We start from the raw sequence: 144,179 nt of genomic DNA on the forward strand, positions 1-144,179 counted from the left end.
ACATATATGAAAAAGACATATTATTCTGAAAAGCCTTTTTTAGCTGCTGCCTGATCCTGGAGCTACCTAAACTGTTTTGGTAAATGTGTGGACTTTTGTTGTAGTCCAGAATGCACAGAAGTATCTCTGCTTTCACAGGACTGCATCTAAAAATACATTTATCTTACTTAAAGAAAATCAAAATAAAAATAACAGATGCTTCTCCACCTATTTTGACATCATGATCCAATAAGCATTCTCAGACCATACCAAGTATCCACAGTCAGCACCAGTACCCACACAAAGTGTGCTGCTTCCATTTGAAAGAAAACCTAATGTTTGTAGCAGTCAGTGAGGATGTAGAAAAGATATTGAGATTACTTCCTTATTGAACCAATGTAAACCCACAACTATCATCTCCTCAAGAGAATGCTATAAACACCAGGATACAGACCACTCAAAATTAGGATAGTCTCAAATCAATGCTGCTGAAACAGTGTCACTGTGCACAATAGTTAATTGTATCCGGCAGATCAAAAAAGTAAAGTTTCTTCCCCTTTATTTGGCACTTGTGAAGCTGCATTTGCGCTTTTCAGTTTTAGGCACCTCTCTGCAAGAAAGTCTCTGAAAAACTGGAGCAAGTCCAGAGGACAGCTGGCAAGATGAGTACATAGCATATGAGGGGAGGCCAAAAGAAGTACGTACTTGAGAGGAGAAGGTGAAGGGGAAATCTTACTGCTCTCTGCAGCTGCCAAATGGAAAGATGCAGAGATAACAGAGACATGCTCTTGCCAGAGGAAGAGCACTGAAGATCTCATGCTCTGATGGCATGAGAAATGGTGGACACACATTAGAAAACAGAAAATTCTTTTTAGATGTAGAGGAGGAAAGTGTCCCATGGAGACGGTTGGACACCTGAACAGGTTGCCTAGAAAGACTTTTGAGACACAAAATATTTACTGGGCAAGTCTCCCAGCAATCTGACCTAACTGAGACTGGTTTGTGCAGGGGATGGGAGATGATGACCTCAGAAAGTCCCTTAATTTGCATGAGAAGATCTGAATTATGATCCCTAGCACCAAATGCCTACTTATATGTGTGTATACACATACAGGCACATAGTGGACTGTTAAAGCTCTGTTAAAAACAATAGTGCCAAATGAGCCACTCCTCTTTAAAATGCCATGAGTTGTCTTGTGCACAGAGCTTACATTCTGGGCTGCAGATCACAGATGAAGAGGAACATCTCTAGAAACTGCACATGAGAAAACCAGTAAGTGGGATTTGATACATATCCCTAGATTTCTGATTGGTTAGAATTAGGTAAAATTAGACCCTTTAACTGACTCCAGGTAGTTTCCTCCCTCTATTCCAAGATGACTAATTTTCTCCATGCTTTGGCCTGTGTACCTCATTCCCACTCAAGTCTTTGGATGCCTTAATTGAACCATTCCCTGTTACTCCTTAGATTTCCTACAAATGTACTAACAGTCTTGAAAAGTTTCTGCCTTCCATGAACTAAATTCACAGACTTTCACCTGTTATATGGTTGATTTCAAATACACTTGTACAAAAACATGTTTTAACTGCTGGATTTCAAGTTAGTAGATACTATAGTATTTAAACTATTAAAGTGCAATGTGCTCATAAATGTGTACTATCTGTTGTCTCCTACCTTACAATGTGCTCTCTTGAGAAACTGTGAAAGGGAAAATTAATTTCTAGTTCTGTGCTTTTTTTTAAAGACCTCACCACATGAAATCTTTGTTACAGTCACAGGCCTCAGGTGTTATAATTACATGGTATTATTTCATTATAAATATTGATGATAATATTATAGACTAAAGGAAACTGTAATTACTAAATTAAGCAGGAAGATGCTGTGGTCAGTGAAGACAGAAGTGTAAGGAAATAGCTTAAAGAAAACAGAAAACTGGTTTTATATCTTATTAAAAATAGGCATCAGCACTTGAATTTCTTACATGCACATAAAAATAGAATACACTTCATGTATGCAAAAGCCTGAAAATGGGCTCAGCATGAAAATAATATTTTCTGCATGCAAATCTATTGTAAATCATTTTTAAAACAGATTTTCACCTTTGCTCCATGTAATTAATTGTTGAAATAATGCTTCTCTTACTGTTCTTACCATTCTCACTGAGTGTGGTGGCTCTGAACTATGTATTGTTCATGAATCAGTACTGAATTGACACTATGATGTGAGAAAGTAGAGATAGATGTTTAAGAGATTTCATGCAGGCAGGAAATGCTGATATGTTACTGAACAAAGTAAATTTCCCACTGTGATAGGTAGGTTGGAGTCTATTTCCAAACTATAGCAGAAGTCTATCTTAATGTTGCTAATCATATTAGCTAAATATCACAGCAAGTAAAATGAGTTTTCAATAACACTGCTGAGTAATTTTCCAGCTAGTTTCATGCTTGGGATAATCTTATTTTTTTCTTTGTAAGTTTTGCATGGATATACTGGGGCAATTATCTTCAGGCATTTGGAAACTTAGCTAGCACAGCAGCTTGCCAGTCTGCCTTAGTGTGACCCACTGTGGTGTTTATGTTCTGCATGCCAGTTGTTATTAGCTCACATGTGTGTGGAATACCATTTTCCTCTTTATTGGTTTAACATAATAGTATACCACAGGGAGTGTTTTACAGAGGGGACAAGATCTGAATATAAGGGCCTTTCTTCAAAGCAGGTATTTATTATCCATACATGGGAAATTTTACTCATTACTCCCATTTTATTTTAATCATGAACACCAAAATAGATAACATGGAGTAGCTTAAAGATTAATAGATAGTGAAGAAAATAATTGCAATTATCTTCTGAGCAATCACAGTTTCCTCAGTGTTGTATAAACTGAGGCATTTGTGCAATAAAGGCCAGATTAAGTCTGTGGACCACAGGAGAGGAAAAAATTTCACAGTGAATTTCTCAGTAAATTCAACAAGTGTAGGCACACATTGCTCAGTGTCCTCCTCTAGCACTGTGGTTACATCCCACTCAGAGGTAAGACTGATTTAAATGTGCCTTTATTTGCCCACCATAATGCTGCCCCCAGTCTGTCCCTTTAGCTGGGCATGCTGAGTCAGGTCAGAGAACCATTGAGCTTAAAAAGAAAAAGAAAAAATTAAAAGCAAAGCTCTCACGAAATAAAACCTACTTTTCCTTTGTCCTAGTCTAGTGCATTGCCTCAATAATTTTAGCAGACCAACACAGAGAGCAACACATGAAAGGAACAAAGGAACAAAAAGGCAGGGACTGCAAGGTAAGGGACGCTTATGTCCACAAAACTGCAAAACAATGCACAGGGAAACAGGACTCAAACAGAGAGAAAAGAGAAAGGTGTCTTGTCCACAGATTTGCCCCAAAACTGAAGTTTTCATTAGAAAGAGACTCCTAATATGAGTGATGAAAAGGAAGCCAAAGCCAAACCTCATCCTGCACCAGATCTTACAGAAAGGTTACATACCTCAGGGTAGATCAGGAAAGACAGCCAATGGTAAGGGACTCTCTGCTCCTTTGGGCCCAGATGTAGGTGATTTCTTACACTGATGTCTCAGTTTTCCCTAACCATGTCAAAAAAAGTGCTGGACCAAGGGATAAAGAATAAAAAGCTGTAGGTCAGAAAACATTAGCAACTTTGCTCAAATGAGCTGTATTATTTAAAAATAAAACCAAAAAAAATCCACAACATGGGAAAGGGCTAGTAATGAAGCAAGAAACGTTATTTTGATCCATTCTAATGTTACTCTGCCTTTATTCCCAGAATCCATGAAGTTTCAGTCTAACCCTGCAGTTTGTGTCCCAAGTCCTCCGTAGCATCTGGCAAAAAAAGAAGGAAAATGGATTTTGGCCCAATGTCCCTCATGTGTGCAAGGATAAGCCTACACTGAAGGAGGCAACAGTTCAATAAGTGCTACTACACTGTGAAATAAATTATAAATATGTATATACAATTTTTAAGTTGCAGGTTACCTTTTAAAAGACAACACAGAGAAAATGTTTTAGGAGACAATTTCAATAAGGACAAGAAATAAAATTGCTAAATTTAAAGAAAGTAGGAGATCCTGAAACAGGCATGACTGTAAACACTCAAATGGATGCAACCTCTCTAATTTTGAGCCACACACTTACCTTTTAATCTAATGTGAGACTCCAAACCCCAAAAGCCTACTTTCCAACAGATATGTATCATGTAGTTCTTTTCTGGTTTAAATGAATTAGAATAAATTAATTTATATATATACCTTTTCATACACTAGGTAGTCCATGCAGCAAGAAGACAATTATATCTTCTAAATGTGGGCAAAATCTGAGTCAGTGTTTGTGCCTTATTAAATGTCATGGGACCAGCCTGTTAGCTGTAAGTAACACCATGTGTAGGTTCCTTGATCTCTAAAAAAAACCCCAAAATTACAAATGATGATTAGGAAGATTTTGATCTACTTTTTTTTTCCTCTCTCCAGTTATACCACTTATAACACACTTGTCTCCCAAGTTCTCTGGTCTGCCTGAGTTCATGCTCCATCACTTATCTTCACTGAGGGCATTAAACAGTTTCTCTACTTGGCTGCTATTTTCAAAAACCACATGAGAAGTCTGTATCTTTCGTACACCTACCTCTCTGTCTGATTTGGAAGTTGACCAGTGTGTTCCAAAGTTATTAAGAAGAGAAAAATGAAAGTGAACAGAGTGCTGAGCTACGCGGTGACAGCAATGTCACTTCTTTTGGAAACCTGATAAAAATTGATATCTGAATATGCTAAATGACATGATTAGGTGGAAGGCAACTTTTCTGGTCTTCCAGTCTAAACAGACACCAGATATTCTAGTGTTATTTTCTTTGGTGCTTCAGAGAAGAATTGTTTTACCAATAAGTTGCTTCTTCTATCATGGTCTAAGACTTGCTGATTTTCAAGTGAACTTAAGGCTGGAGTAGGGGAAGCAGCCACCAAATTTTTCTCCAGAATTTTTGAAACTCATTATGGAAACACATGTTGAGCATAAATATATGTCTCATCATATTTTTGAGTTTTAAATACATTTTCTTCTTACAGGTAAGAATAGCCAAATGCTCAGCTTATCTACATCAGCACTGATTTGTTTAGAAGCATTGTGCCAATTTAAACCAGTGGAGAGTCCTTGTGTGTAAAAACAGGTGATTTCCCACACATGTCAGCTTTGATAGTGGTGCTGGTAGAAGTGTGGAAACCACTTCTTGTTCAGATGTTGCTATTGAAATAAAGCAACTGGTCTTAGTTCTTCAGCCTAATGACTTGCTCCTACACACAATCAGTTAGCAATCTCCAAGAATGGGATTGTTGTGGAAGTACTGGGGAAGGAAAGCATGTGAGGAGGATAAACATCTATTAATTAAACAGATTGTTATTATATGTTGAAGACAGCTAGTTCTAATTTGGGATTAACACACACCAGTTTGGAGAATATCAATACAAAAGCTTAATTTTACATGCTGAAAATTATCAAAATACATTCTTACCATCAAGAAATCAATCTTCAAAGGTTTACACATGCATTTTGCCTGATATGCTATAGGTATGAGATGAATCTGAATGTGCAAAAGTTGAGCTAATACCCCTCTTGCAGGAGAAGGATAGTAACTGTTAAAATTGTGGATAAAAGCATTCTTTGAATACAGGTCTTAATGTAAGTTCCAATGTTGATACATAATTCCTTAGTCCAACGTGATAGGCTATATCAGTGATGTTTTCTGCCACTGGTTTTTTTGTTTTTCTGGATTAAAACTCACTATGAATTTCATATTAAGATTTTTGGGGTTAGTGTATTGTCTTTGTTTGGGGGCAGGGAGTGTTTCTTCATTTATTAAAATATTTCATTTATTGAGAAGCAATAGGCAAACTGAAGTGAGACAACAACATAAATTATATGAAGCACTAAACTATGAACTAGTGTGAAATGTCTACCAGGCTATTCAAGGTTCTAGGGTGAGAAAACAAAATAAGATTTAGCCAGATTTGACAATATTTAACAAATAAGAGAAGAATTCATACACACAAAGATAATAACAGATGCAAACAAATAATTACTTTTGAACTTTTTTTATTTATGAGGAAGTCCATTAATCCAGCAGATTATTTCCAAAGATCACCACAGATATGTATAAACACAGTGAAAAACAAACACAAGATGAATCAATGCCACTTTAAGAAGCATGAAGGCCTTCCAGGAATGTATTCTTTATTTTGATTTATTCTAAAATTAAATCAGTCGTTTTACTTACTTGTTACATGGCTGAAGAATGTCACAGTAGTGCTTCAGTACAAAAGAGGCATTGATATCCTAATAATAAGCATTCTAAAATGCCTTATTAATATTCTAGGTGTACTGGTTTCTCAAGTCTCAACCCAGAAATGTAGACGTTAATTCTCTTTTCATAGAGAGAATTTTCCCAATGGTTATGTAAAAATCAGCCTACCCAATTTTTAAGGATATCTTCTATGACTCTATTATGTCATGCAAAGCTGGCACTTACCTTACTGCCATGCAAGCATGCATTAATTTGGAACTTAGAAATAGAAAAAATCTTGTGACTTGTATTTTTTGCATCCTTCAGGAGAGTCATGGGAAAACATACTGCACATGTAGGCTGCTTTTTATGACCACAGGCATTCAGTCTGACTCAGCTGGGTTTGCTTTTAAAAAATGCTGTGCCCTATCTTATAGTGATGCTGTGCAGCTGTACACAGGCTAGGTTCATATTACTGTAAAAATTAAGTTTGACAGGTGCTATGAACAGAACATTAAATGGGACAACTGCAACATTTAAACTAAAGAAACTACATTTCCTCTCCTTATGGTTTGGTGACCAAATTAAGCAGTCTGTAAAGGGTATTCCTATATAAGTACCCTCCTTATGAGTTAAGTTATATTTTTTAGGTGAAATTAGCATCTCAGTAGCAAAAATGTCAAAATAACAGGAAACTATATTACACAGGGGTCATAAAAAGGTTTCGGTCTTCTAAAACTGCAAAATTTTGGAATATCAGTTTCAGAAAGACCAGAAAAACACATCTGAAAAATGTTTTCTGACAAGGAGAAATAGACCTGGCTGTGCCAATGTCCAAGATCAGACCCAGAAGTAATGGATCTATTTAAAATTAAATGTAGAAAGCACAAGCACAGGAGGATAGGGAAGGCATACAGGGGGAAGTATCACTCTAAACTTGATTAAAATGCATATGTATAACCTCATGCCTCCAATACTAGCTGTCATTGGAGACACAACTCTGGGCAGACAGCTTGTTCTGCCTGTGCTTTATCTATATGGCTAAATGCATCTGCCCCAGGGAAAGATTATTCACCTCTGAGCAGGTGCTGCATCTCCCTTCACATAAATTCCTTTGCTGTGCCCATCTGGAGGAGAATGGCCTCACCCACACTGCATAACATTTCCTGTGTCTCCCCTCTGCCCCATTCTGGTGACTGTAAAACACAATATTTTTTGTGTTTTTCTGCTTTTTTTCCCCCAGTTCAGAGTTCAAACTATTATGAGATCTGTATACCAGTACTGCAATCATACGTCATTTACTAAGGAAGTTATTATTGGTCCTGAGGCATGATGTGGGTGTTTCAGCATGAAAATCTTTCCAGGAATATCAAATAACCAAATTTATTGAAATTCTATGTATTTTTTTCCAGTAGTGAGAGGCCTTCAAAGTGAACTATCCCCTAAACCATTTCAGACTGTGCAGTTCCTTATCTGTATGGACAAATCAATTAAATTGAAGCTGTTAGAAGGAACAAGAATATTTGGGACAGTATCCCAATCACACATCTGCAATCCCTTTCTCTCCACCCACATGTCCCTTTTTTGGTTCATACCTGAATGAAAAACAGAACAGTATCTAAATTAAAATGACTGCTAAAGGATGCAAATGGGTGCCCTGTTCAAATCTTCAAAACAGGATACCAGATATTGGCAATGAGAGAAATAACCTCATACCATTTCTTCAGAAGCTTGTCAGATCAAGCCATAGGGAAGGCATGGAGATTTATACCTACAAATGCAATACCACTAAAGAGAGATTAGATATCACTATGTATAATGTGAATAAACTGAACATGAACAGCAGTATGCCATGTGAGATTCTACAAAGAAACCACAAATGTAAATATTAAACTTTGTCCAGACAAGCACATCACTGGTACAGGCAAGTTATTACTTCCCCAAATACTATTTACCAATGTCTAACTACAGTAACCAAATGTTTGGTTTGAACACGTATTTTAAAGGTTGCCTTAGCTCAGCTATTCCAGTAGCCCTATCTTGAACAAAACACCAGCCTAGACAAAACCTGCAGCTGGGAATTTTTAGAGAGGGGCTTCATATATTTGTACAAAGCATTGAGGCTGAAGACCTGACTAGGAGTGCTGGTGTACGACTGCAATTTAAGTCATTCTGATAGTTCTGTTTAATTACATTGTTCAGGTAAGGTTTAATTCTTTACTGGAAACCTCTGTTTATACCAGTTTGTTCAGCACAAAATAACAACAGCTATTTTTAAAAAAATATTTTTCCAAGATTTGGACTGGCTAAATTAGTGAAAAAAGAGTGGAAGAGAAAAACAAAAACAAAAAGCAAACAAAAACCAAAAAAACCCCAAAAACCACAACACACAACAAACCAAGGTGGGGGGAGGGTGTGTGTGTGTGTGTGTGTGTGTGTGTGATTGAAGTTTAAAAGTACATAAATCACTTCAGAAATATAATTTGCAAATTCATTGTGTGAAGTAATTAATCAAAGCATGGCTGAGTTATAGTACTTGAGAGACTTTGATCTGACAACTGGAAGAAATATAAAGAAACTACTGGGTATCAAGCTACAGTGTTAGGATGTAAAATGCTTCTCCATGCTAGTCACAAGTTTAATTACTTTTTTTTTTCTGCTGACAGACCCAAATTAAAATAAATGGGCCACATCGAGACAAATTTCGGATGCATGGAGTGCTTAAGAATATATTGTTCTCATAATACAGAAATACCATGGAATTTATTAATAAAGCCATTAATTTTTTTTCTTTCTCTGGGAATTCTATTGAGAAAGTAAAATGGAATATAACAAGTGCTTAACATTTTCTATTTAATATGCTTAATTTAGAGATTTTAACGGGTTGTTTTTATTTTACAAAAGCATGTGTCTATCAAGATTTACAGCTCATATGACAAGAAAAAAGTTATGAGGAAAAAAACCACACAGTAGTCACATATTAACAGAACAATATTGTTATTCCTTACTTTCAAACTGAAGAATTTCAGTTCAAGTAACACAGAGATTGCTCTGCTAATTGTATAGGTTTGAGATTGCTGAAAGTGATTTGAGATGCTTCCAAAGTAACTAAATGCACTTTTAGGGTGACTAACTGCAAGACTAAAAATTAAAATATAAGTTATTTATTGGGAAAAAAAAGTATGCAAGGTTTTAGGAAATAAATAGTCTTTCTAAAGGGAACTAAGTCAGTATGCACTGCTACCATACCCTGTGAAACACAGCTGGACCTGGTCCATTTTACTGGAATAAGCATGCAGTCAGAAACCAGGAGTCAGGATCTACCTACCCAAGGTCAACTTTTCTAGTCACCCGCCTTAAATGGAAAACCCCAAAGCTGAAAAAAGGTGTCATTGATACATCACCTGTGTCATGGCATTTAAAACCTTAGAAGTTTATTGCTAGTCTGTATCCAATATTACAGATGATTATTATGTATCCAAAAGAAGCAGAGAGCATGTAAGAGCCTTCCCTCTACTGTCCTAATCATGGCTGATAGGAAGAGGTTTTGAATAGCTCTTTAATCTTCATCATAATGATCTCACTCTTTCCCTTTTCTCATCCTTCCAAAGTTACCTTTCCACATCTTTCTCCCTCTGTTTCACTGAGTTTCTTGCTTTCTCCTCACAGTTTTCTGTCCCAAGTTATCTGTAACCTGTACATAGCAATCAGCAGATAAAATACAGAATTGCTTACATTAATGAAGAAGCAGGAAAAAAATACTCCTTTTTGTCCATTTGAGCAGCTACTCAAATGCAGATATTTCATTGGCTGCTGCTGCTGTTATACAGCCATAATTCCTCTGTGTATGCTACACATAATGGCAGTGAAGGAGGCTCATTCTCTTGTCCCTGCTGACTAAATTGCATGAGCGATTATGCACTCTTGCAGCAGTGGGCTCCAGACACACTCCTTTTTGTGCAAGAGCTGGCAGTGCCTGTGGGTAGACTGGAGCTGTAGGGAAAAGGTGAACTTTGTAAGAGAAGGAGAGTAGTATGTACTAGCACTTCCTCTGGGAAAAGTATCTAATAGCCAGGCAATTCAGAGGATGTGAACACCTTTTTTCTGTGTGATTCACTAGTGAAATTATACTTAAATAGGGTGGTTTTAAAGGAAACCCTTCACTCTTTAAGAGTCTGAGAATTTATGGTCCCCAGCACCTGGGATGCACTGACATCTTCAGAACTTTTTATTTCACAGCAGTGAAGGAGACAGAAACTCACATGGACTATCAAGCGTGAAGTATCAGTCCTAAAGCAAAAAAAAGCATAATCTTTCTGCAGACAAAAGCAAAACACAACCTTAAAGCAATGAAATATCTTAATTGCAGCTCTAGACACAATGTGCTTTGCAAGCTCCAGCCTCACTGTATCCTTCCTGAGGCCCTGCTTCCTTCCAGACATCACTGCTGGTTCACAGGCACCCAGTCTCAGCAGTCAGACTACCATCTGCTGAGTTCTTGTGTCACCAAACCTTTGTTTTGCAGTCCAGCCATTCCCACAAATTTGCGAAGGCTGCCTCAGTCTCTTGCCAGGCTATCAAAGACGGTACAGCAGGGTGAACAGGAAAAGCAGTGCCTGTTTGAAAACTCAGGAAAAAAAAGAAGGGAAAAAGAAAAACACAAACAACTAAAAAACAAACCCCCAAAACCTTTTGACTATTTTCTTGCTCTGCATCAATCCATACAGGCAAACAAGATTCCACAGAAGTTCACTGGGGAAAAAAACATGCCAAAAACCAGTTTTCATCTCACAACGAAGGAGTAATTGAGTAGTTTTCTTGAAGAACTTTGTTAGGATAAAAAGAGTTGCAAAGACACTTGAATAATATAACAACAGACAATCCAGAACACATCATTAACACTAATTATATATCTTGGAAATCCATTTCTATTCACTTTCTTCAGTACTTTACACATAGAAGGAAGATTATGTGACTGTAGACACCTTCCTCCCACCACATTTCCACTTCTTTTTTTTTTGATAAATGTGTGTACTATGAAATTTGATTCAGAAAACAAACCTGGAGGGAGGATGTAGAGCAGCAGGAAACAGTGGAAGGCAGGCAGAATGGGGATTTTTGTGAATAAAAGGTAAAGAAAGTACACACACAAGAAAGTAAAATACAAAAGAAAAGAAAGGAGAAATTACAAAATATCAAATCAAATGACCTTTTTTTAATAACAAATTAACCTTTAGCTTTGAAGAACAATGTCTAAATGTTGTACTAACTAGTGGCCAGAGCTTTATCCTATCTGTATAAATAAGACTATTATAAGCACTGGAATCTCTGTAGCCACTATTTTTTTTTCATTTTCTAGTGTTTCTTTTTGTCTGACACAGAGAGATGTAATATTCTATTCCATTGGATTAAGCACTTTGAATTCTTGTAAATTCTTATACTCTCTTCTTACTGCAAATGATGTGACTGTTACATATGTCTGCAGATATTTAATCTTTATTTTCTTTCGTTTGGCATTCTAACTCTCACACAAAAGTGAACCCTCACTCCTCACAAAAAAGTGAACAATGTTCCACAAAAACAAGCGTCTGTTCCTTTCATCACTTCACTTTATCAGCAGGTTATTTCCAGAATCGTCTGTTCTCTATCCTCTTTTGCTTGAAGGAAATGAAAAATTATTGATATGATTGCTAGGAATTTTTCTGCTTTAGCAACCTTTGAGTCACCTTGAAGTTGTTTATTTGCTGAAAGGTATCCAATGAAATCAAGTTGTTACAGAGGATGCATACCATGATCCACATCCCTCCACATGCTGAATTAAGAGCCTGTACAACATCGATATCTAGCCATGGACAGATGGATTGTCTCCATTGTAAGTGGCTGTGGACACAAACATGTCATTCTCTAGTATACCTTCATTTCAGAACATGTAATTCAGTTTATATATTGTAGACATAGTAACATCTGAAAATTTCCAACAGCATGGATTCTATCCCTTTTGGTGTCCTTTCCTTCATAGCCACAGCTTGCTCCTCAGTACTCTCTGATTACTTTACCATGGATTTCATGGTGTTCCTTCTTTCTTCCCTTTTTTTTTTTTTGGTTGGTGTGTGAAATTCCCTAGTGGGATAAATGTTTTGATCCTCATCACATAGTTAGAGCACAGTAAAAAGGAAAGTTAATGCCCTAAACCCAAAGTCAAACATGGGAAAATTGTAGTTGTATATGGAATAAATAGTACCTGAAAGTTTTGGGCAGCAACCTCTCCATACTCTCTTAGGTGAGGCTTACAAACTTAAGCTTGTGGAAATGTACTTAACTGGCACTGTAAAGTGCTCTCTGCGCTGCCATATCATACTGCAGAAAAAGTGGAAGACGGCAAAAAATTGTGGTTTAGTGGTGCGAGATCTGCCAACCCTTAGATGTAGAAGGAAACAGGAGGGGGAGCTCTCAGTACATCGGCCGGCGATGAAGGGACGCTCCAGCGCAGCCGGGGAAGGATTAGCTCTCCCTTTGCTTTCAATAGGGAAAGGGTACAATTTTCTGACCTGCAAAGTCTGACCTTCGGCATTTACTGGCCGAATAATTTTCTTAAAATTACATCTTATCCTCATCAAAACCTTTCTTGATCACTGGTACATACTGTTTCTTGGATTACATAGGGGGAAAGGAATGAACTAATTATCTTTCTCTTTTGATAAAATACATAAAATTTAATTTAAAATAAAATTTAACTTGTTTCAGCAAGCAACTATAGCAAATAGCTAGAGAAGGAGCAAGGACAACAGCAGCAAGTCAGAGATGCAAGAAATATTGCACAGCCAGGGAACCACACACAACTGCTTTCTGCCTTATAGTTTCTCTCTTCATTAGGTTTTCATTTCGTATTTTGCAAATCAGCACCACAATCTTCTCCTGTCCTGTGGTCCTACATGGCAATGTAAACCATGCCTTGCTCTGTGATCTAGCAATGACAAGCTCACCACTAGAAATCACATTTCCTCTCTGCAGCTCTTTCCTCATTTGTTGCAAGGTGTTGCACTCACTCAACTTGAAGTCCAGTAGAGACACTTGGGATGCCTGAAAAGGAAGGAGCTTATTGTAGAGTAGCTACACATGCAAGTAACAGGGCAAAGAAGTTAATTTTATAAGTAAAATCAAAATTCTACTGAAATCAGTGAGGAATAATTCATCCAGCCATTTCTGTGCAGAAATTTCATAGCAGGTAACAAGAACATGCAGAAGGATTGAAGCAAAGGTTTAACAGACAAAGGACAGTCTAGACAAAGAAGGTAGACTGTATATATTTTGCATCATCATCAATCATAAATTTGTAATAAACTGAGATGACTTCCAGAGCAGTAACCCTAGGCAAGACACATATGACCCAGGGGAAAAAAAAAAAGTCTGTAAATGGTGTCCAAAATTATCTATTTTTACTCATTTGGTAATTCAGCAAGTATTATATCTTCAAAAGAGAAAACAGTGGGACATTTTCTACCCATTTATTATGAGTTGGATTCAGACCACTGAATACTGTAAAATCAATAGTTTTTAGGTAAGATACAATAAAAATATTATTAATAAAAACAATGCTTGATACAAATTAATAGTGATTGTTGATCATTAAGTACTTACCAACTGCTCCTGCTTGGTTTCTGAAGGTAGAAAAAACAGCTGAATTAAGTCAAACGATAATAAAAATAAGAAATCTAAATGAATGGAAAAAATACTTCCTGGGATGGTTCAGGGAATAGGAGAAGATTTAGATAAGTTTTGCTTAATTTAACAAAGCAGATGCTGGGAAACGAGTATATACTAGAGAAGACACAGAGCTAGCAAAGCTGAGAAACTAACGTTCCTTCAACAATTATTTTTAAAAAAAAATCTTGGGTAGATTAGACTTGAAAATTAGAAGACAGTTTCTAATTGCCAGAGAAGTAAAATAGCAGGATAACTGCTTCTAAGATCAAAGTGAAAAAGTTTCTAAAAGAAATTATACAACAGAACTGCAAGCAACAGCAGAGAGCTGTTACCCAAGAGGTTGTAGATACTCCCTATTACCCAGGACATCCTTTCACATCTCATGTCCTTACCTAACAGAGAGGCCTGTCAGCACTGGTTGGTATTCCACAAACATAACAGGAGGCTAAACTTGTCAAATGCACTAGAATTAAATTATCCACTGCAAATTATTCACAAATTTTATTATTCTATAACTCATGCAGTGAATGAAGTTCATTTAATATTAATCAATTCCCTTAGTAGGACTAATTTAAAAAATTGTGGCTAAGCATTCAAATGATATGCATCAGACTCTCATAGGATGCTGGCTATTATTTACTTCCCTGACATCAAGATTTTGCACTTTTCTTTTTCCTTTCTTTTTCTGGAACACATATTTTCCATCACGGATTTATGCAAAAACTTCTAAAGTCAAAATGCACTTTGGAACTAAGAGCTGCTGGGTCCAAAACTCATGTGTGTTGACACATTTTCAAGGCACTCACTGACCTAGCACTCAGCCTCTCTGACAAAAGCTATCTGTATATGATAGATAGATAGATAGATAGATAGATAGATAGATAGATAGATAGATAGATAGATAGATGATAGATAGAGATAGATAGATAGATAGATAGATAGATAGATAGATAGATAGATAGATAGATAGATAGATACATACATACATACATACATACATACATACATACATACATACATACAGTATAGGCAAACATCTAAATTGTGATCCCAAAGTTGTAGATAAACAAGCACAATAGTCTTATTTATCAGTGAAAATGAAGGAGAGAGCATCAGTAATGGAAAACATTAAGTATTATGGCAAAAGCAGAGACCACACTAAATCAGCTTGGAAATGCCTACACACAGAAATAAAAAAAAATAATAATAAAAAAGAAACTATATTCTAACCTAAAGGAAGAATCCAGAAAGGTGTTTTTGAAAAATGCTCAACCTCTAAACAAAGAACATCAAAATGTATAGGAAAGTATTTGCAGTTGGCTAAAAAATTTAGAGAAAAGGCAAAGCAGATTGATTATAAACACTTCAGTTTTGAGCTGGAAAAAAAACCCAGAATGTTGTTTGCAATGCAATGAAGCAAAATCTCTCTCACAGTGGATGACTTCTTTTTTAATTCCTGTTTTTCAACCCTTTGACCGAACAAAATGTATATATAAGATGATTTTGGTTTCAACCAAATTTTGGGCCAACCACAAATTGAAAAAAACAGAAGTATTTATTTTGGGCTAGGAGTGTTAAGCATCACGTTGAATGGAATGAATAGAAAAATGGAGGAAGACAAACTGCAATCACACCTGAGGATTTGTCATTGCTTCCTATGAATTTACTAAATGGGAGACTGAGCTATAGATGTATGGTGAGGGCATTGAAGTTCAATGTTTAGCTGTACTTAATGGATAGAAGAGATTTGAAGGGAAAGTTTTATTTTATTTACTTGTAATTGTACCTCATTTTCTTTGTGATTTGAATCTGGTTTACTCATTGTGGCATATAGATAAGAAATTACCAGTTTAGGCATACTGCTGATGGGAATGACATGGCTTCTTGTTTTATTTGTTCCTATCACCAGCAACATGCAGCAGCCAACACTATTCCTGTCTTTTGTTCAAGGATATTTCAAGATATTAAGAAGATATTAACACTTCTGTGAGGAGGAGCAGAGACCATGTATCAGGTACATGTCCCAAAGATTCATTTAGTCTGTGCCTTCTTCTTTCAAAGGTATTGGTTGTTTCTATTTCTGCACAGAAGCAGAAAGGCCCTTTGTTGGGGCATGTCGGGCATCACCATTTATTGGGGTAGCCCTTATCCCAAGTAAGGGCACAGCATGAATGACGGTCAGAAGAGCTCAGGCACAGCAGGCATCAGAAGGCTTTATCAGAAGGCTTACAACTTAGAGAGTTTCCAAGAGAGTTAATACAAGATAGTTACACAGACAGTTTCCTCATAGCTCATAGAACATAGTAGTAGTAGTAGTAGTCATAGTAGTAGTTCTAGCTAGTTCTTAGTAGCAAAGTTCCATTCTCAGTGACATCCACACCTTTTATATCCTCTCACATCCAACATGTCATGACATTATTGCCTGGCCTGTTCACCTCTCACATTCACCAAAGTATTTCATCAGCTACAAGACCCCACACACACTCCAGGTAGCTCTCTTCTCTTTAAGGGAGAACTCTAAACTTGCTTTCCTTAAGGGATGCACTCACTGTCACCCCTATAGCCCCTTACTGAAGCATGTTACAGAGCAACCTTTGAGTAGTAGCTGGAGAGTTCTGAGCTCCTGGAAGCTAAATTTTCATATTTCCTGGGGTACCACACACACGTTTGCTTTTTTCCTGGCTTTATGTGGTGTTCATGGTCCAGACCAGTCCTCAGGCAGGCATGCAGGTGTGAATCACTGAAATGAGCCTGGGTTTGCTATAGTTATCCAAATTTTCCACTTGTCCAAATCTTCTAAACCTGCACTGTACAAAACCAGACAACTGGAGAAAGTCGAAGAGCCTACTCTTAGTCAGAGGTACTTAAATAACAGTCATGTAGCTTCAAAATTAATTAGCCATTAGCAGACATAGGTCTTTGTGCTCTATTGTTTAGATCTATAAATTAAAAGAATTCTTGACCTGGCAAATTTAAGTGATGCTACAGCTTTGAAAATGGAGTGACACAATCAGAAAGACAGAGGAGGAAACAAAACAGTGAAATGAGCCCCCTCCTTTCCTGTGAGAGAAGAGAAAGGGAAGCTAAGTTGTGGGTCATTCACAGATTTAGTTCTAGAACTCACTGGGAGGTTACTCAGCTACAGCTAAAATGGCTGCCATTCTAAAATCCTAGATAGATGAGATGCATACTAGATAAGGTGATAACCAGTGTCTCCCTTGGAGCACTTTAACAACTTGGTTTGAATTTGTAAGCGGTCTGATTGTACATGTGCAAATGCTTCCATATAAAGGTTAGGCACCCATTGTTATTGCAGCGTCTGTTAAAAAAGATAGCCATATCGGTTGCTAGGAGATGGCAGACTTCTCCTGGAGAAAAATCACTCCTGATAAAAAAAATTATTTTACATAAAGACCCTCTTAAATATAAATATCTTTGACAGCAGCTATTACTATTCACTGAGTTCCTTCACAAATGAATAAATGGCAGAAAAATATATTATTTGAATACCATTATATGCTAAAGTGTTAAATAGATTTTTCTCCCTTTTCTCCCCTCCCTTTTTTTGTTACTCTGAAGCGATATTTACTTCCAGCTAAAATTGCTGCCTTTCTTTTTCTAAAAACCATTCAGTGAAAGAAAGATTTGGAGAACTCAGCTCAAAAATTGAACTCACTTGTCTTTCCTTCCACTGTAAAACCTGCTTTGCTTAAAATGAACTGTACAGTAGGATAAACACTTTATGGAGAAGGAACTTGGATGCAAAAGGATGAAAAAAAAGCTGCAGCAAGTCTTCACAAATGAATGGCTGGGAGAAGGCAGGTGGGAGGCTGTGCCACATGAAAGCAACCAACCATCCAATTTCATTTCAATAATGCTTGGAATTCTCTTCCTCCTGAGGTGGCTAGAAGTACAGCTGCCCTATAGTTGTGCCCATGTGCCCAGCTTTTGGTAAGAATGACCTTAACAAATAAAACATGAAACAAACGATATACTTGCTGTTTTAAACCTGTGTAGTCAATAAATGAAACAATAATCTTTCCTAATTTAGTGTGCTCAGATTGGCTATTGTGGACATGAGAACTCCCCAGCTGCAGAACACAAAGGCATGCTGCCTGCACAATATGGGGTTTCAGCAGCTGTGCCCTCCATTGACCAGAGCTGGGAGAAATGTAGATCAAATACCAACAATAAGAGATCGATGTTGTAAATATTAGCATGAGAAAGAGTGAACCAAACTCTGAGAGTGTCCTTTTGTTTTGTGTGGCTTTAATAAAGTTTCTCAAAAATTTTTCATGCAGTGGGCCATGTGTGTGTGTGCATGTGTGTGAAGTGCCTCTGAATCAGGCAGCAGCATGTTTCCTTATACAAATATTGACAGGAATCCTTCAGTTTATTTGGAATTTTCCTGAGAAAGCTTCAACAATACAGTAATACCTCTTCACTACTTTTCACACAGTTGTTTCAACTGTTGGCACCAGGAAATCCTTATTGTTTTAATCAATACCACTTGGAGTGATGACATGTTTCTTTTTTTCTTTTAGTGACTGACACAGTGCATTTCCTTGCACAAAGTTCTCATGAGACACTTTTGTGCTGCGCTCAATATATCCAACAGCAAATATGTATTTTCCAGAAGGCTGAATGAAGGGGTTGCTATTTTTTTCCTCTCCCATTTTTCATCCTGAAAAATGCTTCATTGCTGTACTTTCAAACTCATAAATGACCCTGAGAAAAGCAATGGGACTACTGTTAATGGTTATAATGAAACATCCGATGAATATCTGGAAGATCAGGATCTGTTCATTTAGTGAAGCTTTGATATTAACCTTGGTGCTGCCTTCCTCCTGCATCTCCTTTCTACTACTTACACTTGAACAATAAAACTCATACAGTAATACTTTAAATGCATTCTTTAAAGCTTTATGTTAATTTCAGAATTGATTCAAGTTATTAAGACATTTTGAATATATGTATACCCACTAATAAACTGTGATGTATGTTATTACAGCAGCATACTTTGTTCTGCAATTGGGTATAGTATACAGCACAGACAGCAAAGAGAGGCAGAAATGTCTTCTTTTAAGGTAACTGGAGAAAAACTCAGTAGTCTCTCTCCCGGTGCTGGAGACAGCAAGAAATATTCCATTCCTACTGCTCAGAGAACAGGCAGGACCCTCACTCCCTGTTCCCACAGACCCCAAGCAGGGAAGGAATTCAGCACCCGTAATACTCATGTCAATGGTCGGGACAAACAGAGAAAATGCACTTGTTTGTACAGTGCTATACATGTGCATAGTCCAGCCCAATGAATGAGTGTGCAAAATCAACATTTCTGACTTCAAACTTTTCCAACTTAACACATGCCCTTTAAAGAGCTTAATTGCAGCAGCTGCACATCCACTGATCTGCTGAAGCTTATGTCTTTTGACATCCTCTCCATTCTTTTTTTCCTGACTTGATCAAGCCAATTTGTAGCTTCCACACTCCACTCAGTGAAGTATTGCAAAGCAAACAGCATTTTGTGCTTTCTGAGTTTTTTGGTTTGGGTTCCTTTTTCCCATTTCTCCATGATTGGGATTTCCTGTTTACCTCTCAAAGACCTTCACATCATCCTTCAGTTCCAAACTTCCTCTTTCCGTGTCATCCTGTACCACTTCAGACAGCAAAAACTTAGACATCTGCTTTAATTAAGGTGGTATTAAAGTCCCAATTTTATCTGTTTCACAAGGGTCAAACTTCTGAGTTGTTAAATGTATTTTCCTCTTATGGATTCTTGAGTGTAAGTGACTGCATGATGGTTCACATTTCTGTAGTTAAGGCACAAAAAGTGACAACCATCTCATCCTACTTTAACGGTGCAAAACCAATGTGGGTAATCGAACGAAGTAGCAGTAAAGCATATTCTAGTTTCTGAAAAGATGCAGCTATGAGAGAAAGCATATAATTGTTTTGATTACCATTTCTTTAATTTCAACCAGGATCAGTCTCAAAAAAAGTTCTCAAACAGCCACCTCAAGGAGTTAAAAAGTAATTAATAACATTTAGACTCTGTAGTAATACAATAAACCAGTATAATTTTTTCCATTCTGCTAAGTTATAAATCACTCATTAGGCAAATTTCTCAAGATAGTTTTGTTTTAGAACACTCATAATTAATCATCTTATTTGGGGTAAATGCAGGGTCTTATTCCCTAAAACAATGTTTAAGAGCAAATAGAAATCATGGCCACTTTTGTGGGAATCCTTCCAAAAAGAACTATGTGAGTGGTAAGTTATGATTGGTATGTTTTAAGATTAATCAGACATTCTGAAAAAAATGTATAACTTAAAAAAAAAAGTACACATAGCACTTTTTATATCTGTAAGACTTAAATTCAACAGTAGAAAGTGTACAATAACGGTCAGGCTAGGGGGTAAAGAAAGTATCGGGAAACATACCTACAGTCCTAAAGGTTACCTTCACTCTTTGTTTTCTACTGCACAAAAATTAATGGCTGCCTCCTATACCGAAACAACTCTGGACAATGGGACTCTGTAAAATGCTCTTGAAAGAAAACTTGGTGAGACTTGCCCCTGTTAAGCTTGAACAACTTTTTTTTCTGAAACTCCCTTAAAAAAATAAAGAAAAGAAGAAACAACTCTAGACATGCAGGAAATACCTGGTTTTGTGTTGTGGTCATTCACAAAACTTAGGAAATACATTTTGAACTGTATTGAACTACAGCCCACTTGACTATGATAGACATTTGGCTCTTATGTCACTGGTGTTTAATGCTGATTCTCTGACAAATAAATGCACGTAGTTGGGTAGGACACAGCTGGGTGCATGGCTGAGTACAGCATAAAACTTTCAAGGTGTTAGGGATGATAAAATTACCTTTGACCATTGTAGTAGGGCATACTTCACTTAAAAAAACTGACTTGCAACACTGACATTTATCACATCCACCTCTTTAAAAACACATCTTTTTTAACTTGATCCAGACAACTTTTAAAAATTACAAAAAAAAAGATAAATAAATCCCCTGATATCCCCATTTTACTAGCAAAAAGTAGAGGAAAATCTGAATTTAAATGCTAGCTTTGACCCTGACTCCTGGCACAAATTTAATCTGCAAAGAAGGGGGGGAGGGTGGAGGGGGGAGGAGAGAAAATCCAGTATGTCTTTTGTCAAAAGTCAATTCAAATCTCAATATAAAGTTCAAACCTTCTGCAGCTCACATTATCATTAAGATGAAATATTTAGTGGCTCTGTATTCCGGTCATCTTTTGACAATAACCTACAATGTCTCAGAGGTGGCAGGTGCTGGAGAATTCTGTGAATTTTTAAAGAATATCTCATTTTTCAAGAAGGAGGGTTGAAAACTGCTAATTTGTATTAGCATGCCATTGATTAAATTGCACTTTCCAGTCCTGAACAGCTCCTCTAAACATTAAAAATTTTCGCTGCTTTGAATCTTTTACAGTAGGTTTATAAAACTTTGAAACATTGTATTTAACAGCCATTTCCATCTGTTGCCCCAGTGAATATCACTATTTGTCCTGTAGAAAATTGGAAGTCACATTTTTTGAGCCCATGTAATGTTCTTCAGAGATAAGCTTCTCACAAATTATAGCTACTAATAATGTTTTGGGCTTCCCTATGTGATAGGTGCAAGGTGAACACAAGGTTGGAGGAAAATTAAAGTAGAACTGCTTCACAATTTTCCTCAGACTAAAACCTCACTAACATTTAATATTTGAATTTAAGCAAATATTTAAAAAGTAAAGCTTTTGTGATTATTAAATGAGCACTAAAGCAAAATGGAAATTGGATTGTTAAACATCCCTATTGAATTTACATGGATATGCACACAGAAAATATTTCACATTTTGAAATCATCTGCCAAGAAAAAAGCTTTTAAGTACTTATTTTTGTTTGGAACTCTACTCATGGAGTTAATTCACACCATACACAGAGCAGAGGAAAAAGTACTTCTCCCAGGAGCAGAACAGCATTCCACATAACTGAGCGCTCTGAGACTTTCAATATGATAATCATACATTGCATTACATTCCCATTAGACTTTACTAACCAAAGTGGATTAGGCTGATCTTGTACCAAGGGGTAAGGTCTTTGGGGACTGCTACCATATTTCATGTCCACTGTTACCAGCCATGGTTACAAAGAGTGTCTTCACCCAGTCCCATCAACAGGCTCAGTTGGAACAGCCAGCCATAATAGGAGAGGGTGATGGAGAAGTCATAGAATCATTAAGGTTGGAAGTTTAAGATCATCAAGTCCAACTGTCAACCCAGTACCACCACTGCAACCCCTAAACCACACCACCCAGAGGTAGATCCAGATTCCTCTTAAACACCTCCAGGGATGGCAACTCCATCACCTCTCTGCACAACCTATTCCAACTCCTGACCATCCTAACAGTAAAAAAAAAAAAAAAATTTAAAAAAAAATTGAATATCTAATCTGAATCTCCCCTATCTCAGCTTAAGGCCATTTCCTCTGGTCTTTTCCCTGTAATCACGGTAGAAGAGACCAGCCTCCACCTCACTACAACCTTCTTTCAGCTAGTCATAGAGTCATGCTGTTGCAGGACAGAGGAATGGGGAAACCTCTGCCTCTAGTAAGTACAGCCCAGATGTCCCTGGCTTTGAAGGAGAGCATAATCTAGGACACCTTTGTGAAATCTTCTGATGAGAGCTAAGGGCTTGACCTGAGCCTGACTCCATGGTCTCATTCACTTCTTTCATTTTTTTTTCTGTGATACTACACAGAAAAAAAAGAGCAGCTACTTTGCACTTGCCTAAATGAAAATTTCTGGACAATACCTACACATGCCATACTTGAGAGGATAACCATAAATTTTAAGAAAAAATCTTTTCCATAAACATTTCCATCTCAATATATGCAGAGCAAAACATTAAGTGAAAAAGGTGGAAAAGAAACTGAAGTAAACTTACAAAACCAGCTACATTAACAATAGAAACCTTCTTTTTCAATTTTAATTTCCTCTTCTGTGGCAATAAGATTCCAGAGAAACCAGCTTCACTGAAAATGAACAAGTGAGCAAGTGTCTATTGACTAGACCTACACTGGAAATAAAGACTGCCCAGAAGTGATCTAATGCCATTTTGGGGCTGACTCCACAGAGGAAATTAACCCTTTGATTAGTGTTTGACTGACTTGTTTCCTTGTCTTCAGTGGTATTTTTTTAGTCTGAGAGAGTAAAATACAGATTGTTGTGACAATTGTGAGAACAAATTAGTTAGCATTGATAAATCAACTGGAAGAAAAATTGGTATTGCTGATAATTATGAAATTGGATGAAATCAGCAAAATATGTCGCATTGAAAAACTAGTTGTTTCCTCTTCTTGTTCATCTTAAAGATGGAAACATAGAACTGCAGTTATCTATTGGTGATGTGCTGATGTAGGCTCTAGTACTCTAGCTAAGGCTGTTGGACCCCATACTCTTGCATCAGTGTTGGCATATTTTTTTTCCTTTCCAGTTTTGTAGGAATGTGAAGACAACAGACTCATTTACACAAAATGTCAGCCGTCCAAGAACCTTATTAGGTTCCCCTTACATTACAACCACCTAAACTGTGTAAAAAATAACCCTGTGTGGTTTGGTCTTGAAAAAATATGGCAGAAGACTCCTGGATTCATAAAAGTATAATTTACACCTCAGATAACCCCTATTTCCTTGGAAATACTGGCACTTGATTGTGTGGAATTGAAGGTAGAAAACTATTGGGGAAGGTAAACTTCAGGAATCAGCTTCCCCTGGAGCCAGCTAGCCACACCTGCACCACATACATGTGATGCACATACAACACATGCTTCTCACAGTATAGTTGTGGTTTGTGTGAATTTTGTTTTACTATCTTATTTACTTTATTTTTTACAGTTAAGCTGAGGCTTGCATTCACAAAATTAGAATAGTTCTTTCTTAGTTGCATGAAGAATAAGAGCCACTGTTTGTATGTTTGGTCTTGAGTTACAAAACACTGGTACTAAAATATGTAAGAATAAACACTAGAAAGAAGGGATAAGTTTTGGGGTTTAAACATCTGTTTTAAAATGATATGAGGGAGTGAAATTAAATTTAATAATCTCTCTTCCTTCCTCTGCTTTTGAAATCATAAGACAATGTGGTAGGACATGTGTTTCAGATCTAGTGTGGTATTTTCAGATGTAGACAATTCATTATCCGTGGTTCTCCTTTTCTGCATAAACCATGATTTTTCTAAGTACAAAATTGTCTGCTAAATTGTCCCCAGGTTACACAACACAAAACAGCATTTATGTATAATAAGGCATTACCTCCACCTGCTATAGACAGTGTTTATTCTGCACATTTTGTTTTCTCTGTTGGATTGCAGCCAGTGAACTCAACAGTTTGTTGGAAAGTAAAGGATCTTACATGTCAAATTGTCTAATTTATTTTACATATATATATACATCTGTCAGCAATTCTTCAAAGGAATAGAAGGGAGGTTCTTCAATGCTTTTTAATGGGTATTTCTCCAGCAAGGTTTTTCCATGTTTTTTAATGGATACTTCTCCAGTGAAAAACTACTTTTTCATATCTTTGTCATATTCTAACTCACATATGTGTGTGCTTAAATCAGGCCACAGGGTGTGAGCTGATTTAGATACCCAGCTACAGAACTTTTGCACTCACATTAATCATACACTTGAAAATGTTCATCAGTTGTGGCAACCACCTGCTCATTACGATTTACACGGTTTTCTGATCAACTTTGATTATACCAATGTCCATCTTTATGCTTACAGTTATGATTCAGGGCATCACACCTCCCTGGACCAAAGGATCGGCCTAATCAAGAGAACTTTATCAGACAGAAGATAAATCTTTTGACTGACTGTCCATTTAAATCAGTCAGTTGAGAATAACGCAGTGACATAACATTTTTTTCTCTTCTGTGCAGGACAGAACTGTGGTTGATTAGGCATTTAAGAGAGACTTAACTTCTACAGTTCTCACCACACATGTTATTTTCAGGCAACTCAATGATCTGAAACACCAATTAGTTTCAATTCACACCTATTATCCTCCTTTAGTGCACTGTTAATTCAAAGTCTAAATTCCCCCCCTTGTCAAAAAGTGATAATTTTTTCTTTTTGTAAGCGTTTCCTCTGAAGTTCTGAAATATATAATGCCAAATACCATTACTTAAAACTTCATACAGAGGTCTTAGACCATTTGACAAACTTCCTATTTTCATAGGGTTTAGGCCCAGCATATTCTCTTACCTTTTCTCCATTGATAAACCTATTTTTCAACTCCCTAGAAACCTTCTGTCTTCAACATTCTTCTTTCTAAACTAGTTGTAGATTTTTACAGGACACCATAGTGACACTGCCAAAGGAAACTAAGATGACCGCAGTCTCATAAAGCACTGCAAATAAACATGCAATGTATGTTATAAAACATTGAAACATAAGATCTTCCCCTTTCTCTCACATCATAAGCAATTCTGCAGTAATATAAAAAAACACCCACACTTAACGCTTAACATGAAAAAAACAAGGACATTTCAAGTTAGAATGCCTAAAAAAAAAATTCTCCATTATTTTTAAGTTAACACAGATCACTCATTTTCACTGGCAAATAGTCCAAAGAGGGAGGAAAATTCATAGCCAGGTTTTTACCACATATGCTTACAAGCCCATAAAATGAGTGACATCTACAGCTCTGTCGGCACAGCTGATGGCAGTCCCTTATATTTGTTCCAAATATTACTATTACATAATAGATGAAAGAAATGGGGGGGGAATAACTTATTGTTTAAATATAACTTTTGTTTGAACGTCTTTAATGCAACTTAAATCAGGTCATGCTAAGAAGAAGAATCGGAAAATTACAATCAAGTAACATAAGCACTTTTAAACCACATTTGTTACTTTATTTTTCCCTTTAGAAAACTAATGGTCATAAATGCTGATGACTGAATATCTTAATTTCTCTTATTGACTTTTTTAATAGTTAACATGATCATAAAATTGTTCAGCTACTCCTTAGTTTGTGATTGCTCTTTTTTTAACTTTGTGAGAAATATAAGAGGTGGGATAACCCTTCACATCTCCTGCTGATGAGCTGACAGTACAGGATTACCCATCACTACCCAGTAACTTTCCCTCCATATACAGTACAAAGTTACCTACCTGTGTACCTGCTGACATTCTTTCATGCGTGTTGCCTATACAAATTAGGATGTTTCATATACTGCTCCAAGCTACTGCAAAACAAAATATCAGTTGCACATTAATCTTTTCATTTAAGTTGCCAACTTTGCTCAAGACCTGTTGGAGTGCTTTCTCAGTTGAGACATCAAATTTCTATATATTTCATGTGTCTCTGACAAGTTTTACATGTGATCCTCTTAATAATGGTGACAGACTGCATAACAATTTATTGCGCTTGCATTTAAAAAACAACAAAAAAAAAACCACAAAAACCCCACAAACAAATAACCAAACAAACACAACTGGTTTTTTTCCAAAAAAGTGGAGAGACAGATCTACAGTTGACGATGGTATTTTCAGAAAAATATGATGTGAATCTGTTGGTTTGGATGGAAAGCTGGAATCACCTCTGATATAAACAATGGGCATGTCTTATTTCAGCACCAAGTTTATATATCTGCAAGTTATATGGTACTACCAAATAAAATATGTTCAAACCCAATTTTGTAAGTCTCCTGCACACTTGCAGTCAAATGTACATACGAAAACCACTTCAAGGAAAAATTTAATTTTGCCTCATATCAGCAGATGAGAGATCTGGCAAATGTTCAAGGGTCAAAATTTGTAGCTAACTGTATTAGAGACACAAATAACCTCAATGCCAGACAAAATGTAAAAGCCAGACTAGAAGACATTCAAGACAGACTATCCACTTAAGACAACTTTTATTCAGATTTATAGAAGTGCTTTCTCATACTCATGTCCCAGAATGAAAAGCCCAGGCAGTGTAGAACAACAGCAAAGTCCAAAAGAGCTGTTAAACAAAACAGTCCTTCTCTGTGTGTGATTTTTCACAGACCCCCTACGGCATTTGAAGACATCATAACAAAGCAAGGACAAATCTTATCCACAAATGTAATTAATAAACTTACTATTTGTGTAAGGGCAGTGAACAAGGATTAACAAAAAACAAGCAAAGCAGAACTGTAAGTCATAACCATTTCTCCAAACCAAAGAGAAATATAACTGCACTTGCTTTGCCAAGGGTTAATTCTGGATATCTCAACCATACATTTTCTAGAGATTTTTGTTCCAGATTGCAGTTAAATCTGGCCAGGGATTGAGACTCTCAGAATTCAGGATGTTCAACCTCTAAACACTCACAAATGCTCAGCTTTTCATCTACAGCTCCTATCAAATATAGAAACATCTTTCATATGTTTAGTTTTTACACAGATTTCAGTACTCCTCAAACTTATTTTAAACCATTTTATAGCTATCCTTCCTGCCTGTTAAACATATCAAGTGCTTCAGTGCCAGCTGGTGTCAGAAGAGAAAGTCTAAAAACAAAAAAACATACTGCTGGCTGTCTTCTATCCTTGCTGGCACCCACTGCTTGAAGACAGATTCAAACACTACTTGTAGCAATTCCAGCGTTCATAAGACACTAGAATTTTATAGTGGGAGAGGCAATTAATAATACTGCTCTTCAGCGAGGGGCATTTTCTGAGCTCCTTTCCCCAGTTCCATTACGGCCTTCTTATCTGATTTTTGTTTGCAAAACAGCTTTCTACATAGCTTTTTTTTTTTTTTTTAATGTAACCAACAGGGAAATATAACTCTACTTTTTCTTCTACTCTATTCTGGTATGACCAGTTAACAGAAGAAAAAAAATTTTGCCTTTGTATTGTGTGAATTCAAAACTTTCAGAAGATTTACACATTTAATCCAGTGCTGTCTCCACCTTCCTTTTGAGCTCCCTCACACTTTTTTCCCTCATGAGGACAAGGCTCCAACCACCTTACTTCCCTCTGTGCTCATCACAAGCATTGGAAAGAGATCCTAAACTCCACCACATCAGATGAGACAGTGGCATACAGCTCCATGTGGTCAAAGATATAATAATATTGAAAAAAGAGAGAGAAATTATATAATCTTTTTGAACTAACATGCCTGAATTATGTCCTACCTTGTCATTCAGTGAAAAAGATAATTAGGAGATGTCTCATTTACTCCACACATTGAACTTGCTCTTTTTGTCAAAACCATAATTTTTTTTACAGTCAGTGTGACAATTTCCTTAGAGGCAGGAGGTTTTTACCTAGAAACATTTTGAAAACACTCAGATTTGCAGTTCCATTGGCTTTAAACAGATCCAGTTTATGGAGCGTCTTTGAATGAAGACTGTAATTTTTTTAATAAATTCCTATAGGACTGAATGTTAAGCAGTAGCAATAGAAAGATTTTAAGAATTTGCTTAATAATTTATTTTTTTCATAATACAATTTCTTAAAAACCTTAAAAAATTAGATGGCAAGAGGATACCGGCTCTCCCACCATTAGAAATTTTAAAAATACCTGCATTAGAAATTTTTAAAATCTTATTGGAAGAAGAAGGTCTGATTCAGTCAATGTTAATAAAATTTGGGGGAAAATATCAACAGATTAGAAATTGCAGTACATGAGCCTTCTAATTTTACCTCCTAGCAGTAAAATTTATAGATCTTCGTCTAATGTCATTTTTAATACAAGTATTGTGCATTTTTCTTCCAGTAAAATGTACCAGCACAATTAAAGTATTTTCATCTCTATTGCTGTTACTTATATAATCATAGAATCATTAAGGTTAGAAAAGATGTCCAAGATTGAGTCCAAGCTCTGACTGAATACCTCCTCGACAGCTAAACCATAGCACTAAGTGCCACATCCAGTTTTTTCTTTTAAAATGACACCTTACATTTTTTACCAAATACACTGAAAATAAGTGTATAGATAATACTGATAAAAATAGCTGCAACTAAATAGAAACTTCACTTCATATAACTGGGTTTTATGACTACTGCATTTACGAGATAGAAAAAGGTTTTTTACCTATAAATAGATTTTATAAAGGAAAAATTCAACCCAAAACATTATTAAAATTTTAAGTCCAGTCTCTTTGGTTAATATTCATTGTTGAAATAAAAAAACCATAGTAAAAAGTTCCATTGGCTGTGCTCACTCTGGCACACAGTTTATGAATCAAACTAATAAATACTTCACAAGCATAAATTTTGAACTTGCATAATGATAGCTATTTTGGCATTGCTCTGGTTGCCCTGATAGAACTGCAGTTGCTTCCAATTACCAAATTTCTAGATGGAGCAGAGTAGACTTTATGGCTAGGTTCCACAAAAAGACAACTAACTCTAAATAGACTATTCAAATTAGCCAAGAAATTATAATTGTGTTACAGGCATACTCCAGTCAGACTAACTCACTTTCTGAAGAAACAAGTTCCAGTATTTCTATAGTACAATTTACTGTACTTTGTAGACAAAACTAGAGTAAGGACCAAGGGAGGATGCAGGCATCTGTCTAAGGCAAAATATAGGCCAAGGCAAAGGTCTGTGTACAAAATAGCACTTTCATATTGGAAGCGCTTACCAACACCTCAGAAACAGGCAATAAAGGTTTTTAAATATATCACTGTGCTCACTGTTTTCCAATTCATAACTCTGGAATCCCCTTGCAAAGCATACAGACTCTCAATGGCTACGTTTAAACAATTAACCCAAGAATTCCTTAGCACTAAACTTCACTTACATTCTCCAAAGTGGCCTTTGATGAGGATGACGACTCTCCCTCTTCCCTCCTGCTCCTTTTCCTCTCTGCCAGTGACAGAAACCTTACTGCATAATAACAGTTGTCTTCCTAAGGCACTTGAATCTCCCTGTACACTGTATAGGAATACTAGGTGTCCAGTTCTGGCCCACCACATACCTGGACAACCAAAAAGGGGAGAGTTTCAGTACCTAAGCCTCAGTAGTGGACTTAGATCTGCAAGTGGTTATACTACATACATACATAGATATTATATAGTGGGAGCCAACTTCACATTCTTACCACAACTAAAAGAAACACTATAAATGTGCCACACTATGTAAAAATCAATCTGAATGCCAATCTCAATCTGGTCATGTAAACAAAGATTAGAGTACCTATTTCTGAGCCAGTTAAAATAAAGGGGCACTCCACAGTTATAGAATAAGATAATACCAGCCCTGCAAATATAATTCAGGTGTTTTAAATTCCAGTCGTTCTGATCTAGGTTCCAAAAATCACTATTAGCATGTCTAAAAATTAAAAAGAAAAAACTTCAATTTGTCAGGTCAAGAATGCTCAAGTACACCTTGATGAAAGTAACACTCAAACTTTTATGAGTGTGATCTTTCATAAGGCCTGTCTCAAAGTACATAAAGCAAAGACATTCCAAAGCAGGATGCACTGAATTCCCACCCCTATCACCTCCCTGCCACAGCCCTGCTCTCTTTTCAAGTAACCCTTTCAACACTTAGAAAATGAAAACACAGCTTACTGCAACATTTGCTCATATTTGGTACTTCTAAAAATATCCAGCTTTGTTAGAATAATTTGGACAGTGTCAGATTCTTCTGTGTTTTGAACTAATCTTAAGGAAAATAAAGATATTTCATCCCAAAATATCCAAGGAATTTACAAATATGATTCATAGGTGATTAATTATGGCCCTGGTGTTACTGGCTATACCAATGGAAACAATAATTCAAGACTTCAAAAGCTTTTGAGACTAGACCAAAAGCACTTATGAATCTTTTTGAAAGAGGTGTTCAAAACCAAAAACATTAATCTTCAGAAATATTTTACATATTTTATACAAAATCCAGACATATACTCAAATGCAGGTTAATACTTATCAAAATCACTTTTATAACAGCAAACATTTGTAATAGAACCAAATTGACTTTCTTACAACACTCACTTAAAAATCATGTTATTTCGGGCTTTGCAATTGCTGTTTTGTGAGAACTGACAAAATGTTTCTCTTCTATATTGTTTATTATTTTTCCATTGGTTTTAGATGTAAAGATTAACCTTTTGCAAAAGATTCTAGGTAAGGATCTATAAAATTAATTTTATTATTAACTCTGAAGTTCCAGCTTTTCAGAGACTGCTCATGTACAGATTATATGTAAAAAATAGCATAACCCAGACAGTTTAAAAACAAAACAAAGTCATTCAACTTCTGTGAACCAGACTAATGACATAGGTCTGGGATGTTTTTGTCCCTGTTTCTAGGCACTATGTGGTGCCAATAAGTATACAGTATAAGCCAGTCTTAATCTGACCATGGGAAAGAAACAGCCAAAGATATATAGCCAGAACTGTTTACAAGATAAACAAAAAGTTTACTGCTTCCCACATACTAGGGAAACAGTTGGATTACACATCAGCATCTGGTTGCTTCAGACAATACTACCAGGAAGTTAATGAAATTGGAACAAGGAAATTACTATGAGTCGGCACTCCATAAAAAAATGTAATTTATCATGAGTAAAAAAACAATAGGAGCTTTGCTGATAAATTAACAAAAGAAAATTAAAAGGGTGTATTGCTGCAAAACAATAAATCTTTTTTTTTTTCTGGATAAGTTAGTTCTGTTCCAAAAGCTGATGTCACCTAATGTTAGAAAAACGGCAACCTTGATCTGATGAGAATTGGTGGCCTTTTTGGGTTACATATAAGACATGAGACAAGATGTTCATCTGAAGTTTCAAGATACTTGTGACATGATCTTCAAATGAAAACTCTATTAGTTTTATTCTAATGGGGTTTGATTCCACCCAGAGTAGGAAACCAGAATACTGCTTTCAGCATTTAGGAAAGTTTCCTCCTCTCACTAAAGGCAAAATAAATTTTTCTGTTAAAAGGCTCATTTCCCAGGAATCAAACTTGGGCAGTCAGTTTGGTGACTTGCCAGGGAAAATATACTGAAACTCTGGAATTTGATTGCCTGAAACTTCTCAACTGGGCAACCTTCACTCAATCCACATTTCTGTGGAGTATTACAAAATGTCTCATACGAAAGTTTCTAAGAAGTAAGTTCCTTCAAAGCCAGAAAATTTCTCTTTCTGGAATGTAGTTTTCATTCTCTTTGGCCATTTCCATGGCAGATTTATTCCCGTATAAGGTCTCAGTTATGGCAATACAATGGAGTGGACTATTTCCACTTCAGGTACTTGGAGTTTCTTCAGACCACAGTGGGAAGAGCACACCTAGGTCAGCACACCCTGAGGGAGAGTACTTATCCACTACTTCTGAGCCAGCAAGATTTTCTCAGGCTGGTCCTATCCCCTTTCCTGCATCTGCGTGCCAGCAACCTGGCGTGCCCATGGCCTACACAAAATTCCATCTGACTTGTATCAGCAACTGCCAGCACTTCGCAACAAAAGGAGGAAACCAGTCATGATCTGGGTTCCTTATTCATAGACCATATTTGTTCATGTGCCAACACAGGAGTGGGCAGCAAGAACAGACCCTACAGGCTCAGTCTTCTCCCATGCGCAAATTCATCTTGTCTAAAGACAGCTTGAAGAGAATGGTGTGCCTCCTCTAATAATTTCTCATGCATGGGTCTAAGAACATAGGTGCCCCATTCCTAGTCATGACCCTCCCCTCTGGATCAGTATGAATAGATTACAGCAGCATGCAGAAACACGGCTCTTAAGTCTGGAGGGAATATGGAATAGGACCATATGGATGCATGTTGGGGGCAGAAATTTGAGCCAATGATGGAGAATCCCAGTTCCCTAGGATTTTCTATTAGAAGACAAATATAAAATTAAATATGTTACTTCCTTCAATGTAATAACAATTTAAAAATCCTATTTTGTTTGGGAGTTTTTTCCTAAAGCAAATACATTGGCCTCCTTATTCTTGTCACTGTTGAAGAAGAGTTATTCACTGACAGCCCCCAAACTATATCCTCGATGTCCTTAGTTTTCTTGAAAACTTGTAGCAGTAGACAGGACAATCTCTTCCTCCAAGCAACCTCTACTCTCAAATCAGGCCCACGCAGTCAGGCCTGTGTTGCTTTCCACTACACCAGACTCCAGAAAAAACAGTCAACGTTACAAAAACCCTCTTCTTTAAAGACCCTCCAAAGATATTTCCTAAATTAAAGGTGGTGTTGTACCTAGAGTCCTTGGCTCTAAGCAGCACAGACTGAGAACTGTTGTGTACTAAGGACACAACATGTGTCCCCCAGGGCTGATCTTCAAATCAAGATGAATGACACCTCTTTTTCTGATTATGCAACTGCCCACAATGGAAATTCCGGTGGAAAAATGACACTCTCAAAGCTGCAGACTTGTGTTTGGCCTTCACTTAGATCCAGCATGTTTTCCCCAAAATTGAGCTCAGGAGCTCTTGAGAGAAGTTGGACTGTGGGGAAGCTTGTTTCAGAGATGGCATGCAGTTTCTCAGAGCTCTTTTCTCAGACAGTTGTCAGTATGGAAAGTAAGCTGTCATCAGATCCTTTGGCAAGCCAATGCATTTTACTAATCTGGCAGAAATATACAGCAGAAGAAAACCTGATTAGCTTCCTGCCAGACTAGTAAGACAAATTCGTCTTTCTGCAAAAGCTGACACAGGGGAAGGGGTGAAAACATATGGCTAGAAATCAGAGCAGGGGTACAAAAGAATACAGAGAAAAGACTGGGACTTACAGTTTTCTTGGCAACAATTACATTGGCCACTTACCCACACCCTGGGTACTCACTCAGTTCACAGCACAAAATGGTAAGAACTTTAGAGAACATGCAGCTGATAAATGGCAAAGGGCAGGAAGATTAGCAGCATTTCAATGACCCACAGAAGTTCAGGGGCTTGGCCCTGGCCCTTCTCAAGTCAGTGGCACAACTACAGTCTTCTCCATCTGTTTAGGCTTACTCCCTGTCTATCTCATCAGAAGCCCACTGCAGTGTTTCAAAAACAATGGCCACCCAGAAGAGTATCCATATATTGGATTAAAAACACACGATTGCAGATAAAGGAAAAAAACCCACAGTAGGATAGAAGTGCTTCTAGCATTTGAAACTACAGCTCTTGAGGAATATATTGTCTCATTATGAAAAATGCTGCTTATTGGCAAACTTTTACCAACATTTTGTCACTGCATAAAATTAGTACCCTGTGACTGTTCCCACTGAAACTGCAAAAATTTCCACTGTATAAAAGGCATGTATAAGTCATTACATGATTTAAGCCACAGATACGAAACTCTCCAGCCTGGCAAATACAAATAGTAGCATTGTAACAACCCAGGAACTGTACTAAAAGTTAAACAATGCCTTTGGACATTAAAGATAAGACATAGAATAGGCTAGCAAACTACACAGCTGATGAAAACAGTAGTGAATTGAAGAGTTGAACAAAAAGCATGAAAAGGAAGAACATCTGCAATACTTAACTAGGAGGAAACAGAGGACAAATATTCCTGTTTCTTTAGCTGCAGTATATATCCCCATAACAGCTAAAATTGAATGCATCTAGGAGGTAGTACAGCCCAGCAGGAAGAGTGCACAGAAGCCAAGGATAATCCTATGCAATTTTATAACCCCACAGGCAAAACACTAATTGTATACCTATATGAAAGAGAGCAGACCAGTTGGGGATTCTTAAATTTTCAGAGAAAAATATAACATTTCCTTATTATTGAGAATGCTTTGCTGACAACTCAGCTGTTACACATACACTCAAACACGTTAAAGTTAGGAAGGACCACACTACTTATTTAGGCTGATTTCATACACAAATTATTAAAGCTTCTCAAAAGCTATCTTTCATCAAATTCCTAACTTCAACTATAAGAGACCTTCAAGAAAGACATCCATCATATTTTAAACACTTCAAGGGATAGACATATACTTCTAAATAAAGGCGAGCTAGGGAGGGAGCCCAGACATGAGACTTGACCATCTACATTGCTTAACTGTTATTCCATCCCTGGCTCAGTTTTGGACTGCTCCAGCTAATTATGTCCAGTATCTTATGCCAAAACTCATACAAGAGAGATTGAAACAAATACTAGGCTGATTAAAATAAAGCAGACCTTCTCCTTTACTGCTAGCTAAGAGGGGCTGCAGACTGTATATTTATATCCAGATGATGTTAAAGTAATGTGAAACTTGGAGGACATTGCAAGTTCAACATCTCAGTCTGGCATATTGCACACTCGGAAGCCTAAGATACAGGTTGGAAAGTCTAAGACTCCGATTCCCAAGTTAGTTCATTTGGCTAATGCAGGATTAATACAGGGCACTGTTTGCTGATCACCATAATGAAATTGCTCCACATGGGATACTGAGCCAAGGTAATTAATGAACTTAAGAATTTCTAGACCATGAATGCCAGTGAGACGTTTGACTCACGAACAATTTTTTTGCTGCAAAGGTTTTAGAGCAATGCAGATTTAAATGAATCTACATACTGTATAGAAGACCAATGCACTCATGTGGATAATTAAACTGTAATTAGATCAATAAGGTTAAACAGACAGATAAACCAGGAATGCTGTTATGTGTCCTGTATTACTTACAAAGCTATTGCATTTTTATCTTTATTAAATTAAAGGATTACTGCTATAGAAGGCACAGAGATATCAGAACAGGAAAAAAAAGATCACTTTCCCTGATGATGATGTGAGACTCTTTGTTAAGGGTTTATAAAAGGTCTGGCTATGTTTCTGAAGGCTTAAGGAATCATTCAGGACTGTCATATTACAACATGACGTATGCCACATCCAAAATAATAAAAAAGGACCTCAAGAAGCATCCTAATTTGTCCAGTGCCATTTGAGAGGAATGAAATAAACAAAACAAAACAAGAAAATCCAGCCAGAAAAATATTTAGGGATTTGTCATTCTGATTTCATCCTTCTATTAATGCTGAACCTTTGACCAACAAAATATTTTGTCATCTGATAAAGGGATACTCAGTCTCATATAAAAATGTGAGCTGTTTTAGGTAGACACATGTATACTTGAGGGGAAAAAAAAGTTACATCTCTTTACCAAATCTGACTCACACTCTTGCATATCTGAACATGCATAGGCTTGACGTGTTTAAGAAGATGCATCACTATCAAATACTTCACATCAGGAAAATGATGCAAAAATTTGTAGCATTACCAAACCCAGTTCAGATGGAGAAAAGAAAAAAAAGTGTAACTGGTTCAGATTCATAATATTTTACAGCTTGCTATCTCTCCCACTCTGTGCACAACAACCAAAAGTTCTTGTGAAACCTCTGATAATATTCTCACATATCTATCATGGAGATCAAATCTCTTTCCACAGTCAGCAACCATTGCATAAACTCTGTGATTAATTGGGGAGCATTTTCCCTCAATCGGAAAAGACAGTTAATTGAGAAGAATTTTCCCTCCAAATTTAGGATCTCAGAGGCATAGCAGTTTCCCCAGTTGCTTCTGCAGAATGGAAAATGGCCTGGCAACACTGCTCTGCAAGAAAACAAGACTGTCACTAAAATTTGGGAGAACAAAATATCACTCTACATAATTATTCTGTGTTTTCAATTGCATTACAAGATTTTATTCCTAATGAGACCTACAAGAAAAGCATGAGAAATGCTATCTCTGAAATCCAGCATATATTCCAGTGATGAGAACTGCATCTCCTGGGCATATGTAAGAGCAACCTGCTTTTGTGCAAAAGATACAGAAGACTATAAGGACTCACAAATTATATATGATTACATATCTAAATGTAAATGAATTACATAATTACTTTTAAATTTTTAGGAAGATAGATTTCACCTTCAGAAGTTAATGTGTTTGCTAATGTAACAAACCTCAGAGTCCTCTGCAGTAAATGCTTTTGTATACAGCAAGAAAGAAATATGAGATGCATGAAATGACAGCCTGAAAGGTGCTTTAGTGCCAGGGATAACTTAGCGGTGTCCCTCAAATACAGTTGTTGCTTATGTCAGCAGAAGCTGTTAAACCTTAAAAAGAGAACTGTGATCAAATGACATATAATTCTCTAATAAAACATAAGTTGTTGCAAAGCTATATTTTATATACTAATTCAATCCAGCAGTTAAAACTCAGCTCCCTGAACAATAGTTTTTCTGAGCACAGTCCTTCCAGCTCCTAAGCTGCTCCTTTCCCCCACTGTCTTCTATGTAACCAGATGAATACAAAAGAGACCAATCAAACAAGATTTTTGTTTACTTTTCACTGATAGATAGAAAGTGGCGAGCCCACATATACTCCTTTGTCCACAGAGAACATACACTAGATTTTGTTTGATACACATTTCTAAAGTTCCTTTTAAGTTTTCACTTCTTAGAGAATGGTTGTGTTGCCATAGCTTTTGGCCCCTTGCTAACAGCAGCTTTTTCCCCCTCACCAGAATTTGAAGCTTTTGATCTCTTTTATCTTCTGCTTGCTCATAGCCTAAGAATTGCATCTGTGGCAAAGCTTGTCCTCTTAAGAGTCCATTGACTTATTGCTAGAAAACAAGGAAATAGCTTTCTTTTCACTTGAGTCCCTGTTGAGATAATACATTCTGAAGGGATTCAGCCTGTGTAGAGTAATCAGACCTACAGTTCATCACTGTTTGAAATGCACAGTGAAAATATACTACGAGAGGGAGGTGGGGGATGGGTGGAAATCCAAGAGGGCTTCTACCCAAGAGAAATATAGAGACAGCAACCCAAAGTAGGCTTTCTTAAATAATATACATCAGGTAGCACCAGGCCATGCTACCACTTGGACAATAGCACATATTGGACATAAACAAGCAGAGCATAAAAGCAAATAAATACATACATTTTATTGTATTTCTGTGCTGCAGGGAAGGCAAGGCATTAGTAGCTCTCATCTTTCCAATTCAGAACCGTATAGCACACTCCACCAGACTATCCTATGGTAAGAATGAACCATGTTTTCAGGCTGATTTCCAAAACATTAGTGAGTCCCCTGTAACATTCTTACAAAAAAAAAAAAAAAAAGCAGTGCTGGTGTCCACTCTACCTACTATGCCCAGACATCAATAGCAGAGCAGCTTCCAGAGCAGCTTGGCTAGGGGATTGACATTTTTCAGCTTCAGCTGGAAAAGGTATTCTTCACTTCAATCTTGCATTGCTATACACTCTTGAGAACCAAACAGCTGGACAGCTGTCACCAATGAAGCAATGCAAGTACTCCAAATGGTTGAGACCGAACTTCTCCCTACAAAAAGCCAGTTGCAAAGGTGCTATAAATATGACCTACTTGCTCCTAAACAGATCCTCACTGCAGAAGATCTGTGGTGGTATGAAATGCTTCTGATACTGCCAGTCTACTGCACCACAATAGTATTGGGACTGGTCATGCAGCTCCTTATTCTTCAGCTTTCTCCTAAGGAACTGGCTTTCCCAGAACAATTTCTTTATTTCAACTCAATATGAGTGGAAAAGTGGGTTGAAACTATATTTATGTAGCTTCTCAGCTGTGATGTGCACTCCTTGCAACTGCACATTTTATTTTTAAAATTCTTTGAGTAGGATTATGCTCTACAAAAGCAGGCTATCATTATTTTAAAAGCACTTTCTTTTCCATTCCTTTTCACTTGTTTACAATGCTGTGGAGACTCCGTGCAAACACCTAAGGGGAAGAAATTATTTACATTTCACAGTCAAATTCTTAATTTAATCCATTACATTATGTGAAGCAGTCCATACACTCATGTCTTAATGTTAACTATTGAGTGGAAGTTGTATGTGTGTTCATATTTAACATCCCCTTCTTTATTTGTTTTCTCAAAAAGATCAAGGAAAGTAAATTCATTTTCATTCAGGGGAACAGCAAATTTCAACCCTGGAAGTAGAGAAACCCTCTGCAAAATTCTGCAAATGTAATTTCTACAAGAAAATGAAATATTAAAAGGGAAAATCATTTATTTTATTTGTTTCTGAGTTTAATGGCAAAAAGAGGATATGAAAACACATTAACTCATGAACTTCATGTTCTACATAGACTGCCATAAGGCAATAAGATTTAAAGGTTAGCAAAGCAAGAAAGACAACCACAGAAGTCTTTAAAAAATCAACTATCTTGCCTATGTCTCCAGAAATAAACAAAAATTAGGGTAGCATAACCACTACCAAATGAGCTCTTTGCACTTAACATAAAGAGCCTTAAAAAAAGTATAACAAAAGACCCTTCAGGTCTTCTATCCCCTCCAAATTACTAAATATTTCTTGGCAAAAGCCACTTTTCCTTCTGAGTAAGGACAGGAAAACTATTCAAAGAATAGTCATTTGGCCCATTATTTTACTTCTTATTTTACAGATATATGACGTTATTTGACTTTATTTCACTTGCCAACTCTGTTTTAATGATTCAAGTAATCAAAAACTAAGGTCATTTTTGGGGTGGAAAAAAAAGTGGCAGAGGTATACAATGTTTGGACTTGGATTGCCCTTTTGCTTCATAAAATCTACAGGACAAAGTTTATTAGGTCCTGTGTGAAAATTTTCGTACAAAGCCTTGCCTCTGGAGATATGTAGTTTTGAGGAAAATCCCTCAGAGCAGTTCCATTTCTGTTCTAACTCTGGTGACTTCCTTGAGGTACAACTCAAGGGAAATTGTGCAGCATGCACTCCTGTTCTGGACGGTTTTTACTCCAGTAGGTACCATCCACCACAGAAAGAAATTGGTGAGAAATTTAGCATCACTTGAGGCTGCATAGATGCAGAACAAGGACACTAGACATTTCTTTGACCAGTTCTGATCATAAATGAGTGTCAAAACTGACACAGCCAGGTAGATCATTTCACAGCTTTCCATAATGACAGAGGAAATGGTAAAAAGCCACAATGGTAAGACTGAGATAAAGCTCTATTCCCTGCAGAATATTTCCTGAGTAGAAGTTAACCTGGACTAGACCTTCTGCTCCAGTGACAACACCAAATATGAATTTTACTGCTTTTGTTTTGTTTTTAAAGAACTAGCTTTTCCAAAACATGGACTTAAAAATGTCATAAATTATAAATTAATTTTGTAAAATATAATTCAGCAACAGTGATATATGTTCTCAACATTAGTACTCAATATATCCTCACAATACTTTTGAAATCAAAAAAAACCTTCAGAGATGTTTTAGTAAAATTTTCAGCCAGGACTTCAAGCTGCATATCAGTTGGTTTAACTGTTTTGCATACTATATTGCAAATGTATTTAATGTATTTATTTATTGTCTAATTCCCTTTAGATTCAGTTACAGATGGACAAGAGGCAACATTTTTTATACAGCAATCCTGAAAACAGTTATAAATAATTTCCTACATTAGAGCTCTACTAAGCCTTTCAAGGTTGCAGAACAGATATTTTTCAGTCCTAACACAAGGCTTGACCAAGAAAAAAAATTCCACAATCAACTAAGAAAAAACCAAAATCTTACCACATAAAGCTTATTTTTTTTTTCACAAGAGATCTTCTCTTGCAAAAGCAGTCACAAAAAAAGAAGCCCAACTGCCCTTGAACTTAATAGGTTTGCAATGATGCATTACTACTAGTAATGAGAATATCACCAGTAAGAATGGTAGCAATGATCAAAAAAATAACAGGTCATTGTTACATGGTCAATGAAAAAGCTGTCTCTGCCTACCAGTATGGACAGTCTTCACAATCTAATCACGATTCATGGGATATTTAATATCTTTTTTCTTAAGAACTTAGTCTCTGGTGTTTGTGATGATACTGCACCCCTCAGGTTTAATTTTGAAGTTTCTACCCCAGGAAATTTCTAAGAAACAATTGAAAAATAAACTCCATGCATTCAGGAGGAAAAACAAAACAAAACAAACAATCTGAAATCTACGTGGCCTGAGACTCCCAGAAAGTCTGTCCTCTCACAGAGCTCTATCATTATACATATTTGCAGTCCAGCAGAGAAGGATGGCACTGAGTCACCCACAGTAACTGCCCCAGGGAAATGATCCCCACTCAATGTCAAACACAGTGAAGATTCTCTCACTCTTTCCCTTGCAGAAAGGCTGCAATGACCAAGGGAGGGTTCAGGAAGGCAGTCATCACTGAGTTGCAAGAGGTCCTGCTTAAATGATGTTCATTTAGGGCTTAAGTGCTGTTATAATGATGCTACTGAGACAAGGTACTACAAATTCAAACATTTCACTTAAAGGAAAATTCTACTAAACTTTATAACAGATCAAGTTCTAGGGTTTAGGATAAGTAGTTTACCTTCAGTTGCTGCACAAAATAAATTCTTTGGGTCTGAATTAGTGAAAACAGTCTCTGCTTTTCCTAAACCCAGGATAGTTGGCTTCATTTTCTACTATACAAGAAAAAAAAGGGTGGTTGGAGGAGCACAAGAGAAACACTGATGCCCACAGCTATGAAATAAGACAGACATTCACCTACAACATCTTCTCTGGAACTGTACAGGATTACTCAGTCTGAGGCCTGATTTTGAACCTTTTGTAATGAGGATGATGATGATGATGATGATGATGATGATGATGATGATGATGATGATGATGATGATGATGATAACAATAATGCATTTGGAACAGGCAAATCTGACATCTTAAATAGTAGTGCTGGAGTCATCATTAAACTTACTGTAAGTGTTTTCCTGAAATTAGACCCAGCAGGATCACCATGTGCACTTGGTACCATCAGTCAGTACACTTTAGTTTCTGCAAGGACCTGCTCAGTAGGAGCATTCAAAATGCTGTTCCAATAGATCTTTGTACCTGTCCAGCCTATTAACATCAGCTATAAAGACAGGCACACAGCCAACCATCTCTCTTTTTGAGACCCATCCTTTGTTGAAGCTCCCAATTTCACAAGGATTGAGGTGTATTTAAAACACACGTGATATAAAACAGGGTATCAGACTGCATTTGTTCACTGAGTACACTTGCTTTCCAATGTTTTTGGGAAGAGCAACGTTGTATTTTTGTTACGTTTCATTATGATCTTCATGGTCATTGCTGCTACCATTTATCACTCATTATTAAAATGAAACACAGAAATTGGATGGTGTTATGGGTTTAGCTAGGCCTAGATTTAGGCTTTAGTTTTAGAGTAGGTCTCGGATTATCAGCTGACTCAAGCTGCGTCAGGCAGCTGACAGCTCTGACTCCTACTGGCCAATGGTATTCCATACCATATTCTGACGTCATCTCAAATATAAAAGTGTAGGAGGGGCTTAGTATAATTCCTCATGGTTGCTCGTCTGGAAAAGACATACTGTGTTGTTTTCCTGGACCAGGTCCCACCACCACTTGCTGCTATGGTATCTTAGGAGAGTAAAATCTTACCTGGCATTACAAATACACTTGGTTTCTATAAATTAGAAACTACTTTAACCCAGTGATGAAGCTATTGCTCCATCAAGGAAGTTAGGAGAATCAAGGAGAGAAAAAAATGTCTTAGTTTTAGCTTGGAAAAGGTCTAAGATAACACTTCAATCTCATATCTGAACTTCTACCTTCAAAGATATTTCCTAGTATAGGCCTAATTGAATATTTATTCTCAGACTCTTAACACTTAATATAGTTATTTGTTTACAGATCACTGCCAGGATGGTGCCAAGCAGTCAATAATATGCAAATACATTTCTGTGAAATAATATTATATGTTAAATAAGACATGGGGCACAGTACCATGTGTTACTTTCTAATTGAAAAAGAAAAATATGAAAAAATCCACCAAAAATCACAGGTTAACAGTATATATTGAAAACTTTCTTTTTAAGGCAGAACTCTTTTTAAACTAATTCCTGCACCAATACAGGAATGTAATAAAGCATCTGAAACCATAAAAACGTTTATGATCTCCCATAAAACTTAAAAATGGACAAATTGATTTGTCTCAAAATATACAAAAAAAATCGGACTGAGAATATACATGCCAGATTTCCACTTGGAAAAAAAATAAAAATTAGGGATTCCTATTAGTACAAAATACAGAAAAAGAAGGTTCATAATGGAAATGCTGATCAACTATTTACTTCACCCATTCTAGTTAGAGACATAAATGCTCTCAGACAGTCTGTAAAAATCTGAAGCGTTCTTTGATTAACTCTGTTACCATAACCACCTTCTCCAGCTTTTCAGATCAGTACAGATATAAGGACAGAAATCCCTATCTTGCGAATTTTCTGACTTCCCAGAATAGGTATGAAGCAGGAATTGTTGTAACTCATGAGTGAAGATGTATTATAAGAAGTGCTAATGAAGCAGGAATTACACTTTTTTCTTTTTTGTTACAAGATCATTCTTTAAAGAGGTTTCCAAGGCCAAAATATAAATGCAAAGTTAATTTCCTCTTTTGCAGTGCAAATTGAAGGCATTTGCTTCATATTATCTATCCAATACAAGCTGGGGAAATAGCAATCTAATCAAATCAAGGACAGTTTACAGTACAGTTTAGCAAAAAGTACTATCCGACACTTTGACACTTCCAGCAATTAGTCAGATATCTGGGTACAGTAATTTCTATACAACAGTAGGCCAAGGCCAAATATGAAATTAAACTCATTGTTAATGTAAAATAACTTTAGCCTATGCTGCTTTTATGACTTTTTCATTAGGTCCTTTCAACAGGGAATCAAACAGCTTATTTGTGATTCATGGTTTTGCCTTTTCTGGGAGTGGTTCCCAGCACAGTAATCTTTGCCAATGGGACCAAATCACAGTCTTTAGGAGCATATTCCAGATTCAGACAAGCTACCACCTGGTTGTAAAGGGGAAAACCCTTCTCTGTGGAACTATTAACCTGACATGTCTCCAGTCTAGACTAATAATTATGTTAAGGACTGAGTAAGTCCATTATCCACAGAGAACGGGTGGAGGCTCTGATAAACCAGTAATAATAGGCGTCAGACTAGTCACCAAGGATTGTTCTTACTTACTTGCTTTCTTATAAAAGGGAACTTTAGGCTCATTCAGGAATTTGGCTTCCATTGGGACTGACAAACAGTACATTTATTTCCATCAAAGGCAAGGGACTGCACTTAGTGTAGTGCCCATAAAACAGGAAATGGAATGTTGTTCAACAAAGGTTGACCCACTCCTGCAGATTTTTGTCAACACTGCTTTTGTTCAAAATGGGAAGCAGGGTTCCTTTAATTGCACCATTCCAATTCTTCTCATTGGAGCCTTTTATATATTCTAATGGACGCATTCATGCAATATATGCTTTGAAAAAAACACACAAGCAAAACTGGAAAGAAACTGGTGACCTTCAGTAGGAAAAAAATTACTTACAGTTCACACTCACAGGGTGACAGATTTGAAATGCGAGTTCCCTAGGCCCCATTTTAGCAGCAAGCCTAGCACAGGAGCAGCTTTCACTATGACCACCACACAAAGAACTTCTGGCAGGAATCAGCCTCACCAATCCCGGACCAGTGGGAGTGGGGGATGTGCTCACGGGTGCCATCTCCTGGCACCAAGTCCCTCCACCGGCTGTTCCATCAGCCCCGTGTGCACAAAGGATCCAAGCACACACATACCCACATGCGTGTTTAGGCTATTCCCATTTTAGTCATTCTCGCTTATGAATTCTAGAGTAGGGCAATCCAAGAGTGTCTTGCAGGCTGGTTTTAGAAGCGCATGCTAATGTGCTAGTTATACAATCATGCTGGCATTCATCTTTAACACATACAGTTAGGACTACTGCCCAATATAAACAAGCATGAGTGCAAATCCTTTTGCCAACCACCCTCAGTCTACCCAGAGCTCTTGAAACAGTTAACCAAAGTATTTAGCTATAGAGAAAAAAATTCTTTATCCCATCTTGAAGCAGGCAAGAAGAAAATAGATTTTCAAGCACACTCTACGGACAAAGGAAAATAAACTGTATATAGCACTATTATAAAATATTTGAATTATTTTCCTGTATTTTCATTTCAAATATCTCAAAGAATTGCAAGGAGATTGAAAAGCATTGTCATCACCCTTTTTCACAGAGGGAAACCAAGAAAGAAAACCAAAATGTGGCTGGTTTATTTCTTACAAGCAAGGCTGTTAGCGGAAAGGGAAAGAAAATATTTCAGGAATTCTCACTTCTAAGTGCTGTTTTTCAAATCACCATTTAAAATGGCATATTTGAACTGATTGCTTTCATATTAATTCAGGATACTGACATTTTGAAATAGCTGCACACAAATGTCTAATGAAAGATAAGTTTACATCTTCTGTGAAAAATATTGCTGATATCAAACTTTGCAGAGCTATGTCAGAAGTAAGAACAGTTACCTTCATTTATAGTCTAAATTCCTATAATAAATTAACGCTACAAAATGAAGCAGTCAGTTTCATACACAGTGTCAATTTCATATGCAAGGGTCCAGGCAAAATGACCACTGAACCACTATCAGTCTTCAACATCAATTTTCATGGTATGTTTCACTCCTATGGAGCAACTAAGTTCTAAAAGATGACTATGCTTGTAACCACCATTCAGTTTTATAATGACTGTAACAAAAAGGCTTGACAATTCAAAGTGATGTTTTTCTTTCTCTTCTGTTCTCCAAAGTACTCTAAGAGAAACTAACAATCCTAAAAGACTAATCCCATTTGGGTGGTAGAGATGCCCAACAAAGAGACAAAGGAGACAGAAGAAAAACTCAAAGACGCAGTTAAAAATGTAAAGATGACCCTGAAGCTCTGGAAGATACCTTAATGTTAGTAGTAACATAAGAAGTGGACATCACTGAAACAAATGAAAAAAATAATCAGGAGAGAAGATCTAGCCACAGGGTTTTGTCTTCCTGCAGATGAAAAGCAGTGTGCTACAGTCCCTATAGAAGGGCAGTAATTGGTGTGTTGGGAACATCCAACTCCCTTCCATTCTATAGCCCAGAGGACTGTGAATGTTACACCATCTCACCCTTACCAACAGCATTAGCTTGGACTCTTTCTGGAGTACTGCCTCTGTCACTTTCAGCGTGCACTCAGGTTTGAGAAAGCGACACTTGCCATAGCACAATGCTTTCTGCGTAGCCCCACTGACCTAGGAACAAACCTTCCCACAGCTCACCACGTGCTGCTAGTGAAGATAAGAATCTGAGAATGCAGAGTAACTGTTTGCACTGTGACAAAGCTAAACTAGATGGTGCCATTCAGTGAGGTTACATCTGACTCAGGGCAGAGTTAGGGCTGTGGTCACATCGTCAGGCAGGATGTAAACATGATCAGAGCACTGCACAGACTTCTTTCCTCAAGCTCACCACACATCTCTTCAGTAATAAATAACAATTCCTGTTACAATTTGGCCTTAACAAGTGTTGCCAGTTTGAACTTAAAATGAAATTGTACTTATTTTAAATAGGGTCTTGCTGCAATACAAACATAAATATTTCAGTATTATTGTATTTTTCAAGACTATATGGATCTCCTCTTGAAACTGGTGGACTTACGATTTGGGGATTTATTTATTTTCCCAATAACAAGCTTTGTTCATTTATTTCCTGTCAGGTACACTTAGCTGTTCAAGAAAAAACATTATACTTGCCCTCTCAGTACTAACATTCCACTACTGATTCTGTCATCACAGAAAGTGAGCAAAGAAAGCTACTGGCCTGTGATTTGGAAAGCCCTTTGCTTGCCATAAACTGTGCAGCTGTAAGCACAGCTCTCCTGCAGGCTCTATTCCTCATTTGTGAAGCAGAGATAATGGCTCCTTGCTTCCTTAAAAATAATGTTGAAAAGTAAAACACAACAAACCTTTGGTAACACTGTGGTTATAAGAAGTGTAAAGCAGCAAAGCTAAAAAGTCAGGAAATATTTATTTTCCTGGCAGAGCACTTCTTTCAGAGCAGTCAGGCAAACACATCCTTGCTGTAACAACAGGTAGGGTTGGTTTCAAGTGAGATGCATTCAGTCTCTTGCTTCCAACTTGTATTGTTTCTGTTGCTAGCTTTTCAGGACACTGTGATCAAATAATTATTCTTTCCTTGGCTGCCAACTATTTTTCTTTTATTAGTAATACCGACCTTTGTTTATTCTTCTTCCTCCCATGGGAAATTTCAACACATGTCCAGAAGGGATGTTGTATGACTCGTTTATAATGAGATCCCTCCCTTTCTTCCAAGGCAAGGCTTCTCTTTCCATTTTCCATTTCTTTCCCTTCTATATTTGTAGAGAGGGACACCAAGTCAAATTTCTGCTGTGTTCACATTCATGTGACCTGAACAAGATGAACAGATCAGCAGTTCTCACACATTTGCCTAGGAAACGTACAGCTGATGAGAATTCATCTCAAACACCATTCCATTTAAACTGTTTAACATTCATTCCAGCAACATTAGACACAGACCACACAGAAAAGTAATGTTTATATATGTATATAGCACATATACATTTTTGTGGGTTTTTTCTTCCTTCAATGCAGTGAGTCTTCTTGGATTTTACATCCTTCATTTCTTGGCTCTTTTGCTCTTAATTTCCTACTTTTTTTCCCACCATACTTTTTCCTTTCTCACTAATGCGTGCATTTTATTGTCTGTCCCCAATTCTGCTCGCTTACAGCACATTTCTTGGTGTGGTCTTGTATGCTTCAGTTACTCCTCCACATCCTGCCCGCCAAACACCTGATTGTCCTCTTTGAGATACGTATTTTACTTTGCCTTAGTATCACGAACCACTACCCTTTGTCCTAGAAAATCCTTTTCTTTCACTAGGTCATCATGTACTTCTGTCATTCTCACTCATAGCCCCCAGCTCCACTACTGGCAGCTCCTGCTGATGACAGATGTCTCACAATCAGCTGTAAGCCTGTTCTTGGCTCCAAGCCTGAGGGTAGTTCCAGACTTTTTTTTCACACTTGCTCTTTGCAGTAGCACTTTTATACAGATGCAGCAAAGTCACCTTTTCCTGAAGTACAGCTTCTTAGAGACTTCCAAGTCTCTCTGCACCACCAAGACTGAATACCTGAAGAAGCAGCCTGAGAAAAATTGCAGACCATGCTATCCCACAGGGTGAGTAAGCATGGATGGCATTTTGCCCTGGAAATCCTGTTTTGAGCAGTCAGAGCATGTCAGTGTATTATTCCATTGCCTAATATAGACAGCAGGAGCTCCAGAACTGTGTGCAGATGAACCTTCATCATACCAACCTAAGTTACATACATTCTCACCCACCATCTAGTGGAATACTTTCATCTCTTCCCATGACTCCTGCACCATTCAATCTCAAGTGTTATCTTCCCCTGCTCATTTCTTCTACCTACCTTTGGCAAGCCATAAAGAATACATAATTGCCCAACATGGAGCTAAATGAAGAGAGTCTAGGTGTGCTAAATCATCAAGCAAGTAGCAGGCAAGTCTACAAATTCAGATTAGCTAGATATTCCAATGCTATACATATTTATATTGGCCTGGTGCCTATCTATCAGATGCTGGCAGCCAAATACCACAGTCTTGCAACCTGCAAAAAATGTCTTAAGGGGCTATGTCTGTATAGATCCAATACACAAAGTAATTGTTTCAACTTTTGGCCTATGCTCTTTTCTGTATCTATGTGCTCCTGTGCAAAGAAACCAACACTAAAGGGCTTGCTAACTCAGCTCTACATGATGCTACTACACTGGCAAGCAGCACTTTGCAATAGAAAGTCAGTGAACTAAGACAGTGGCTGCTGAGAACCGGATGCCCATACGACCTGCTTTTGGCAAGAGCTTTTACTTTCCACTAGCTCTGGCCTGAAGCCACTGAACCCCAAGAGCAGACAGAGTTCTAGAACACATCATCTGATTTCACAGAAACATAGAACAGTTCAGGCTGGAAGGAACCTCTGGAGGTTACCTTGTCCAACCTGCCCTGCTCAAACAATGCTACCTAGAGCTGGTTGCCCAGAATCTCCAAGTATGAAGACTCTAAAACCTCTCTGAATAACCTGTGCCATTGCTGGGTGACCCTCACAGTAAAAAAATAAAAAAAACAAAAACCAAAATCAAACAACATTTATGTTCAACCAGAACCTAGCATATTTCAGTTTTTATTTCATACCTATTCTTATCCAAAAATAATCCAGAATACCCATTTTGAGACCATTCCAAATTCAATCAAATTGACGTTTGAGAGATTTACCTCAACAGCAAAAAATATGGTTTTATTTCTAGGTGAAATTATTGTAGATTTATTCAGTTTCATGTATACTACCTTGTTCAAAATCAGCAGTGTCTCACTTTAAAAAGTAGTGTTTGACACAGTATTTCTTTAAATGTTTTAACATATTGTGGGCAGTTTTTTTCTTCTTCCCTTAGCTGCTTTCAAAAACAGGACACACCAGAGAACTGTTCAAGCACAAATATACCACCACACTATGCATTGCAATTATTTAAACAACAGAAGCATATGTTTCATCTATTCAAAAGTTGGTAATAATACAAGTTAGAGATGAGGAAGAAAGATTGGTGTATTCCTTTCCTCATTTACTTTGTTTCCCACATTATAGAGATTATGCCCCAAGAATCTGCAAAGCCACAATTAGCATCTGTGATAGGAACCTGAAAACAACTTTACCAAACTTGTATGCCAATACAAAACACTATCAATGACCAGTAACCACATACACACTGCTGTCAGGTATATCTCTGGATTACTACATCTAGGCCTTATAGATACTCCATGCATTTAGAAGCTCATTCTGGCTCTAACAGTGTCATCTTAGACCCAAATGCACTAAGCCCGTTTTGAAATCAATGCACAGCTGAGCTGATGGCAGATTAGACTGAGTAGAGACCCTAAAGAATGTGTGCTGTGTACAACATGTCACGACACTACATAAGCAGTGCATTGCATGCTACACATGCTGAGGGTGCCCAGTGTTCAGAGCTTTGCAATTCATCAAGACAGCCCTACCCCAGTACTGCTGAAGTCACAGTTATGGTTACAGCTCTGTGGCAGATCATCAGCTGGGACAAGTCAGCCAGATCATTCATGAAAATACAATTTGGTTTGACATGCAGAATTCCTATCATTGCAGTTTAAAATGTATGAAACCATCTGCAGACAAGTACCAGTGATACACTTCAGGAATAAAAGACATAAAGAACAATAACAGAGGCAAACAATACATACCAAACATTTTTGGTCTTCCAAAAAGAGTGAAGAGATGCTAATGAACACATTAATGGAAACTCCCAGAATAATGGACTTCGAAATGTCTGTTTTCTCTCTAGTATTTTACCTCTCTTCAGATTAGTAGGAAGGACCTCTACAAGTACAGGCTATCAGCTTTTGCCATTTTAGTGAGATTTTCTCATAAAGTTTAAAATCTTCTGTTAAAATGAAGCTGTACAATAAAATTGCATCATGCCCCAAAGCTTTATTCCTTCAACATTTAACCTAACAATTCAGGGAAAATAATTAATTAATTAGCTTGTAAAATGAAGCACTACTTTTGTGAATATAAGAGGCAGAATTTGGCATTCAGAAGACTTCCTGCTAAACCAGCTTGCTCATGTAGACAGAATATTTGCCTTATACTTTTTAACAAAACATAACTGCTATTTTCTGCTCATTAATATGTAAAAGTTTTAATTTTAAAGTTCATCAATTCGTATGGTGGTAAGAAAAAAAGAAAAAGTTTTCATCTGACCTTTTCTGATAAAATTGTAACAAAATAGCTGTTAAATATTCAAAAATGCTTCATGGTCAATTGCCATTTATTGTGGTAGCCTTTATTTAATTTTTAAGTGTAGGTAAAATGGTTTTCCCATATCTGCAACCCTATTTTTATCATTAACAAGTTGCTTCATGACTACTTTAATAAAAAAGTAATCACTCCCAGTCATTTTCATACAGAAAAACTGGTACTACTAGAGATATAAGGGTGTCTAAAGAAACAGGGGGAAAAAAAGCCAAGAAAAATTCTGTTTACAAATAAAATATGCTAAATATTCTGGATATAAACAGGACCTAGGAACTCACAAAATACACAGGCTAACTAGGAGTCACCAAGCCAAGAGGAAATTCTGTACAGGGAGGCGTGGCTGTCGCCCTGTTTAAGCCAGGGTGTCTGAGTCAACACCACACAGGTGACATCTTCATCTATTCAGGAGCCAAAAACCGGGAGTACTCTCCTGAGGGCAGTGCCTACAGTAGCCTTTGAAGAACAGAACAGGACTCACCTCTTTTGAAATGCAGCTGCTGTGGGAGGAGGTATGTTATGCAACACCTAAGCAGTTACAGCATCTGCCAAGTTTTGTGCTCCAGGTCTCCAGGTGAGCCCTGTCTCTTTTCTCATGATTATGTAACAAAATTCAGAGCTAGTCTTTCAAATAGATGTAAATCCAGAGCAACTTGCTTCCTGCTTCCAGAGTACCACAGTCATTAGGTTACAACCACATTGCCTCCTGCCTCTGAACATTTATTTTCTGTTTTGTGGAATCTGTGAGGACACAGAGCAGGACTTTAACCTAAGCTCCCTTCTCACCTTTCTCTAGCTTAGATATTGCCCTGGTGATTAACATACGGTCATGGGAAGAAAGAGACAATGGTATGAATGAGGACACACCTGAATCCCATTTTCCTCCTTGTCTAACGAGTCTAACCACTATGCTAACCGCTGAATCATGAGCAACCTGGCTTTGAATAACAATGTTAGTTGCTACTCTTGTTCATTTTGTTCATGGTTTCTGTTTTTTTGGTTTTTTGTTTGTTTTTTTTTTTAAACTATCCAAGTATTCACATTGAATCAGTCCCTTGTGAGGCTTAGATGACACCCCAACTCATTTCTGATTGGCTTAAGCCCCTAGTTACACATACCGACACTACAAATGCTATGAAGTCGTTCGGGTAAATGGGAATATGCTTACAGAGTTGAAGTAGCTCTATGATTATGCAGCTTCTGAGGTAGGTTGTTTGGACTTTTATTGCTGCCAGTCTTCAACAAAACAAGTTGCAAGTCCATATAAAAATACTTATTTGTGATTTTAAATCTGCATATTTCGTATAGTAACAATGGTTTTGAAAAAATACGTTGAGATGAAAGCACATCACTATGAATCATTGTGTTTTGCAGATCAGTGTCTCAAGTCGTGATCAAACTTTTATTCACCATTTCTAACAGTATACAAGAGCTTTTGTTTAGGACTTAAATAGACTAGGCAATGTGAACAAAGCAAGCGAATGAACATTCTTTTCCCTTTCTCGATGTAGAAAGAAAAAACTAGTCCAAATATTAAAAAAGTGGTTAGTGGGTTTGCATAAAACAAAAATCATAAAATGTCCTTTAACATTGATCATTACTGTAATATTTAAATTATCACACTGATTATGACTTGGCAATTTTATTTATTTTCCAAAACTAAGTCCACATGGGAAAGAAAACAAGTATTGTTTTAAATTAATTTGATTATCATATATCCATACACTAGTCCTGATTACTCAAGCTGTGTCTTTTTGCATATCCAAATTACAGAACACTTTCAACAGCATTCTGTACAGTACTGCTCATTTTCCAAGGACATGGTTATCAAGTGAACATAGGGAAAAGAGAAAATAGTTATTTTATCTAATAACTATATTTATGTACACAATTTACTCATCCTTTCTGTATAGGTACAATGTGAAAAGCCTTTCCATTTATTTAATTTCTCATTCTACAGGGTTTCCTCTCCACTATTTTAATTAAACCTTTTTTCCTCTTTTCAACAGCCTTTTGAAGCAGCAGTTTTAATGATTTATTCTCTTAAGCCTTAGAAAAGATATTTCCCTTTCTGCCAGCTGTTCCATGCTCTTGCCATGTCTTCCTCACAACTGCTCTGTCAGTCTCCTGCATGCTCAATCTCCCTACTTCTGCAGCTTGGCAGTTCAGAACTCCATAGCGTTGCTCAAAGAGAAACAAAGCACCTGACAGAAAATGCATAACAAGCAACTTTGGCATTAGGTTTTAAAAAATGAAGTTAAAAAGTGATTAAGTGATACAAATTCTACACTTGTACAGCTTCTGTCATCTATGTGACATGAATCCCAGTACTGAATCATATTTAAAATAAAAAAATCAACTGAATTCATAGTTTCTCACTTTGTAATAAACTCTGGCTGAAACAGGTGCTTTGGAAGAACCAATATACATTTAAACCACATTTTTCCCTCACAAGAACCTATCTCTTCTATGCTACTTCTACCCTCTTACTACTGGGAGACAGATTACACCAGATGACAGCAGATTATATACCAAACACCTCATCCAATTACACTGTTGCTTTCTTCCCCTGCTTACCCTCCAGAGTTCTTCCATTTTAGACCTATTACAAAGATCTTACATCCAGCTGTGCCGCACTAGCACAACCCAAAATAATCCACCTTTAATCTCCCAAGATTCCTCTCGACCCACAGAATGACAGAAGTGGTGGTGTAAGCAGGAGCAGGTGTGATCTGGCGATTATAAAAACACAGTATCCCTCGGGAGCTGCCCCCAAATGTCTACGGGTTGAGAGATTTCATGTGATAACAGTAGCCAAGGTAAAGAAGGGTGAGGTGCTATAATTATGCCACCATTTGTCTGTCAAATAAGGTATTTTCCAACACTAAGGAAACTGTTTTAAGAAGCAAATTATGTATTTTAATGTACTGAGATATATTAAAATGGAAAAAAAATGCAAAAACACAAGAGTGCACGGAAATTCAGCATGGCTAGCAAATTGTGAATAAAACACATATTTACATGGCATTTAAAATCTCAAAAATTCTAATATTATTTAATCCAGGAAAAAATTGCATGAGTTTAAATATTGAAAACTTTGAAAGTAATAAAGGAAATTTAGTATTTACTAAAATCTTCCTTTTGGTGCTGTAATTCCATATCAATTGTAATTACATATGGGTGGAAAAAATCCTTTAAATATCAATATTTTAATACTAATTAAACTGGGAAATATGAGATTATAGAATTAAAAATAGCACAATCAAATAACTACCAAACTTCAAAGTGGGAGTGCTCTTCTACTAATTTTTCAGCTCTCAGGAATGTATTTTTTAAGAGGAAAGAGTGCTTTTTCCAGAAGTACCAGAATGTAGTCCTCATAAATAATAAAGTGAGTGGACTAATGACTTAACCTAGAAGGTGTATTAAAAATCTTGTGCTTTTAATAATTTGGGAACTTAAAAAAAATGAGATGGAGCAATACAATAATGGATTGCAGGAAATTATTTCATTACACCATATTATTATAATTCCTTAATTCCATACAATTTATCATAATGAATTGTTCTCATAAAATATTGCATATTGCATTTTATAGCTCTGATGAGTCAATATAACTAAATAGGAATAAAATTCTGCAGATGAAATTGGTATTTCTTCAGGCAACCAAAGTGCTAAATACAGGTTCTGTTATAATGATTTACCAAGGAGAAAACTCAGTTTATGGTAAATATTTTAAAAACTCATTTATACTTATAAATGACTGCAAAATAAGTAGTTCTCCTTTCCTCTGCTAAATTCCAGGTCAGGTGTGGTACATTCTATCTGTAACATAGTAATCAAAAAATTATGATACATTTTTTAACCAGAACCCGTTGCACTATATGAATTTAAAAGCTCCAGTACACACTTGTAGCCAAGTTGCTACAGGAATTATGCCAGCTAGAAACTCACCTACCCAGTCAGGGTCTAAAAGGTCTGATTATCAACTTCCTTAGTTACCTGTTGCATGAACTTCCTAAGGCTAGGAAGTGGCCTGGTGGCCAGGTTCTGTGACCCTGGAATTCCTGCCATGCCGGTTTCGCCCTGTCCATTACACTGCTGTTACTTGCAAAGTGATCTACCAGAAAGATGCTTCCATTTCATTTACTTTTGGTACTCATTAGAATAAGTCTGAATTTCAAAATAAGGAAGTCTTTCTTCAAGAAAAATAAGGCAGGTCAATTGAATTAAAGGAAGATATGCTTAAGGGAGATTAGATTTTGTCCAGTGACTAAAGAAGTGTTTTGCATACTATACTCAAACTTAGTAAAAATGTATACCTATTAAAAAAAAAAAGAATCATAGAATCATAGAATTGATAGGGTTGAAAAAGACCTCTGAGATCATCAAGTCCAACCCTTGGTCCAACTCTAGTCCATTTACTACATCATGGCACTCAGTGCCATGTACAATCTCAGTTTAAAAACCTCCAGGGATGGTGAATCCACCACCTCTCTGGCAGGCCATTCCAATGCCTGATTACTCTCTCTGGAAAGAACTTTTTTCTGATCTCCAACTTAAAATTCCCCTGGCAGAGCTTAAGCCTGTGCCCCCTTTTCCCAGGCTTACTGCCTGGGAGAAGAGACCAACCCCCACCTGGCTATAACTTCCCTTCAGGGGAAAAAAAACAAACACAAGTTATGAAAGATATTAAGGAGCTAAAATTTCTGCCCAAAGTAAAACGTGAGGTTAACTACCTGTGGATTGCACCAATTTACTGAAATCAATGTCAGTTCCATATATTGTTATAGCAGAAAAGGCTAAAAGTTAAATGGCAGAAGTGAGATAACAACATCCTACAGAGATGCCTACAGAGCCACTACTTCATACTCTCCGCCTGACCTAAACCTGCTTCCTTTGCCTACAGCCCTGTTTTTAAGAATGGAAAACAAGGTCTGCAGGGGAATATACACTAAATACAGCCAAAGCAGACATTCCCTGCGCCACACTGGAGATCAGCTACAGGGAAACAGGCCCCCAGGACCCTGCACAGCTTATGGATCAGACCAGTGCAGCTGGATCGATGCTGAAACCAGGCCTGGTTCTCTCTTTTCCCTCCTTCTTTTCCTTTTTCTTTCACTCTTTAATTCTTCTCTTCCCTTTCACCCTATCTCTTTATCCAAAACGCACTGCCACGTGCTGATATAGTAAGTGTAGGATCTAACACACCAACTTCCACCCCAAGTGTTTATGTATTTACGGCCAGACTTTGTAAACGCAGATTGGGGCAGGGCTCTCCCCACGTGGGTGTGCCCTTCCAGCCTGCGCAGTGCATTTTTAGGTGAGGCACAGCGTGCACAGAACTGGCCCCTCCGTTTAAGTCCTGAGGTCCATTTGCCACGGCCGAGCGAGCTTGGACAGTGACAGTGAAGCCCTCGGGACTGTCACAGCACCCGGTACTAACCGGGACTGACCCTGCTGAGCATCCGAGATGTGACGGGACGGGATGGCAGGGAGGCATTGAACTGCCAGAGGACGGTCCCCACTGAGACTCGAACCCAGGTCCTTGGGATTCAGAGTCTGGAGTGCTCTCCTTTACACCACGGGACCGCCCACTCCAAGTGTACAATTTACTAATAAATCTTCCTGATTGTTTGCGGACCCAGAGTTTTGTTGTTCCTTTCGACCAGTGAGCATTTACGAATCGTAGGTGCTTCCCTCCCTCTAATCGCGGCTCGCCACAGCCGTTCAACCGAGGGCCCAGAACTAATTTTCTCGATTCCCTGGCGGCCGTCCCAGGTTCCCGTAACACTCTGACAGACACACCCCCCCACCCCCCCTCCATGCCCGGGCACAGCCGGGGCCGCGCGCACAGCGCGCTCCCCACACACCGAGAGGCGCCCCGGCCGCGCGCACGCGCCGGGCGGGAGACGCTTCCCATTGGCTGCCGAACATCGCCGAGAGCGCTCGCGCGCCCCCGGAGGCGGCAGGAGGGGAGCGAGCGGCTCGCGAGCGGAGCGGTGCATTGTGGGGCGGGAGAGGAGAGTCACTGCTGAGCCAGGGCCGCCATCTTGGCTGCGTCCGGACTTGCTCCTGCTCCCGCGGCCTGTTCCTTCTCCTTGCAGCGCAAAGCGGTGGGACAGGAGAGGACGAGGGGCTCGTCCGGAGGGTGCTGATGCGCGCAGAGCCTCCTCGCACCTCCTCCGGTCGCCGCTAACGAAGGGGGCGGGGGTGGTCGAGCAGTCGTCGGCGCGGCCTCTACTTTCTGCCGGGATGGGTCGGTCCCGCAGCCGGAGCTCGTCCCGCTCCAAGCACACCAAGAGCTCCAAGCACAACAAGAAGAACCGGAGCCGATCGCGGTCCCGCTCCCGGGAAAAGGAGCGGGCGCGGAAGCGCTCCAAGTCCCGGGAGAGCAAGCGGAACCGGCGCCGGGAGTCGCGCTCCCGCTCGCGCTCCAACACGGCCCCCTCGTCCCGCCGGGACCGGGAGCGGGACCGCGACCGCGCCTCCTCCCCTCCCGACCGCATCGACATCTTCGGGCGCACGGTGAGCAAGCGCAGCAGCCTGGACGAGAAGCAGAAGCGGGAGGAGGAGGAGAAAAAAGCGGAGTTCGAGCGGCAACGGAAAATGTGAGCTCCGGGCCTGGGCTGGGGGTGAAGGGGGGCGGTGAGGGAAGTGCTCTGTGCTCCGGTGCCTTTCTCTCCGCGCCTTTCTCCTGCAGGCTAGGGCCACCCGCCTCTGGGGTACAGGCGTTTAGGCCCTCGCTGAGGCCTAACGGGAGCCTGTTTTCCCGCCATCCGCCCCTTTCCCCAAGCCTGGCTCCCTCAGGTGCGTTCGGGGCCGCCCACTCGGGGGCGAGCCCCCCGCACGCCGCCGCCCCCTGCGCCGGCTCTGCTACTGCTGCTGCTTCCCGCCCGCTGCCCGCCCTCCTGCGCTGCTCTCAAACTGCCCTTTGCAGCGATGGCCGCGGCGCCCCGAAGCGCTGTGCCGTGCCGTGCCGATCCGTGCCGCCCGCCCCTCCCCGCCGTGGCGTGGAGCTCGTTAAGTGTCGAGCAGAGGCATCTGGAGTTGCTCGACTGAGGGTTTCAAGAAACACTATACAGCCATTGTTAACACTTAGGAATTATTTTTCTTGCTAAATGGGACAGTAACATCAAGTGATTTGTTTAGTTTAAAACCTTGTCCTTTTTCAGAGAATATGGTTATTTATTAAATCATAGAATGATAGAATCAGAATCGATTGGGTTGGAAAAGACCTCCAAGATCATCAAGTCCAACCCTTGGGCCAACTCCAGTCCATTTACTAGATTATGGCACTCAGTGCCATGTCCAATCTCAGTTTAAAAACCTCCGAGGGTGGGGAATCCACCACCTCTTTGGGCAGGCCATTCCTATGCCTGATTACTCTCTCTGTAAAGAATTTTTTTCTGATCTCCAACTTAAATTTCCCCTGGCAGAGCTTAAGCCCGTGCCCCCTTGTCCTATTGCTGAGTGCCTGGCAGAAGAGATAAGTTTTATTTTAATAAACGCTGGGTGTGCATGAATGTTTAGCAGTATAGTAAGTTATGACATGAACCTTTATGAAGCAGAGAGGAGAATGGTTGGAACAGTTGTGATCGGATGATTCTTCTTTGAATGCTACTCTTACTTATCTGACCACCTAATCCAGAAACACTGTTTGTTTGTACGTGTAGCCAGGTAGTCTGTTAATGTTCAGATAGAGCGTTGAGTTTATTTCAGCTATATCGTTCTCATGAAGTATTAGTTGTTAGTCAGAAGGCTTGGTGACCCCGAGTTGTCACTTTTGGTTTTGTCAATAATTTTTGCTAATTTAAGAATTTGACAGCACTATTGTCAAACCTGTCACAGTAACACAAACACACGTGCAAATTGAAGATGTTTTGAGATCCTGATCCTAATTTTGCGGTTTGTAATTTTATTCAGTACCTAAATTAAGAAAAATATTCCATGCACATCTGCAGCGAAGAATGGGAATGTGTTTTAATTTGAGAATATAGTGAATAGTTTATTTTAGTACTTTGGAGCTGGTTTAGTGCATATGTAAGTAAATTTTCTATAAAAGTTAGCTTTGAAATTTGAAAATGCTCATGAAGTCTTGTCTAGGAGGATTATGACATTTGAGCAATATTTGCTACAGAATAGTAGACTTTTGAGGAAGAATTAACATTGGAAAAGATCGGGTATGGTATTTTCATACTTCTAGATTATGCTTTAAATTTTATAAAGAAAAAGCAGTAGAACCTAAAACAGCAGAAAAGTATGATATTGGAGTAAGTCATCTGTAACTTGTGCTATGTATGTTAGTGTAGACTCATGTTAGTGAAGCAAAGAAATACTTTCTTGCTGACTGGATAAACAAGTGGACAGTTCATATATTGAAAGTGACTTTCTTCTTCTCCTCATGTCTGTTCAAATCTCAGTACATGCCCAAACTTCTTTTCTTTCCTATAATGTTCATTTTCTATAAAGGCCTTTCAAGTCTGGCATTTTTTCCTCAGAAATTTGCTGGCTTGTGAGTGGTTTCTTTTCTGCAGATTTCGTAAAATTAGTCTTTAAGAAGTAAATGGATCATACTAAAAATACTTTCTTACATTAATGACTTATCTGTTGCTCTGAAATCACAGCTCAGTAGGCCAGGATGATAAAATTATTCCTCTCTGTAAAATACTGGAAGGTCATGTTGGTATAAACGGCAGAATAAATCATTGCGATTTATATCTGTGTTTATGATTTTATTTCCTTCATCAGGTCAAAACCATTGTAATTCTATCCTTGCCTATAAGTGTTAAAAATTATATTTGATTGGTTTAGTTAAATTTGAAAGGAATTTGTTGGAATGAGAAGAATTAAATGTTTACACAGTTACAGTGCTTAATTTGAGTGCATCATCCATTGCTAAGGATATTTGAAAATTTATTTCAGATCTGAGCATCTTGGATATTTTTGTAACTATGCACTATCTTTATTCAATTAACTTTTATTCTAGATTTCCTGATTTTAAACATAAGCTGCAATAGTTGAATAAAACATGAGAATATGAACTTTCTGACAATTTCTTTCTCTTTAATAGTGTCTTAGGTATGCTAAGCTGTATTGGTACAGGATGTTGAGAGTACTCGCTACTGAATAAAACCTTATAAGAGAGAAGGAAAACCTTTTAAAATGAAAGGATATTTAGTATATAAAGGATATTTCAAAATCTGCCCAAGAGTCTTCACTTGGCAGAGATACAGTAACAGAATGGGGTGGATGCTTTTTTCTGGATGGTGGTGGTGGTGGTCAAGGTTTTTTCTTTGCCTTTTGTTGTTTGGTGGGGTTTTTTCTGAAAAAGTCACCTCAAGGCATTTTGTGTTAATTTTGGAAAAGTGAATGCTGGCCTAATAGCCCCCAGGTAAGATGGCTCTCTCTTAAGGAATGGAAGAATAAAATTTGCCTTTGCAGACCGAATGATTGAGTTGAGGGTTCCAAAACTTCTTACTGAAGTAAACTTAGCTTGGTACACCTTGGAAAAGATGACACAGGAAAAGGGGGAGGTGGGAACCTTTCACCTTTTCCAGACCTATCTAGATCAGTAATCCATACTTCATCATGTCTTATTGCATGTTTGCAAATTGTACCTTGGGAAGTCTAAAAGTTGGCAAATCCTGCAAGTCTTTTTTTAAAATTAATTAGTTGTTTGCTAAATAAGATAAATTAGGAAAGATTTTCCATATGAGATAGGAAAATGCAAACATTAAGAAAATGACAGGACATGAAGACATTACAACAGTAGTTGTCCTTCTAAATCATGGATTTTTGTTGTTGCCAAGCCAGAAGTTTATAAGATTGTTTTGTATTTCACAAAATACTTAAAATGTCAAGTTTAGAAGTAACTTCTCCCCAAACCCCATAACTCCAATAAATAGCACTACATGAAGTACAGCTATACAGGATTCACTGTTCATCTTTGATTATGTAAGTGCTGTGTTATACTAGCAATTACTGTCTGGAAATTTTTTTTCTTGCATTTGTAAAAAGGAACCTGCAAATTTACCTAATCTGTTTGTGTCCTTCTTAATGAAAACTTAATGCATCAATCAGGCTAAGTGATAATACTGCTACTAATAAAAATAAAGACAAGACATATGAAAATATTTCCAAAATTCAGAACATGGAAAACTGTAGCTTGCCAGGACTTTTTTAGTGCTTGGTATTGGTATAATTTATTTTAGCTAATTACAGTAGAAACAAAGTGCTGCAATAAAAAAAATTAAGGAGAGATGAGGTACTTGAAATTCAATAAGGTAAATGATTGCATCACTAGATTACAGGTATAACACCTGGAATTCTAGTTAAAATACTCAAATCACAAATTTTATTACTTCTGTCTTCTATATTAAGTTTCTGGAGATTAGTTTGGTGCCCCTGAGGTGGTGGGTTTAAGGCCAGATTTTACAGGATGCTACTGCTGCACATGGTTTAAAATTGAGATTATTTAAACTCCTGAAAGGTGAAGCATGGTCTGAGTTGTGGGGGGTCTGGATTTTTTGGAGGGAGAGGTGGAGTTGTTGTGGTTTTAGGTTTTTTTTATTTGTTGGTTTCATTTTTTAACACCTAATTATGATCAAGAAGTAGCATGATAAACTGTCTTCTTAATCTCAGTCTAGTAATGTATAGAGAGATGCTAAATATGGTAAGGTCTGAATGGATTCACTATGGTAGGAAAAACCTGATTGCCTGAATATTCACTTTCTTTAAGTGTAGGGCAAAATACTCTTTTAAGTATGTAGTCTGTGTGTAAGATAAAAAACTTTTCAAGAGGAACTACTCAGTCTCATGGCTGATGCTGCGTATTGGAGGCATTTGTTTCAGTGCGAACATTCTTTATTGATCAAGAAGGTAATCCTCATGTTTGCATTTTGTAGTCGTCAACAAGAAATTGAAGAGAAACTCATAGAGGAAGAAACTGCTCGAAGAGTGGAAGAACTTGTGGCTAAACGTGTAGAAGAAGAGTTGGAGAAAAGAAAGGATGAGATCGAGCGAGAGGTTCTCCGCAGGGTGGAGGAGGCAAAGCGCATCATGGAAAAACAGTTGCTCGAAGAACTCGAGCGACAGCGACAAGCTGAACTTGCAGCACAAAAAGCCAGAGAGGTAACGCTCGGTCGTTTGGAAAGTAGAGACAGTCCATGGCAAAACTTTCAGTGTCGGTTTGTGCCTCCTGTTCGGTTCAGAAAGAGATGGAATACAGCAAATCTAATTCCCTTCTCATATAAACTTGCATTGCTGCGAAACTTAATTTCTAGCCTATTCAGAGGAGCTCACTGATATTTAAACAGTTACTCTCCTAAAACCTGAACAAGGATACTTGATTTTTAATGGAACTGACCTACATATTTCAGAATTGTTTGAAACTTTTGCCATGGCTGCAGGATTTATCAGCAGTCCTTTCATTTTTGGGGAAGGGTATTGAAAGACCTGTAATTATGTATCCTTCATTTGTTTCATTTTGTTTACCTAGACTGTAAGAGGCTTTTGCCTTCAGCCAGGCAAAAAGCAGGGTCCAGCAGTGATCTGCAGTACCTGTCTTTAACAAATAGGTTTCTTATTCTTCATTTAAAATGAACATTTTCCTTGAGCGTACATTGGACTAATTCTGGGACTTCAAGCATAATGCTTCACGAAGGATCTCTGTCCAAATCATTCTATCCATTCTTAATAACTACTAACAACTCCTTTTTTTCTCCCTAGAAGTTACAAAAGAGCAGGTTGCCCTTGTCTGAAGTCAAGCTGAACGTGTGACTTGGGTTTTTGGTTTTTTTTTGTTTTGTTTTGTTTTTTAATCAGCAGCTGGAGCAGAAGCTGAAAATGTCTTTCTGTGAGACAGTAATTTGCTACTAAAGGCTTTGATGCCTGCCTGCACCAATCATTCCAGGATCCAGAAATTTCAAGACAAACTTCAAACTGTAAAGGAAATTTGTGCTAAATAGTCATAAGTGTCAAATGCCTTTTTTTTTCAACTCTGTGCCTCCTACACAGTTTATTTTAGATTAATATTTTGATTGGCTTACAAAAGGAGAGACAGTAGCAATGCAGCTTTCCCCTTCATACTAAATGTGACTTGTCAGTCACATAGTACAGTTAATTAAGTGAGAAATAAAAAGGAATGCTGAGTTATGATAAAAATATGAAATTAGACCATTTTTTGGAAATTCAGACTTTAATATGAAAGAGTTTAAGTTGAATTTACCTGTTCATAGTCAGAAAATTCTTCATATATAGAGGTTTTCATTTGATCAGATGGATGACTTTTTTAAAAAAAACAAACAGTATTTTTGCTATTGTCAATGTCATGTGGAGAAGTCTCATCAGTTCTTTGTAACACATAATAAACCTCCATGCCTGGAGTGAAGTGTGCTAGCTAGTAGCTGGTTACTAGTCATAGTAAGAAGTTTTCATATGCTTGCTTTGTTCGTATTAACTTTTTTTTCTTAAACAGACACAAACCTCTGGCTAACTTTAAATCCTCCAAATATTAAAATAATTTGGATATATATATTATGTGAACTGAAACATTTCAAAAACTTTCACACAGTCTTCATATTTGAGTTGCATAACAGAGTTCCATAAAATTCACCAAGAAAACAACAATTACAAGGCTTTATTTCCTGATCTTGCCTTCCCTGGACTCCTGAATTCCAAGTTCATACTGCAAATGACAGTTTCAGCTGTCTTAAAATTGTCAAAATACTGAATGTTAAGTCCATTCTCCCCATGAAAGAAGCCCATAGCTCCATGAAGTATGGATTGCCATTTGTATTTTTCACTAACAGTAAATGTATTTTTCTTATTAATTGTTTGCCTTAGGAATGATTTACATATTTTTGTTCCTTCTTACCATAAACATCTGCATTCCTCAGCTCAGCCTTCCTTGTATGTTGTTTCTTTATAAATGGTTGAGCTGCTGATGCAGGTATTGCCAAGCTAACAGTACAAATCATTTTAAAGAGGAAGCTGGCGCGTATGGCAGCCGAGGAGCACACTCTGCAGGACACTGGACAAGACAGTAAATATTCAACTTTTAATGCTGATTAAAGGAGTATAGGTAAAGAATACGTAGGTATACTTAATTGGTGAGACAAACTATTCACTTTATTTATATTTTCTATATTACTTTTTAATTTGGTAAATACTATCCAGTTTTTGTAGTTGTCCTTGTTGATTTGTGTGATATTAAAATGCTAGTAATAAATTGTCAGGATTCTGTGATTAGGGAGGGTTTAGTTGGTTGCTGTTTGGACTGGGCGGGATGATGTAAATTGAGCAGTAGAAACCAGTTTTAGTGGCTGCACAGTTTACCGTTGTGAGGCAAATTAGGTGGCTGTAAAGCTGCCACTTTAAGTCAGTTCACAAAAGAATTCTGAGAAAGATTAGTCAACATGCAGAAATGAATATTTTACTTTACTAACATCTTGCCCTGTCCTCCCCTTTAGGAAGAAGAGCGTGCAAAGCGTGAGGAACTAGAGCGAATACTAGAAGAGAATAATCGAAAAATTGCAGAAGCACAAGCTAAACTGGTATGTGAAGATGTATTTAACATTTTGTAGGGAAATGCAGGTGTTTCTGCCAGGTTTTCAGCAAAATTAAAATAAACAAATTGACCCTTTCTAGAGTTTAACTTGTGTGTTGCTGGTTGCATCAGTAGCATTGCCCTCCTTCCCCTAAGTGTAAAAGACCAGAAGATCCTTAGCAGTAACACTAGGCTGATAAAATAGTTCAGATACAGTTAATTTAGAGGGAAGTGGCTGCCTTCAGAATTTAAAAAGTCCATTTTAACCATATCATACAAGGAAGGTTGAAGTAAATTTGCAAACATATTCAGCTTCAAGTGACTAATTCTGTTTTGTTGAGCAGGACAAGTACAAACTGGATTTGAGTCTAGCATAATGTTGATGTAGAAATGCTGAAAGCTTAAAATGCGTAAGTTAGGATAAGTCGAGCATGTGCTGGTCTCCAAGCCCATAATAGGATGCCTGCCACATGAAAACATTCAGTATGATGTAGCTGTTTCTAATCACTTGATGATAAGCCAAACTAAGCATCTTCTAAGTCCTGATTGAACTCTACCTGTGTCAATTGCCCAGGTAATTACAGCTCTTTCATATAAAAATGAGGCTTCTTAAAACACTTGTCTTGAAATACACCTGCGTTAGATCTCTTTATGTTTTACCGTTTTCTCAACCTTATATGATCAAAACAGGACACATAAAATGAACAAAATAAGCACCTTTAGAAGACTATTGAAAGAGCTGTAAGAACCATCAGTTAGTGTAAGGATTGATTAGTTACAAATGAAGTAAAGATGGTTTGGGATTAGGAGGGGCTTTTAGATGGGTTTTGGAGCAGGGAGACCTCTGCTTGAAGGTGTGTTACTTCAGTGTGCGCTCACCTGACACGTGACAAATATCAGGGGAATTTCTCTTATGTATCTACTGTCTGCCTTAATTAAAATGTAAAGCGTTGTTAGCAAAGCAATCCTGAAAAATATGGCATGTAAGCACTCAAGATTCTGATAGATCTGCTGTATAAAATTCTCAGTGTTTCTTCTAAACTCAGTTCAAATAACCATTTCATAAACAGTTTCACTGAAACCAACTATGGCATCCAGCTCAGGTAGAACTGCTTACATACCTATGCAGGATTGGACCTGTTTGGAAGTTAATATGAACTTGTAAATTGCTTTTTTATGACTGCAAAATTTGCTGGCCTAAATTTTATAATTTTTTTATATAGGCTGAAGAACAATTGAAAATTGTTGAAGAACAAAGAAAGATTCATGAGGAGAGGATGAAACTAGAACAAGAGAGACAACGTCAGCAAAAGGAAGAGCAAAAAATTATCCTGGGCAAAGGAAAGTCTAGGCCAAAACTGTCCTTCTCCCTAAAAAGCCAGGATTAAATTTCAACTCTGAACTCTTAAAGGAAAAAGGAAAAAGAAACAAAAAAAAAAACAACAAAGGAAAACAAAAAACTTTGTATGGTAGCTTCATGTTGAAGTGTTTTGGGTTTTTTTCCTCTCAATTTTTTTTTCTGTCTTTTTTGAAAGTTGGAAGGTTAGCTTGTTCTAATAGGGGCTATGCTCTGCAATTCTTTTTTTTTTTTTAAACGTTCATTAAGTTAAACCCTTACCAGATCATCATTGCCTTTTAGAGCATAATCTGTTTTCATCAATTTTGTTTCCGTATTGGTGATCTGAAGCAAGTCATGTCACTTTATGAGTTGTGGATGATCTGATAAGGTTTTACTGATCTACTCATCAGAGTTTGACTCTGATAATTGACAGAACTTTATATTGGGTATTACTGACTTTTAATGTTTTTTTTTTGAAGTCAGTAAATACATTAGTAAATTGCCATAGTATTACTGGACCTCTGCGGTTTATTGTTAGATCAGTGTCCTATGATACTGTCCCGTTGTTGCGCTTGATGTTCCTGATACAGGTAAGGAAATAGTTTGTCATTTCTGCTATGAATACATAGAGAGCAGTATTGTCTCTGTTAGATTTGTTTTTATTACATTGACAGCATTCAACCAGCGTTCCCTATTGTGTAAATAAAACAATTTGCTGAATAAAGTGAAAGTCTTAAATTCATATGTTTAAGTAAATTCTTTTAGTACACTTCTATAAACAGCTATACGAGTGACAATTCACATTATTAAATTCAAGACTATAGCAGTATTTTTTTAAATTTTGCTCTAAACTATTGTGGCTTCTCCTACTTATAATGCAAAATTACACACAGTAAAAAATCCCTGCAGTTGTGATTGTTTTTGATGGCTGCTGCTGTTTTTATGAATGTTGGTTTTTATTCTGACAGAAACTTATTTCAGCTGTAGTGTCATTTAAACAGCTGTTCAGCTTACTGCACCAAGACCAGTACTTCAATATCTAATCCCCTTCAGTTCACCTTATAATACAGTATATTGTATAAGTTAAGGTCATTACCATATAATGAATCTGATGGATCTGAAGGGATTTAAAAGTGGAAGTTTTTTCTCCCAAAGGACTGGACTGGCTAGTATACTTGAAGTGAAAAACAGAAAGTGAGATTCTGTCTAAATATACTGTTTTAGCCAGAAAGCAACTGTTTCATATACAAATGTTGAATATTATCCATTTATATATACAGGTTTTATTTAAAAAAATGAAACTACAGATTGAAAACTATATATATAAATCCCGTTTTTGTATATAAAATCCTTCTACCAAAACCAGGATTACTATAGCTTGTCCAGTTCTAAAACTTTCCTGTCAGCGTGGAACATCTGTAGTAACCATAAAATGAAAGTTACCAGTAGTTGCCTGAGCATTTGAATGTCACTGGACAAAGTCGGAAATAATTCCTGATATTCCCAAAGGGTCTGTTTGTAGATTTGGCAAATTTAATGTGGGAGCAAGTTGAGTGTGCCACTGAAAGCAGTGTTCAGCATGCTTTGTATGAAACTGGGGCTTCGGGGGCAGACTGAAATGTATCACTTTGTCCAGCATGTCAAGAAAATGTGAAGATGGTAAAATACCTACACAATTATTGTACTTAAATTTGTCTATATATTGTATTACAAAAGAACGTTGAAAGTTGCTTAATGCACAAAAACAAAAGCTGAAGCCAAATAAATCATGTACATGACCTGTTGGCAAGAGCAGGCTGTATTTAAAGATCAACTGATACCTGTATTTCTAAAACAGAAAACATCCCCTGTTCCCTTATGAGAAACAAGCTATTAAAAGTCAATACTCAAAACAGACCTATGCAGTTTTATTTCCTCTCCTAAAAGTAAGAACCTAAGTAATCATATGTGCAGCTGTGGTATCTGTCATTTTGTTCTACATCACATAATTTGCTGCTAAATAGCAACATTTGTTCTCTGCATTTAACATTGTGTAGGCTTAGATGTTACAAGGTTATTTTCAATCACACCCCTAGGGCTATCGGGGACAAAATGCCCATTGTTAATGAGATTGCCCATTCTGCCTTTCCACATTTCACTACCTGTTTCACCTTCCCCTGCCCTCAAAAAGTGGAAAGGGGGCTAGGTTTTTATTTTTATTTTGGTGGTGATTCCCCCCTCCCCGTCTGTTGGGGTGGAAGTTCAATTTGTGGAATCTGTTGTCTCTTTGCTGTCCTAAAGTATTCTCTGTTTCTGAGATAGTTCTTTGTGGATCCGGTGCACATGAATGTTACATTTGCATTGCACTGTTTTTTTCTTTTTTTAAATTGTACGACTAGGGATACTGTTGAATTCTATGAAAAGAGATATCTGAGTGGGTAAATTGACATTTGGTGGTGAGAGCTTGAGATTTTACATTCCCCTAGAACTTCATGCCTGTTTAATGCAAAGTATGTTCCAACATAGGCTGACATTATGTTGTGTTTAAACTGTGACGTCCCTGTGTGCATCTACAAAAGGATATTGACCTACCTGGAGAAACTGCTGTCGATGATTGTGTTGGGTGTTTTAATTTTTATTTCATTGTAGTTTAAAGTTTCAACTTCAGATTTTGGTTCTGAGTTTTTTTGTGTCCAGGGAGGCCAGTAGGCATTTTTGTTGACACCTACCTTGAGCAGTATTCATTTCCCTTATAACAGAAGAGATCTTCGTTTTCCCAACCCCTGTTCAGGAATGTCCTAGGTCATTATTTTAAAACTGAACAGTGCATCTGTTCAGCCAGGCACAGGAGCATGGGAGGCCTTAGAGCAGCATGCTAAATGTGTGCTCTTACTTTGGAGATTTGCTGAACTGCCCTTTGAATTTCTCCTGTTCGTTTATCATTATTTTTCCAAGCACAAGGGGAAAGCTGACTGCTGTGAAATGTATTGGAGGGATGGTATCCTTGAAGCTTAACAAAGCAGAGACAGGTTGGTGAGATTTCTAAACTGCTAAAGAACTGCATACCCATGTATAATCTCACTAAAATATCAGTCATTCATCCATTCCTATCTTGTTTTGAAAAAGAAGGATTTACCTTTGATGTTTCTTCTCTGTAGCTTTGTGCCACCTCATACATCTCACCCTGTCTATTTCCCTTGCTGACTTGAAGCTGGTAACCCTCTTTTTGTGATGCTATTAACTTGCTCTCTGAGGATCGTTTTGAGTTTCTGTGCCGTTTTTTGCACCTACACCAAATACGGGGGTGTTAGTTATTCACTTTTAACCATATGCAGTGTCTTGTTAAACATTTTCAGATCATATGGGACCTTAGCTCTATCATTGCAGGGCCTCAACTTGGTGCAAGTGCAGGTGAAATTCAAGTTGAACACCTTCCAGGCTGCGTTACAGAGAGGATTTATTTCAGCAGAGAACTGTGGATATGCCTGTGTGCCTAAGGCTCATTCCAGGCAGGAGGATATGGTTGAAGTGCCTCGTGTAGTATTGTTTCAGACTCACAGGCCAGTCTAGCTGGAGCTGAACCATGACTTTCACGCACCTCTGTTCTATTCTCATGCTGGTACTGCCAAACATGCATTTCAGGGTTATCTCCCTCCTTCCATCCCTCGGTTTTGTTAGCCCACTGAAGAGTGACGAGCCTCTGTTGTTGTTTCTGTACTGAACAACCTCGTGCCTCCGATCATCTTTCCTGGACTGACCCTTAGAATCAAGGGTTATGCTGACTCTGTCAGCTCTGCTCAACAGGACATGAACCCCCTGTTACAATAAAAGGCCAGTTTGGTAGCAGAAGCTTGATCCCAGGTCCTTTTTCTTACCTCTCATGTCGTAGACCACAAAATAAATGTTTTTCACAGAGTGGTACTGAGAATCAGTATAAAATAAGTCAAACAACTAAAATGCATGGCTAGGATGTATGAACTTCTTTTCTGATTTTCACTATAAGACTGCTTGAATTCTATGGCTGTATATAGGAGGAGCCAAGCTCATTTTCTAAGAAGCTATGGTTAACCAAAATTGCAGTTATAAAACAGGCCTGGGGAAGACAAATGAACATCTAGATATATACTTACTCTACCATAAGGGCAGGAAATGCATTGTTGTGGTTTGAATGATGTATTAAGAGCTGTTTCAAGTATCTGGCACACTTGGCCTCTAGTATAAATGATAAACAATCCATTTATAGTCAGTAAGTATCAATCGTGATCATTTCTCTTTATTAATTATAGCAGTAATTGTATCCATTTAGTTATATATTTTCAACTTTTGAAACTGGTACATTTTCAAGTAATGATGAATGATGGTGAGCTTTTCCATTTAAAAAAATCACATCCCATGTATGCTCATTGCCAATGTTTAGAGTGATGTTTAAAAGAAAATAGGGGATTGTGGGCCCAATCCTGATCCCATTCCCATAGTTATAGATTTCGTAGAACCAAAGCAAGTATCTATGTAATTATTGCCCACATGACTGTCTAAAAGAAGGCGAAAAGAGTTATTTAGCGATAAACCCGATTTTTTGTTTTAAGCCTGGTTGAGGTACAGCAAATAAAGGTTTAAGCTGTACAAATGGCAGTCACAGTTTTTCAGGGAAGGCAAAGCATAGGCTTGTCTCACCTGCTTGCTGGCCGCCCTCGTCCATCCATTCGTCCGTCCATTTGTGTGTCCATCCTCTCTCGCCGAGCCGGGACGCCCGAGCGCAGAGAGACCGCGGCGCCGCTCTTACGGTCGCGGCAGGATTTCCCCTGAAACCTGTCCCCTGCGAGTTCGTCTGTCAGGAAACCGCGTTCCCTGCAAAACCCGTAATGTCTGCCGGGACCTCCTGAATAGCCCCCAGAGAAGCCGCGGCCGAAGCCGATTTCTAACTTCCGAACGTTCGTCATCTTTGCTTTGAAACCGCTGTCCCCAGCCTCTACTCTCACGTCTCCCCCGTGTCCGAGGCGATCCCTGCTGCTTCTCAGAGGCGAGACAGGAATGCTGGAGGGCAATGCAGCGGACGCAGAGGGCAGGGACCAGGCAAGGAGCGCGGTCGCACCGCAGCTGTCCGGGCGCTCCGCGCCGCCGCGGCCCCTCCGAGCGCCGCCCGCTCCCGCGCGGCCCGGCTCCCGCCTCCTGGGTCCGGCCCTGCTCGCACCAGTAAGTACCTCCGCGGCGCTGAAAAGGACCCCTGGCCCGACCCCAGCCACTGGAAACAGTCCCTCGGCCAAAAAGAGTGACAAGAGCGAAGTAGCTACGGAGCCCCCATTTCTTTGGATGCCTTAATCTTTGATGCTTAAGAAAGTGCCCGTTTTTCTCTTGGTTCTTACTTAAAAGTGATTTTATTAACGTGATTTTTATACACTTACAGTGTGCATCGGTAGGTTGCATTGGTAGAGTAAAACAGCTGTATTTGCGTAAAATGACTAGCCGCTGGACAATAGGCATCCTGTGATATATTTAGATACTGGAAGATATTTTCAGACAATACCAAGGTTCTTCATTTCCTCTAGTTTACTTAAAACAAGGATACGGAGAGTTAGAGGTCACAGTTTACTCACAGCTTTTACAAAGCATCGCTCTTAACCTTTTGCTTCTAAACAAACAGAAGCAGCAGCATCACAAAATTGAGGTAGACCTATTTTACACGTCTCTGTTGCTGGAAGCATTTATCGGGCTCCGTGTTTACATTGGCTCACGACCGGCTGCACACCACACATTTGTTTAAAAGTTTAATAATTAAGTACTTTCCTCCCCTCACTGACGAAGCTCTCCTTTGATGCCCCTTGTAGTGCATAGATACCCAAGCTCTGTCTCCCACTTGAGTGCTAAGTTTCCGTCCCGGGAAGCAGATCCTTTTCCACCAAATTGCGTCGCCGGATCTGCAATTCCTTCCTCGCTGCAAATTAAATTTAATTAAGCAGTTTACTTAAAACGTATTCGATGTTTTGTGTGAAAAGCAAACTGATTTCCTTGTTTCCTTGAGTGGTAGATTTCATTAGAGAACTACCAAGCACAACACAAAATCTATGAGGCTTCAAGCATGCCTCAAAATTCTTTCCCCTTCTGTTGCGCGTGAGAGGAGCGGGCTCTGGGAGGCTGAAACACTGATTTATTTAAAGAGGGGTGAAAAAAGAACACTGGCTTCCAAAATTGATCCGGGAAATAAATTATAGTGCCAGTTGTTTTCGTTATAAGAGCTTCTTGGCGTTCGTCTAAAAGCCGGACGAACACCACCACCAAGCCGATTTCTAACTGAATGCCCGTATTTCTTTGGGAATAAAATTATACGAAATTGGCTGTTTATTAGGGTCTTTGGTAGCATGTTCTTTATATGCTTCAACTAAAACGTAGGTAAATGACAGAGTGCCGTAATTTCTTGGGATTTAACTTTAAATCCTTTCTGCAGATACTGTTTTGGCAAGAAATCCCTACTGGAAGAAATTCGCTAACCCCCTTAATTTCACAGGAGCGAGTATGACATTACACAACCTGTGTTTAGCTTCGGTACAGCTTTTGTTGCGGACCCCTCGTGTGTGCTGCCTCCCCAGCCCGGTGCCACCGCCCGGAGCAGCGGTATGGCCGCCCCGTTTCGCCTTTGACGGGCACTTTTGCGAGGGAACCCCGTATGTGCCGGGCCGGGCAGGACGCGGGGGAGCGGCGGGCGGAGTGGGAAGCCGAGAGAGCCCTCTTCTCCCGCGGAGGGCAGCCGCTGGCCGCTAGTGGGAGCTGTGGGCCCGTGGAAGTGCCGCGGCGGCCGCGGAGCGTTGGGTTCCGAGCGCGGCGTCGGGAGCACCCACGGGCACCGCCGCGACCCCCCGGCGCCCTCCGCACCCTCCTGGGGACCTGCGAGGGGAAGTATCTCCAGCGCAGCCCGCAGGTAGCTCCCTCTCGCAGGAAATTAATAATAGAATGAAGTAAAAAGGCCAGGTGTCGTGCCGTTGGGACACGCGAAGAACCGGGTCCGAACCGCTCCCCACCACATTCTGGAGGGGAAGAAAGAGGCGCTGAGTGATCGCTAGGGAAAGACGAGGGAACGCCGGCACCCAGCTCCGAAGTCCGGCATTGCCCACCTCTCCGCATCCCTTTGAGGAGCTCCGCGTGTCTAACTCCTTTTTATTTAGTGACGGCCCGTGACTAATTGTCGCGCAATCCGACAAACTTTGGAAACTCACAGAACCCACGGGAAGGCCAGTGGGGACCGAGCACGGGAGTACCCCTTGCCCCCCCTCCCCGGCAGGGAACCCGCAGAAAGCCTCGCGGCAGGGCCCCTTTCCCGCCGCTGCCGCGCAGCGCCGACAGCCGCGCTGCCCGGCGGCGCTGCGGCCGCAGCCGCGGGCAGCGTGCGGAGGAGCCCCGTACCCCCTCCGGCACTGCAACTGCTCCCTGCTCCGTAAACGGCAGCGTACTGGGGAGACACTCAGTTTTAGCGGACTGTTTTTTAATGCTTATTTAATTTCATTTGTTCCCCCCCGATTTAGCCGCGCGTGGGCCCGCCGTGCCTCCTGCACATCCCCAGCGTGACTAAGAGCGAGTGGGCTCCCCGCTCACGCCGGGCGGCGCGGCTGGGCCGGGGGGTGTTACCTGCCGGCCCCGCTCGGCGCGGCCCCGCCCGCCGCCGCGGCGGTAAGTGACAGGCGCGGCGCCCAACCAGCGCGGCGGCCCGGCGGCGGCCCTATGAGCGGCGGCGGCGGGGCGGCGGGGCCGCGCTTATATGGCTACGGCGGCGCGCTGCCGCCGGCCGCGCTCCTGCGCTGGGATCTCGCCGCGGTGGCAGCAGTGGAGCGGCGGCATCGCGGGTTGGAGGCGCCGCGGTGGGAACGGCCGTGGCTGGCGCCGCTCTTCTTCTCTCGCTCCCTGCTTTCTCCTCCGCGGTGGGCTGCGTGGCGGCGCAAGTCCCGCGCCCGGCGTTCCTCCTCCTCATTCGGCCGCCGCGGCGCGCACTGCAGATCGCGCAACGGGAGAGGGACGATTTGACGCTGCGACCCCCCGCCCCCATTTTATTTTGGTTTATTTTATTTTTTTAATTACTGTTATCCGTCCCTCTTTCTTTACTTGCTGCGCTCCGTGGTCTTTGCCGGCGACAAGGACAGCAGTGCCCCCCGGGGAAGCCGGAGCTCTGCGGATGCGCCTGCCTGGGACCGAGGGAGCTGACTCGGAGTGGATTTATTGACTCGCGGGTGTTTCCGAGCTCCCCGAAACAGCCCGGGCTGGTGCCCGTGCGGATTGCAAACTGCAGGGAGCCGTGAGAGACGCACAGGAGGAGCCTCCCGCCGAAGCTGTGTCCTTTTCCCCCACCCCTTTATTTCTCCTACCACCGTTTATTTTACCACCCCCACCCTCCCTTTTTTTTTTCCCTACTCCTTTTCACGCGAGCCTTAGACACTGTGAACGCGTATGGAGCTCTGGATCCAAATGGGAGTTGGCAATTTGAGTGGCATCTTCCAAGGCAGCCAGGAGATCCCCTATAAGAGGAAGGACTAAGGCGTTTACATTTTTTTTATTTTTGGTGTTTACTTCGGAGGTAGCTTGGATCTTAACTCGCAGGAGATATTCCTACATGCGAGTGGCATACGTGACTCAGTAGATCTGCCTGCAGCTCTCGCCAAGTGCATCATCGACTCTTGGCTTGTGATTTTTTTTTAATTATTCCCTATCAATCGTCCCGGCTGTTGGGATACCGGACGCCCACCCTGTTGTTGCTGATCAGGTGCGGCGGAAGGCGCACGGCGGAGTTGGCGAGGCTCCGGGGTGCGACTCGGTGCCGCCTGCGACCATGGCAGCGCGGAGGCGAGATGCCTCCGCCTGGAAGTACTGCTGGGGAGCCGTGATGGTTTTATGCAGAACTGCACTGGCGCGGTCCATCGTTTTAGACCCCATATATTGGAATTCCTCCAACCCCAAGTAAGTTTCCACCCCGCTCCCGCCCGCCGACTCCCCAGGGGCTGGCGCTGCCCTCGACGGGGGTGTGCGGAGGCCAGACGGGACGGTGCCGCAGATCGGCCGCGGCCGCCGGGAGACGCGGGGACGGGGCGGGTGCACCAGCGGTGAGCGGCGGCTGCAGGGGACTCCAGCCGGGGCTGGCAGCAGGATCCGGCCCTGCCTGTGGCGGGTGTTCCATGTGACGGTGGAGCGCCCCGTCGCCCCTTGCCCCCGGCGGGAGGGTCCCGGGAAGGGGGGCTGGGCGCGACGGGCCGGGTCGGCGGGCCGGGAGTGGGATGGAGAGTGGGGCGGCGGTAGCAGGCTGGGACCTGCGGGCGGAGTGCGGGCTCGCCTGGGCTGGAGAAGCGGCGGAGGCCGGAGGAACCGGGCTGCGCTGGGTTGCCAGGAAGGGGTGATACTCTTCAACTTCTCCGTCTGCAGATGCAAACTCATCCCATTGACACCAGCGAAGTTACATCTGCTTATAACAGGGCTAAATTTGGTTGTGGAGTTGATGGTATCAAGGCACATGTCAGTGAGTAATGAACTAAGCATTACCCATCACACAACCATTTAGTGTCATTCTTCATTAACAAACCCAGGAAAAATGTACATGTGTTCCCAGGACTTCACTGTTAAATCACACCACTCTTAAAATAGAAGCGTATCCTTAAAGAATTTACTTAAACATACGAATTTATTACTGGAAAGAGGAACTGTTTTGAAAGTGGGCCGTCCTTCTAAAGAGAAGTCTGAGACAGGGATGAAAAGCTAATTTTGGGTCTCTTTTGTCCCCTCGAATTTTTGACATACAAAATGGAAGTTGGCTCTGTACAGTTGTGAGATCCTTTGAACTTAAGTGCTTAAAACCACTACTTTAGAAAACAAAAATCACAGTAGGAAGAAATAGTCTGTAATGACTTTAGGGAGTTTTAAACCAGAAATGGATTAAAATAATTTCTTTAAATGTATGCTCTATCATCTTCAATTATAGATACTTAAAATCAAACCATATGCACTGTATTAATTGAATTTAGAATTTCCCATTAAGTCCAATGAGTACACATCTTGTTTTCCCGGGGGACTTTGTAGAGGAAGTGTTAGGTAGTGATGAGGCAAGAATAAATAGAGTATTTCCTGGATCAGGGATTAGTTCTGTGTAGGTGGCAGGATCTCCAGGAGTTTGCTGAAGATTTCAAAGTTTGAATCAGAAGTAGCATCTCAAGTTTATCATGTAGCCTTGCCTTACAGGCATCATTATCTCCTGTTGTTTTAACTGAAGCAAAAAAATCGCTACAGTTTTCTGTATATGTTTTTTAAAAGTGTGAATAATTACTCCAGTTCTGTAACACTTCTTTACCGAGAAGTTTTCTGTTATTTCTTTTTAAAGAAACACAGAAAACAAGGAAACAAACAAACAAAAACAACGAAAAAAATTGTCAGGAACGCTGTGGACTGCTCAATTCAGTTTCATTATTTGTAACATTGATTGACAAATGCGCACTTTGTATATGCACCAGGTGGGAAGCCTGTTAAAATAAACTTTAGCTCCAGTCACTGGCTCAGCAGTTCCATGATGCTACGTAGCTAAAGCCTTTCTTTGGCTTAAGAAAGACACGGCATCACATCAGAGGATAATGCGGCATGGCCGGTTATAAAGCGAGCTTTATAAGGCTCTTTAGGCTCTCGAAAGGCAAAGGCTGCGAACCGGGGTTGCATTGCAGGAGTGGGCCTGCTGTGCTGGTGGAAAACAGCCTTGGCTCGGCCTTGGAGGAAAGGGAAGGCTTTTGCATCCCAGCTCTCGCTGGGTTTATGCCTACAGAGGTCACTCTTCCAAAGCAGAAGAGCCGGCTGCTCTGAGCTCTCTTCCGCCAGCCCCAACCTGCTTTCGCATTTTTTTAACTTACCTTGGTCGCTTTTATTAGGCATCAATGAAACGAAAGGATCCAAGCAGCTGAGTCCAGCCCATTTTAGAGAGCCTGGGGATATGCTTCCTTTATCAAACACGATTTGTGTTTCCATTTACTTAATTCTAAACTGTTTGATTACAAAAAAGGTTTAAATGTTGTTAATGGTAGATCTAATGATAATATCTAATTACTTTTTCAACTTAAATGCACGCTTAAAAATAGGTTGTGTTACTGATGTAATTGAATTTTCTTGAGTGATTCATTGAGGCTTAATCACCACAGTGAAGAAGTACACTATTAAAATTAGTCTTTTCAATTGCTGGGGCTAGTGATTTATAGGCCACTTGGAGGCCTGGAGTTTGAGGAGGCTTACACATGCATTCCTGATATTGCTGCCGGTGAGGCAGCTCCACTTCTCAGAGCAGGATTTCTTACTAATTCTTCTCATAGTTGTTTGCCTAAGGATACTGAATAATTTCTCCTTAGATGAGGTTGTGCTCACTCTGGATACAAGCTGAGTGTTAGCTTGAGAAGTAAAGCTGCTAAATAGATCTTGGCATGGTATAATAATAAAGCTCCTTTCTAGGTTTTAAATAATAACTATCTTTGCTGCTGGTTAATTTATTCAGGGAAGCAGTGCATTTAACTCTATTGAAAGCCTCAACACATAAATCTGTTGAACAGGTAGGCAATTAAATGCTGGGAGAAGTTGTTAGTCAGGTTAATATAAAGTATGAAATAATAAATTTTATGTAAAGGTGAATGTATAAACTGAATTGGTTTTGCACTGAAGTATAGAGGTTATAATTTCTAGCAGGTGGCTGGGATGGAGAGCATACGGTAGCTATTTGAACACAGAGCTCCCTCCCCTGTTCTCCCCCCTTCCCTGCCCTGCTCCCTTTTTAGCGATTTGCTTTTATTGCCTCGATCAAATCATGAAATTGAGGTGACCTCCATAAAATAATTATACCTGTGACTTTATTACTTGGGAGGTTAAACATCAGTGTTGCAGATGATCTTAGTGGACTTTACAGACCTACCGTCTGAAGAACCTTAGATCTCCTGATCTCGAAAACGGGAGGAAAAATTCCTCTGTAGATTTAACTCCTGTTGACACTTTTTAACGGTGGGCTTTCTGTCTGTGTTGTCTGTGCCAAGACAATGTATGCAGATAGCACGGATTACCTCAGTTTCACCTCACAAGGGCTCAGCACCGCCGTTGACACGCAGGACTGCACGTAGTGTTATGGGGCGCCTTTTAGTGAAGCTTACTGAGGAATCTCATTCAAAAAAGCATCGCTTATGTCTAAGTGTCATTATTCCCTGCGTGCTATAGGCCGGCAAGCAAGATGGTTCTCCTTAACTGCATGTGGAAGGTTATCCTCACAAGTGGTGCTTTTGACACTGATTAAGCTAGGTTATATAGCTGTTTTTCTGTCCCTGAGATAACCAGTTATATATGGGATGTTTCACAGCCCGCCTCTGAATGAATGCTAACATGTCAGAAACTGATAAAATAAACTAAAATTGATGACCCTGTTAAATGTTCTATTCAGTAGCATATAGACTTGTCTGCTTTTCATCGTATCTGAAATTCTTATTTTTGTAGATAAACAAATGCACATTCACTACAGATTGAATAGCCCCTTGAACTATGCTCTGCAGTTTGCATTTGGGTTAATCTTGTCGGTTTTAATACAGAGAGAAAAAAAGGAGACAGCACCAGGGGTGGAATTGTTAGTGCTTTCACATCCACATTCCTTACATTTTGTCAGGATGATAAACTGTAGGTAATGGACAGGCCTTGTTTCACAGGACGGGCTAGCCAGCCGGAGCACAAAGAGCTTGCTAAAACGATATCTCACAACATGTTTGGGAGCCTCACAGCAAGACAAGAATTTATTTGGGAGTCCTGTGCTGTGGGACTGCACTTTCTAACCTCAGCAATTACAGCTTCAAGCTGAAGAAACAGGAGTGGAAGGTTAAAATGATTTAAACACATGCTCCTAAATTGTACCCAAAACATAGCTGTTGACACTTGGCATGCTAAGAGAAAGAGCAAGTGGTGGCTTCCAGTCCATTTGATATCTCTGGTATTTGTAGCCAGGTCTCTGAAGCACAAGTGAATTAGCAAAATAAATTCAGAATAAACTGAAGGCTGATTTCTTGAGCATGTTATTTTCCCCAGACTTTTATATGTGCAGTATAATTGCTATATTATTTATAGTAATTACCTTAAAACATGTTATCTGTAAGCTGTGTTATGTTATTTCACTTTATTTAATGAAGTAATTGCTTTTAGAGAGGCAGTGACTAAAAGTCATGCTAAAATCACTTAAGTTCTCCCCTCTTCCCACACACAAGAATGCCTCTCTTTCCCCCCCCCCCCCTTTTTTTTTTGTTCCCTTTCTTTCTCTTCCCTGTTTTATTGTAAGGAGATCACATTGCTTGAGGTGTGACACTGGATCACCTCAAATTCGGCCAAGGTTCCTGTCATGGGAAGTCAGCGGCAGAGGAGCTGAGGTGACTGCTGTGACACAGTAGCAAAGACAGGCCTTTCAGCCCTGGGCAGCAGCCACAGGCAGGCCTGCTTTGGGGACATTCTGGTTTTTTTCAGGATCTGGTCTTTTTGTGATGTGCAAACCTGCAGCATTTGAAATATCTCGTTGCAAGTGAGAAGAAAGTGTTCTTCTGAGAAAAAAGTAGTGATTAAAATGTTATTCATGTGTGCCTAATGTCTGTCTGCTTTGGCTGCTGACATAAAGAAACCTGTTTTTCTGGTCATTTATCATACATCTACATGGATTTGCTTATGAGCTCATTCTTTGTGAGGCGTTGTGGAAACTTACATAGGAATGTTAAACTGCTTGAAATATTTTGATTAAAATACTCAGTGCCATTGAATATAGACTTTTAACCAGCACATTGTTGTCTTGAGGAGGGAGGGGAAGTTTTGCTGGAAGAGTGGAGAGGGAGCAGCAAGGGAGAAGAGTTTGTGGGGGAGTTGCATGAAGAAGCAGAGGAAGGGAGGATGGCAAATGGACAGTGTTAGAAGAGCTTGGAAAAAACTCCTGTGGCTTCATTGTCTCTTTAAAGCCAGAGAACACAAAGACAAATGCAGTTCAGCCTTTCTCCCATGATGGAAAATGTAAACCGTTGACACAGCTCCCATATTTAACTTGTTTAATTCTCATTTTAAATTCAGTACTATACTGGCCGTGTGAACTCTGAAGATTTCTTTAGTAATCCATTTTGTAGTTCCGAATCAAAAACAAAGTGAAAAGGTCTGACACAATTTGCTTTTATTTTTAGGCAAATCAACCCTGGTCATAGTTAATAAGGGGATTACAACCCAGACTAGGTCTTTACAGATGTAATGTAAATCAAGGGCAGAGTATAAAGAAACTGATCCCTTTTGATTGAAGTATGGTAAAAAGGCATAGAGAAACTAGCAGCAGTAATCTGATTGTATGGCAATAAAAACCACCATTTTCTGTCTTTCAGATAAAAATAATGTGGTAAATCCATGCAGTTCATAAGATGTAAAGGCAGATAAAGGGTGATGCCATGGCAACATATAGATTAGCTTGATGCTAGAAATGACACGTCTCTGAAAGGGGTGTTATAAACGAAGGGCCTTGCTCGGGGCTGTAAGGTATTATGTGAGAACCGCACAAAACTTGGGGACCGGGATTAGGAAGTATGAAAGGCCTACTTGTGGCTTGGGGTGGTTGGAGCAGTGAAGAAAAGCTGCTCAGTTCTTGCTCATTGGTGGTGTATAATATGGTAAAGATAGATTTCATTTACTGCTTCTTGCCGAGATGGGGGCCGATTAAAACTTGAGATGGCTGCAATTGTGAGGTGTGGAAGATTTTCCTTTTTAACTCCTGCCCCAGCAGCAGCCTTTCTGAAGAATTGGCTGCGCTTGGGATTTGTTGCCTTAATCTATTTGGGCTTCGGGCAGGAACATGCTGGCAAGATATAGACAGCAGAGGGGATAGGTAGGACTGGGGGGTTATCTGGAAAGAAAAGAGACCTTTTGATTTCAGCTATGTTTCAGTCTGTGGTTTCCATCTCACACTCCATGGGAGCAGGAAAGATAAACATGCTGCATTGTCTGTGCCTTGGCCAGGTGATCCTTAAGCATCTCTTGTGTTTCCCGTCCTGCAAAAATAAAAAAGAAAAAAAAAAACCCCACACCACCACAAACAAACCAGCATCCATTCCTATTTACCAGTCAAGCTGCAGTTAACCAAGTGGATTTGGCTCAGTCTCTAGGTGGTGTTTATTTTTTCTAAAGGCAGGCTGAAATCTAGAAATGAATGAGATAAGCATCTGCCTCCCCCAGTTTACAATCACTGAGGATGAGTTTGCTGTCGGCCCCTTGAGTTCAGCCGGCAGACAATTTAGCCATTGTTTTGCCATTTATTTTAAGCGATCTGCAGCTGTAAAGGTAGTAAAATAGGTCTCCTAGTGCAGCTATTTGTTTTTTTCTTGCCTTTTCTTTTTTTAAAGAGACTTCTAAATAGTTAATATCTGCTCTTCTACTCAGCTGACAACTCTGAACACCCACAATTTAAAATCAGCATTACATTGCAAATCAGGGGTACGGTTCAAATGAGAAATACCTACTTTACTGGTGCTCATTTGTCTGCTGAGGGGGGAAAGAAAGCACTCAGCATTTGTTAGGCACAGTCTAGACACAAGGGGAAAAAACACCGAAGCCTACAATAACAGTTGTGTCTTTCTCCAGTGGGAGTGAGCCTGGGATGAGCTCGGCAAAATGGAATTCATGCTGTTTGTTTGGCAGTGGCTCGGACACTTTTAAAGGGGGTTGTCGTATTTTTTTTTATTTGGGTTTTTTCCCCCCCAGTTTTCTTTTATATAAAGATGTTAATTACATGCTTGAATTTATCATTCTTATCCTTACCCCTGGATATGCTGGAAATCTTCACAATCCTGACTGAAAAGGGAACTCCAGACCCCAGAAAGTCTAGCTGCTGATGCTGGTGTGATTTAACAAATGAAAAGTAAACAAGTGCATATAGGGAGCCAGACAGATCGGCAGAATATAGGGGGCCTGAAGTGCTCAGATAATTTCCTGCCTTGCGACTTAACCTTCACAAATCTGTATCAAAAGATCCAATTCATTTGCTGAAATTCTCCAAAGCGCAGGGGCACCCTCATCTAATTTACAGGCCGGTCACATCCAAGCACCTTGCATTCTGCATTTGACAATGATTGCTAATGGGCCATTCAACTAAAGTATTTGCTTGTTAACAGGGAACAGAGCATGATAAATGTCCAGCAAGCTTGCGGCCTCCTTCAGCTTTTCAAATGCAGACTGGTGCATATTTATGGCAGGCAAATGACAAAGAGGGAAGCTGAATTACTCTGGCCTTATGCTTTCTGTTCGAACGAGGGTTAAAGTAATTAAAGAAATAATGCAAAAACCGATGTCCTTTGTTTGCCCACCATTATCCAACGTTTAGCTTTCGAACCTGCCTGTCATGTCACATTTCAGAAATGTCCCAGATAAGGCCAGACAGGTTTGGCAGGGCATGGGGAGAAGTGGGGAATCCTCTATGGAGCATCCTGGGCAGGCACCCCAGCTCGCCCTGCACACACACAGCCCTTCCCCGACACGGTTCCCTCTCCTGAAGGAGTTTTCACTGATATAAACTCAAATATGTATATAAAACACAGGTCTTGCAATTTGCACTCCTGTCCTCTAAATGGGGTGAAAACCCCAACACAGAACAGTGGAGAGGCTTTGAGAAAACAAGTACATTGAGCTCGATATGTTTCTGAAAGCCAAGTATGAAAACAAAATGGCAGAACAAAAAACAAGTTTTGTGTTGCTCCTCCATTCCCAGTGAGATCTTAGGATCTGATACCATATAGCATACACACAGAAATTTCTTAAACTTGAAGTGTCTTCAATGTAATTTGGAATTATCTGGGGTTTTTTTCTTACCATTTTTGTCCTTACAAAATCATGTTTAATCTTAGCCTGGTTTTAAGAATCTTTGAGGAGACTTAAATGCAGAATTACAATACATAATTTTAAATTTCATATTTGAAAATCTCATTTAGTATTTTATATATATAGTTGCAAGTAGATAAACACGTTCAAAGCTTCTGTCTAGCTCCTGTTCACCTCCATGAAAATACCTCCTGTGATTTCGTTGAGTACTACAAGTCTTGCAAGCCCGCAAGGGCTTTGCGTTATAATTGTTTTTTCATTATAGGCAAAATTTAAATTTTCTTGTAATGAACAAAATCTATCATTTTAGTGTAGGACAGAGAACATCCAGATTTTTCTTTTTTTTTGTTAACTGTGATGCACAGAACTTTGCTTTGATGTGATTATATACATTGTGAGAGACAGCAAATAAGGGCAGGACCTCTATCTTTTTTGGCAATCCTGGCCAGCCAACACCCAGTGTTTATTGCGGTATCAGCATGATAATTATAGTGCAGCTGATTTAAACTTTGATGTAATAGTCTGTGCTTTCTTCTGGTTTTAAATATAAGTTCCAAGCCAGAAAAGATAAAGGCTGGTAGAGGATTATGTTGCTAGGTGAATCATTACTGATGTATGGCCTATACAGGACTATAAGATGGGTTTCCTACCTATAGTGTTCTTTTTAAATGTCTCATGGTTGATGGCTAACATAGGACTTACAAAACTTCAGTAGGATCAGAGCTTTTTATACTTTATTAAAGCATTATCAAGTTTTACATGTGTCAGTGGAAGATGAGAAATTATTTGGCTTGTCTTACAGAAGAGGATAGGTTAGATGGTGGAATGATGATGTTAAGCTGAAAAATCTGTGATGCTTCAAATTGCTTCTCACTGTTTGCTAGCTTTTTTTTGAATTGTGCATTTACTTAGGTACCCAAACTAGAGAAGAGCAGTGAGAAAGGTGAACGCTGCACTGTAAAGGAAAGTGCATTTTAAAGCTAATAGAGGGATTTGGAATTTTATCATTATTGTTAGTTAAAGCCCAGTCTCACTTGAGTGCTGTTTTATTTTGCTTTGGGACTTCTGCCAGACTCCAGCCTGTCAGAGCTAAGACTCAAATCAAGTCCAGGCCTATTTCTGCAGCAAACGGGAATCCTGGCTCCTTGCCTGTGGAATCATTCAGGAAGACCCATCTGGCTTTTGATGTTCTGCAAGTTTGAAGCAGTTTGTTTAAGGAACCTATGCAGCGAGCACTAGTGGAAGCACACATAACTGTGCTTCTTCTGACTCTTCGGGTGGTGCATCATTTCGCAGTTTCATTTTTGCTTGGTGCTTGCCATCTGCTTACCTACTGCCTGAGCAGCAGTTGGTTTCTATACCTGACTGGATAAAAGTGTAAATTTGGAGTTGGGAACATCTTGACTCCTTTTGAGGATTTGCAGTTCCATAGCATTCTCTGTCCACACTTCAGTTGCTTTCTCCATGTTTAATTAATTTTGGTTTTGTTCAGAAAGAAGTCTAACTTAATCACCACAAAACACTTGACCTTCAGGTTTTTGGTGGTGTTTCATTTTCCAGGGTATTTCCAAGCTGTATAGATGAGCTGAACAAGGGAAGTCACATTGGCAGACAAAGTTACTAGTCTGTCTGAAAAGTATTTTAAAAGATGATTTTTAGTGGTAATCATTGTTCTTTCTATCAGGTAGTTTTTAGGCACTTTTTGAAGAAAACCAAAAGCCAAATCTTCTTAAGTTTTTAGCTGATTGTAGTCTTTTCTATTCAGTGGATCGGTGTGTGTGACACCAAGGCAAACAGGACTGCACTGTGCTCCCAGGGCCTGACTTGGGAAACTGTTCTTATTAGAAAAGCTCATGTTGAGCATGTGCTGAATGCTGAATAATTTTGCTGAAGCGGGACGAATTTGAGCATGAGCTGTCTTGAACCAAGGCCAGAGTGAAGAGGTTTTTTGGGCTTGGACAAATACAGATCTCTCTGAAGCTTCATCGTATTTTTTTAATTATTAGAAAATTATGTCAGAAGCTACAGCCATGTATGCATTTGGAAAGAGATGTGTAGCTTACTGGTAGTCAGTGTAGCCATACTAGTGCTGATCCCTTGTGCCAACTGGGAGCTTGAGTGGGTACATCAGCTGTGCCTCTGGGAGTCTGGCTGCATTGAAAGCTCTGCTGGAACTGAGTTTTCTGTGCTATTTTTTACTCACCGTTTTGTGTATTGCCAGGAGGACATTCCCACTGACAACTGATCACTGGGGATGACTCAGCTGATCCCAAGAACCCCTGTTTTCCCGTGAGAGAGAATCCAGTGTGCAAGGGGTGCACAGGCTGAGCCTCCCTGGTGGTAGAGGCTAAATGAAATGTCAGTGTCTCCTGAGTGCCGGACAGTGGGTTAAATTTGAGGTCTGGATCTCCTGTTGTCTCCAGTTTTCTGCTGAACCCCTCTGACAGACTCTTCCATCACGGGGAAGGATGACAATCATATGTTTGATTCCCTTCTGGACATTTACAGATTTTTTTAACTACTCCAGTGTCAGTGTGGCTTCATTGGAGGGGCTCAGACTTGCAGTGGGCCAAATGCTGGTTTTTGGTAGGCTAGATACTGCTACTGTCTTGAAGGTGGCAGCAGCCACACAGTTTATTCTGCTTTTGCAAGTCTGTCAAACTTTGGAGAAGTTTTTACACAAGGTAAGAACATAGGATCTTCATGCTTGCAAGTGGCTGAATCTGGAGCTTAATGTGAGAAACAAGTGCAGACTGATTAGAGATCTCCCAATTTGGTTTTTGCTCAGGTTCATTTTCTCCTTGACATAATAATGGTTTGCCAAAGTAGGTTTGTTTGTTACACAAGGCTGTTAGTAATATGACATAACTTTTCCTGAAAATTATGAGTTAACAACTTCTTCTACTTCCGATGTTTACTTATGCAGGCAAATGGTATGCAATAATATATTTTCTAACAACTGCAAAGCAGCTGAGATTTTTTTCTTTGAATTTGAGATATAATCACCGATTATTAATGTCTCATCAACTGACAAGACAGGCCTCTCCCTCTTTTATAGACTTTGCTTGGAGCATGTCTTGAAACAAGACTGTACAGGTGTGAACAAACTGTAGTTAAGGAAGACTGCAAACTTTGGTTGGCATTCTTACATTCTGGCTGACATAAGACATTAGTTTTTCTAACAGGAGTGGTGGAGAAGAGCACAGAATAGCACAGCAATGGAACAATCTGGTTTGCACTTTCTGAAAAGTAGTTCCTTGGCAAATGCCAGCTGCTCGCTGTTAGCTTTCTAAAACCAAAGACTTTAGTGACTTGGGGAAGAAACACACATGGTTTAGTTTGGCTTTCTGTTCCATGCTAACTACTGCCCTGCATCTTTTCAAGAAAGCGCCATCTCTCTTGAGTTTGGCACACCCTGCCTCTGTGAACACAAGTCAAGTAGAGCAGTGGTTTTGTGTTACGCTGAATTTATGGCACAGATTTTTTTTATTTTCCTTTTTTATTTTTTCCCCAAAATTTAAACCATAGAAATACATGATTATCTTTGCTGCAAGAGCAAAGAACTACTTCATTATTCCCAGTAGCATATTTTGAACAACAATTCTTTAATTAAAACAACATTGGTCTCTTCCTGTATTTCATGGCTAGCAAATGAGAGAAAACACCAGTGTTAATATCAAAGGGAGTCAGTTTTCATTACAGTAATGGTTCAATTGTGCAATGCTGTAGGCAGTGAAATTTAATATTATTGTGACTTGTAATTGTAGGATGACAGAGGAAAATGGATTAAGTTTAAACATAAGTGTACACAGCAGCACATGGACTTTGTCAAATGGAAGCTGAGGGTTGTACACAGGATGGGTCCGCCTCTGGCTCTGTCATAATGAATTAGTATTTTGTAAATAACTGGCCACTAGACTATGGATTTATTACCTTTTGCAGATCTATGTGGACATACAGAGACATACATCGATTCTGTACTGACTGTAATTGCAGTGTGGAGTTGCAGAACTGGTTTATGCCTCTAGGCTTGCAGGGTATTTGAATGTCTAGGCTTCTTGTCTTCACCTTTCATGAAAATATTCTTGCCTGCCAGTTTGTGAAGTTTTGTTCTGAAGGATACACCCATCCCTTCAGTTCAGGCATTGCTAACACATGAATGGCCTCAGACTGAAAAGCCCTTTGTCATCTTGAAGAATAAACTAAATTTAAGTTGCAGATGATCTTTGCTTTAGAAAGTTATGTTAGAGGGACAACTAGTGTTAATGAGCAATATCCCCCTCTTTCCCAGTTGCCCATATACATGCAGATTACAATGAAAGTAGTTTAAACCATCCATTACTGATCTCTTGCATGGAAGATAAAGGACAATCAAAGTTAGATGTTTCATTTGTTTGCAGGGTAGGCAAGTGGAAGATGTCCCCAGAGCAGTGCCTGATGGTGTACTAGTGACAAAACATGATGCCCTGTCTTTTACCCTGTATCTTTATCTTCACAGTGTTTCTCAGATGTGTTCATGTTGAAACCTGTTCTAATGTTAGAGTGCAAAAGGGGGCAGTAAAGTGCTATCCAAAAAAATATTTATTTTTATGGGTATTTTTTGTTGCTAAAGTGGCTTTTCTCAATAGATTTATAATCTAGCATATTAAAGTAATGATCCTATGAATACCTTCTGTTTGAAAGGCTTACAAATGTTGCCAGTGTCATTAAGTGTTGTGGGAATAATGTTTGCCCTGTGTATTTTCATATTCTTCCGCCCTTTAATGGAGTCCTGAAACATGCTACATATTTGGAAGGAATCGAAGGCAGGAAGCTTCCCTCAGATATATTTAGGGCATAGCTTTATGAAGCACTTCTGAAAGAATTCCAACTTTGCTAATCATGTCTGATTCTCATGTTGTGCATTACTAGCACCACGTTTCTGGAAAAAGCAAAATGAAAAGAATGCTGAGGCTAGGGGTTTCTGCTTGAAGTACTAAAGTGTGTAGTGGTGGCATGGGTCAAGAGTTGGGCACTCATCCAGCCCCGCATGCATCATTTGTCAAGAGGTAACTAGAAAGAGCAACTAATTACAATGCACCTACTGAGTGTTTTTTCTTTCAGAAATTCCTCAGAATAAGCCATTTATACAGACTGGCTGCTGCTCTCCACGGAAGCCACTTGCAGTTTTTAAACTCCACATAGAAAGCACATTTTTGCTGAAATTAAATAAAAAAGAGAATGTGCCTGTGTGTTTTCATGCTTCTGCATCAGAGCAAGTGAGCAATTATTCCGTTTGGTGAAGCTAAGTCCAGCTCTGTTGTGAGGTTCATATTTCTGTAAATGCTGATGAAATGTTAATATAATACACTTTAAAACAGAACACTGGTCATACCTATCCTCTTTTTTTTTTTCTCCTGAGTTAGAAGACTGTCCTGAAGCACATTAGTGGTTCTTTTGTGGGTAACAGGAATTGATTTAGTAAATGGATCAGAATTCTCTAGTGCTTTAACCACTTTTAGCAGAGCAGTAATTGCTTTCTGCACATAATACAGAAACTTAATTGCTATTAATAGTGCCGTATGTGGAGGTCATGTATGAAAACTGAATATAAAATCTGTGTTTTTTAAAAAAGAATCCTTAATCAACTTCAGTAAAAAATTGGGTTGTACATCTTTTCAACATGCAAGCCTTTACCCTTGTGGTAAAATGTTCTAAGCCCGGTTATATGTTCTTGTGAGAGAATACAAACAGGTAGGTGTTTGCTCTCAGAAGTTTAAAGCAGGGGAAAACATGCTTAACTTTTTTTATGCAAGGGAAAACAGGCATTTATTTTTGCACTCTGGATTTACGGAAGTTTGAAGCTTTTAGTTATGTAAGTAGTTTTTTTTCCTTTGTTCTGTGAGACCAAAGTAGTAAGGCAAAGGGCAGTTTTCCAACAAAACTAAACCCATCTCTCGCAGGCGGAGGTGACTGAGTTGAAACAGATACACTGTCCAACAGCCAAACCCTTCTGGCAGCTGCACACTAAGTGGCTGAAGACAGAGTGCTGCCTCTGCCCAGCAGAGTGGGATGAGGGAAGGGTGGCTCCTGATGTCTCTGCATGGTCACTCCAAGAGGTCATGATCCCACCCTGAGATGATATGATTCCATGGACAGGGTTTGCAAAGTCACTTACCTCTGCTGGAACCCAGGACTGGGATAATGCTGAAGGAGAGTGTGTGGCATCTCCTTTGGCTTATTTACATTTTCTGCGGAGCGAGATCATATCTATAACCTCAAACCATCATGGCTTTTAAGGAACCAGCTTATCTCTTTGAGTATCTTCAATAAGATGTGTTTGGTGCCAGGTTGTAGGTGACCTTCTGTATACACAAACAGTGAAAGGGGTGCGCTTCTTGCCAACTGTCATGTCTTAGCTGCTGATTTTGTGCTCTCTGAAATGCAGGACACCTTTAGAATTGTGACCATTCTAAGCTAAGTGGAATGAAAAAGTGTCTGGATCTCTGCAACAGCACGGTCGTCATAAGTGTTACTTGTTGAAGGAAGCTCATGACATGTTTTCAGGAGACCAGATAGGCCATTTTCTGATGTGTTTGAAGAGGGTTGGTGTCTTTGGGTCTTTCTCTTGACTAGAACCTGTGTGCCTTTAGAACTGTGATGTGATGGTACAATTGCACAATCAAATCCTGCATATCCATGCAAAAAAAGGTTTTTTTCAGAAGAAGTGTATGTGCTGTCAGTCCATCCTTATTTTGCACCTGTTAGAAATCACTTGTATTTTAAATGCTTTCCTCTGGTATTTTACTAAAGGTAGTAGGATGAATGGATAAATGAAAGGGCTAAAATTTTTATACATTTTCCAAATGCCCTGTCCACTAAAAAATTTGAGAAAACATAATAATGCTACAGAATCATTCTTGTGTAGGTTATGAAAATTTCATTTGCAAACATACTGCATAGTTTTGCCCTACTGAAGTCAACAGAAATTTTGCAACCAGTTTCAATAAGGACAGGTCTAAAATGCACCAAGAATACATGAAATGGTGGCACCACTGCCAGTTTGTGTCCAGAGTTGAGATTAAAACAAAAAAAACTTTTTAAGTACACTGCAAATATTTGCCCCTGGTAGTCTGAAATAATACGGGCTCCTTTAGCAGTGAGAAAGGGCAAGGAGAAGGAGGTACGCCGAATGCCAGGAGGGAAATCAGCTGCTGTTTTAGGGGACTATTTCAAAGCACTTACGGCCTTACTGCAGGTTTTATTGCAGAGGAACCTGAACAGGCATGCCTCCCTTACCTTAGAAGTGAGAAATACAAGAGCTGCAGCTTTACCAACTTGTGTTACAGTATTTTATAATTTGGCTTTGTATAATGTGGTACTTGGCATTAAAGATCTTAAGGAATTAGTGTGAATATATTTGTTTATTTATTTGTTTGAATTCCATTTAGTTTGTAGCCTGCAAGTCCCATTAATGCTAGTAATCATTCCTTGCATGAATGGTTTCATTAACTGTGTGGAAAAATCTTACATATAATAAAGGTCAGCAGATTAAAATTCTGAAATTTTATTTAAATTAAAAAACATCTCTGTTGAGCATGTTCTGTAAAACTTCACTATAGTATTAAAATTATTTAATAAGACTGCACAGGCAAGAAAAGAAGCTTCTAAAACTTGCTTAAAAATTAATAACATGAAATGCTGTGCTTTTTTTGCTGTCAAAGTTTTATTTGCTAGTCTGTGTATACAGACAGTCTGTCATCTTGCTGTGTTACACTGTGGTATTTTTTCTTGCAGACACTTCACGTAAGCATAATGCCTTTCTTTTTCACAAAATTACGTACCCATTTTGAGTCAGACTCCATATTAATTTTTTTTTTTTATGAAGCTTGTTTTTCTGTCTGTGCACAGCAGTTAATGATCCTCTTCTCACTGAACTCATGTTCCCTTAATCCATTTAAACTGGAGTGATATGAGTCCTATAAAATCACTGTGTCTGCAAAAAAAGCATGTTTACAGCTAGGTGTATACATTATATCCACAAGGCATATCTTTGTATATGATGTTGAATATGACAGAAACTATTGTGAAAGCTTTGTATAGAGCAAAGGACGCTTACAGAGAACTCTGGTCTATATTTTTGGATTTCATTCAGTTCAGTGTTTTTGGGAATCAGTAAACTGATTTTCATCATAATTAGCCCACTGCTACTTCACTGAAAACATTAGCTGAAGCTTTTACTTCTCGTCAAGCTGGTTAGGACTTTAGCCTTGCTTCAATATTTCTCCTGTGAGAAGTGATATTCAAAATATGAATGTTGTTATTCTCTCAAAAGTCAGGTGATGAATACATATAATATTTAATAACTGATTAAACAGTAAGGACTTGTACAGGGAATGTCATTCTGTATTCTGTTTCAGTTTGCACTTTACAAGTAACGGACTAACATACTCTGTTACTAGTATTCATGATATTTCCTTAATAAAACTTTTCAATGAATAACTTTATAGTCAGGCTGGTACTTAAACTTCATAAAGTTAAGTGGGTAGGATTCTCCAACAGTAGGTTTCAGGCTGCATGTTAAGAAGTGTCTTGATTGTTCACATTTTTAAGGTTATTTTTCTGACATTAATTTAAAGCTAACTGCCTACACCAATTAGTTCAGGTAAGTTATTAAAGCACAGAAATTTGGCACTGTTTCCACAGTTAAATATACAAGACTTGCAACAAGTACTAACACGCTTTCCAAAATCATGTTTATTTTATAATTACTAGAATTCAATTAAAGCTAAGTGTGCATATATTTATAGTATGTGTACATATATATGTGTGTATAGTTCTGTAAATTGGAGAAAACCTGACAAGACACTTGGTTACATCAGTCAATATTAACAAAAACTCTTAAGAATTTATTTCTCTATGAATTTTCTCCCTTGATAATTTTACAATTTCAGAAATGACTGTGTAGTAAGAAATGGTAGGATCTTCTCAGTGAAAAAGAATGTGGGCAGGTTAAGTGTTTTTTTTTTTTTGAGAATTTGCTATTATGAGATTAGGCAGGTTTGTGTGGCTATCATTAAGCAAAATTCCTTTGTAATTTAATACGGTCGAATGTGCTAAGTTTCTCTAAACAGTAAGTAGATTCTTAAGAAATCAGTTGGAAACTGCAGAATATACTTTTTTTTTAATATAAAATTTCACAATCAAATTTAACTTCTAGAAGACTTTGACCAATAATGGTGCATTAGTGCCAGGAACTGCTGCTGGGCCTTAAAATAAGTGTAGTAGATAAAATCATTGTAGTGTTGGTGTGAGTGGGGAACAAAATTACTCTGTTCCTATTTTCTGTTTGTTTGACGTGACTTTTTTGGTCAAATATAATAATTATTTTTAAAATGTTTGGGAACTCTGCAGGTTGTTATTATTTGATAAGTTACATGACTGGTTGGATTGTGTGGGAGGGATTCACATCCATGGGCTTTGCGCAGATGTCAAATGTCACCCACAATACACCAGTTTGGGGCTGACAGTAAAAATGCCATCTGTATCCAAAAGTGCCAGACAGAAAGTGCATGAATTTCATTGTACAGCTTATATGGTACTTAGTATGCTTTGCTTTGCTTTCTCACTGCAAGCACCAGGATTATTTATTGTGAGCAGGATTTTTCAAATGCTCTAAGTCTCGCTATATCTGACTGCTGAGAGAAATTATTTGGGAAGCTTGCTAAACTTATCTCCTAAGTTTCTGGGCCTATATTAGGATGTAAGTTTCCCAGTAAATAGTATTTAGAGCTGAAATTCAGAAAGGTAGCTTTTTACAGAAAGCAGTGGTTCCAGTGCTGTCGCTGTCACAGCTGCTTGGAGAGTGTGCTACTGTCCCAAGCCACTGCTGGAGGCACTGCTGGATCCTCAGGATCAGTTGCAGGATTCTGAAAACCTCTTGCTCTGTCTTTATTATATTTATGTTTTGATGAAAAAAAGCTTTTTAATTAGTTGAAGGCACAATGGGATCAGACTTTGAAAGCCATTTCATTAACTTAATTTTTATAGACACCATCCTGCAAACATTTCATCAGTGTTGATGCTACTCCAGAATACTTAAGGCTACGTCAACACTTGCAGAAATAAAGATTGAAGATTAATCCTAAAGGTTTTATAACCTCTACTGAGACTGAATGTACATTGTCCTTTCTTTTTTCTTCAGGTGGAAGGTCCTCAAAAATAGGACCATACAAAAGTAGTCTTAATCCTCCTGACATTTCATAAATAGCTTCAGAAAATGCTTCATACCCAGCAAATTACTTATTAAAAGTATTTATAAAAACTACAGTGGCAGAATTATTACACAAATGCAGGGATAATAATCATGCCTACTACTAATCAGCCACCTAAGTTTTGTGGTTGAACTGAAATACATAAAGTGAAACACTTATTATTCTCCATCCATATTTGTGCTTTATTGTTGTAAGAAAATAAGGAAAGTAAATTGGAAAAATATCTCTTTTGCAAAGGTCATGATCAAAACTACAAACTGGAAAAAATTTCAATACGATGAGGTTCTCAGATTAATCCTTGCATTTTCAGCCTTTTTTCTTCCTTAATCCCATCAGCGTTAGATCCTACAAGTTCAGACACTCAAGTGGAAGGAGATTTACTGAATTTAGTTCTAAAACTGTACAGATTTCGGAGTCATAGTGAGACTGTTTCCCTGCCATAAAGTCTAATGAGTGCATTGGTTTAAAGCTCTTGTAAAATGTAGTTTTAGCTGTCTGTTGGGGGCAGTTCTGTCCTCTGCCTTTTATGGGGCAATTCTTGGCTATTTAGCCAAGGCTCACAAGTGTGCTTTCTCTTCCACAGCTGTTTCTGAGGATTGCCTAGCATGCTGTCTCTCAGCCCCATCCTGTTTGTGCTCAGAGTTTGCATAGGGAACGTGTACTGTGGCAGTTTCACGTATATACACAAAGTCTAAAGTTAGAATCAGTGTTTTTTGTTTTTCAGAGCAGCTTTAGGGTCATATTATTGATAATGACAGACAGGTGCATTTATCTAACCTTACGGATTTCATATTTGTTATGCATGGGAATCTAAATTGACTAATTTAAAAGCAAAGATCCAGTCCTCCGAAATCTCATGTGTTTCATATTAACACATTTCCGTTACATGAAGGAGACTTGCTGGCAAGAACAAATATTTGCCGCAGTGGGGTCATACAGTGACCAGCCTTTGTCCTGGAATGAGGAATTGTCATCTTCCTGGTGTACAACACTGATGCACAGGAGCAAAGTTAAAATGGGGCTGTGGTCAGACTAGGTGGTAAAGTCAGTCGCAGGTGATAGAGGTTGGCTTGGAAACTCTGGCACTTTGCCTTTGCCTGGTCAGTGTTGATCCTTGACGAAAGCCAGAATCAGGATATGTGCTGCTCCCTTGAGAGCATGGGCAGGCTGGGATCTTCATGCCCACCTTTCCTTGGCACCCTTGCAGAACTGACCTATCCCTCAGTCACAGAATCATAGACCTGTAAGACCATCAAATCCAACTGTTAACCCAGCACTGCTGTGTTCATCACTGTACCATGTCCCTAAGTGCCACATCTACATATACATCTGGTCATCCTCCACTAGGCTGATAACTCTGAGGACGCATTTCCACCTTCCCATTTGTTTTGCCATTTGGGCTTTCAGGGAAGTGATAGTCACTGCATTCCTTTGGCATCTGAAAACTGGAGGAAGAGGCGCAGCTTTGCCCTGTCTCCACTTCAGTCTCACTTTGAGGAGCTGTGGCCAAGCCCAGTTTCTGCAGTCTGGAAATTACACTGCACGGCACAAAAGAGTGCAGTGATTTATACATCAACAGTCGCTTTTCTTGCCATAACATTGCATTGTTCTAGTTCCCTAAATCTGTAATTACACATCTTTGTCCTGCTACGTGCTGCTTCATAACAAATATAATTCTTCTACAGGCTTTGTGAGTGAAAATAATCCTGCTCAATTAGCACAGATCATAAACTTGAATTGTATGGGAGCAAGCAAAATTTGGGGCATTGCATCATCCTTTAATTTAGTAAGTTCTCCCCCACCACTACTACATGCTGGTGGCTCCTTCCGCCAAGCCAGAGGCTGGAGGTCACTGACGCCTACAGCTTTGTTCTGCGTGGGCCTTAGTACTCTAATTTAAACTTTCCAGGAAGGCTGGCTGTGAATAAACTAGATTTACTATGTGTGCTGTTTAAATACTAGCACTTGGACAAGGGTGTTCATTAGGCAGCAATTGTTTCAGTCAGTTTTTCAGGCTGATTTTCCATTAAGGAAGATCTTTGGAAAAGGCTGGCAGCAGCAGAAAGAAGGAAAGTTAGTCTTTTAGGTCTGTGCATTTGAGTATGTTGTGTTGTTGGCTGTCGTTCTAAAACATGCACTTCTTGGCCTTAATTGGAACAAATATATCTTAATGGAGAGAAACAAACCTGCTGTGGCTTTTGTCCTTGTGAGAATAAGGCTCCTCATATTGTGGTTTAATCAATATTACAAATAATTATTTCTATTTTTCTTTCGTGAAGAAGTGCTGATGTTTACCTGTTAATTATTAAGAGTAGAAAGATACAATATTATGCCTAAGTGAAAAAAAAAAGCTCACCGTCAGCTTGTGTAAGAAGTGTTCCCATACTAAGGAAGAAGCACACCCTTATTTCACTTCTAGCACAAAAAAAACCCAAAAAAGAGCTAAAATAATGACAGCAGTGGTGGCGTTTATGAAGAGGAACCCTTGTAGTGTAGTGGTTACATTGTCTTGGATATAAGTGTTTTATCAGAAGCATGTGTGGTCTGTGGGTCAGGTAGATCTCTGTCCATTCCAGGTCTGTAAGCACTGTCCTGCTGAGTGACTGATACTCCTTTGTGTTATACTAGAAATATCAATCAGCATCTTAATATGTTGTTAACTTAAAATCTAACTTGTTTTCTGTCCCACGTGGCTGTTCAGGTGATTTGAATGATTATTCTTGTCATTCTCCCATGTCTAATATTATCAAAATATGTGCAAGAATAGTAGACATGTTACCAAAGCAGAAAAACAGGATTGTAGCCCACCAGATACTGCGTTAGCTGCTGCACATGCCAAATGTAGAAGAAAAAGCAGTGCCTGCCAGAGAGAGATATAAAACCTGCTAGATTTCCTAGAACTGGGATAAGGACTATAAGTCTCAGTCCACCTCTAATTTCCAAGACCTAAATAAACGTCTTGTTGATATTGAGTCAAGCTCAAACTATTAAGATTTGGTTTGCTCAGCCTGTCATTTTAGCTTTGGAAACTATTTGTTGCTTTCTATTCACTGCAGTTGCTACTTTTGTGCATGAGATTTTATCAAGTGTCTCACATTTCCCCTCTTCTTCTCTCCCCTGGCACCCTCTTTTTTTTCCCCATTTTAGATTCCTTCCTGGACAAGGATTGGTACTATATCCACAGATAGGAGACAAACTGGATATTATATGCCCAAAGGTGGACTCTAAAACTGTTGGTCAATATGAATATTATAAAGTCTACATGGTTGATAAAGACCAAGCAGATAGCTGTGCTATTAAAAAGGACAATACACCTCTACTCAACTGTGCCAAGCCAGATCAAGATGTTAAGTTTACCATCAAATTTCAAGAATTCAGTCCTAATCTCTGGGGCCTGGAATTTAAGAAGAACACAGATTATTACGTCATATGTAAGTTACAAGTTTTAATTGTTCATTCTTTGTATGCTGTCTTGTACATTATAAGCCATCTAAGAGGAATATGAATGGGTTTGTATTTTTTATCTGAAAATAATTTCTTGCCAGCATATTTTCAACATTTTTCCTGATTTCCAAGGTGTCTCTGTCTCTTTTTTCCTTGGTTTGTGTAAATGAAATTATGTTGTACTTCTATGCCTGTGAAAGGCTCATTTTTGTGCACAATATTTTGTCACATTGAGAGTTGTGTGCAGCTAAACTGTGATGCATTTTGTGCCCACAGCCCTGGGGATGTTCCATGCTGTCTTTGGGTCTTATGCCAGGAGTAGGAGTATGGTGACCCAGCTATTCTGAGATGAGTTGTCCTATGTCACATGGCTAGGCATTGCTCCATGTGATCCAGGCACTCTCACAGAAAACGTCTTTTGTCCATTTTGGTGCCAATTTTGACAGTGTAGTTTCCTCAGAAGGGTTACTGGTGAGAGGCTGTAGTTCAGCATGCCTTTCCTCAAAACAACTCCTGTGTCTATACAGTAGCTGGGAGGGTTCTTGGACAAAATCTAGACTAGTGCGAATTGGAATTTCATCCTTTTTTTGTAGTCCTGGCTTGCAAAGTGAATGTGCATGGCACAGACCTCTGTCTAACAAAATAAACTTTGTGTGAGTTTTAGTCTGATCAGGGATTTATGGCTGAAAGCAAGTCTGGAGGTAGCCACTGTGTTAAGTGATTCAAATTAGTTATGATGTGTAAAATTAATGACAGGAATCAGGAGTTAGCATAAGCTTAGACCTCAGCAGTACAACAGCAATTTACATTTGTTTAGGTTTTGTCATTGTAATACTATGCCTGCAGATCTCATTTAGCCCCATAGACGCTTTCGAAGTCTTGAGCAAGTATCACCAGTCATTAGAAGATGGAACAAATTCTTTGTTCTGGCTTTTCTGTGGTTACAAGGAAGTTAGATACTGGTGTGACTTATTTCACAGAATCATAGAATAGTTTGAGTTGGAAGGGACCTCTAAAGGTCATCTAGTCCAAGCCCCATTCAATGTGTGGGGACCTCTTCAAGTAAATCAAGTTGCATAGAGCTCTGTTTCTACTACCCCGCTGGGCAACCTGTTCCAGTGTTATGCCACACTCACTGTAAAAAATTTCTTTAATATATCTGGTCTAAGTCTATCCTCTTTTAGTTTAAAACCAATTATCTTTGTCTGATCACAACAGGCCCTGCTAAAGAGTTTGTCCCCAGACACATTTCTGCCACTTCGTTGAAAACTGGAGTGTTGATAACTATTTCATGTAATGTCTGGCAGTATAAATATTTCTTAATTCCTTAATTAAAAATAATGGTAATTTTAAAAGCACTCTGAGCACATAATTTTAAAATGGAAATGTATTAAACAGGTTGTATGTCAACTAAGTAATTCACTGTGTTAAATATTACCTGTAGAAATTACTAAATAGCAGTTGTGGGAGATACAAAACATCTTGTTATTTTTTTAAAAAATCACTTAATATAGGTGCTTTCTCTTTTAGTCATGAGGTATATAAAAGCCTGATCCCACTGAAACAGTATTTAATTTTGATGAATTTCCCACTGAAATCTAGTGAGGTATTTACCAGGCTAAAAGCGACAAGATTAGCTGTTAAGAGGTAGTTATCTCTCCATTGAAAATGGGTAGTATAAAAACGACTTCGCTCAAATATTTGGCTTAAATGAGGAAACATGTTCAGTATTCTGCTTTTAAAATCATCCACAGAAGACCAGCTGTAGTGAAACAAATAGTACATTATTACGTGAAAATTATGGGCACAAATGAAGCTTTCTGATACCCTGTCAGTTTTGTCATATCTATGTCATGAATTTACCCAGAGAATTATGAAGCACGTCTCATTTTCATTAGTTTTGTATAATTGTTTCATTATATCAATAAGACATAATAGATGTCACATTTCCTGTAAGATTACAGTATAACTTGGTTGAAAGAATTTAAGTAGCCTTCAGCCTAATGCCTCAAAAATCACACTGACCTAGCAGCAATACTAGAGTGTTTTAGGGTATTACTTTTCCTGCTCATTGTGGCATAAACAAATGGCTAATTTATCACTCTACTGCTAGCATAACCGACCAAGCTGCAGCAAGGGTACCCATACATTTTAATAGGCTGGACAAAAAAGCACCCCAGCCCTGAAAACCCAGTCATCCTGAAGCTAAAACTCTTGCTTTTTTTTTCTGTCATTCAAGGAGAAAACAATAAACTCAGTGATGTTGGTCTCAGAAACACTGAGAGGGGTAGAAAACTAGGCCAGTGCTCAGCTAGGACACCATTTTACACTGATACTGAAACTAGATAGGGTTTTAACAGTTTGTGTTCAAAAGCTTATGACACAGCCTTGTCAATGCAAGTTCTGGTAGTTAGGGCATTTGCTGTCATTTTTATAATACATTTTAATTGTACACAAATAAGGTTGTCAATCTTTTGCATAAATCCCTATTTACAGACCTGCAATTCTTTCTTTTTCTATCCTTCCTTCCTTCCTTCCTTCCTTCCTTCCTTCCTTCCTTCCTTCCTTCCTTCCTTCCTTCCTTCCTTCCTTCCTTCCTTCCTTCCTTCCTTCCTTCCTTCCTTCCTTCCTGCCTTCCTTCCTGCCTTCCTTCCTGCCTTCCTTCCTGCCTTCCTTCCTGCCTTCCTTCCTGCCTTCCTTCCTGCCTTCCGTCCTTTCTTTCCACGCTCCCTTCCTTCCTCCCTTCCTGTTTTGTAGCTTTGAGTTTCACCTTACTTTTTTTTGTTTTTTCTGAGGAGATTGCAGTGCTATGAAATGAAGGCAATGATCCATTTCATGTGCCAGTTTTTGATTTTGAAGTATTTTAGGATTTTGCATTCCCTCAACTTAGGGGCATCAAACAAACCTGACACAAGAGTTTACTGAGCTCAGCATCTTTGCAGCCTTGCTGTGGCTGCTCCTATAGCCTAATCTCATGCTGTTTATGCTGGCAGGCTGTTGTCAGCCCTTTAAATGTTTAGTGCATCATCATGTACCTTTATCATCTTGCCATTATTTGAAAACACAGTTTGTTTTTCTAAGGTAATAGTATGTGGTTTGTAGAGCTGTATTAAACAGTAAAATCTATATTCAGATTAGGGGATTAGTCTTTTTGAGATGAGGAACTACAACAACACAGGATGAAGCAGCTTTCTGAGCCCTGTGTACCTTTAGGGGCATGTGACTGCACCAGAATTCTTCAAGCCATAATTTTTATATCATCCAGATGTATTCATGATAGATATAACAGAAGGAGATCTTTTCTATTCATTGCTTCCCAAAGCCTAAGCATATAAAAGATGCAAATCTTCTCATCCCACAATTCGCAGTATTTAAAAAGTACAAGTGTAGATGAGTTTCTGATACCTCTTTTTGCATTTAGTGTTACTATAATAATAAAGAAAAGAAAAAAAAGTAATCCATTTCCTGACAAGTTATTCCTCAATATGAGCATCAGCATCCAAAGAGTTAATTCCGTGAACAGCAGTAATTGGAAAGACGATACTGAATGGTATTGTGAAAGTGAATAAATGATGTAACAGAGTGTCCTTGCTTTTCTTTGCCATCATCAATTTTTCGTTCCTGGGAAATGAATAGATTCATTTTCCTACAGTTACCTGATTTCTTTTCAGCAGAACTGGAGAAGGTCAAATGTACTTGAGATCTCAGAAGTATTAACGTTTGGTTATCCTAAAATATGTGACCATTTAGCTAACATATCATAAGTCTCTAAGGAAATCCTTAATCAGATGCATGAAGGAAGATACATCGTGCCCAACAACATAAATATCTGTGTGAAGGACAAACTTAACTAGAAGGGTGTGAAGATTTGCAACTCTGATGTTTGCATTAAAAAGTCTTTTTATGTCTTTGCATGGTTAGGGAATAAAGTATAATTTTCTGCTGTTGTGAATTGCTCAGAACAAGCACGGAGTATCTTCTCAACACTGAGGGATTGATCAGCAAGTACTTGGGTCATAGTGTCACTGTGTCAGTACCTCCCTCAGATGCAGTGTTTCTTCTTGTTTGGGAGGGAGACATGTTAGCATAGTACAAGCACATAAAATATGCTGAAGATGTTTACTTTTGGTGAACAGGAATTGTCTTGAGCCATTCCCAGTAAACTTGGCCTTTAGTCAGAGGGCATAGAGTGCCCTGCAATACCCTGGATTTGTGCTGAGGGAGCACCAGGGGAATCCTGTAGGAAGCTATGCCAGAGAGAAGGGGAGCAGTGCCAAAGGCAAAGCAGCAGTGCTGCCTGCCTTCAAGCCACTGTCAAGCTCCTTAGATAGTTTGGCTAAGTAAGCACATACTTCACTCACTTCACCTCTTCTTTTGCATAAGTAAGGTGAAGTTTATGGACTGACATCATCAACATTAAAAAGTAAGTCACCTGCAAGGAAACTTCACCTGTTCCAAATTTGTAATAGGATGGCTTGGGACTTGGGAAGGGCCTACAGAATGGTTCTCTGAAAGATTCCTCTATAAGGCTTGCTCCGCCTGGACCTCATTAGCCAAGCCTGCTGAGCTGATGATGCTCATTGGTTTTGACATAGTCAAAATGGAATATGCAGTTTTCCTTAAATATATTTTTATCAACTTTTTTCAAGTGACCCACTTACATAATTGGCTTCTGGCATAAATTAAAAACTGTACATACACACACACATACATATATATACATGTATTTACTCCCTCACTGATTTAAAGGTTTATACTGGCTAGTAGCACTACATTTTGGATAACTGCTTTAATAGTACTGTGGCTTTTAAAATCAAAACAGTCATTCTGAAACTGCAGCATTAGCTGTGTTTGAGAAAATCACAAGGCTTTTTATGTTTTCACTTTATCATTCTGTTACAATTAAAGGGTAATAACTGTCTGAGGAAGAACATATTAAAGGACAATATGGATTGTGCCCTGAAGTATGGCCCAGCTGGGAAGAATAAATCTCTTTGCACAGCCAAATAGATTTACATTAAAATGTTATTTTAGTATTCTGACCAGTTTAAGCACTGACTAATCTGTCTGGCTGGGCATTCTGAAAACGTTTGCAGGCAGATTTCAGCCCGCAGCCTCCAGCAACCTCTGAAACACCTAGTGAGGGCTGCCCGAAAGGAAACGGTAAACATGCTTTCCTTTGTTCGAGGTTAATTCCAAACTAGCCTAACTGAGAACAGAAACTGTATCACAATTTCAATTCCTCTCCTTTTGCAACAAAGACATTTTCTGTACTTTTTGTTAAAGACTCCATGGTCCAGGAATCTACTGGTATTTATTTTTTGGTAGTGGTGGTGTTAATGAAAGACTGTGTGATAGTAGTCACTCTGATTCCATTTGTACAGAGATCACATTTTTTTTCCTATTTCCTCTTCCTTACTCAGAAAATTAGATAAATAATATCTGCTTAGTGTAAAATGATACCCAGAGGTCAGTCTTTGACTTTGCTGAAGAGTCTTTTAAGGGATGTATTAGCAATACCACTTAGCTCTTGATGAATGAAATATAAATACAGCTTATACAAATAATATTATTGGAGAGAAAAATCATTGTCTGTGCAGCTTCAGATTTCTAACAGAGTCTAAGACCTACAGGATTAATGGAGTCATGGTCCTTTGGGGTTTTGTCCCAGACCACACAGGTCTTGTAAGAGAATAAGGCTATTTTATATTGATGGACTTTGTTCATATTCAGTGCCATTACCTAGGCTATACCAGTCGTTTATCTCTTTTAAAGTAGACAGAGATAGTTCAGCAGGAAATGTGTTATTATGTCTCTCTTCCCAAGGGAAGGAAATGAAAGCTAGGAATGCTTGGTTTGTTAATTGATGGCATCTTGTGGAAAAAAAATATAGTTAACTTCCCCCACACCCCCACAGTTATTCCAAAAGATATGGAATCAGATGAAAATGAAGAATAATTATTCAGACTGGAAGAAAAAATTATTCAGGAAATACTCAGGAATTGAACAGGTTTTAAAATTTCATAGGAAGCTGTTTAATATTTTCAGTCACCATTTTTATTTCTTGCTTTTATAGTTCCTCAGAAATAATTTATAAATACTGAAAATACAGTACAGTCACCAAGAAAGATACTCTCACTTAGAAGTCTTTATATTTAGCACATTCATAGTGCTTTGCAAAAAAAAGATTAAACCCTGGTTTTCTCCAGGTTATGTATTTTCTTAAATAAACATCCTTAACTGGGCTACATGTGGAAGGAGATTGGGTTGAGTGTGTACTTTATGCTTTATCATCAGCATATGAGTGTTTCAGTCAGGGGGGTGTGTATTGGGGAGACATGCCATGATATGAGGAATGTATGAGGAAAAGTGTCTGGCTAAACTGAAACTTGGAAGAGCACTACCATACTGAAACACATTTAACTTTAATTTTGTACTTAAATTTGGTGATGAGCATTTAGCTTATCAAATGGGATGATAAGTCTTTACTTAATACAGTTGCTTGTATTATATCTGTTACATGTTACAGTATTTTAAGTCCTAAAATAAAAGATGCAGAAGCGCATAAGGACTTATAAAGGCTTTAATAAAACTGATTTTAAAGATCTGAAATTGTTTGCCTCATTAAAATCTTTACATAGATGGAACAGAGGGAAATGCACTTTTTTTGGTCTGAGAACTGCATTAGGTAAAACACAGGGTTGGAATGGTTGAAAACCAGGGGTTAAATGTCAGTATGGATTTTCTTTCCCAACTCCAGTCAATCCTGGAAACCTTGGATGAAGACTATTTCAGGATTTATTTCTGATAAATCAGACTATAAAACTAAGCTCTAATGGGCAGTCTTCCAGTTTCTTTTTTTCAGTCCCAAGGAAATCATGCAAATATTTCTGTGAGTAAAAGCAAGATTAGGCTTAAGGTACTCTTAGCTGTTCTTGGAGAAGAGTGCATATTAAGCAGATAAGGCTGGTTTTAAAAAGTATGTTTGGGTCTTTGTTAGCATAATTTATCTGTTTTCTGTTCAGTAGATGAAGACAGCAAAATCACTAAACTGCAGAAGCAGTCTAGTCCTTATGTGCTCACTGAGCTGCTGTGAGAGAAACAGGATTCTGAATCCAAATCCTGCCAGCAAAACTAAAAATTATTTGTTTTTCATGTATTTCATGTTAACATATAAATGCATTAGACCACAACAGCACAGATTATTGCAGTATCCCAGAATGGTTTGGTGTGGACATCACCTAGTCCCTGCTCAAACCTTTGCTCAAGCAGGCCCAACTGCTGCCAGTTGCCTAGAACTGTGTCCAGCTGAGTTTTGAGTATCTCCAAGGATAGAGCCTCTCCTCCTATACAGATGCTCCAGTTCCTTCATCGTCTTCATGAGGAGCATTTGCTGGGTTTGCTCCTCTAAGTCCATGTCTGTCTTGTACTGGGGAGCCTGTGACTGCACCCAGGACTCCAGGATGTGGCCTCACCAGTGCAGAGTAGAGGGGAAGGATCATCTCCTGAAACCTGTTGGCAATGCTCTGACAGATCAAGCCCAGGAGGAGGCTGTTGGCCGCCTTTGCTACGAAGGCACATTTCTGGCACATGCTCAACTTGGTGTCCAACAGGACCCCTGGGCCTGTTTTGCAGAGGGGCTTTCCATGTGTTTAGCCCCAGCCTGTGCTAAAACTTGATTCCATCTGCCATCCAGAGGCTCCCACAGCAGATTTGGTAGCAGAATCAAGACATTAGTTAAATAATTTATATTGCAAAATTAAAAAAAACCCCAACATACCTAAATAATGTTACAATGTTAAAACACCAATGAATTATTAAAAACTGTATGAACCTAAGTATTAGAAGTATCAGTTTGCCTGTCTAGTTGCAACTTTTCAAAATTCCAAATGCTGGAGGGTTAACATCTGCCGACAGGAGTTTCCTGAAGTGAATGTGTTTATTTGATAATTTTTAAAGAAGCTAAACACTTAATTTCTTAACGGCAGGTGTTTTAACTGCAGGTCCTGTAGCACCTTGGAAATTCAGAAAGTTTTATTTTTGCAGTGTTACCTCATTAAGGTTTGCTTTGTGGGTATTTTAAAACTCTAAACACACACATAAGCATACTGCAATCAAAACAGTGCTTAACTTATGATCATCTTTGCCAAGTGCACAGTCATCTAATAGCATCATAATTGATCTCAGTACTAAGGTGCCAAACTCTGTTGCTGAAGGATAGTTAGATGATGTAAATAGCTTTTTGTGTTTTAGATGATGTAAATAGCTTTTTGTGTTTCACAATAAAACACACTTTTGTTGTCCTCCATGTACAAACAGGAGATGAAGGTATTCTTTTATTGAAGCAAACATGTGGAAAATTGCTCTAGATTGGTATAATACAGAGCATCTCCCCTGAAAGGAATGAGGTTCATCTACAGGGCAAAGTCTGACTGTGGCACTTTATTGGGGTTACTCCTGGACTCTGTGTGGTCAAAGCAAATAACATCATGTCCATCTAAACTGTTACAACCATGAGACTGGCACATTTTCTCATCTATAGTGTTATATTCTAAACTGTCACTAGGCATTAACTCAGTCACTGGTGAAGTCCTACCATCTAGAAATGAACTCTGCCACAAAATGATGTTTTCCACTTCAGTGCTACTCGTATAGCAATTACTGGGTCATTAATATCATTGCATGCAATTAGTAACAGTAGAATGAGCAAGAGGTTTGTTATTTATTTAATATGAACTTTCACTATAACCCTTTCTTATCCAAGTGCCACAGACAAAAAACATAGAGGTTTTCAAGGCAGGTGAACATCCTTGTAGAGTGATGTTGAATTTGTATGATACAGAAAGTGGCTCCTCATTTAATGTTAAAGCTTCTGCTTTTGTTTCCAGCAAGCCCTCTTGTCATTAGCAACAATCAGTGTAACTTGAATGCTAACTAATTCTATTAGTTCTGTTCAGCTAAACTGTTAAGCAGAGCTTGCTGTGGTAGTGGGGAGATATTTCTCCCCATCTCTGAGAGGCTTTTGTCAGTAACATGCCAGGAGAAAGGATAAACTTACATAAAATACCTGTTTGTGGTTGGTGAAGTTAACTCACTAGTAATCTGTTTTAGATGTATACGCTAAATACATCATAATTAGTAGGCTTACATCTGCCACAGTTACTTCAGTGCTCACAAATTCATAATTTGTTTATGTAAACTAGAGGCAACCATGTGTGCAGTGGATCATTATCTGACAACGTTTCTCAGAGTATGTGAAATATGGAACTGAAATACTTGTAGAAATGCTTAACTGTAATGAAAGACTCAAATTGTCATTCATAGTGATACAGTATTGAGAGGCTTTTCTGGTTTTTTTATATAATCTCTAAATCATTCCAAGAGAATTTTATAAAAGGACACTTGACAGCAGTGAAACAAGTAGAATTTTGTTGTGGGTCGGTGGAAGCTGTGACCTTCAGTTACGGATAATAATTGAGAAAATAGTTTACTATACTTCTGCTGTGGTATTCCTTAATGCAGCAAGCAAGTGGTGGTGTTTTTAAAATGATATGCAGCAGTAACCAATTGGATCTCACAGGTTTTGGTATTTTCCAACTCTGTCTTGCAAACAGTCTCCTTTTTAATTTATGAAAAGACTTCGTTGACATAAAGGTGTTTGTTTTTTTTACCACCTGTCTTTTTGTTACATGGTGCCATGCCTCTCTGGAATTAATAAAATCATTCCAAATGTAGGTAACTTTACAATTCTCTCCCTCTTTTGTATTATCAGATGACATGAGATGTGGGTAGAGAGTCTAAGGATTTCCAGAGATGTGCCTAGAATTATGCAGTCAGTATATACCAAAGTATATTACAGTACAGAACTGATAGGCTGTCTTGATTGTGTCCTCCACATTGCACCCTTAAAAAAGCCCATTGTAACAGTAATGGAATCTGTCTTTCTTTTAACATATGAATGTAAGTGGAGATTTTTATGGAGAATTATATAAATACCCTGTATCATCAGTCCCATCTAAGTACCACAAGTCACGCTATTCACAGTTGGACAAGATACATTTTGGAGCAGTGGTTAGAAAAGTGAATCACAAAGTTTCACTGCAGAGCCTTTGCTTCTTCTAGGCAAGAAGAGGCCTGGTTTTCATTGTACTTCATTTTGTTCTGATTTTAGCTTGGCTAGGGATGGCACTGCTCCTTACTTGTTGTGCAGAATATAATTTGTGGGCCTGTTTAGATATAAATCCTGAGACATGCAATATATAGGACTTAATTTTAAAAAGCAAGGATGAGAAGTGAAAAAGAAGAATGGAGAATTCTTGTCCTTTCCTTCACATTGAAGTTTTGTCTCATGTGTGGATAGAGAGAAAAAAGGCTAACTTCAAGAGTGTTTATAAACATTCCATAAGCTTTAGTTTAAGGAAAAAAATCTATCTTAATTTGAAACAATGTATGGAGTAAATTGAGAGAATGAGAGTTTCTGAATGGCTTTTAGGTTGAGAAATTCTTCAAAATTCTGTTGCCACCTTGACTTTGCAAGTAGGGCAAATAAAAAAACAGACATATAAAAAAAAAGCAAAACTATCAATAAGGTGTTTTTATATTTTCCATTACAGTCTCAGTATCCTAAACTGTATTAATTGAGCAAATTCAGCAGGGATTTTTTTTTGTTGTTTTTTTTTTTTAATTAAGGATGATTTCCTTGTCTCTATAAGATCATTATGAAAGCTGTGATTTTATTGTCTCTTTATAAAAACACAGTCAACACATTGACAATATTCCAATGCATTAAAGTTTTAGCATTTAGGATGCAGGTTTGAGCACACTGATAATTAAATGGGAAAACAGTTTAATTCTTTTTAAAAAGGGAAGGTTTCAGTGTCAGTCTTACTTGTTGTCACTACAAGCAAAGGTAAACCATTAGTTGCTAATACCTGAAATTAGTAAATTTCTGTTCTTTCTAAACATTCTACAGCTCACTCAACATAGTGTGTGCCAAGATACCTATTCTTCGGTGAGCCGCCTGAACAATTTTTTTTGTGGTTGTTTCAGATCTCCATGCATCTGGCATTGCTACTAAGGCAGGGGGCGGGGTGGCGGTGGTGCAGAATTTAATTTCATTTAATTAAAACACTTACTGTTACCTCAGCTACTTTGTTCTTTGTTCATGGATGGTTTAGAAGCAACCTCTGTGTTGTGATTGGTGATTTGTGGTTTCACAGTGTGTGATTTCTGGTGTTAAACTTGTCCCATAAATGATCTAAATTTATGGTAAAGAAGAATTATTTATTTGGTGCTTTGCTAAGAGAGTCATTAAAAGGACCAAAAGCAGATGAAAGCAGTCAGAGCACAAACACACAATGCTTGGCCAAAATAGTGTTCTATTACTTAATAAAATAAAAAACCCTGAAAAACTTTACATGCACTTAATAATCCTGAGAGTGCATGTGAGATCAAGTGCAGCTTTGCTTTGAGAATAACTTCTTACTACTGTTAGATCTAAAGCTTGTGTGGATTTTTGCTGCTGTTTAGACTTTTCCATTTATAAGCACATCAGGGGAAAGTGGAGATGGGTAGTGTTACTTGATTTTATTTTTTTCTGATTTTGAGAAACCACTTTTTCGATGCAGAATTTAAACAGTATTTAATGAAACAAATGTTGAAAATCACTACTGTTCTACTGATCTACTCCAAAGAAACCTGTAATTCTCAGTTTGCTATTAACAGATCCACATCGGCAGCAATTAATTCTTGATGACCTCATCAATGATGTGTCTTTGATATAATGCCAAATGACTTTTATTGTCCAGAACACTAATGAGGAACAAAACCAATTTTGCTATTGTTTATCAGTTGACATCATTCATTCATTCCCATAGTCTGTGGTTTAAGGTCCATTTAGATTTCACATGAAAATTGAGTACGATGGTCATAAATTCTCTCATCAGCTGTTTAGTACATTTCATATTCAAACTCTAGAAATAGATGTGTTTTAAAGTTGTTTTGGTTCAAAGGATATGGTATTTAATTTGCAAATAGGCACTATTTTTCATAATCCTCAAACATGAAACTATGGGTAATACTTGTGGCAGAATTAAGAAGCTGGGATTTTTGTCTGCTGGTGTTTTCTTTTAAGTAATTGTGATGGCATTTTTTCATTTTATAATGTGTGTTTTTAGAAGTGAAGGAAGTTGAATTTTTGTGACTGTGCCTTCATTTCTAATCTCTTTGTGAATGAAAAGCTGTATACGGGCACAAATCCAGCAGCTTAATTCTCTATCTGATTAGAGCAATGTTACCAACCTGATAGGTTGAAAACAGCCATGATCCATGCAGTGGCGTAGCCTCCTGGGAGGCAGAGTAATAACAATCAAATGAAGACATATTAAAATGTAATATTACTTCCTCTCCATGGGGACTACATAAGAATCATAGCCAGGAACTATTCTTCTCAGCTCACTGCTTCGTTCACTGATTCCCTGCCTCTGTATTTATGATTAATGCATTTCATACAATAAACAGCACTGTGGAGTTTTGAAAGCAAATAAGTGCAAAACATTTACATGATTTACATGAGTTCCAGGCTTTTTTGTTTGTTTATCTCTTTGTTTGTTTTGTTGGGGTTTTTCTTTGATTTTATATAATTCATGTATTTCAAAGAAGGGGAGGCAGATATGAATGAAGTTTTTTGGTCTGAATAATTTCTTCTGTCCCTTGTGTATGGAAGAGGATGTCTTAAGGCAGTGTATTACAAAACTGAAAATGTGTATCAGCTTCTCCAAAGTTAAGTGTGTATCAGCAGACTCTTAGCCATAATTTCATAACAAATGAGCGTTCTCTGAATGTTGAAAACCTAAACTTGCATTCCTTATAAAATGGCAGCTGCTGTTGTATTCAAGGAATGAAGACACACAGGGTCAGATTAACTACTGTGAAAATTGCCTAAAAGTTACTACAATTTTGTTAGAAAGTCTTAAAATTAATAGAGATTTTAGTACAATTACATGTGTTTGTTGGTGTGGCTAAACTGTTGACTGAATAATTTAATGTGGGTTTGACTGTAATTACTAGTTCTGCAATTGACACCAGTAGAACAGGACAGGTCTCAGAAAACCAGAGGTATCTAACTATCAAAAGATTTAAAAATATTTTGCTACCTGTTCAGCATCATTTTACTTACTTTTAGGTTCCTATGTATTGATGTATTGATACAAAGTGAAGTGTGTGATTCTAAGAACATTTAACTCTAATAAGAAACTTCATATTAATCAGTAGTTATGTTTATTAATGTTAATATTTAAGTAGTATCTAGTCTTAGCAGAAGGACATGTATGGTAGCTCATATAAACTGTATGGAAGGTTTAAAATTTGATTATATAATTAGACTGGAAAGTAGCATTTTTCATTTCAAACACAAAAGACTTGCGCTATGTTTCTGTGTTTATACCCAAAACTTTTCACAGGCACCTTTTCTTTTTCTTCTTTTTTTTTCCTTTTTTCTTTTCTTTTATTTTTATTTAAATATCCTTTCAGTGTGAGCAGAGCTACAGATACAGGGTCACTTTCCTGCAGAGGCATGAGTGCAGTGGAGGAGCTAACATGATTGTGGGTGTAATTTTCATTTGGAGATCGATATAGAAAGGCCGTGGCAAGTGTTTGAGGAATATTTTGTACTTGCTCCCTTGTTTGACTTCTACACACTACACTGTCAAGGGGCATTAGCAGTATGAAACTGTGTTTTCTCTGCTGTCCCAGATTACTTCTTTTTCTCTGTGCCGCTTTTCAAAGCTTGAAACGATGTGTTTAAAGCTACCCACTTTCTTCCTGGTACACTAGGGATATGCAAGGTTATATTTCGATAGTCTTAATGAATTTTGAAAAATAATTTCCTCCAGTGGCCTTGGGTAATTCTCATTTTAATTACAGGGAGAAGCCGAGATGGAAACTTTGTCACTGAAATGCTCCTCTTTGAAAATTCCCCATTCCTCAGGATGTAGCAGTCTGTACTTTGAGCTATAACATAGGCTTTCCTAAAATCCCTCGAAGAACTGTGGAAAAAGTGAATACTTTTGTAAATTCATTCATTTGACATCAAAGCTATGAAAGCATTCTTTTAGCAACCAAGTGAGGCAGATTGCGCTGGCGTAGGCACACAACCAGACTCATTGCACATGCGGGTCTTCCCATTTGGAGACTGTATTTGAAGTAAATTTGCATTCTTTTTGCCATCTTAATTTCTTATTCCATACTGAGGTCAGACTGCATCGTCTGCATCTTATTGAGGCCTCTTGCTCTGTGGGTTAAATGGATAGGCCTTTAAAGAATAAAAAAGCATTGATGTTCAGAAGAAGAAGCACCCTATTCAATGAAAATCAGGTAGAAGGTGTTTAAGGAGATGTGAGTCCCCATCACCTCAATTAAAAAAACCCCAAATAACAAAAAAACACAGGTCAAAGTCAGTGTTTATTACTTCTACATTCAGTTGATGCTCAGCTTTGGTACTTCTGTTTACTGCCTTTTTTGTCCTTGTCCTCGTGCTGGTACATTGGCAAATAGATCATAAAAAACACTTTCAGCAAAGACACATTTGATTTATGTCCAGGATGGGTTCTTGGTATTGATTTTTTTTTCCCTCTGGAAAAAAAACCAAAAGAAAACAAAACTATATGTCTCCATTATTTTCTGAGCTAGGCAATGCAATGGCAGATCAGCTTTTATCTTAAATTACTCAATGTGCTCTTTTGTATTTTAAAAAGTATTTCTGCCACACATCTATTGTCATGTTTTTACTGGGGAGAGGGAACAAGAGGAGGAACTGGGAGGGACCATGTATGAGGTGAAGGGAATTTTAGGAAAAGAAAGCACAATTTGGGAAGCTGGTATGGTGGCTGTATTTTGAGTTGGTCACAAAAGAGTCAGAAGTGGAACAAAAACAAGAAGCAGATCAAAGGCTAGGAAGCAGCGTTCAGCGGTATGGGGTTTATATCTTTATGGCTACAGAGAAGATTAGAGCAAGAAAAATACTGCCATGGGGCAAGGAAGACATTGTAAAGGAAAAGGGGAAGTATACATAGACTGCATTTGAAAGAAAATCCCCAAGGAAAGTGAAAGAGTGAGAATTAAAAACAAATATCTGAACAGTGCAAAGCCCACAAGCTGAAAAGAGAGGGGCAGATGCAGGCATATGCTGCTTAAGCAGTTCACCACAGCCGCTACAAGCAGTGAGCTCCTGTACAGCCCATTTTCTGTTTGTTTTGTCTGGTTGGTGGCCCAGTGTTGGTGCCTGTGCATGCATGCTCTATTTCCATTTTGGGCCTTGGATAAACAGCTCCAAGAAATGATGGTGAAATTTCCATCCCCAGAACAACCAGGGTAGGAACACCCCTGGTGCGTTCCCTGTGTCACAAAGCCATAGCTCACCATTGGCAATTGTGCCCTCTCAGCCACGGTGAGCAGGGCACTGATGCACATGCCAACGGTAGCCAGTGCCCAGCGCAGTGCAGTAGCCACCATGCTGAGTGCTGCGGAGCTGCTGAATCATTTTCCAGCAGCTGTTTTGTAACCAACAGCTGGCTTGGGCAGCAGTGGCGCACCCATACACTTGTGATTCAGTGTTTTGGATTCTCCAAAGGGGTGCTGCTTCGCACTTGAATTGCATGGCAGTGTCGGCTTGTGCCAGGGTTGCGTAGTTCCAGCAACCTAGCCAGCACCTAGATAAGCCAGAACAATTTAAACACAGGGGAAAGCACCCTGTTGTTCATATGAGCTAAAAGATGTCCGTGAGAATAGAGTGTATTCCCCTCTGCCTCTCACCCCCGCAGAGGCTCCTCAATGCTGAGAAAAGTGAGATTGTGCTTTAAAATATTAAATGGTTTTCCAATCAGTTCAGAATCTTAGCTTTCACCTGGGTCTTTTGTATGCGTTTGCTTCTTCCAGCAGGAGATTTGTAATAGAGGAAGCAGGTGTAATGTGCTGATTATAAAGATATTGTTGGGGCGGGGGGAGGAATGGTGATTTTTCAGTGCTTTGCTTCTCTGAGCCTGCCAGAACTTCCTTTTCAGTTGACTCCATCACCTATTAGCAAGGCACTGTGTTTTTGTCCAAGTCAGTCAGTCAGTCAGTCAGTCAGTCAGTCAATCCATTGTGCATAGGAAAAAAAAGGTTGCTGGATAAATTTGAAACCTTGATAACACATTCCTCCATTTGTATATATTGTACAGCTTACCAATGTATTCATTCCTTTGGCTTTCAACATTTCACAACTTTCCATAGGTCAGCCCAAGCAACAGGAACAGGTCCTGGTAGATTGAAAAATCCCTGCTTTCAGACACTCACGTTCACATCACTTTGCGTGTTGATTTCCTGTTTTTTATTTATTTTTATTTATTTTTATTTTTAATCAGCAACATCAAATGGGTCTTTGGAGGGCCTGGATAACCAGGAGGGAGGGGTGTGCCAGACAAAAACCATGAAGATCCTCATGAAAGTTGGACAAGGTAAAGACCATCTGCTGTTTCATGAAATCACTTTGATCGGTCTCAATGTCCTTTTTAGTTTCCGGACTTCTTTTAGCAGTATAGAGCAGACAGCCAGTCAAGTCTAGTGTGGTTGTTTCTCCCTTATAGTCTGAAAGCAAAGCCTATTTTCTCTTCCTTGGCTACTGACAGATTTCTACAGAAGGAGGGTTAGCATAATAAGATCACTTCATTGGAGAGACCCCGAGAAGGAAAGGTCACCTGGGAGTAGTGTGTTTCAGTCATTTTTATTTTCATTTTAAAAACAAAAGCCATGACTCTGCTGCTCAAAATTATTTAAAATACATGAAAAGAGGGAAGCTACTATTTCTATAGTTTGCTTGTTACGAATTCTGATTACAGAGAGGGTTCCTTTCACATATAGATAACCTATTGTGCAGGAAGAATTATTCTTTTAAGTAGAAGTTGGTTTAGTAGTCAATCAGCTTCCTCAGTTAAACTGAAATGTCATCTGCAAAATTTTTCTTGCCAATTACAGGAGTTCTATAGTTTCTGCAGATGGCCCACAATTTAAACCTCTGAAATAACTAATATAACCATTTTGCTTTAGAAGGAAAATTATGTTCTTATTTCTCTCAGTCCTTTGCATAAAGATTCCTCTGTTAAACCATTTGTGTCTCACGAGGTATCTAGAGCTGGCCTGTAAGGCTCTGTACCATCAAGTGCCAAAGGTGCATGAGTCGTCTTTGTCTCCCCTAGATCCCAACTCGGCGGGGCTGCCCCGGCACACAGATCCCACCAAGCGCCCCGAGCAGGAAGCTGGCACCAATGGGAAGAGTTCCACCACCAGCCCCTTTGTGAAGGACCACTCAGGTAGGTGTGGTGGGACTCCAGGACATCTCCTCCTTGTCCCCAAATGTATTTTATTTTACCATTAAAGTGCCAGAAAAGCAAATGTTTTCATAGTGAGATGAAGCAAAAGCCACTTCTGAAGCTCTGGTGGCCAGTGTCTGGGAGCAGCAAGTTTTGGCAACAGCTGCTCTGTCCCCTCTTCCACTCTGTTGTAGAAGTTGACTACATCTAGTGACAATATCACTCACTTACAGGAAAGTTTTTTGATATGACATTTGCTAAGCAGCTTTATAATAGTGGTCAGTGCTGCCTTACATTTAGTACTCTGGCAAATGAATGAGTATCTATCTTTCTCTTCCCGTATAATACATTATCAAGTGGTTCTCAACAGCCATTTATAAAGTTTATTTCAAGGCATCTATAATTAATGTCCTGATCTTTCAGCTGACCATATAAAGTCTACAGATGGCTGATCTTTAACTAAATGTAAAGATTTCATTTTTTTAATAATTATCTAAACAAATACCTTCAGGATGCATTTCATTTGTTAGGTGATTCTGGGTTTCCCAAAAAAGGCTGCAAGTTTTACTTGCTAGCTCTGTCATTAGTTACAGGGCTAATGAATTTTGGTATAGTGGTCATTGGGTAAGGCTTCAGCCAATTCCTACAGAGTCTCCAGTAGGAAGAGTTAATAATTACGTACATGTAGCATCTGTATCGGTCTTAATCTATTGCGAGTGAGCATCAAGAGAGGGAAATTGGTTCCAACTTTCAAGAGGGAAAGTGTCAAGTGAGCATTTAATTTTTGTGACAAATAATATGTCAGGGTGATGGCACTAAATATTCAGTGGACTATAGCATGTGAGCTTTTCCTGACTACCAAACACATGGTATTGTTTTCTTTTAATTAAATGTAAGTTAATGCAAAAAGATATATGCCGTAGCCTTTTTGCCTCTCTCCCACACTGCCTCAAGCTTCTTTGTTTCATATTCAAGCAAGGGAAGTCTACATAAAGAGGTACTAAGGACAGTTTAACTTAAATCAATATGCGAAAGATAAAATAGCAGAGGGAACAGTGTGACACTGAGCAGTACCAGTTGTTCTGAGAATTGTGATTTCCCAGTCTTATTTGCCCTTCCAGTCCTACCCCACCCCTCTCTTGTGCCTGGGGCTGGCCAGCATCTGTTAAAAGATGCAGTGTGCATCAAAGGCTGCCTTGTCAGTGCCAGTCCTCACTGCTGATGGATGATGATGTATGAAACAGGGTAGTTTGGGAGCAGCACAAAAGTGAGCCCAACAGACACAAAGTCTTGTTTAATATTGATTGCTGACTTCGGCTGTTTGCATTTAGCTATCTAACAGGGTAATTGGTTTGTCAAACTTAAGCTGTTGGTTGATGCTTCCAGTCTTGCTTACTCTACACATTTTTAAGCAATGTAAATGGGTCGCAGGATGGCAATAACTTTTGTCTATTGTATTTCCATTCTTTCCAGGATCTAGCACAGATGGCAGTAAGGCTGGGCATTCCAGTATACTGGGTTCAGAGGTGGCCTTATTTGCAGGGATTGCATCAGGGTGCATCATTTTCATCGTCATCATCATCACTTTGGTGGTTCTTTTGTTGAAGTACCGGAGAAGACACAGGAAGCATTCCCCGCAACACACGACAACTCTATCACTTAGTACATTAGCCACCCCAAAACGCAGTGGCAACAACAATGGTTCTGAGCCCAGTGACATTATCATTCCTCTAAGGACTGCAGACAGTGTCTTTTGCCCCCACTATGAAAAGGTCAGCGGCGACTATGGACATCCGGTGTACATAGTTCAAGAGATGCCTCCTCAGAGTCCAGCAAACATTTATTACAAGGTCTGAGAACACACAACCAGCTCTGTGGTACAGTTGAGTCATAGAGGGAACTCACTGGTCAAATGCTTTCTGTTGGGGTTTGTGATGATGCCTTGTGTGCTAGCATTGACTTAAGCACAGGGGGGAGAAAGCAACAGCTCTTTCTCCAGGAACCGACACAAGCTGGACAGATTACCTAGTCTGTAGAATTCCTGTCTCAGTGAATAAGTATTCACTAAAAGCTGGAAGACTTTTATGTAGAAGATGCCCATTCTGATTGCTGTACCCTTGTTACATTCATCATCCTCAAAGCCATGTGCTGCAGGCGTTCAGGCATGTACAAAAGCCAAGGGAAGATGGAGCAATCCGTGGATATTAATAGCTCTAGGCATCCTGGGAAGGTGCTCTAGGATATATCAACCTTGAAATGCAATCTTCTGACTTTTGTGTGTCTCTCTCAGTGTGTACTGGATTTGTCACACAGACCTTGGTGTCTAAGTAAGACTTGTTAAAGTTCTCTTGCTTTTAGTCCATCACTGTTCCATTGTTTCTGCCATCCTTCACATAAGATTTTCTTTCACTCCACCTCCTGAATCACTAACGGAACATTAATGTTTGGAGATCGCACCCCATCCATCTGCTACAGCAGCCTCACTCGAATGGGTAATGCATTTATAAAAATTGTGTTTGATAGTAAGGAGCCTTCCAGCCAAAAAGTTAGGCTGTCAACAAAGTGAAGAGCAGGACTGGGTGATGGCGGGAAGGGCTGATTGCAGTTGCAGTTGAATATTGCTCCTCAAATATAGGAGTTGGGAAGAAAAAAAGAAAAAAAAAAGATACTTAGGTAGCACAGCACTTTGGTATGCTAAGTTTTAAGAGGCAAGTAGGAAACACAATAATATGCACAGTGGATTAAGGCTGCATTTGAAGGAATTCATGGTTATCAAATACGAGTGTGCAGAAAAAAATAGTACCTTCGATACAGTAGAACAGAGGGGTATTGTTAGTTATTGAACAAGCCTGGAGAAGACAAGACAATAGCAGGCCGCTGAGGATATATTAAGGCAGGGCTGATGTGGTACTGGCAATAAGATACACAGCTTTGAAGCTGTAGCGAAAATATAGTCTGCTTTGGATGACTTTTAAGCAGATTCAGCTGCTATACTATCAGATTATACTAAACACAGGGAAAGCATTAAGAAAACAGCAGAGAGCCAAGTCTGACCAAGAAGATTATAAGTCAATGGGTCAAATGAGCTATCATTCTATCACTGATAAAGTTGTGGGAAATAAATAAAAAAGGCAACACATCAGAAAACCTTTCTCATCTCTGAAAATAAGGCAGAATTTCTTTCTGACTGACCCTTTTGGCACTTTGACTTATTGTAGTGCTGTCCCTGCACAGTGAGTGTAGGTACTGTGACTGACACAGCCGTTCATTGGTGCTCTGTTGCAAAGTAAAAGCACATATGGAAAACCTCTTGCAGTCCGTAAAACTAAAATAAATTATGACACTAAGATGGAGAAGGAAAATATGTCTTATTTATAATAGATGTATAGAACACAAGGGATATAAAGTGAGAGTTTTTCTTTTGTTCATTCTTTCTTTTTTTTTCTTTTACTAATGTATATTTTGAGATTGCACAGAATCTACACCAGAAGATGTGAAATTCATTGGCGGCAATTACACAGTCTTAACTTGTCATTATTTTACATATATATATGTGTGCGTATATTTGTATATAAACACATATATATGTTTATATATGCATACATATGCATATATATTTATGCATACGCACACATTTAAAAAAATAAAACTACTTCTGGGAAAAATAATCAGCCATCCAAAAATAAGAATGGGAGCATATTTAAAAAAAATAAAAATTCCAAAGCATCTCATAAGAGAAAACTAGGAAATATAAGGTCCAAAATATCGGGAAGTCAGTGTTAATGCATCACTTATTTAACAGTAACAAGGTGTGCCGGCATTTATTTTCTGTGTTGTTTTTTCCCCTTATGGGCTGATGTGTTCTGTAGATTTTGTTGAGGTTCGTAGAGGGGGGTTTCAGGTTAAAGTTTTCTCTTTAGCATGGCTATTCCCCTAAAGCTCCCACCCTGGAGAGGAAATTAAAAAACCCTCTACTTTTATATGTGCTATGCAAATAGACATTTCTAACATAGTCATGTTACTATGGTAACACTTTGCTTTCTGATTTGGAAAGAAAATGTAGCAACAGCATTTTAGGGTTCTCAGACCTCCAGTGAGCCTCTGCAAGAAGTAAAAAAAAAAAAAAAAAAAAGAAAAAGAAAAAGAAAAAAAGAAAAAGTCTGTCACAGAAATGATCAAATGATCACTCTCTTTGTTTTCTGAACCTGAGGATTATGTTGGGATGTTGGTCCAAAAGAGAGAAACAAAAACATAAAAAAATCCCAACCCATGGTTCTGTGGAAGGTTACCATGGTGACTAACTACAGTACATATGTAATTCTTTTCAACAACCTTTCCTTTCTGTGAATCCATCCATTCAAGGTTTTCTTGTAAGTCATTAAGATTTTATTTTGGGGGAGGGGGAGGAAGGGTGAAGATGGGTTTACTGTTACTGATTTTTAGTAAATCATATGTATGCTTTGTCAGTTGGCCACATTCTAGTTACATACTAAACTGTGAAAAAAAAATCAGATGAATTGCTCAAGAGCAACCTGCAACCAATTGAAAGAAAAAAAATGTACTGTGAGTCTGTTTTGTGTCTGGTGCAGAATTATGACAATCTACCAACTGTTTCTTTCTTTGACGTTGGTGCAGCTTTGAAAAGTTACTGTAAATGCCTTGCTTGTATGATCATCCCTAATCACCCAAATTGGAATTTGCACCATCATGTCTAAGTGAAGATGCTGTAAATAGGTTCAGATTTACTGTATATGGATTTGGGGTGTTACAGTAGCCTTATTCACCTTTTTAATAATAAAAAAAACCCCACATGAAAACAAGACAAAAAAGGCTTTTCTTAACCAGACTGTGTATATAGAGCAATGTTGGTTTTTTATAAAGTCCGAGCAAGATGTTTTGTATAAAATTTGAATTTTGCAATGTATTTAGCTACAGCTTGTTTAAAGGCAGTGTCATTCCCCTTTGCACTGTATTGAGGAAAAAATTATATAAAAGGTTGCCAAATTGCCGCATATTTGTGCTGAAATTGTGTACCATGAATATTTATTTAAGAATTTCTTTGTCCAGTTTGTAAGTAACACAGTATTATGCTTGAGTTATAAATAATTTCTTCTTTTTTTTTTTTGTTTTGGTTGTTTTGGTTTTGTTTGTTTGTTTTGTTCTGTATTAAAACTAGCCGGTCATAAGTCTGAAATACGCTTTAGTTCCACATGGCAATTAGTTCCCAGAAAATGAAAATTATAAAAATCACATTCCACGTCTGTTTCAAACTGAATTTGTTCTTAAAAAAATAAAATATTTTTTTCCTATGGAAACCTTGCCTTCTAAGTATTTTCTTCTTTTGTTTCGCAATTTTTTTCTTTTTTTAAAAGATGAAAATAAGAATGCCACCAAGCTTGCTTGCCTGCCTGCCCTCCCTCCCATTTCTCCTCTCCCTCATTTCTCTTAACCTGATTGCTAGTGGTTTATAGGAAAGAAAGCTCGTTATAAATACACTGACTTCTGTTAACAGACTTCTTTCACAGACATTCTCTCACATATATCAGTAGATTTTAGAAAATCTGGGCATCTCTTGCCCTTGGAAGTCAGTGAACTCCAGTCAGGTGCAGTAGCCACGTTGCCTGGATGATCTTGGAGGTGAGATTATAACCACACAAATAATCCCCCAGATGTTATAGAGTGGACTTACACTGTGACCAGAATCAGAACAAAAAATACACCTGAAGCCTTCTGGACACTGTTGTCACTGCTTCTCCTGAGAAGGGGAAGCAGCAAACCTGGGATGACAAGGCTGAGCTATCAGGGACAGAAGATGTAAGACCTTGGGAGGATGATGAAGGACTAGAAATGCCACAAAGGCAAGACATCTCTGCATGGTTCCTTCATCATGGTCATGCATAGTCGTGTTCGTGCTTTACTGCAGCTTATGTGAGATGGGGGCTAACATGTGCAAGTAGAACAAGCCTTAATCTATGGTTGTGCTGCTGTAATTTTCACTAGGATAACAAATTGATTTAATAAATAGTACCTTAATTTTCTGACAAAGCCCAGTCACCCTGAAAGTGAAGCACCATTCAGTTTGTTAGCAGCACATAAATGGCATGATCATCCATGGAATAAAAGGTGAGAAGGGCTACAGAGGGCAAAGATGCATTTGTCACTTTAACATCAGATGCCAATTCGTCATAGAATTTTCACTGGAGAAAGGCTGCTAGTTATTCATAGTATGGGTCATGCAAATTCCCATTTGTCAAATTATTTGTTCTTTGGTAAATAATCAGAAAAAAACAACTGTACAGCAAAGGCAGTTAGTGTGTCGCAATGGCACAAGTGCTCTGAAATGGGACATACAGAAAACCCCAGACTGGAGGATGGTTGGACTAGCATGACTTATTGCTGATGGAGCTCATTTTATAAGTCCAGTTTACAGAATCTCTGCTGGAAGTTGCCCTTGAAAGGAAAGTCCCACAGTTGCACTTAGCTTTACCTTTTGACTCTGCTACCAATGTCCTTGGGAGAGTTATTTGGTCCAGCAGAAGGCATGAGTGCTCACAGTTAGGCATGTGAGTATCCTTCGACATCTCAGTAAATCACTTGGGCCTAATCCTCCATTTACATCTGTAAGTCACTTGAAAGGAGGTAGCCTTGCATTCTCTGAGCACACAGGTCCTTAGCTAGACTGAGTTTTTTCCTCCCTACTTCATGCTTGCACACAGGATTTCACTTGCTCATCTCAGTGGGTTGTCATGAGGGTTTCCCACATAGTTAATGTGCTGTGAGGTGCTCAGGACTGGCCTATGCTGAAAGCTTATCTGGCACAGCCATCTCTTAGAACTGTGGCTCTAGCTTACTCAAGGGTAAGGCTATTGTTTTTATTTTAAGCCTTAATAGATACAGGAAGATGCTGATAAAAAATAATAGTGTCAAGTTTACACAGCATTTTCATTGTGCCTTTTTTCCAAGTATGATAAACATTATTATATAATATTTTAATTATATTTATAACTAGCATGTATACTGACACCTGTACACACCTGTTTTTGTCACTGTTAGAGCAATAAGGGAAAATCAGGGTTGCTATAAACCATGTCTCCGCTAGGGGAGAAAAATGGTTGCCAATGTAACTATCTGCATATTTATGCCTGGGGCATAATGCTTGGTTAATGGGAGTACCTTGCACTCATACCTTCCCAAACAGAACAGAATCTCCACTGAGTCTGCTGAACTCATTTATTAAAAGATAATGTGCCTTAGATACTCAGCATAAAGTCACTGACTTAAAACCCGTCTTTTGTAGCTTCAAGAAGGAAAAAAAATTCATACTTGCATTTTGTCCTGCTGCTGACACTGCACTATTAATTATCAAACAAGCACAAAATCAGAATTTACTGCCTTTATTATGAAACTGGTTCTCTGGCAAGAACTAGTCCAAGTCAATAGGCTCCACTAAGTGGAAAATAAAATTATAATTCACAGTTGTTATCCATCTAGAGCGGAATAAGGATCTGCTACATAAAATAGTGCCTCACAAAGTAAGCATAACAGTGTTATTGCCTGGGTTTAAAATGTTGTACCTCTTCTTTGGCCTGTCTCGTTAGCTTTGCTGTGATGCATTGATCAAATGCACACTCAGTCAGCAGCACGCTCGCTTTGACTCAATGGGCACTGTAAATTTTCTTTTTGCAGAAAAGCTTAAAATTTCATAATGGTTAGCAAAACAAAGGACAATGAAAACTCAGTCTTTCTAAGTGACATTCTCCATCTTCATATAACCACAATACAAATTTTGGTGGGGAAAAACTTCAGGGTTTAAAAACACCAAACATACTCCTTATACATTTGGCATGACATTGCATGAAGCATCAGACCAGAAATCAAGCAATATTTGTTTTGGAAAAAGATGAGTATTGGAGCATATACCACAGTGTATTCATGATTGTGCCATTCATAAATCCAAATGGTGCTGGATTCAGCTGGCTGAGCTACTGTCTATGAAACAAAATAGTATCCATCTTTCATATGACTCACAAAAATACTTTGATGCTTAATTAAGGCATAATGTAATCTATAAGAAACTGTCTTGAGAAGGAGGGGCAAGAGCCTGCCCATGCACAGTGAGGATGAGGTGGTAGAGCTGCAAGTGGCTGTTCCTGGAGAAAGACCTGTGGAGCACAGGGAGGAGGCAAGGAGAGGGAAGATGTGTGAGAGGTTGGTGACTTCTTGAGGAGGAGGCTTGGGAACATCTGTGATGACAAAATCCCAGGGAGAAAAATCAGAGCAAGATGACAGCTGTGGAGGAAGTTAGAGAAACAGGGTCCTCACAGCTCTGGGAGAGGCTTTGGTGGAAAACAGGTCACAGCAAGCAGAAGAAAAGTGTTCACAGATGAAAGGCAAATAAGTGTACTATTTGGTAAGTATGGGTTGTTTTAGGTAGGTGAGGAGATCATGCTAGGTTGTTCTGCTAGATGCTGAAAGAAGACAGAGCCTAAATGGAATGGAGAACCCAGCCCAGAGCTCAGTGTTTTCTGCAACCTGGGATCCTGTGAAAAAGAGATCAAAGATCTGCAAGACTTGAATAACTGTAGGACTATTCAAATTCCAGCTAGCAGAGAACCTTGTGCACAGCTGTCATAACCCCTGGAACAGGACTTGTGTTTTCATAAGTGCGTTGACAGTCTCATGTGCTTAAACTGCTGAAGAAGTGCAGTTACTAAATTAATGATATTGGGAATCCATTGAAGGTGGGAGGACAGTTGCTTTTAGATCAGACCTTCAGTGGATATAAATTAACATAGTTCAGTTTGATATCTGATGCTACATATCACAGTTCAGAACTGCACATGCATAAGCAATACTTATACAGATTTTATTACAGCTCTTAGCTATGAGAAAATCCTTTATAAGAGTGTTGTCCTGAATATTATGAACACTGTACTCAAAACATACCAACAATTACTTGCTTTTATAAAAGACTGCTATTAAATGCCATAAAAATTGTAATTTGTATTTTACTGAACATTGCCAGCAATTTGCTGTATCTGTTCATTAAAAGTAGGCTGGATTACTAGAAAATGTGTAATAAAACTTGTTCACATTTTAATGTGTCTTTTTGTCCTCTCTTTAATATTTAAACTCATTCCTTCCTACTTCAGCATTCAATTCTATTCCATATGCATAACTGGCAGGTCAGCTGTCCCCTATCATTATCTGTTCATCCCCCATATGCCATGTTCCCAGTGCTTCCAAATCTCTTAATCAACATATCTAATTTTGACTGTCTTTAAACTCAGCTATTGGAAGCATATGATCACATGAATAATTTAGTAATTTTGCAGAATCAATAGTATTTTAGCCTTCATCATCATGAGAAACATGAGAGGATGTATGGCCAGAAGGCCAAAAGAGTTCTTCATATAACTTTGAAAAATCAGAAGACTTAGGGAAATCCAACTGATGATGCAAAAGTTGAAAATAATTGCACATTTTGCTTTTGCTTCACATTTTTTCCTTCATTATGTGTTTTCTTTTTGTACACAACAAACAAAGCACATCCTCAAAACAGTGTTCAAGCTGCAGATATTCATATGGCTGGGTCTGGAGGTTTTTTCTTGAATTTCCACTGTTGAGAAAATGGTGGCTGCTTTCCTTCAGCCTGTTTATTGCACACCCTGATGCCATGTCCTGATAACCTGCTTGGTACCCAGCCCTGCCCATCCCAAAGCCCTTTCTGGGGCTTTGTATCTTCCCAGATAAGGTTTCATTTCTGGAAAACGCTTTTGTTGCTCACACTGAAAGTTTCTTTTCAAATTTTGCTCTAGGCTTTCCTCTTTTTATATGGCTGGCTCTGGATTTCAGCCAGTGTTATAAGTGATTTGACCGAATTATTGAGTCGAAGTCGTTTTGAGTAAAATTTGAAATTGATTTATTAATAGGCAACTAAGCAAAGGTCACAGCGCTGGGTGCTGTCAGGAGAAACTTCTCCTTTTTCTCTCCGACTGGCAAAGAGTAACAGTTTACAGTCTCAAGTTATAGTCCTTTTACTTCCTCTTTTCAGCAGGGGTCTTTTTCCATAATTGATTTCTTCCACAACATCTGCCTTGTGACTGGGGTCTTCTTTTCTTCTTCAGAAGATCGTATAGTGGTCTTATGATGTTTTTAGATACCAAAATGGAATGGAAAGTCTGGCTGCACATGGTTTTAGGACACGCAGGGTCCACGCTATCCACCCGTCCCAGATAAATGTTGTTTTATATTTAAACCTTAAACTTTTTATGGAAATCACAAGGAACATTACAAAATACATTTGAGGAAGTTCCCAAATAGTCTACAATCTCATAGGATACATGAAGCGTAAATATTTCAATCCTATTTTTGCGATTCTGCCTGAGTTCCTCAAAACCAGCCAAGCGTTATAAATTTTACTTTATTAGGTAGCCACAAAGCTTTTAAGCTATAGCAATACTCTTAAAGCTCTATTATTATTCATTTTAATTGGTTTTGATGAGCAAATTTACTTCAGGTGTTCATTACAGCCAGTGACAACTTTTTCCTGAAAAAAATAAAGTTCTGATGGAACACAGGAACAGTCCCGTAGGAAAATGCTGAAATGAATCCCAAGGAGGACAGCGCTGGAGAAACGCCTTGAACAACTAAGAGACTTGCTGTTGAAGTTTTAAAGTTGTATTTTTACTTGTAATAGGTTTTTTTAGTTGCAATCAGCTGCCTGGTTCTGTTACCTTGTCTCTGTTGTGCTGACAGCCACCACACCCTGTCTATTGCATCCCTCGAGCTTTCTTTGTTCTCTTGTTGAGTCACCCATTGTTGAGTCACCCATTAAGCTAGTTTGCCTCCTCCAAGGCCAGTCGGTGCCCACCTCTCCCCTCTGTCCTGCTATTCCACGGTGGAAAGCCCGGTGTGTAGGATCCCTATGCCTCCTGGCTGGAGGGGCAGGGACAGGACTGCAGCTCCTGTCTCAATTCCATTGGTTAATGGCCCCGTCTATCTCCAATCCCTGGTTAGACCCTTCCCCTTCCTAAATTTTCACCCAATCCAGTCCCAGACCTGGTACCATCCCCCAGAGATTTTACAAAAACTGGGGAATTGTTCGAATAAACTCTCTCTTTGCCTGGGCTCCTGGTGTTTGCCTCCCTTTTCTGCACCCCCTCAGACAAAGGGGAAGGCAGAGACCTCTTCCTTCCCTCCAACGCTGCTCTCAGTCCTAGTACCAAGAGTGTGTTTTCTTATAAGCGCCTTATTTTTCAATCAGCTTTAGTTTGAATTTTTATGTGGCTTTATCTCTTCCTTTTGTATTTATTCCATTGCATCCGAAAGAAAATAGCATGCAGTAAAATTCCTAAATACAATTTAAATATAACTCATTTCGATCCGCTTGGTTTTATATTTCCATTCATCAATACATTAAGCTAAAAATATCCCAGATGTTTTTGTCTTGTTTCTTGTAATTTAAGAAAAATTATTAAATCTGTTAATATTTCTTTTCAGAAAACTGTAAGCAGTTCACTTTGGAAAGCAGCATTTGAGCAGAATTAAGAAGCTGTTATTGAGGTGCAGCTCAAAATTGAGTGAGCATATTTGAAAGAATTACTTTGGGGAGAAGCAATATTTGGTTTTGTTTCATTTCCTTAAGCCAGCTCAATACTGGGAAGCTGAAAGTGCTGTTGGTTTTACTGTCAGTGCACCGGTCTGGTGACAGCCTGCTTGGGGCTTATTTATGTAGCTGTGTCCTTTCAATCTCTTCCGATGAGCAGTGATAAAACTGAAGTCTGGATGCTTTGGCCATCAGTAGGTGTAACCTATGTGATTACACACAATACAAGGGATTTATACTAAGACATTGTTCCTGCAGAAGAGACATAAATCCCTTTTGCCAGCTCTCTTCCATTCCATTCTAATGCTGCATTTTAAAACAGCACATACTTTTCCTTTGGATTTTTTACCCAGCCTAAATATTTCAAAGATAGCATCAGAACTATATTTATCAAGTTTTCCAACACTTGTGTTTTCCTGTGTAGCTGGCTGCTTGCAATGTTTCCACAGTGTCCTCTCACTCATGACACCATTAATAGACTGGTCCCTACAAGCATCCAGATGAACCTTGGGAGACTCATTTTTGCATCAATTTTTTGTGAGGTACCTTACCATTGTATTTTAGTGTGTCACACTACTAACAGTTGAGAAAAAACAGCACATCTCACTCTAGAAAGGCCTCATCACTGCTCAAGAAAGTTCGAATGACTGATGTTATTTTCTCTCTCAGTCACCAGCAGTGAGGGATTACCGTGGGCTGTTCAGACTTCCACAGGGAGGTGGAGAGGAGGTGGCGAAGCCTCAGTCCCCAGCACTTTGATTGTTCCTTCTCAAAGAGAAGAGCTGCTCCATGTTGCACAAGGCAGGAGTTTCACATGGTTCTCACTGCAGCATTGAGTGACAGACACAGGACTGAAGCTGCAAGTGATGAGACTCACCCATTCAGCTTTCTGTACACGGCCGTGACAGCAACCGCTTGGAATTCAAAAGATTGCTTGGAAGTGGGCTGAGCACGTAAGGAAGGCACGTGGGGCCTGAGCCGGGGCTTTTGGCTTGCCTTGGCTCATCTGTTTTACCGCTGCTGAGCGCTCTGCCAGCCATGATTTGCAAGGAACAAACACTGAGGACGATCCACCTTAATTAAACCCTTGGAAGTTTCACGGGTGGTGAGAATCACAGAGGCAGGGATAAACAGCTGTGACTGTCACAGCAGCATCTTCTGCAGACCTGGAGGCAGGCACTGGCTTCTCTGGAGAGGCTCTTTCTGGGTCAGAGAAGGAGATCTGTGAAGGCTTACATTCTTATTTATTATTTGATGGCTCCACTTCACATTACTGCTGGCTTCTAGAACAGTATTTGATTCAAACGTGACATCTTAAGCCTTTTGTTGATGCAGCAGACTGATTTCTGGGCCCTGAAGATTTTGGGCCCTGATTATCAACCAGTTGACACACATGAATCAGGTGGCAATTAAATCTCTATAAAATGTAAGATCCCTTTTGTAACATTTTCAAGCCCCTTAAAAATTATGGCTCTTGCAAATATCCTATCCATTGCCAGCTATTTTAAGATAAACATAATCACTGAGTGTACCAAATTCTTTAAAGGCAGTGAAAAGCAGAACTCTGAGCATGCTTAACAAGTGTTGAAATTCTGATTTTTTTTTTTTAATCTCCCTAAATTCCAGGACTGAGTGGCTTTCTGTGGGGGTGAGTTTTATAGTTCAGTCACACATCTGATAAAAGTGTTCTCTTTGATCAATTTTTACCTTTCCAACTTTAAAACTCTCTCTATTCCCTCCTTTTGAGACAGAGAAATCAACTCCTAGGTTCTATGACTTCTTACCATAATTCTACCTTAAAAAATTATAACATTCATTCATCTCATTCCTTTTCTTATGGTTCCCATAATTCTCAGTCTATTTCCATTTAGTGAATTTTCCATGCCCCATTTTTTTTTTGTACTTTGAACTCTCCTTTAGTTCTACTTTGTCCCTTAAAAAGAAAGAAAGAGGTGATAAATAGTTTGCTAGTCAAAATTGTATGGCTTTTCCCTATTGTACAATCTTAGAAAAGCTGAGGAGGAACTGCACGAGAAACAGTTTGGATGCCATCATGGCCTATTATTTTGTCCACAGCATGCTGGGAAACTGCTCCTGTAAAACATCTTGGATGGTGATAAAGCACTTTAAGGTTGCATTAATAGTGGTAGGATTTGAAACTGCTCAGACATCCTATCCAGAAAGAGAGGATTACATTTTTGGCTGCAGTCACAAAGCTTAAGAGGTTTCTACCTATGTTTCTCTATAGCAAAATCAGGATGTTTCCTTTATAATACATTAATGGGAAACATTTCTCTGAATACTCTGTTGCTTTATCTTCCAACCTGGTGCATAAAACTCCTTTTTCAAATAGGCCTCTTAACCCATTTTTTTCCTCACAAACCACATGAGTCACTACTGTACTAACAATTTGCCTTAGTTTTCAATCCATCTTCTTTAAACAGACCACACTTTGAGCTAAGTCTGGATCCTTTCTCATATGCTAAAGATCCCTGCTGGTAGCCAGACTGTCACCATCTCCATCACCTCTGAAAACACACAGTTTAAGTCATTCACCAAGCGTGAAGTAGTCCAGGGTTTACATACACGACCAGCGTGGCTCAGAACAGAGGTGTGGATGTATGATTTCACGTTAGTGCCCTGCCAGGTATCTTGAGCCTATGATTCTTTTCTCTTAGCGTTTTATCACTTCTGGTAGGTAAAGAGCTATTGTTCAGAAGAGCTCTAGGATACTAAAATTCATGAACCAGCAGTCTAGGGAGTCGGGCTGCAACACTGCTCACCCAGCCTCACCAGTTACATGTAGAGTCATTATCCTGGTATTGTTGAATGAGAGAGGTGGATCAAGGATATCCCAAAACCTGACATTTGGGAAATTCCCCGTTAATGTGAAGGCATGGCTCATGTCTCAGAAGAGACTGCAAGCCCATCTGTACAGCTTAAATCTTGTTTGAGGTCTCTGACTTTTACAATGTCCTGATTGGGCACAAGTCCTAAGTGTGAAATCATGTCTTAGTGGCAATGTGACTGTTTGTAAGCTGTCCTATGAGCTTCAGCTTGGGCTCAGATCCCACAAACTTCACTGTTGGTGGACAGTGGACTGCATAAGGAGGTTTCTTTTCTTGGGAAGTCAAGGCACCTGCTGGGTTCAATGTCAGGGAGAGGTGTCAGCAGTGCCCATCAGATGGATTTAGATGTGAGAAGGTACAGAAAAGAGCCTGACTGCTTCTGAAGATCCAAAAGAGATGAATCTGTCAATTTTCGCTCTAAATGAGAAGCTGAACTTTAAGTCATTGCTTAACCGAAGGGCAGCATATGGCAGCACTACAGCTGTTTGAAATTCACTTGCACTTCACATTGGCACTCTGACAAATGCTATTGTGTTACAAATACTGGATGACACAGTAAATCTGGGGATGTATTCAGGTCTGCCATACACAAACATAATTCCCACTGACTTTGTACATGTCTGTACCAAAAAATGTATGGAAGTACGTAAGACTGAAACAAATATACTGTGCTTGTAAGGAAGCCTTCTGGCAGACTGAGAAACATTTGATACGGTTACAGCAGGAAGTGTGAATACTATAATATAGAACTGGAGGAAAAATTAGGGAATCCATGTGGTCTAGAAGATGCCTGGTGATTTTAAAGACAAGACTTGAATTTCTGCATTGGAACAACAGACACGCTGGTTGGTCATTTTAAGGGAAACGGGTCTCCTCCTGCTGAGATCCATTTACTGTCTTTCATACTCTGTTTTTTATCTCTATGCCAGTTCCTACAGGGAAAGAAAGAATTCAGAGGGGTTTTCTTTCTTGAGCAAAAGCCTACAGGAGACTTTAAAAGAGCACTAGACAAATATATCAGAGAAGAGATCATGTTGCAGGGAAGCTGTGGCTGCCAATGATGAGTTTCTTAGCCACTTTAGGTCAGAAACCAGGTGTTATATTGTTGATCCCATGGCTGCTTGCCATCCCCTGCCTCCTCCTGTAACAAACTGTCTCAGCTGAACAGCTTTCACAGCTCCAGATGTTTAAAAATACACTTTTATTGTCCTAGAACTTTGCTCTTTGCGAAGTACTGCTTTCTTTGTTCAATGTCAGAGATAGTGCTGACTCCTCTACACCAATTTTTAGATGGCATTTTAAAAGCTTGAACAGGTCAGGACACATATTTTCTCTACTTAAAACCTGCTTAACTCTTTCAGCAGTGTGATTTTAGATCACCCTGAGATTCATATAACTACAATGGGCTTAAAATTAGAACTATGGAAAATAAATAATGGCAAATAAATAGCCATCTTTTTCTCAACAAGAGTAAAGGAATAAAGAAACAATGTTGTAAGCGTATCTATGAAATCAGCTTACTTGTGCACTTTCTACTGCTAAGAGCCAGAGCAAGCTGGCTTATAGTGAAAGATCAGGCAGAGGGGACAATTTTGGCAAAGTGTACAATAACTGAAGAAAATACCACCCCACTGGAGTACTTGGGTACTTTATTTTATAACAGTCACAGTTCCAATTTTATTAAGCCAAGTGACACTACAAACTGTGGAAAAAAAAAAACCAAAAAAAACAAAAGAGAGCAAGAGTTAAAAATCATTTAAGATTTACATAAAAATCTATCCTCATGTTAAAGTACTTTATACTAAAAGAGACAGGGCTGGTGCTGGCATCAAAGACAAGGATGTCAGCAGGAAGTGCCAAGGAAACAGCTGAGGCCTTGCACTTCAAAAAGCTTAGCTCTGGGTGAGAGATGTTCCCACCAACAGTCAAGATTCACAGATGACATTTTCAGATGTCTTCAGTATTTTGCATCCAGGCAGTCACATGATGGATCCTATGCCATATGTCTTTTCCATAGGCTTTAGTTTCTTAGGTGTCTACAATTTCTCTCAGTTCTCCACTGCAAAGTGGAAAAGAAGTGTACAAAAGTTTCCCTGGTTTGTCTTGTTATTTTAGAACTATCTGTCCATGAGATTTGGACAGATTCCTATCTCTCTTCCCTTGGCAGAGACAAAAATTTTTAGCTGTTATATGCAGTGTTAACCATTTCTTCTGACAAGGGCATGGCTGACCCATCAGATCTTAGACAAATGATTGATTTAACCTAGAAATGTCTATTTACAAGCTAATTCAAAAAATATTAAGAATAAGTAAACTAATTAATAAGCAGTGTATTCCTCATGGCAACATGAATAAAATTACTGCTAGGTCAACAGAGAATGCAATATTGCCCCATATGCTTCTTTTAGTGGTGTTTAAGTAGTACAGGTGTAAACTTTGGGTGACCTTATTATTTCATATTTCAGTGGGTCATTAAAGGAAACTGTCACCTATTGAACTAATTGCTTTTTTAATTCCTTCCTGCACTGCTGTGAAGAGGAATAATAAGCTTCTTTTCTTGTTAATACATCCAGAGTTCTTATCAAACATAGCCTGCTTTTGGAAAAACTCTGTATCCTCAGAAATGAGGCTGAATTTCCCCTAAAATCAGAGGCAGCATTAATAATCTGAATGAGAGAGAGACTCTGACTCTGTTTTTAATGCCCTTCATCCATTTATTAGCTAAAGTTGTGCAGGAAACCCAAGTCTGAAGTGTGTTGGAGGAAAAAGCAGCCTTAGACACAGCTGAGTTAGGTCTTTGTGGGCCAGATGCAGAAAGAGCTGTGAGCAGGGCAATGCTCAAACCTAAATTTTAGGTGTCTGACTTCTGTACTGGAATCCAGAGACTCAAATAGTGGGTGAATTCCCCATCTGATGCTTGGGGAGAAGAGTTAGTTGAATCATAACCTACTCAACTAAATTCTTCTATGGTGTACAGGCTCTGAAGCCAGTAGGGTTAAACTGAAAATTAAATGGAGAACACGTGGCCTCTGGTTTACTTGAAAGAGAATTAAAAAAAGAAGAAAGTGTGCATTTCTTTAAATTTTCTGCTGGCAGTCCAGAGATAATTAGCTGACAGCTGCAGACTGGGGAGAACTACTCATTTTTATTGCCTTGAAGCAGCCAGTGAAAACCCAGAATGAGGAGCTGGGTGCCACTGACTTAATTTGGTTATTTGAATTGAAGGCAGCATATAACACCACAGAAAAAAAAGGGAAGTGACAAATCTTCAGGACCAGGATTTCTTAAGAGTGGCAGTTAATAAACAGAAAAGAGAGTATGATTAGGGAGAAGAAAGAGTAAAAAATATGTACTTATGACACCCCTGTAATACCATGGATGCCTTAGACATGTATCATCTAGATCAATCTCAAAAGTAGTGCAGTCTGATAAGAAATGTGATATAGCAATGGAGAATTGTAAACAAGAGAAGATAGAGGAGTGTTATAAAAATAATGAAGCTAATACTGCTACACATATATCTTATGCAAAAAATCTTTCCCAGTTGTCTGGTGTGCTCCCAGATACTGTTCTGCACCCTACCAAGGCCTACTGTTTTGCAGGCACTCCTTCTGACGTCCAGATACTCATTTCTGTTGTGAGCCATTGCATTGCTTGCAACATTTCTTGTATGGTGAATACTTCTTTTTTAGAAATATATTAACATGAAGATTATTTTATGTTTGTGAAAGGGAGATTACTTGTTTGTCTCAGTAGGCAACAGTTTAGGAATAGTAAAAGGCAGTAATAATAATGACAGCAAATTAACAGTTATCTGCCCACATAATTTCTTATGATAGCTCTTCTGTTGGGCATTTGTTTGAAGAGTACTTTTTATCTGCACGAGATAATAAAATGTATAGAGATAAAATTGCTCCTTTTTTTTCAGGAAAGTTTTTCAAAGTAGCCTGATCACTGTATGTTGACGTTTTAATAACATGAACGAGAAGACTTGTGGAGTAAGTAAGTGTGGCACAGTAAGGTATAAGATTAAACTATATTCAGATGAGTGGGTAGCACCTGTCTTTCCAACACTTTCATTTGAAAGTGAGAGAGAGTACTGTCAAAAGGGTATTGTGCTGTTTTGTGAAACAGGAGTCAAGGTTTCTACTGAGAATACTGGCTACTGGCAATCACCAGTCTCTTCTTCTTCTCGTGTATTGTGTACACACCCAGTCAGGTCTAGTGAGGTGAGAGGAACCATTGTTTTGGGATCTCAGTACATATAGTCAAACATGAGCCCAGCCATGATGTAAAGCCAGGTATGACTCTACAGAAGAAACATAGCTAAAGGCGTACTTAATAGATCAGGTTTTGTGTGCTATGAAAACTTGGAGCCATTGTCCAGAAACAATAAAGTTGCATTTGAAGAGCCTTTACCCAAGGTTAAAATTCTAGCATTCTTGTACTTCTGGTTATGAGAAAGCTCACTGTAGGGCACAGATCTAGATGGAAAAAAATGCTGCAGCGCCCAGCGGCCTGAGTTGTCTCCCTGTGCTCACACCTGAGCTCCTTCACTGTTCCACCTGAGCAAACAACCCCTTGTAGAGCAACAGGTAATCAGGAGTAGATGGACAGAAAGTATGATGAAGGAACCAGGTCAGATTAGGAAACAAGCCTTTGTGACTCATGTTTGGGTTTTTTGCCTTCCCTGTTTTTAAACTTTTCATTATGTCAAGCTATGGGGAATTTGTTTCTGAGATGCAATAATGAAGCATGCACATCATCCAGTGCAGTATATTGCAGAAGGTTTTCTTTAAAGCCTACTCTAGCAGCCATTGTGTTTGATATATGCCATCACACCAACAAATTTATATGCTTTTGATTAAATTTTTTGGTTTAGAATGGCACCTCTTACTAACACATAAGAGCACAGCCAAGTAGAATAGCAAGCAGAAGGAGGAAGAATGCTGGAGGAAAAAACTGCAGATCTTGAATAGCTGCTTAGAGCTTTTGTGTGAAAAACCTGTGAAGATTTCTTGTCACTGAGCAAAAAAATAGTGTTTTAGAGGTTTATAGGAAGTGTTAATAACTGCATACTAGGCATTATTTTCCCCTTGTTAAGCAAGATAAATCATTATAGTACCAAGACTTTTCAAAGATTCTACTAAGTGGCAAATGCCAGCTTTTTGTTTATTTATTTACTTGTATAAATTAATGATATATTGGATGCAAAATCATTTGAAGGGTTGCATATTTATCCAGTAAGAATAAATCTCAAGGCCTGTGTTAGATTTCTAGCAGCGCAGTGAAACTCAGCCATGCCCCCACACCTGGATGAAGTGGGTGTTTTTCTTCCTTGGATCATGTGGATTATCTCCACTGTAAACTATGCATTAATAAAGAGCAGAGTAAGCACTTACCATATTCCCTTTAGGAATTAAGAAGTAAAAGAGAGCTTTCAGATTTGGTTGCCTTTGAGGAAGCTTCTAGAAAATAAAGTTCAGAAAGAAAATGAGAGGACTATAATGATGAATAAAATAAGGAAAAATACTGTACCATTTTAAGTGTAAATGTGTCTAGAAAATACCAACCTAAAATGCTACCAAGTAGCTAAGGAAAATTATCATGTTCTAAATGTCTTTTGCTGGCCATTTGAAAAATAACAAACAGCAAAATCACCAAGCCTAAAAATCCTCTTCTGTAGTGACATCAAATATAAATGTAACTTTTGATAAATCTTAGACCTGAAAAATTGTATTTTTAAGTAATTATAAAAGTCATGACAACCAGTTTGATTTTTCTACCCATGCTGGCCTCAGGAAAGGAAACAAAATCCAGAAAAACAGTCACAGCTGACACCTATCTCATCATCAGTTATCATAGTGCAGTGCTGCAGCAAGGAATAGTTTCATCAGGAGATCAGGAATTTGAAGAGCTAGGAGTGCGGAGAGGAGGTATTCCTTAGGAAGGAAGTTTGGGGTGCAGAATGGGGTGGATTTGGCAAGTGAGGGCTACAGTGTGCATATGCAGCAAGACTAATGCAGAAGGAAAGCCTGGTAGGCAGGGGGGAAACGCTGTGCAGAAATCCACCTTGTGCCCTTTAGCTCCTTATTCCCTGTATAGGCAGCTTGAAATCAGCATGGCTCTTCACAGAGTGTGGTACAAAGATATTAAAAATTGGTCTCAGCTGATCACAAATATCCTGAAGATTTTGACCACTAAGATCTGGGGTACTGGAAAGATGGAAAGTAGTCTTGTTCTATTAACTGGATTTGATTCCTTACTAATTTTATAGTAGTATATACGCCTGGTATAGAACAGATCAACTTGTTGTTGTTGTTATTCTATTAAATTTTTGTTATTCTGTTTTTCTTAATTTTTTTTAAGGTTGTACCAAAAATGTCATGATGGTATATGTTGGTGCCACCTTGTTCCGAAGAAACACATATGCACTGCCACAAGACTGATCATGTGATTTAAAAGACCTTCAGTTGTGGCTGCTGTTTTTCATTCATTTTTTGTGTGCAATATCTCTTCTCTTAAGGCAACAGGCACCGACTATGGATAGGCACAGAACCATTATCTTTCATTTGTCTCTTCAGTTTTAGGTGTGCTTACACTGTAAAATGTCACATAATTTCAGAAGGATGTAAGTCATAGAATGGATTGAAAAATAAGTAACTTCATATATGTCTCATTTTAAACTTATATCTTTCATGCGTAGCCAAAAATTAGATGATGGTATATATTTTTTTCCTCATTAGATTTGTATTTGAATGTTTGGGTCAAAAAATCAAGTTCAAACTAATCAAGTTCACATCTTTATGCATATAGCTTTTCCTGATTATACTGATTCCTGAAAAAAAAACAAACAAAAACCCAAACCACAAAAATAAAAAATGACCATTTTTTTCCTCAGTTTACTTTTGCAGATTAGTCAGGATAAATACCATCTCTTCTTATGTGTTTAGCTGCTCAGTATCATCTGATTTAGCTCAATGAGTGTTTGGGCCAACTTTCCAAGTAAAGTACTAATTGAGAGAAGGCATCATTGCTCAGGGCTATCCCCTTTGCGGCTAGGACAGCTGATTTTACTGACAACATTATCAGCTGGTATTTCCAACCGAGATGATGAAAATGGGAAGATTTGAACTGTGTCATCATTTTGATACAATTAAAATGAAAATGTCTGTTGGGTTGCCAGGGTTTAAGTAATCCACCAGTAGATAGATACTGGAAGTTTTAGCATGGAGCATATCTGTGTTGGATTCAATTCAGGTAATGACAGATCAGTTTAGACACTGCAACTGCAGTGTTTATCGCTTTTTGTAATGGAGCTCATTTAGGCACTCTTTTAGGTTTCATTGACACTAGGCTCTTATGCAAGAACTTAGAAAGACAGAAGAGGTTCCTGGAATACTTCATAATTGTGAAGGCCTTCTTCAGCTTTTAAAAGAACAGTTTACAAAAGCTCCTCAAAGTGAAAGGCCGGAGGTATCCTAACCCCACACAGTGAAGGTGCCAGTCAGTCACTGGGGTGGGTCACAGAGGTTACCGGAGATAAAGGAATTCTGCAAACCATGCATAGACACTGATGACTCAACACATCGAGAGGGGAATGTGCTCACTCCACTGAGCAATTTAATGTCCTGGAGTAATGAAATGATAAGTCTGTTTCACACAGTGGGCCTGTCAAAAAGACAATAATAATGATAATGGGATTCCCTTAGGAGAACTCAGGAAAGTTTTACTTGGAAGAGTTAAAATCTTTAATTTTTCTGATGAAAAGTCATAATTAACTCCAATAAGCTCCCATGGCACATGGTGAAATAAATTTAATCACTAACATTCAGAAATACTGATTCAGCCATTTTTATCCATTGCACATAGCTGAAAATGTTAACTCCTGTTGTGCCTGTGGAGTTACGGATTGCTGGAGAGGAAAAGACAGCTTGGTCCAGAAAGCATGTACCTAATTTTACCCCAGTTTATGTTTCATTTATTTATTGGTTTAGCCTCAAATTAGATGGAAATTAGAACCCTCAAATTAGACCTTGTCATTCAGTTGCAGGTGTACTGAGCATTAGCTAAAAATAATGTATACACATGTACGTGCCACATGTGTCTACTTTCAAGTGCATGGTCCTCTAATTTTCAGATGCTTCAATTTCATTAAAACTTATTAAATTAATACTTGAGGGAGGGGGGAAGATGGACGATATGTCAAAACTGCTTTTTTCTGGTCAATAGTCATTTATAAAAAGCATACAGTATATTTAAAACAAGTAAAACCAGGTAACCTATTATATATTTTTCATATTATACATTCATACTCTGCAAGAAGGTCTGTATACTTAGACTTTGATAAGTTGCAGCATTTTTTTCTAGTTACAGTTCATTTTACAAGCTTTACTCAGGTAGAGCAGGATGAAGGATGACTCTGGTTGTATGTAATGAACACTATGGCAATTACGCCCTCAAAATAATGCTTTAGATTTAAGCGATAAGATGGAGCCTTTGTAAGTGTGAATAAATGTATTTTATTATCACTACTAATAGCATATGAGCTTTGGATAACTAATACGCTCAGTTTTTTTCTTGCATCACACACTGAGTTTAGCTTTGTTTAGCCACAAATTTAGGGTAAGCTTGTCACTAGCATAGCCAATACATGAATAATACTTATTTCATATTCAGCAGTAACTGGGCTTTATTATATTCAGTAATATCCACTACAGAATGACTTGGAAATAAGCCATTTCTAGAATACAGCTTTCAAACTAGTTTCAGAAATCGTGCATAATGGGGAAATGAAATGTGGTCGTGATACAGAAGTAATGTTTGGACAGGTATATTGTAATTGTATGCTGTATTTCCTGAAGTGAAATCCATATTTGAGCACTTTCAACTGTGAACTTAAGTTCAAAAATCTGCTGATTTTCCACCAAGATTTACTGACTGCTTTCTATTCTGTTTGGTTCTTACTCTTATATCAGAATATTTGATGTCACTGTAAAACAAAAGGAAGGTCATTCAAAAGCATATCTTTTACCTTGTTAAATTGAATTGCATTTCCCACTGAAAGATGACATTTTAAAGAAAACATTCAACATTCCTGAGTTTCATAAAGGATTTTGCAAGCTACATTTTATCCATATCATTATCCTGATGTTGAAGGATAACTTGTCTTTATCATCTAGTTTAGCAAATTAATTTGTCAATTATGTGATTATTTTTCTCTTTATATAAAACCCTTAACCTTTTACCTTGAAATACTTGTTTCTAAGTGCAGTGCTAGCCTATGGAAGGCACAATAACAGCTCAGAGGCCCAGATAAATATAATTAATTTAACCTTTTACTTCAAATCCACTTATTATAGGCAACAATCATGTCTAAAAGCTTGAAGATGAACATACAACCTGCCCTTTGATGTGTAGTTCGTGTGGTCAGGCACATAAAGACATGAGAAGTACTTTTGTAGTGGAAGCAGAAGTTGGCAGCATGAACAAGCTGTGAAATAGCAGCCTTGCATCTTGAATACTAGGTCAGTGCAGCATTTTAAAACTAGTTTAAGATATTTGCTACTAGATTTTTAGTTTGCATTAAGTATTTGTTGATTTGATAGTTACTAATCTATTTGGTTAGCTCGTACAACTCAACATTTTTAATTTTCTTCAGCTATAGCCCTTGGGTTTTTTGTGCTCTGTATCATAGAGATTCCATGTCAAACTACAGTTTTCTAATCCTATTAGAGCTGCATCTGTTATAATATTAATTAGTGGAAAATAGTATTTAATAGTTATCCTATTATACAGTCTTTTCTATTATCACTGGTCTGTTTTGTATCTCCAGAGCTCAGATTTTCTTCTGGCTTTAATTCAGTATGGTTGAAAATTCAGAAACTCAACAAAGGCATGAATGGAAGCACTATATCCTCACTCCTTCTTGGCTAACACAAAGAAAGTGTAGTATATCTCTTCTTTGTTTCTAGGTAAGGATTTAGAAGGGCTTTTAAAATATCTCAGATTACCTTTCTCACATTGTTTATCCAATATGACCCATCATCGCAGGCTCTCTGCCAATCCTCTTGTTTAACTTATCAGCTTGCTTCGTTCCGTGGAATCTTTCTCATACATTTTTTTCCCTTCACACAACACTCACTACAGGTGAAATTCATTCCTGGGTCTACAGCCAAATCAAGGCTTATGTGATAAGTTACTGCTTAAATTTATAACAATATTATGAGGGCTTAAATTCATTTTAAGGACCTGCTATGGTCCTCTGAACAGTTATGAGTTTTACCTATTCAGATAAAATTCTTTTCAACTGGAAAACTTGCAGCTTTGCGTGTACTTTCAAACCCTTTAAACTTTTACTCTCCTTGACTATTAATGCAGTGTGCAGTGAGTGAAGCCTGTGGTAATGTGATGCTTAAGCCTCATTTGTATGGAAGACAAACAATAGCTGTTACAGAGTTTCAGAATGGTGTGGGGGACCAAATTATCAGGTAGCTTCAGTATGTGAGATTCAATGAAAATATGTAGAAATTTCTGAAAAATCAGCTGATACCTGCATGCTTTGTATTATCCACAGCTGAATTAACTGTGAGAAGCAGCTACCAAGAAAGTGATTTACAATAGTGATAAGAAGAATGAGCTAATTTCACTGCTTGACTTATTTTTGTAGATTAATAACTCATACTAGATTTAGTTTAAATTAGATCAAGAAACTGCTTTAAAAAAATTGGTTTGTTCATTTTTTGTTTGTTTTGTTTTTCTTTGATATTTTTGTGGTTTATTTTTTACTATACAGGAAAAAAAAATTCTATTTTTTTCTTTTATTTTCAACCAACAAACAACTTCTCTGTTGGAAAAACACATTCTGATAGCACATGTCAACATTCTATTCTATATCTCAGTCAAAAATTCAGTAAGAATAATTCAAGGACAACATGTGTTTTTTTTTTATTTAATTCTATACAGAGGGCCATGGTTTCTGATACATTCGATTACAGTTCTGCATAATGATAAAGTCAGGATCTGTGCTGGATACCTTACACCCTATGAGGAATATAGAACTTTTCTTGTGGACCACCCTCCTTGCCCTGCAGTGCAAAGCCCATCACATCTGTAAAGATTGTACTGTTTTTTATTTCTGGAAGTTCACTAAGAGGGATAATAATAATAATAATAATCATTAGAAAAAAAGGCAGTGCCTTGGTGCAGCTTTCACATCTCATTTTTTGAACTAACTGTTGAATCACATGCAATTTGTAGCTGGTGCAATGATACCACAGCAGCTGTGCTGATGACAGCATCATGAAGGCATTGAGGGTTAGTGATGTTCGGTGCAAATACAAATGGAGTGTGTATTCCCATTAGGCTTCACGTGAAAAGGACTCCCACTGGAATACATATTCCCTGGCTATGGCTCTATGACATGTCTTTTACTTATTCCTTGACTACCTCTCCTTTCACTTTTAGTGAGACAAATCTACCATGAAGCTGTGTCACATGTCCTGCTGTCTTGATGGGAATTGTTTATTACACAGTGGAGTGTTTACCTCATTGGACTTGTCCTTTGCTGAGGTTGTATGTGTGATTCTACCCACCAATGGGAGGCTAATACTTGAGGGTTAAATTTGGCACTTAAAGTACCTGCTAACAAAGGTAGTCTTTATGAAATGCTACCTAGCAGCAGTGTGCCTATGAAACAAAAGCAGCTTTGTAATAATAATAGTAAAAATAACCTCCCTAATACAGTAAAATTAAAATTCAGAAATAAGCAGCAGCTATTGATGACCTAGACAAAAGGATAAAGAATAAAGATGAATTTTAATTAAAGGGAAAAAAATCATAGTGTTTTCCCTTCCACATTTTTTTCTTATTTGAAATGCCTCTGTCTTTCTCAGTGTTCTCTTCCATAATTTCATTTTTCCTCTAGTGGAAAGTATTTTAGCCTGCATTACACTCTTCTGTCACTTCTTTTCTTATTTATTTTCAAATGTTATATTAAAACTTCTTGTTGTAGTTTGGGATTATTATGTAAATTCTCTCCCCTGCCACTAATTGCCCATGCCAGCAGTTAACAAAAGAAGTAGTTAACTGCTGATCACTTGGATGGGGGCAGGTTTGTCTCTTGTTTTTGGGGACATCTTTCCTTTCTTAGCTCAGCGGAATGTGGGAGCGGTGGCTGCCGAGGAGGGAAGCTGCTCCTGCCTGGCCCAGATGGCTTTCGGCTGCTCACTGCCACTGCCTGGCCCAGGACTGCTTCTAGCCAGCTCACTGCTCCTGCCTGCCCCGGGACTGTTTCTGGTCGCCGCTGCTGCTGCCTGCCCCGGGACTGCTTCTGGCTGTTCGTGTTTCCTGCTTCTTGGACAAGGAACGCAGGGGGAAGAGAGAGAGTTCATCTGTGAGCTCACCCCTCGTCTGTCTCACTAGAGAGGGACTGGAAAACTCACTCCGCAGCCAGCAGGGCTGTGACATTGACACTGCTTAAGTATAACTTTCCTCCCAGAGGAAAACCTGTTGGGTTTTGTTGTTGTTTTTTTTTTCTTTCTCTTGTAGTGTTGGGGAAACGGTTTGTACTAGTCTGTTTATATATAGCAGTTAAGAACAGTTATCCTTCTTGTATTAAAATTCCTTTTCTTAAATCTGATAAAGAGTGGCGTGATTATTGTGGAGGAGACCCCCTCCCCCGCTTGTGGGTAAACATTTTGGTTTTTCCCTCAAACCAAGACACTTCTATTCACCATCTATGATATCGAATAGTTGATATATTAGACCCTGTTACTGTATTCACTGTTTTTGCCATGCTTCCTTGCTCTCTTAATATCTGTCTTCACAATTAATCATTATCTTTTATATTATCCTGTTTCTGTTGTGCCTTATCTCTGTTTCACTCATCTTTTCCATCCCTGCAGCTGGTCTCTCTCTCCAGTCACCTCTTGGAGTTTAAAACTAGGTATGTGTCATCAAAGAAGTATTTTATATGCATTGATTTTTTTCTAAGTGCATCTGCTTGTCTCTTTAGTTCTACTACCTGATCTTTCAGTACCATGAATGAAAACATTTTTAAATGTTCAGTTTTGCTTCACTATTTCATCCCTTCACAGGCAAATGTGAAAAACTGACATCACTTGAAAAATCCTCAGTGGGTTACGCAAATACTTATGATGATTTACTGTGCCCACATTAAAAGCTAGCTTTAAGAAGAGGTCGTTCACTATGTCTGCAGAAACTGGCAATTTCTTATTCTGTGACTATCACCTCCAAAGTTAGAGCAATTTGCTCTGTTGAGGAGGAGAAATTAACTCAGCCTGCTTCTACTGCAATGTTAATGATGTCTGAGCTAACTATGTTAAGATAGTCCAGATAGCTCTGTGCTTCAGGGAGCTCACTTCTGAGCAGCCACCTTCTACGAATAGTGAGATAATTAGGAAGCAGTCTCAAATAACTGATGACAGAACTTGACTTTTTTAGGATGTTGCTGTATATGCTGGAAAATTGAGACTTTTGAATTAGTAGTTTCACATGCTTTAGCTCCATCCTCTAAAAACCAAGCCTTATAAACTCAGGTTGGTTACAATAAGTCAGGGGAATCAAAGTCATACAACACTGTTAAACACCATGGTACAATGAGTATTCTAAAGGACATGTTTGGAATGTATTACCCTCTGAAGAACAGAGGCTTTTCTGACTTCCTTCATTGTAAGGATGATAAATCCTTTCTTTCCTGGATGTGTTGCAAATCCCTTGGGTAGCCAAACCTTAATAGTCACTTAATTTTCAGCTTCTGGTTGTGAGATCCTTTTCTGATTACTTTGTTTCAGTGAGTGGGAAACTTTTATTTTTCCTTTCTTTGGATCTCAGAAAGCCTAATAAGTTGTCCAAGAAATCCCTAGAGAAATAAATGTAGATCTTCAACACCTCTTCATTTTGTCTATTCCAGACCCCTACTGAATATCTGAAACAATGATCAGTGAATTCTTAAAGTAAATTTAGATTGGTGTATCAGTCTGTACCATATTAATCAATGATGTTTCTTTGAACTCTGTTTCACTTTTAAACAATGCATTTCTGATGAGTGAGAATTTTCGTAAACAGCATGTGAAGCTGACTGTAAACCAGATTAGTTTCTTACTTAAAAAAAAAAAGTTAAGCTGATTCTACCAATGTTTGAAGTTGGCCATCTCTGTAAGATCTTAAAGTCAAACAATAAGATACTCATCTGAATTATTTTTTTTTATCTCACAGCAAGATTTTTTCTCCTTAAACATCATATTTATGTTTGTATTTTAGTCTTAATTTAAAATAAACAAAAATAATTTTAAAATAATTTAAAAAAAGCTGGGGGAAGATCGACCCAGACTGTATTTAAAATACATATTTAAGGGTTTTCATGTCTCTCCTTCCATTAAACAACAAGCAGAGATGAAAAGGTGAGGGGTGCAGTCATTAACCTGTGGAGCCTGAGGAAGCAAAGGCCCTGAAACCAGCACACAAGGGCTGCACTAAGTTAAGGAGTAAAGGGGCTTGTGTACATTGTGTTATACATGTATATACTGTGGAAAGAAGTGCTTCCTTATTCCTGTTTCAGGGTATTGTACCTAAAGTGAGATCATATAAATGCACAACAAAGAAACCTAGAAGAACAAAAATCCACTTGCCTCGAGTAGGAGCAGGGACCATCCTCTTCTGCCACACCCTGTCACGAAAACCAGCAGCCTCAGAGGGGCAGAGTCCTCATGGATATAAAGGGGCAATCAAGGGCAAACAAAGCATAACAATTTACAGCTCCCTCCACATAGTTTTTATTATTCTTTTTCTCTCCTTTTCCTTTAGTGGGAAGTAATATACAGTCCATCAAATTTTAATGTGAAACATTTGTGCAGATATTAAATCTTTCCCAACACTAATGGATAATGATTTGGAATATTACATTTTGCTGTCATGCTTCCCTCTCTCAGGGTAAATATATATTAAAATAAGGTAGAGTTTAAAAGCATTGGCCTGTACTGAAATCAAGATGTAAGGACATCTGTCAGAAACATCATGGCTAATATTTTCATAGTCAAGTTTCTCTTTATTAGTGTATAGAGTGAGAAAATGATTCTCATATATGTTTTCCCCTTGTCTCAACTACAGACTTTTCCTGAGGAAAGGCAGTTGGCTCAGATTTTGACCCTTTGTCCCCTTTCTTTGTTTTCTTTGGCTACTTGTATAGCAAAAATTATTATTTTTTAAATTAGAGCCAATTACATTACTGGCTGCACATGTCTGACAGACAATCAAACTGTAATTGCCACAAAAATTGCTTGCAAAAAATCAGAGTTACCCACATAGACTCACTCTGATTCTACAAGCCTATTTGATAGCAACAGGTTAAAAAAAAGGGAAAATCCAAGTAAACTAGACATGATAATTGTTTAGTATTGGTGCATCAGCATTCTTGTAAACTCTCCCTCATGGATTAAAACAAGCATGTCAGCTCTAAAGATCTTACAGTTTAATAGGAATCTAATTTATTTATGATTCGCTCTTCCCAGAGCCAGTGCTTACATACAAAACTAAGCTATATAAACCTATGAAAATATAGAACATGTAAAAAAAGATTAGCATCATTCTGTGCAAGAGAACTATGCAATATGCACATTTATTATGCCAGTTTATTGACATGTTCTTTACACCTTTCACAATGTCTTTGAATGAATAGAATTATTAGATATCTCAATGCAAATATTTCTGACTCCTATCAACATTATCAGAATTAGAACAGTATCATGGGAACTGACTAAAAAAGATAAAATTAATGATAAACATGAAATTATTTAGTCATAGAATAATTTCCAGCTTTTCAGATGATAAAATAATTGAGCCTGGAAAGTAGATGAAACAATCAAATAATATAAATATTCCCTCCCTACCTCATGTATGTAAATAATTAAAAGTCTATGATTAAAATACATTCAAAAATACATACAGAAGTCTCTTATTTTAACACAAAATTAGCAAGATTCAACTCATCATTTAACAGATAAATTGCTTTTGTTGTTATTTCACTCTTGCAAAATAAGGATTAGTGCTTAATTGTGGTGGAATTCTGACACCTGTGAAGCCCTTTTTATTTTTTTAGCTAAAATAGGTCATAGCTTCAGCCTTAAACTTTGTGGGTGGGGATTATGTTTTTTATCGCTATAACCTGCCTTGACTCAACAATCTTTGATGTGTTGGATGGATACTAATAGAACGAAGGAGAATTGCCACTGAAAACAAGAGGAAACTATGTTACTCCC

The 144,179-nt window shown here is 38.7% G+C and overlaps 2 protein-coding genes across 4 annotated transcripts; both read left to right on the forward strand.

Annotated features, from left to right (window-relative positions):
• Positions 1 to 56,677: 56,677 nt before the first annotated feature.
• Positions 56,678 to 66,315, forward strand: ARGLU1 (arginine and glutamate rich 1). Of its 2 annotated transcripts, XM_071548605.1 has the most exons (4): positions 56,680 to 57,296; positions 61,593 to 61,818; positions 64,158 to 64,241; positions 65,458 to 66,315. In XM_071548605.1, the coding sequence occupies exons 1-4, from the start codon at positions 56,941 to 56,943 to the stop codon at positions 65,620 to 65,622; spliced, it is 831 nt and encodes a 276-aa protein (XP_071404706.1). In that variant the 5' UTR covers positions 56,680 to 56,940; the 3' UTR covers positions 65,623 to 66,315. The 2 variants fall into 2 exon arrangements, with proteins under 2 accessions (XP_071404716.1, XP_071404706.1); XM_071548615.1 differs by lacking the exon at positions 65,458 to 66,315 and having other exon boundaries at positions 56,678 to 57,296; positions 63,673 to 64,239.
• A 7,022-nt stretch (positions 66,316 to 73,337) lies between these two features.
• On the forward strand, positions 73,338 to 118,761 carry EFNB2 (ephrin B2). Of its 2 annotated transcripts, XM_071548629.1 has the most exons (5): positions 73,338 to 74,489; positions 95,804 to 96,087; positions 112,501 to 112,593; positions 113,332 to 113,445; positions 114,919 to 118,761. In XM_071548629.1, exons 1-5 carry the CDS (start codon positions 74,362 to 74,364, stop codon positions 115,299 to 115,301), a joined length of 1,002 nt encoding a protein of 333 aa, XP_071404730.1. In that variant the 5' UTR covers positions 73,338 to 74,361; the 3' UTR covers positions 115,302 to 118,761. The 2 variants fall into 2 exon arrangements, with proteins under 2 accessions (XP_071404730.1, XP_071404740.1); XM_071548639.1 differs by lacking the exon at positions 112,501 to 112,593.
• The last annotated feature ends 25,418 nt before the right edge of the window (positions 118,762 to 144,179 follow it).

Source organism: Pithys albifrons, chromosome 1, assembly GCF_047495875.1.
Source record: "Pithys albifrons albifrons isolate INPA30051 chromosome 1, PitAlb_v1, whole genome shotgun sequence".
Taxonomy (NCBI): Eukaryota; Metazoa; Chordata; class Aves; order Passeriformes; family Thamnophilidae; genus Pithys; species Pithys albifrons.

Excerpts from the sequence above, each read along its gene's own strand:
- ARGLU1 (XM_071548605.1), top strand. The coding sequence starts at position 56,941 with ATGGGTCGGTCCCGCAGCCGGAGCTCGTCCCGCTCCAAGCACACCAAG. Across the intron at positions 61,819-64,157 it reads CAGCACAAAAAGCCAGAGAG|GAAGAAGAGCGTGCAAAGCG; the intron begins GTAACGCTCGGT and ends CCTCCCCTTTAG. Across the intron at positions 64,242-65,457 it reads CAGAAGCACAAGCTAAACTG|GCTGAAGAACAATTGAAAAT; the intron begins GTATGTGAAGAT and ends TTTTTTATATAG.
- EFNB2 (XM_071548629.1), top strand. The coding sequence starts at position 74,362 with ATGGCAGCGCGGAGGCGAGATGCCTCCGCCTGGAAGTACTGCTGGGGA. Across the intron at positions 74,490-95,803 it reads TGGAATTCCTCCAACCCCAA|ATTCCTTCCTGGACAAGGAT; the intron begins GTAAGTTTCCAC and ends TCCCCATTTTAG. Across the intron at positions 96,088-112,500 it reads CACAGATTATTACGTCATAT|CAACATCAAATGGGTCTTTG; the intron begins GTAAGTTACAAG and ends ATTTTTAATCAG.